The sequence below is a fragment of the Equus przewalskii genome, chromosome 3, assembly GCF_037783145.1.
Source record: "Equus przewalskii isolate Varuska chromosome 3, EquPr2, whole genome shotgun sequence".
Lineage (NCBI taxonomy): Eukaryota > Metazoa > Chordata > Mammalia > Perissodactyla > Equidae > Equus > Equus przewalskii.
The window spans coordinates 11,102,434-11,246,612 of NC_091833.1; positions in this window are offsets into that span (position 1 = coordinate 11,102,434).

Below are 144,179 nucleotides of genomic sequence, written 5' to 3' on the forward strand. Positions count from 1 at the left end.
GTGTAATCACATTCTCTCCATCCTTCAGGGCTTCACAATTTCCCTTAATACTCTCTTATTTCACTTTGTCCCCCATGAAATAAAAGGGATTAATTGTCAATCTACTTGCTATTTTAATGTGGTTTTATCAATGAATCAAATACTATTGACAACAAATCAAATACATATTATTGTGATGAAGGCACTATGTAAAATACTGCAGTTGATACAAAGATAAGATGGTCTCTATACTCTGAATATCTCCCAACCTCGGTAAAGAGAAGATAGATGTGTAATGAACTAAAATAGAAGGCAGGATACATTCTATCTATCTCCAACATGAACATTTTCTTGGTCAGTCCAGCTGAAAATTATCGCCTCTCTCTAAATTACCGTTACATGATTCTGCCCAACTTACCTGGCCCTAAGGCTTGAAGGAAGAGTCATGGTGAAGATGGTGTTAAGAGAGGGCAGTAGGGGCAGGTCTATGCAATGAAGGAAGGCACAGAAATAGAAATGGCTCATCCTGACTTTGTTTCCATTCAAACTGGAGCTCACTCTATCTTCAAGTTGTGTCGATTTGAATTCATTTTGTTCTGTAGGAGATATTGAAGCTTACATTGTTGGGTAGAGGAGTAGGGGGTATTTTAAACACATCTGGTGTATAGTGGTGTGTGGGTGAGGATGTTTGGTGATCTTATTAAAACACTATTTAATTTTGAATGCAGAAAAATTAATGTGCCTTACAGAAGACTTAGACTGCTCTCTTTTTTCTAGTGAAAGAAAGGGCAATTTAGACTCCATTTGATCAGAGGAATTTATTTCAGTGTAAAGGGAAGGTGGGACTTTAGGCTGGCTTGATTTTATGAAGGGCTAGTTTGGGTTTTTCATCTATGAAGATAATTCTGTTTTTAAAATCTCCTTTAAATTGATGTGGTGAAATACACAAATCTACCTTCTCATGTTAAACCAAACGTATTTCTAGAACAAATTCGATGTGATCTCGAGGTATGTTCACTATAAATAAATTTTACGTTGCTGTGTTCAATTTGCTAATATTCGTTAATCTTAAATCTCATTTGTTTTATATTGAGTGAGATTGGCTTGTAATTTTCACTTCTCATACTGTCTGTCAGATTTTGGTGTCTTGGTTAAAAGAGCTTCCATAAACAAGTAGATGAGCTTTCTTTTCTTTTTTTCGGTTTTCTGAGAGTATTTACGTATGATTGCAATTATCTATTTCTTAAATGTTGGTAGCACTTACAGTAAAAACGTCCGGGTCCGTTGTTTTCTTGATGGACATATTTGTGTTACTGACTCAATTCCTGAACTCTTTATAGGACAGTTTTCTGCTTTTCTGTTTGTTTGGAGCCATGTAGATGTTTATTATTTAAATATAAGTTTTCAAATTGGTTGGCACACAGTTGTTCATAATATTCTTTTAAAGTCTCTGTTGCGTTAGGAGACCTGCTCATTATTCCTTTTGATATTCTTCCTGCTCTTTGTGTGTGCTTTCTCACATTTTTCTTGATCAGTCATCAGAGGTTTGTTTCTTCACATAAACTGGTTTTGTTTTGTTATATCTTTATTGTATCTTTTAATATATATATTTCATTAATTTCTACTCATGTTATTTTTAATTGTTTTTACTTTGGGTTTAATCTGTTTTCTTTTTTCCTCAATTCTTAAGTTGGAGCCTTAATTTTAAATTTCTCATTGTCTAACAAACATTTCAGCCTATATAACTGTTCTTTTTTATTGCCGCTTTGGCTGTATCCCACGACTCCTAAATATTTAAAAGCATACATATATACACAGAAAAAAAATGTATATTTAGATATCTCTCCATATTCACACCTATTAATTATCTTCTTACTATTGGCTTCTAATTTAATACTTCTGTGGTCTAAAGAGAAAGTCTATATGATACCACTTTTTTGAAATTTGTTCAGACATTTGATAGTGAATATTCTAAAAAAAATTCTGTATCTGTTTGAATTGAATGTATATATTCTAGTTATTGTCTACAGTACTCCAAATGCATCCACCATGTCTACTCTATTAGCTTTTTATTGTTTAATCTCTGGAGGCTTACTTGATTTTCTTGTCCAGTTAAACTATCAATTATTAATAGATATAGATATTGTTTTCATCATAATGTTTACTTTTCAAATTTTCTTATTTTTTCTGATTGAAAAAATATTTAATTGAACTAGTGCATTAGGTATGCACAATGTGAAGAAATATTAATTATAATATGACAATGTTCCTTTTTTTTGTAAGGAAGATGGTCCCTGAGCTAACATCTGTTGCTGGTCTTTCTCTGTTTTAAGTATGGGATGCTGCCACAGCATAGTTGCTGACAGACGAGTGGTGTAGGTCTGCACCTGAGAACCGAACCCACGCCGTCAGAGCAGAATGTGCAAACTTAAGCACTATGCCACTGGGCTGGGCCCCAACAATGTTCCTTTTTTAATAAAAAGTGTATATATTTAAGGTGTACAACGTGATGATTTGATATACGTAGTGAAGTGATTACAGTCAAACTAATTAACATATCTCACATAGCTTCCTTTGTTTTTTGTGATGAGAGCACCTGAAATCTACTCTCTTAGCATATCCAGTATTCAACAGTATCATTAACTATAATCATAAAGCTGTATGTTAGATCTCTAGACTTATTCATCTTACATAACTGCAACTTTGTACCCGTTGACCAGTATCTCAGCATTTCCCTCACCTCCCCACCCCTGGTAATACACCTGCTTCTATTTATTCAACTTTTTTAGATTCCACATACAAGTGAGGTCATGCAGTCTTTTTCTTTTTGTGTTTGATTTATTTCACATAGAATAATGTCCTCTAGGTTCAGCAATGTTGTTGCAAGTGGAGGAATCTCCTTTTTTAGAGTCTGAATAATATTCCTTTGTGTGTATATATATATATATATATATATATATATATATACACACACACACCACACTTTCTTTATCCATGTACCCATATGACAATGTTCTTTATTTCTAGTAACAATTTTTGTCTTAATATTATTTTCTATATTTATATAGCACATCAAGCATTTTTAGTTAATATTTTCCTGTTATGTTATTTTGCTACTTATTTTGTTTCAATGTTTTTCCCTGTTCCATGCTTTTTCTTTCAATCTTTCTCGTTATACTTTATTATGATTTGGGTGTGATTGTCATTAAAAAATAGACCCTTCTGTTCTGTTTTGTTTCGTTTTTTATGTTGTCTGTCAGTCTTTGATTTAACATCAGAGATTTTAGTAAATTTACATTTATTGTGATTTCTGGTGTGTGTGTGTATACATATATGTATGTATATATTTATATATACACATTTCTTCAATCTTATTTTATGATTTCTAAATTTTTTTAAAAAAATTTTCTTTTATATGATCTTCTTTTGAATTGTCTGATTTTCTTTTTTCTTAGTCCGTTTCCATCTACCCATTCCCCTCCCCCAACACTCATTTGAACTGACATTTATGTCTCTTGCATTAGTAGAAAATTTAATTTGCAAATTTTAGGTATTGATTCTAAACTTAATGTCTTTGCTCTTTTTTAAAACAAAGACTTAGAGTATGTTAACTGATCATTTATTGGTTGACTCAGATGTTAGTTTTTTAGTTGTATTTTGCTTTTTTTAACGTGATAAATAAGCTTATTATCATTTGATACTGTCATTGCTTGTTTAAATTTACTGTTGTGTTTGCCAGTTTATTTTCTCACCATTCATTCTTGAATCCCGGGCCTCCCTTTGGCATAATGTTTCTTTTTCCTGAAATGCATTTAAAAAAATTTCTTGGTGAGGATCTGCTGGGGGTAAACTTTGTGTTTCTGTGTGTGTGTGTGTGTGTGTGCATGTATGTATGCATGTGTGTGTGCATGTATGTATGCATGCATGTGTGTGTGCATGTATGCATGCATGTATGTGTGTGCATGCATGTGTGCGCATGTATGTATGCATGTATGTATGCATGCATGTGTGTGCATGTATGTATGCATGTGTGTGTGCATTTATGCATGCATGCATGTGTGTGCATGTATGTATGCATGCATGTATGCATGCATCCGTATGTGTGCATGTATGTATGCATGCATGTGTGTGTGCATGTATGCATGCATGTGTGTGTGTGCATGTATGTATGCATGCATGTGTGTGTGTGTGTGTGGGAACATCTTGAGATCACTCTGATTCTTGGAATAATAGTTCAAGAATTTATATGATGCTGCCAAAAGCAACTTTTAATCAAGTGTCTCTCTCTCTCTCTCTCTCTCTTTTTTAACCAACTGTCTTTTTCTTCTCTAGCTAGGAGTGGATTTCGTTTTGTTTATCCTAAGATAAATGTTCTCCTAAAGTCTGAGGGTTTTTGTCTTTTGTCAGTTTGGGGAAATTCTCAACCACTATCTCTTTAAATACTGTTTCTCACATTGTCTTTAATTACAAATTTTAGAACTTGGAATAGGCATTTATGTGAGAACTTTTCATTCTGTCTTACCTGTCTCAGATTTTCTCTTATATATTCCATCTCTTTCACTCTCTGTGCTTTATTCTGCGTATTTTCCGTAATTGTGTCTTCCAGTTAATGGATTTCCCCTGTATGCGTCTTTTCTGCCATTTAGAATTTTCATTCTAAAGTGTGTGTGTGTGTCTTCTCTCTATATATTGTGCATATGTATATATGTTAAATATAATATCTGTTTATTCTTTTTTCAACTTGAATAAGCATTTTTGATTATATCTTTTCTTATTTCGTATTTCCAGTTTCCAATTTTGGTTCTTTAAATATATTCTGGATATAAGTGTTATTTCTGGCCCCTTGTATCTACCTTGTTTTGTTATTTTAGCTATGAGCTTCTACGCTTTGGAATTCATCTTTAGGTGCTTCCTGAGTTCTGGATTATTGCTATATAATTCCGGAGATTATTTGAGCTTCCTTCTTCCAGATGCCTGAGAGCTTTGTCAACCTAAATAATTTAGACTAAATTCTTGGCTTGAATTTGGATCTGAAGGCAAATGATGGCCGGTGCGTGATTATGCATCCTCACAGGAGCCTTCGTTTTTCTCCTCTACTTAAAGTTAGGTTGAAGATGATTTTCTTACCAGTTCTCCTTGTGGGGATGAGATTTCTTCACTAGTTTGCAATTTCACGGAAGATCTGGCAACACGGAGGCCCAGCGCTATGTGGGAGATTTATGATCTTCTCTCTGTGTTAAGTGGATTTGGTGCCCTGCTTTTTGTGCTCTTGATCTTGTTGTTGAAACTTTGCCTTACCCTTCCAGATTCCAGCTTTTGTTTTATTTTTGGATTCTGAAGATTTCCCTTTATTTCAGTCAAAAGAATTTTAGAGATGTATTCTTTAGCCCCTTTAGCTGTCATATAGTGGAGTAGTTTCTCAGCGTATCTAATATGCTATCTTGCTTGAAATAAAAGTCACAAATTAGTTTTTAATGTTTACTTTCTATATCTAAATTCTTTGCAAAATGGATCAGCTTAATTGTTATCTTTTGACAATTACCAAAGTGTCTGGGAAGTCAAAAAGGAAGAACTTTCTTCCTTCTGCTGAATATTCTCTTCCTTTTCTATGCGAGATGCCTTTTATTTATTACTTCGCTCCTGATCTGAATTTGTAAATGAACACTGGCAAATAAACACTGATTAACTCTGAGTCTCCAAGGGGCCAAGACAGTGGAAAGGAAGGTGAATACCTGTAGCTCAGCGCGTTTCCCAGTGCCCATGGAGAACTTAGACTGCATCTGGTGTTTCCTGTGCTATCTGTTTGTCCCAGTCATCTTTACTGACTAGTTTTTGGAAGTGATTTTAAGATGATTCATAGATAAAACATCAGCCAAGAGGATGTGCAACCAGGAGTGTGTCATAGAGAAATTCAAATTAATAATGCAATTATGGTGTTACGTTTTGTTTCCTTGATTGTCCACACTGACTCTCTATTTTCTGTTTTCTAGTTTTACAGTGCTGGTTTTGATACTTTCTTTTCTGACTCTGCTATATAGATCTTTCTCTTCTTAGAAATTTCTCTCCTGAGAAGCAAGGTGACCCTGGATTTTGGCATTAAGCTAACCTCATCACTCAATCAAGATTTGATAGTGTAGCTTTCACCGCTAAACTGGTAATTTTAATTATACTCCTACTGGTCCTCCCTCATGCAACATCCTCCTCTCTAGCTTCAACAATTGCCACAGAATAAACTTCTAACTTAAAAATATTGGGGACGCTAACATTGTAATTTTCAGTGTTGACTAAGGCCTGTTGCTTTGCTTTGCGTTAGTTTTCAGAGCAACCATAGGAAAGAAAACATCCATAACGGTTTTCAAATTGAATCAGTGTGTGTATACTGCTGATATTCTGGAAATCCTTTCACCCATCTTATTAATTTATACTTAGGGAGTAGGCAATTTTCAGATTTTATTTTGAGATGATAAACCGTAATGGATCTAAACATATCAAGATGCATATTTAATACACTTTAATGCCTTTATGGTATCACTGTTAAAATGTATAGCCTTAAATAATTCTGCATAGGAATGCTTACGCTATCACTGGTACATTCCCTCCAGAGCTATGAATATGCTCTAGTGGGGGCTCTACCACTCTAACTTGTTGAAATATTTCTCTCTCTGCAACTTTTGCTTGGTGCTGGGGCTCCATTGGTCAATGAGTTTAGCGTGCTACTGCGTAATGTGCATCCAAAGATGGAGACAAGGCTTGATTTTCCTTTCCGCAGAGGATTTAAAGCCAATATTTTACGGAACATAACCTGGGAAACTCTGACGTCATTATTATTGTGATATTGCACGTCTATTCTTCTTATTATTGATGTTGAGTTTCATCTCTCACCCCGGAATTCAATGTTTAGTTGTTCAAACTCTATGCCATAGGTACTGCTATTCACATTTTATATTTGAAAAATATACTAAATAGATAAGCCACTCTGAATAACAATTGGCTAATATTTATCGAGAAATTATCAGTAAAAAGCCATATTCTAGTACTTTTATTGCCTTATCTTTTTTAATATAACAGTGCTTTGATGTAGCTCTTTTATTAACTCTTCTTTATATGTGAGGAAATTGAGTCTTAGAGACCTCCTCACAAAGTCGTACCTTCAGTGAATGTTGGAACATATATTGCAACTTTTATCTTTCTCAACTGGAAATGAGTGTTGGCTTTGGGGTGCTGGTTTAGGAGGAAAGGAAGAACCGGTAGAATATGGGTTAGTTATCTAGAAGCTTGGGATCTAGTTGACCTTTTGATACTGACAGTGACTGTGACCTTTCGCAAATATTCAGGGAAGATTTGTGTCCCTATTATTGTGTTCGTTTTATAGTTTACTGTCCTAGAATTACAGAATTAAGAATATCAAATTTCGGAGGTCCTTTTAAACACCTGACAAGTGAAGTTGCACATTTTACCAATGGTAGAACTATAGTTTAGCGAGAGATAATTTATTTTAAATGCAGATTTGTTCTCTTTACTTTTATTTCACATTGATCAGTAATTTTATCCACAACAGAAGGTAAATTGTTTAAAGGTAGATATTGTGCATATCTGGCCAAAGGATAGAGTGGAGTCTTAACAATCCTTCTGTAATATGATAAGTGAATGGAAATTAGTTTTATAACATTTTGTCCCACCTCATACATGCTATTTAAATAACTTACCAATTTAAGTGATGCGTGACAACAATAAATAATTTATATGTAAATAGTTTAGGTATATGTAGTCTGCATTTTCTTTGCAGCATAAACCTCCAGATTATATTTTTGATGATCAAAATGGTCATTGTGACTTTTGTCTCCAATTTGAAAACAGTAATAATAAATGTTAACTAATATAATCATTATTATTAATAATGAGTTCTTACAAAGTCCTTGGCATGGCCCCAACTACTTTTATAGTTATCTCAATTAATCCACAAAGCAACCCTATGCTATGTAAGTCATATTATTCTGCCAATGCTATAGATGAGGAAATGAAATGCTTAGAAAAATTAAGGGACTTACCTAAGCAAGTGAGTAGCAGAACCGGAATTTTGAACCCTTTTTCCCCTTGAGTCACTCTTGTTTCTTTATCTTAGTGTCTTGATTCTTTACTTAATAGAATTTGTCACAATGTGCAATGATCTACTTTTTCTTTCCTTTCTCTTCCACCAAAATGTAAGCTTCCCAGTAGAAGAGTCTATTTCTGTTTTCTCTGTTGCATTCCCAGCAGGTAGCATAGTGTCTGCCACACTTCTCATGTCAACAGCATTTGCTGAAAGAATGCTTCCAAAGTCACATCTGGGGCCACTATGCATATGAGAGAAACTTTCTACTCAACATTTTAAGAGGGAAATCCAGGCTTTAATCTAGGTAATGATTTAGTTTGCTAAAATTAGAAATGAGGTAATTTCATAAGAATTTTATGTTACAATTTAGTATCTTAAATTATTGAGTCTCGAGAACGCAGTGTTGAAATGTGACTTAATTACTGCCATCATATATTTGAGGGAAATTGTAATGAGAGGGGTGACCAGCTGTTCCCCATCTGCACCGAGTACAGAACAGGAGGAAAAGGACTTGTATCAAAAGCACAAAAATTAGGCCAGGCTGAGAAAGAGCTGGAAGATATTGGGGTAAGTTTTTGTGATGTTCTCAAGAATCAATTTTTCCACATATTTTTTATCGACTTCTTCTCTTTGTGTGGTCTGATGATGTGCCCAATAATCTGACTATCTCCTTTCTGATTCCCCATAGCCCTGGTCTCACTAGAAACATGGAAAGCCAAATTACCAAGAACAGGCTTCCCAAGCCATGGCCATCACTGTAAATGGCACCACTCGTATAATTAAATCTGTATGCTCTTGTACCAGCCAGTGAGATGGAGATAATTGGTCCTATAAGCAAGGCAATTTGCAGTTTGTGACAAAGTATGGGACTTGCTTGAATATCATTTAGACTGGATAACTTTGCTGGATTTAATTTTCTTAATGCATTTGTACTTTTCGTATTTGATAACATCACTAAGAAATAGATGTAATCTTCCAAAATGATGATCAGCTCTGAAACGGACGATTAGTTGAATCAAATATCCAAATTTGTAATTGATTACATGAGGAAGAAGGTTAATCTCTGGCATTCTCATGGATATTAAAATGAAAGAACATCGGGTGGGTCTGCTTTTCACTGTTTGTATTTGGTTTTGAGCAGAGCCAGTCAACCAGGGCAGGGCATAAACTTCTTGTTGACCTAACTTTACCCAACATTGTTTCTCATGCACTGTAAGTTTTTAATTCAATAAATATTTTTGGGTGCCCACTCTATTTCAGGCTGCTTCGGGGGGTGGTAATGTTGACCAGTAATGAAAGCAAAGGACAGGTAAAGCTTAGAGGGGAAGTTAAGTCCCAGGTCTGGTTATTTACAGATACCAAGCACAAGAAAATGTCATGTGACTGTAAAATATTTCCAATACATTTCACTGGTGGAAGAAATATTGTGCCATCTGCATATTCCAGGGGGGACATATTCTAGCAGAGTGTTTAAGAACACAGCTTTGAAGCCAGTTCAAATACTGTCTCTTCCGTTTATTTGCTATATGACCGAACAAGTTACTTAACCTCTTTGTAACACGATTTCCTCGTCTTCTGAGCGAGGATAACAATAGTACTATTACTTTCTAGGGTTGTGAGGATTAAATGTCGTGTGTGTGTGTGTACACTTGCACTTACAAAACAGATTGACAAACTAGTCTGTGGGTCGTATTCGGACTGCTGTCTGTTTCTGTATGGCCCAGGAGCTAAGAATAGCTTTTGTATTTTTTAAAGCTTGAAAAAAATCAAAAAGAAATATTTTTTGATACATAAAAATTCATATGAAATTCAGTGTCCATTTGTTGTGTCCATAAGTAACACAGTCCTGCTCATTTGCTTATGTATTGTCTATACCAACTCTCTAAAGGCAGAGTTGAGTGGTTGTGACGAGACTATGTGGCTGGCAAAGCCTGAGACATTTATTTTCTGGCCATCAACAGGAACAATTTGTCAAACTCTGGCTTATAACATCGTCAGACATAAAGTAAATGCTATAAATTATTACCTATTATTGTTATTAATCCATTTTCTCAGTTAAAATAATAATTTGGCTTGAACTTTAGCATGAACACCTCTTCATTTTAGAAGCTCCATGTAATGAATTAACGAATATTCATGCGGTTGTAAAGGACAAGCATATATCTGATTCAGATGTCTGTCTCCTTGTCGTATCTTAGAATTTCATTGAGAATAAATATCTATTAAACCTCTTGTCTAGGCAGGTGAAACTTGAAAGCTTCATGGATCAAAACTAGTTTGGTAACTGGTCTACCTGGTGTCATTCTCGTATCATAGAGTACAGTTGTAAAATGTTAACTAAAGGTAAGGCTCATGGGTTTTTATCCACTACACTCCTCCTTCCCCAGCCCCACCCATGGAAAATTGGGTATCTCTGAGAATATCTAAGGAGTCAAAATTATAATCCTGGGGCAGACCAATTATTACTTCTGTAGGCATCTAACTCAAACCAGCTGGTGGACGCTGGGCCAGCATTCACTTTGTCTCTGGTGCACAAACCCCTCGCCAAGGCCTTTCTAGTTGGAGGCTCATTTTGGTTCCGTGATCATTCAACAATTTGAGGAAGTGTACTCAATATACCATTATTTCAAACCCTCCTATGAAGTATTTCTTTAGCGAGGTGACTCATTCATTCTGCTATTATTTATTCATGTGGAGACTTCTTATATAAATTGCTTCACTAACTGCTTTTGGGCTCCCAATTCTGAAGCTCTCTTTTGAAAATCAATAAAACCTATCTTCTGAGGAAAACTCTCCTTAAAGCAAGCTGTGATGGCTTTTGTTATACTTCTTGGTATTAATTATTCATGGTTATTTATTGAATAATTCAACATGTTATATGATAATTTTAAAATTCTCTACCTTGTTACCGAAAAGTGAGGACTTTTGGGGCCATCAATTGATTCGTGCCAAATGAAGCTGTTATCAGTGAGTGCATAGAATAATATGAGAAGGTGACATTCAGTTTTCCGGTCTTCATTAAATAAAATAAAGATGATCTGGGTATATTCCACGGCCCTCAAACAGAACAGGGAGCTTATTCCTACTCAAACTATACTGTAAGTGAAGTGGAATTACCAGTATAATGCTCAAGCAAGACATAGAGAAAAAAGGAACACTTTCTTGTGTGATAAAGTGCCAATGAAATAATGAAATAAAACATCTTCTTCCCTCTATAATTAATTAAACGGTGTAAAACGTTCCCCACAATATGGGTTCTTCATTCTCTTTTTATTTTCTCCTCAATTTTCTTTTTTGATTTTAATTGGCAAAAAGCGAGAGATTTCTTCAGTATTTGTTTTTGTTATTTTTAATTGTTTCTGTGTTCTTGTCACTCGGTTTCATTCCATTGTTTACTCCTTTGTTCTGACACCTAATTCTTTATTAACTGTCTTTCTGATGCTTATGGATCTTTTGTAAATGCACAACCCCGCCATCTAAACAATATCTGAACCAAAAATAATTCACAATGTCATTGAAGCTGTTTGATGTTAAAAAACACCAAAGTCAGAATTTCTGACTTTCCATCAAATATTTCTCTCAGGCTTTCCAGTATTCCTACATGAAATAATTCTCCTGCTAGCCTGGCTTTTAAGCAGTTTTTAAATTTGCACTAAAATTTCCCTACATGCTATATAATTTCAGAATCTTATAGCTGTGTTTGAACCAATGGCCTGTTTTAATATTCTATCATCAGGGGGCTTATCACTTCATACTGGGATGGTGCTGGACCAGAAGAGCTGAATATGAATTAAAATATTTTACAAGGATAGTGTCACATGGATGAAAGGTCCCAAATAGAGGACTAAAATGTCCTTATTTGTTTAAGTTTTTCATTTAAACAAGTCTAATATTCTATAACATACATGAACATTGTCAGTGAGAGCCAATTTTCTAGCTGCTCTGATCTACGTTAATGGTAGAGCAAAAAGCTATACATGGTCCAATTTTACATGAAATTAGGCAAAGGAAGTTTTAACTGGCTGTGTTCTTTGGCCCAGCAGTCTGCTTGTTAAGAGAGAGTTAAGTGATAGGATGTTTATTGTGGTATTATTAATAAAAGATAAACTATGGCGCATAAACATCTAAATACTTAACAAGAAGGAACTGGTTAAATAAATGATCGTGCGTTGATAAGCCAGTATTCAAAACTAGTAGAAACAATGCTGCCAAGTTATTAGGTTAAAAAATAATGAGTTACATATTAGTGTGGGCAACACAATTTACATGCACACAAACGTATATGTGTGCATATATCTGTACATTATAAATTTATATAAATATATATCATAAGAATACACGTGTGAATATGCATGCATGTATACAGTATATATATCACATATTTATGTATATTCTTTCAAACTACTTTTACCAGTTATGTTTGACTTGATGGTATCAAATTTTCTTTTCTAATTTTCTTTTCTTAATTTTCCAAATTCTTCTCAAAGAACATGTATTGGTTTTGTAACTAGAAAAAAAATCACTTTTAGTTAAAAACTTTCTAATCTGGGGAAAGCAGAGATTTCATGTTATCTGGAATTATAAGTATGAAATCTTTATTTCATATTAATCAGTAATTGTATTTTAAAATTAGCTCCATCCCCCTTTCCTGCCCTCCACAGTCCAGATTTCCTGGTAACCAAGGGCTGCCTCAATGAGCCATCAACTGGGAGACTTACGTGGTTCCACATCATGGGAATACAGGAGGCCCTTGTGGGACCAAGTCTGGGACCCCATGTGACTGTCAATCCCTGCTCAGAGAAAGTGTTACACAAATATATAATCAGGTACAAACTTAGATCTCTTCACGGGGGAACACACCTTTTACAAAAACTGGAATTCTAAAATAGTTACATCTCTCTACAGAGATATCTTTAGAGTCCCTGCATGGCAAATTTTGAAATCAGAAACTTTCCTTGTGTTTATGGAGTCAGTTCAAAATAAGGAGAAATGAATACAGTATTTATTTTTTAATTGATTTATGTCTCATCTTCTGAGCACTTAAAGCCACTAAAAAAATAATGAGGAAATAAATGCTAGTGAAGAATGAGGCTCCGATCCTGTGGAGTTAGATGAAAAAATCCTTTATTCTGGCTTCTACATCAGGAGGTAAACTGGCTCACTGTGAGCAAAAGTTGTTTTTAAATTAATATTTAAGATAAAGTATGAACTTTCAGACTGTGCTAATTTTTCCATAATTGCCATGCATACTGTCATAAATGTGCTCTAATATTTTCTTGCTTTCTTTCTTTTTTCTCGTGAGAAAGATTGGCCCTGAGCTAACATCTGTTGCCAGTCTTCCTCCTTTTGCTTGAGGAAGATTATCCCTGAGCTAACACCTGCACCAATCTTCCTCTGTTTTATATGTGGGACACCACCACAGCATGGCTTGGTGGGTGGTGTGTAGGTCTGTTCCCTGGATCTGAAGACAGAAACCCTGGGCTGCTGAAGTGGAACATGTGAACTTAACCACTATGCCACTGGGCTAGGCCCTGCCCTTATATTTTTAACCTGTTCAATTTATTACTTTTGTGAAAAAAAATCTTTGTGTAAATTTGGTGACCCAGAAATATGTGCAACAATGGCAAACATTATAGCAAAGGGCTCTTAGCTCCATCCATACCTGTGGACGATGTAGCATATTCTGTTACATTCTTTTAACAGATACATAAATACACCAGTGAGGCTAGACTATCACTTCTAAGGTTTGTGTTCAGAGGCATATCAGTTTCTGGCAGTAATAATGGGTAATCTGAGAACCAAATTTCCGTTAAGTTGAGGAACACTACATAAGGAATCTTCTTTTTTCTAAAACACACATATACACAAGCATATTGCATGTTTTAAATTGCTGATTAAAAGAAAGCTTAATGTTAGACATTTAGAGTAATTGTACTCTAAATTGCTAAATAATTCCCACCATTCAAAGAGAGAGAAGACGTTTTCTACTGCCAAAGTGTGGCACAAATTTTGTATTCATTTTAGTGCTTTACATTTTAGAAATTTTGATCAGTTTTATGTTTTATGTAGCTAATAATTCTAATAGTCTTAGGCATAACAATGAATAATCTGGTTATTTGCCTTATTACAAATGTCAAAACAAGTGTCACATGATAATCCATTGAAATTTGAATTGATTTTTGGTTTTAGATGCTGTAAGATAGTTAAAATAATAAGTAATTTTCCTTTCTCCTATTTTAGAGAATGAGGTCTTTGATTTCTGGAGATGTAAGGCTACTCTTGTCCCCAGTGAGAATTAACAGACCTTCAAAAATATTAAAAACCTACAATTTAATGGATAATGATGTTGGATAATCCTAGAAGGGAAGGTCCAAGGGTACGGGAGACAGAATTGTCCCATCCTGGAGGCAGAGAAGCTTCCAAAGAGTGGAGAAAGGATGAGCAGCTGTTTTGACAAGGAGTTGTAAAGGTGGTTCAGGAATGGCGTAGATCCATGCCCTGTTTATTCACACACTCTCACTGAAAGCTTGTCATAGCTTACTTGTAAACTCTAGGTGACATTTCCTAGGAGGTTTGATGAGGAATTGAGAGGTTGAGCTTACTGGTAGCAGAGAAGGCCTCTCTGAGAGCAGGCATTGGTGCTCCAGGAAGTATTAGAGAGGATGCTTAGACTCAGTCTTGTATGGCCTCTCTATTGGCTCCTGTACGCCTGCCCCTTCTACCACATAAGGTCATGGTTCCCAAATGAGGCCAATGTGCATCATAAAGATAACTTGGGAATCTGGTTTGCCCTTTCAAGAGTTAACTTGGCGTCAAGAAACACTAATGTTTCTGTTACCTAAATATTGTGGAACAAATTTCCGTTTATTAGAGAAGTAAAGACTCAAAATATTTTATTTGAAGTAAATAATATGTTATGGATCAGACAATTACAGATTTACTGGAGAAAAAGATTTTATTGTAGCTTAAATTTGTACAACTTGTCCAGGATAAAGACTTCCTTAAGGTCTGCAGTTATAATGGGAAGGATGTTTTCTTTTTACTTATTTTGACATGTATCTCTTCATCTCCATTTATTTATGTATTCTTTCACTCAGTAGCATTTATTGCTTAATAGGATAAAGAAAACTGGAGAGTCTCTCTGACCTTGATTTGACTACAGTTTGAAGAGTGGTTGAGGACTGAATGATATGGTTAATATAACATTTAATATTAAAATTTTATGTTGTTATATTAAGAACAATACTTCCAATTCCCTTTTTGAGATGGGAGAGCTGAAAGATGACCCTACCTAGAGTATTGATATTTCCATTGCAGAGAGTCAATGTCAAATATATGGTTTTCAGAAAAGTCAAAGCCTTTTGCCATGCAGATATTTTTAGATGAATACCAAAGTTAGTAGATATCTCTGGCTTTCATTAATTTTAAATTTTACTTCCCTAAGGACAGGTCTGACCAAAAACCCCACACTCTTTTTGGCTGTCTAAAAAGTCATTAAAGCATCTTTTCGAAAGTAGTGTCAATAAATAAATTAGTTGAGTTTGGTCAACTTCCATATGTTCATCCAACCAACTTTTCTTTAAGAGTTGGTTAGGTCCCATATACTGCATGATGCTAAAGTAGTTTATACTTAACCAAAGAATAAATAATTATTTGTTAAATATAAAAAGCATGATGAATATTATAAAGACATGCTGGGTGGGATTTCACTGTAGAATAGAGTTTCTCAGCTGGGGGTGATTTTGCCCCCTACTGGACATTTTGGACATTTGGTGATGTCTGGAGACATTTTTGATTGTCATGACTAGGGTAGTGCGTAGAGGCCAGGGATGCTGCTGAACATCTTACAGTGCACCTGACAGCCCTCACGACAAGGATTTCTTTGCTCCAAAAAGTTAACAGTGACATTATCGAGAAACTCTGGTTTGGAATGATCCAAGAGGATGGCAGAGGATGGAGGTTTGAGAATTGCTCTGGCAGCCATAGAGCTGAGCAGCCACTTTCTGGGTGGTGATACCTTTTAAGTATTCCACCCACTAGATGTATAATTTAATAATCCTATTGTGTTATATGTCTGGATAAAGCTTTGTAAAGTTTGATTGGATGAATCAACCATAAAATGGCAAATGTTAATATGAGACAGATGGTACCCAACCTTCAGTCTACTTTCCTGCCTCTTTATTCATTCACAGAATAATTGATGCTCCCCAGGTTTGATCTTGGCTCTGGCTACTGGCTGCATGACCTACAATTTTTACTAAAACTGTAAAGTGAAGATAATGATAGCTTTCCTTACAATTGTTGTGAGAATTAAATGAGAATGTTCAATAAATATAAAGTGTCCTGCACAGTCTCTGAATAAATGGCAGCTATTAATCAGAGAAGATCACATTATGCTCCAAATGATATAAGTCCTAGAGCTTCTGTGGCCCCATAAATTACAGAATTATTATATCTTACATGAAGACAGAAATGGAAATGATTATCTCCTTTGATGGAGAGCTATGTTGTGAATTACTTTTTTAAACCTTTGGATAGATGAGTTATATGTGAAAAGCCTTGGAATACTAAGTGTTTTTACAAGATTTGCTACTGGCAAGAAATGGGCAAGCATAAATGAGATCAGTCCAAAAAGATTACCCCACAAACTTGCTGATGTGCTGTCTGCTAAAATAGTGACAGATCATAAAACTACTGAGAAAGACAGAGGTATAGGGCACTGGAAATATAAAAGGCACTGTCCCTGGATCTTTACAAATGCAACTTTTTTCAGGATTTATACTGCTACACTGCTACACTTAGCATCATAGTCCCTTTTATATGTGGTCCAGGAAATTGACCTGAGTTTGGATGGAGGTAAGAATTATCAGCAGTGACTATGGCACTGTTACTGTGCCAGCACCATGTAATTGTTATGAGTCAGGAGTTAGAAGTAAGCTGTAATGCCCCACCCCTGCTGCATTACAGCAGTGTGACCTTGAGCAGGTTCAGTAGCTCAGATGAATTTCCTCTTCTGTACAATGGGGATATTGATACGCCTGCTTCTTCAGTTGTGTTGATTAAATTGGGTAACGCATGACGAGAACTTTACACAGTGCCTGGGACTACAATCGTCATCATCTTCACCATTTACCCTTTTTACTGTCATCTCTTAAAAGGTTTCTATTATTAAAATAATTTGTGCCACTTAACTTTTTAGCTTTATTTAAAGAAAGAACTCTTAAAGTGGCTCTTCTGTATGTTTTTAACTTAAATGTGATCAAGTTTCTGGATTAATGTAGATCTGTTTTTATACGTTTTCTGATGATGTGCGTTTTCTCATTGTGTAGAAAGAACAGAGGATCTGTCTGTGTGTTTGTGGGGTTTTCCATTTGACAACTCTCGAATCTGATAATTAATATCTATAGAATCTCTTCACATTAAATAGTCTGTTTTTCATTTTCCTATCTGCCGTTATCCACTTTTCTTTCCTCAGTTCTATGGTCAGTTAGTCAAACAATACTCATGATTGCTTTTGGCTTTGGAAGAACTTCTTAAATGCTTAAAACTTGGACATGTGTGGACTGAGGTGCTCCTGATTGTGTCTGACTTTTTAAAAAGTCAGAGATAGGATAGATGACAGCAGAAATCAGCCCACAAAAAGCACAAGCTGACCATGTATTGATGGTATCCAGAGATACCTTCATGCGTTATGTATTTGATATCTCAGCTCTGTAGGTAAAAATGGCCTACAGGCAGTCATTCCCTTCTGTCCTAACTACAGCAGGCATCCCTGGTTGATTATATTACTTATTTGCACTGGCCTCAGAATACTTTGTAATTCACAGTCAAAGCAGCCATTATTCATTGATTAATGTCAGTGAGCTTAATGAAATGTTTTCCTCATCTCTACTTGGATGGAGAACCGAAAATGCTGGTATGGACTCTAAGTAAGCAGCAAGAGTAATTTAAAATATTTAAGTTGGATCAAAACATTACCTGCAAATATTCAAGATGGAGGAGATAACACAACAGGAACTTTTATAAGAAAGGCATTAGTTTATTGTGTTATATAAATCAACAGGTACAAACACTTGTGTGACGGCTGCTAGACAACCTGTTGGCTGGGGATCACATGAAGGAATCTGAGAACATCCAGTTTTGAAGAGCATGCCACAACTATGAAGAAAATTCACTTTTATGACATCTGAATTTGGTGGATTTGATAGCCAATATTAACAATCAAGAAAGTCTAATGACCCCTATTTTATTACATAGATATCTCACCCACTCATTTTTCCCCATGCGACCGTTATATAAAGGGAGAGCTGGATCACAGAAACCAAGCCACAATTATTTTTATTTGTATGAAAAGGAAAGAAATTTCAGAGTTTTCTAAGTATGCAAAATTGTTTAAAGTAAAGAAAGACAGTGGTGAAGAGGAGTATGTAATCTTTGAAGGTTTTTTGAAGTTGCTTTTGTGTTTCTGCTGTTTTGTTTTGTTGGCTTGGTGGTTGGGTTCTTATTTTCCACAGCTAATAAACAAGAAATGGATTTAGTTTCTCCTGGTTAATCCTGACAGAACAGCAATGTCCAGGCCTGAGTCTGCTGCTTTAATCAGGAATGTATAGGGAGCACAGAAAGATCCTGTGTGTAGCTATTTCACCACTGAGTCCACCATTCTACAGCTCATTAATTTCTCCTCATTGAATAATCCTAAAGCAAACGCTTATTGGCTTTCTGTTGATGTCAGGCAATTGCATTGATTATTTTTTATTATATACTTTCTCATTGAATTCTCAAAATAATCCTGTGAAAAATTAATGCTTTTGAGGCCCGGTTTCCTAATTTATGAAATAGAGATTGAAATGAATGTATTTCTTAAGGATTCACATCTCAAAATTTGGACCAAAAAATTAGATGATATGAAACTCTTATTCTAGTCGTATTTCTAACATGTGACAAGAAATGCTAGAGAATTTATTTTTAAAAATATCTACTACCAACCGTCTTTATGACTAAGGACACAGTAAAACCCGCTCTGTTCCTTTTTCCTCAACTTTAAAATAAAAAAATGAGGAATTTAAGAGAATCACACATTGTTCCAAAGCATTTTTTCACATAGAGCTGAAAGATACTTGAGAATTCATGCTTCTATAGCCTCAGGTTTATTCTAAATTAAAAGAATAAAGACATAGTGCAAAGCACTTATTTAAAAAAAAAACAAAATACTGTCAAGTGTTTAAATATGAATCAGTATTCAAAGATATATACTAAAAAGTCAATTTGGGAGATAGTTATAGTCTTTTCATCAAATAACATGAGATATATTTTGGTAAGTTACCTATTAATGTATGTTACACATACACTCACACATGTGCATGCACACCAGGTGTTTTCATCTAACTCAGTGTCAGATTACTCCTATGAGCTTGACAATGTGGGGGTAGTTGGCTCCACTTGATGGGTGAGGAAATGGGTTCAGAGAGGTTCTATGACTTTGGGTAACCTTCTCAGTCATTCGCTTTTTTGTTTATCCATGCCTTCTTTCCTTCGATAACATTAACTAGCTAATATGGTAAGGAAGAAGTAGAGGAGAAGGAACAGGAGGAGGGGATCCTAATACATGAAAAACACGATCTCTTTAAATGGTCACATCCACCACAAAAAACACTTCTCTATATATAACACTTGGCTCTCAATCTTGGCTTGCTTTTTGCTAGCTGTGTGATTTTTTTGTGCAGGTAGTTAATCTGCTTAAAGCGCCAGTTTCTTTATCTGTAAAATGAGGTTGACAGTGACACCTCTACCACCCTACAATACTTGTTTTCATATACCCTGTGTCCTCAACAGTCATCTTTATATTCTTCAGGCCTAGCGCAAAGACGCCATACTGGGCTTCAAAAGCTCAGCATAATGACAAATAAACACTGTAAATATATAACTGCAATGCAGCAGGATCAGCTTCACAAGAGTTTAAGCCTAACCCCAAGTCAGCAGAGAAGAGACAGTTCTTTCTGCCTGAGAGAATTGTCACATCAGACTCATACCAGATTCCAACCCAGGTTTTCAAAGAGGTGAGTATTAGGAGAAGCCTGGCGTGTTTTTCTACTACAGATAGTACCTTGTTTATATACACCATTATATCTGGGTTGATTGATCAATTGATTGATCTATCATCTATATTCTCTCTCTATGTGATCCCTATATAATACTCCCTGTCTGGATCCTGATCACAATACTCTTAAGCTGTTGTGGAAGGTTCCACAAAAACCTATTAATTCTACACATGTTCACTAGTTTTAGTGCTAGCTTATTTTAATAATAGTCTTCAATCTGTATTCAAGCAATTAACCACACCGTAGATAAAACTGTGCTGTTTATGAATACTTGAATACGCAACTTTCTTGTGACATCATTTTCTACCAAATGTGATTTTGTGAAAGGAAGCTACATCCATGAAGAGGCACTTATAAAAAGTGAGGGACAGGACCAGAGACATACGGCCGATGACAACTGAGGGACTTTGTTTTTTGGTGAGGCAGTGAAAATGTGTGAAAAAAACTCCATGTATGATGCCTCATGTAGAGAAGGGACACAGCAAGTCTCAGTTCTGCATGGGACGTGGATGGTGATATTTTGTTTTCATTCTTGTCTCCTGAATATACATGCAAAATGTATACACAGAAAGGAAATAATGGCGAGTGGCACTGAACACTAATGCATCATTAAGGATTAATGCAGAATTTCAAGGGAAAATATCTAATGAAAGATGTATGTCATGGAAACACCTTCCGGGAATGATGGCAGACCCTGGCCACTCTAAGCCATTTCAAACTGAATCTGCAAAAGCTCAGCAAGATCGTTACAAGATGGAAAACAATCCTTATTAAGAAGCTGCCTTATTAGCTTACAAGTGGCCTTTGTCTCCTTTGTTTCTAGTATTTCATGGTACTTTTCAGCTGAAGAAACTTTTAAATACCGTTGACAAATTGATGGAAGAACTTGATGCAAAGCCGGGTCTCCCCTCAGCAAGCATTTGTGATACTGATTAAAAGCAAATGCTATTCCAGTGTGTGTCCCTTAGACATAGCCGACAATCATGTCGAGTCCTTTACTAAGCTGTACTGCACACAAAAAAAACAAGTACAAATAATAAAAGACAAAAAATAATGCTCTTTAGAAAAGGAGTTTGCAATTTGTTCTATGAAATTAAATCACTATTCGTCCAAAAGGCATATGGCTATATTCACATATAGCATTGTTATTTTAATATTAGAATTACGTTATTTTTTGAGTATATTTAAGATGAAAATTACAGGAAGGATAAGTGTTCTTCACGGCTTTTTGGTATACATATTTGAAATTTGTAAAAAGAAATGTTACTTTTAGTATTTAGATTTTCAGCAGAAAACAGAGTTCTTTCAAGTTGGTTCAAATGTAGAGCTATGAAGGGAATAAAGAATGTGGAAGAATCCAGAAGCTGGTAACACAAGGAAGCTCAAAGGATCTGGAAGGAGATGGGGGCGGAAATGATGACACCAGAGCCCGGTGAGAGCTGGAACTGTGGTGGCCAGAGGGCTGCTCAGCAAAGGGGTGGAGTGGAACAGCTCAGCCACTGCAGAGAAGCAATGCTGATGCAGGGAGGGAATGAGGCAAATGCATTATTCTGTGTCTTCTCTTACTTTTGACTCTCCTGGAGGGTACCTCTTGTTGGTTGACGCATTATAGAAGCCAGAGGATGAGGAATCCAAGTTGCTTAACCTCTCTTCAACTGAATTTCCTTATCTGTGATAGGATGGAGTTGGGCCAAATATAATTTGTGTAAAAATATTGTTTAAACCTATAGTTATGACTTCTTAATTATCCAAAATTTCTGCGGGTCACTTAAAATCTCCTGGAGGGAATTTTGCATCCCTCTAAATCCATGCGCTTTTCAGAATGAAGAACGGGCATAGGAAGTTGTTATTTGCAGTACAGAAGTAGGATAGGGATTGAGAAGTAGAATCCAGAGTTGCTTTTTTGCTTCAAAGTTGCCTCTTTGGAAGAGACTGTGTTCAAGTCCACCAATTCTGAGGCTTCTTGAAGGAGCCACCCAACAGACCGTAGACAATTACATCAACATATGAAGACGGATGGCTTTGCCTCCCTATGCATAGGGTGCCTGGAGGAAGGGCCTGCTCAGACCTGCTGACACTGGTGGTCCTGAAGGACTGCCCTGGAGATCCGAACTGCTGCTATTCCATGCCTCTGAAAGAGGATATTGCTCCCAAGCCAGCAGCTGAAGAATGATAAGATTGAAAAACCTGAAACTAAAAAAAAAAACCCTGTTGAAAAGTTTTTCCCAGTTGAAGAACTGTCATGTATCAGAACAACAACAACAAACTATAGTATTTTCACCTCCTTAAATTTTCCACTTCTCAAGACAACAAAACATGACTGACTCTACAGGTGTTTCCATAACCTTACACCAATGTATAGGCAAAAAGAATCTCAGTTCACTTAAGGATTCTCAGTAGCTTGAGAGGGAAATCAAGGTCCAACACCCTTATAAGTGATGAGTATTAAGGCAGAGCTAATGGAAAAGACTCAAATGCATTTGTCAATTTTGATCACTGTGTTTATTTAAACATTCCCATGGTTAATGACCATGGTTAATTGAATCTATCATAAAAATTAAAATAAGAAATTCTCTATTTAACCATCCATTTACTCACCTTCCAACAACAGGTAATCACTGTTTTAAGTTTCCTTTGAATTCTGTCAAAGCATTTCTGGGCATATATACTAAATATGAATATTTACTGTTTTCCCAATCTTTATTCAAAAAAGGTAGCATATTTCATAACTCTTCTCCACCTTAGTTTTTTTACTTAACAAAATATATATTACAGATCTTTCTAATTCAATGCATAAAGTATTCTCAGTTTTTAAAAATATCTGTATAGTATTCCATTACATAAGTGCTCTCAACAAGAGGAGCAATTTTGTCTCTCTTGGCACATTTGGCAATGTCTGGAGACATTTTTGTTTGCCATAAATAGGGGTGAGTGCTACGGGCATCTAGTGGATAGGATCCAGGGATGCTGCCAAACATCTTACAATGTTCAGGACTGTCCTTTTCTTTCCAAAGAAACAGGACAGCCCCTCTCCTTCCAAAGAATTATTTGGCCCAAAATGTCAATAGTACTGAGATCAAAAAACTATGAATTATATAAATTGTAGGGGAGGAAGAAATTTTCCCCTACCCTTCTAGGTTCTTCTGGCTGGTCTAAGAATTAAATTGACATGAGCCAGAATAACAGGAGAAAATCAAATATATTTAATAACATGTATACATGGAAAAAACCCAGGAAAACTGAGTAAGTTACTAAAATGGTTGAAGCCAGCATCTTAAATACCATTTTCAGCTAAAGACAAAGGAGGATGTTGGGGGCGGTGGTTTGGGACTTCAAAGGGAGGAAGGCAATTCACATGGAGACGGAAAAGCAAATGTTTAGTAAACACACATTGCCATGCCTTGCAGAGACAATGGGACATGGAGAGGACTTTGATCAAATGGGCCTTGCTAGGTTCCTCCTGTCTACCACACCTAGTTCACATTCTACTGTAGTAATATGTGGTGACAGCTCCTTCCTGGAATAGGCTGTCTATCCTAAGTTCTTTTAGGAAGTTAGGGGGAAGGTCAGAGTTTCTTCTTGAATATTTTGTTCTTAAAAATAATCAAACCAAAGAGACGTATTTTGGGGTGGCAAATTCTGCTCCTTACAGAATGTACCCCAATTTGTGTATCCCCTATTGATGAACATTTGAGTTATTTCCAAAATTTTATTATTGCAGCAATGAATATCTGCATGTGTTTTATTTTGCATGTGGGAGAATATTTATAAGAAGTAGACTTGACTGGTAAAACTTAAGGATTTTTCATTCTGATACTGCCAAATTTTACACTGTGGAGGTTTTGTCAAGTTACAGTCCTTTCAGGAATTTGTGAAGGTTTATTTCCAACAGCATCACCAACATAGTGTGTTATCAAACATTGAGAAATTTGCCAATCTGAAAACGTGGTATCCAAGTCTATTTTTAAATGTTTTCCCTCTTGTTACGAGTTAGGTTGATCATCCATTCATAGAGCCCATTAAATGTTCTGTTTTTTGTGCATGGTTGTTTATAACCTTTGCGTAATTTTTAAAAATCAGTTTGTTTTTCTTTTTTTTGGTTTCTAGGTAGTCTTTTTTTCTGTTTAGTGATTTGCAAGTAATACTCCTGGTGTGTCACTTGCATTCTGATAGTGTGATTTTAATTCCCCCCAGCTAGTTAAGTAACTGTCTTAAACATATTTTTTTTGAATAGTCTATATTTTCCCACTGATTTGCTATATTTCTTATAACATTTGTATCTTCATTGATGTTTGAGTTTGCTCTGTATATTCTCTTCCATTTATGTCTTTTGTTCACGAATGCTATTATAATCTCATAACTTTTTCCTTATTGGACTAAGTCCACCTTTATTGCTTTTCTTTTTTAGAATTTTTTCTCCTAGCTTTTTTTCTTATTCATTTTTATAGGAATTTTTAACAGCTTTATTGAGATATAATTCACATATCATACTATTCATCTATTTAAAATGTATGATTCAGTGGTTTTCAGAATAATCACCAATATGTATGACCATCATCACAGTTCATGTTAGAATACCTTCAGCACCTTAACAAGAAACACTGTACCTTTCAGCTCCACACCTCTCTATCCACTCCTCCCTCCCCAGCCCCAAGTAACCACCAATTTACTTTCTATTTCTATAGATATCCCTATTCTGGACATTTCATATGAATGTAATTATATCATATGAGGGCTTATGTGACTGATTACTTTTAGTTAGCAAACTTTTTTTTTAAAGGAAGCTTTATTTCTCCAGTGTATAAACATCATTACCTGGGATATCTAGCAGGCTTGTTTTGTATTTTTTTGGCAAGATTCATCATTCATTTTTGGGGGGAAGGTGAGAAAGATTGTCCCTGAGCTAACATCTGTGCCAATCTACCTCTATTTTGTGTGTGGGATACTGCCACAGCTTGGCTTGATGAGCAATGTGTAGGTCCACGCCCCAGATCCGAACATGTGACCCTGGGCTGCTGAAGGGGAGCATGCAAACTTTTGTAAGGTCCATCCATATTGTAACATTTATTAGTATTTCATTCCTTTTTATGGTTGAACAATATCTCATTCTGTGGATATACCACAGTTTATTTATCCATTTATCACTTGATGGACACTAGGGTTGTTTCCTCCTTTTGGCTACTCTGAGTAATGCTTTTATAAACATTCATGTGCACGTATTTTTTTGTGGATACATGTTTTCCTTTCTCTTGGGTGTATAGCTAGGAACAGAATTGCTGGGTCATATGGTAATTCTGCACTTAATCATTTAAGGAACTGCCAGATAGTTTTCTAAGGTGGATGCAACATTTTATTTTCCTACCAAGAGTGTATGAGGATTCTCATTTCTCCACATCCTCACCAATATTATTATCTGACTTTTTGATTCTAACAAACCTATTGGGTGTGGAGTGGTAACTCATTGTGGTTTTGGTCTATAAGAATTTTAACTCTTTCTGTTAACTTAAAAATAAAATAAATTACTACCATTTTATTGCAGGCATAATTTAGAGAGAATTGGCATAGTTATATATTTTAAATAAGCATAATTGTCATATTGCTAAATTTTCCACCATGCAGTTCTTATAGACATTTCTTGTTAAATTTATTCTCATAGGTTTTATATTTATTTTGTAGATTCAGATACTTATTCTGTTGTCTTTTAGCTGATTGTGTTTGGTTGTAGAAAAGCTATCATTTGAAATATTAAATTTGTACGTTGCTAAGTTACTGAGTTTTGCTGTTTATAGTATTGTTTGATTCTTTTGAGTTTTCCAGTATAAAACCATAAAAGAACTTTGCTTCCTCCTTACCAATTTTATACTTCATATGTCTTATTCTTTTTTATTTTGTCCTATTCTTTCATATTTCATATGTCTTTTTTATTCATTAAGTATACTGTCTTTGAGGTTAATATATATTTTATCACAATAATATTAATTTTTGAAAGATTTTTAAAACAAAAAATGAATTTTTAACTGTAGCAATTACCTTTTCATTGTTAAAGAAGATAAACAACACTTGGTCATGATGTATTATTCTTTTGATGTGCTACTGAATTCTGATTGCTAATATTTTATGTAAGATGTTAGCTTTGATGATCAGAAATGAGATTTGTTTGCAATTATCTTTTGGGGGCTAACATTGCCGAGTTAAGTATCAATGTTATTATGATTGATTAAAAGAAAGAATTAAGTTTTAGTTCTTTTTATACTCTGAAGCAGTTCAAAAAGCTTGGAATTATTTCCTCTTTAAAATTTTGGTAGAATTCTCTTGTAAAAGAGTTTGGGTTTTGTGGTAGGCAGAAGAACAGCCCCCTACAATGTCCATTTTTTAACCCCTAGAACCCGTGAATATGTTAGGTTACATAGTGGCAAGGGAAAATTAAGATTGCAGATCAAATTAAGGTTGTTAATCAATTAACATTAAAATAAGAAGTTTATCCTGATTCATCCCGGTGGGGTCAATATAAGCACAGTGTCTTTTAGAGTAGAAGATGGAGGCAGAAGAGGTAGGAGTCAGAGAGAGACGTGAAGATGTTATGCTGCTGGTTTTGAAGATGGAGAAAGAGAACACACACCAGGGAATGCAGGTAGCCTCTAAAGGTGGAAAAAGCAAGGAAACAGATTCTCCCCTAGGTCCTCCAGAAGGAAAGCATCTCTGCTCACACCATGAGTTTAGCCCCCTCAGAGCCATTTTGGACTCCTGAATTCCAGAACTTTGAGAACAAATCTGTGATGTTTTAAGTTACTAAGTTTGTGGTAATTTGCTACAGCGGCAATAGAAAACTAAATATATATATATGTATTAGAGTTGGCAAGATCAGTAAGAATTCGTATATCTATATATATGAATATATATCAGTATATCAGTATTGAACTCATGAATTTAATCTTATTATACACATAAAGTATTTCAGATTTACAATCCATACCTCTGTGAGGAACAAATTTATATAGAGTACAATGTTTATGTAAAATTGTGTTTTTTTTGTCTTTAGCCTTACAGTATCCAGTCAAAACACAATTTGGTAAAGTTACTTAGTTTAGCTCCCTTTTCCTGCCTAATTCATGTAAAAAAAAAAGCCTTTGCTAATATTGACATATAAATTTAAGGCTACAAATTTTCCTCTGAGAATGTCTTTGGCTATATCTCATGGCTTGATATTAACTACTGTGATTAACATTATAATCTGTCTTACTGTTTTTGGTTTATATTCTTACTAACTTGAGACTTTCTTAATATGCTGCTTTTTTCCAGGTGGTAAGGATGACTTATTTTCTTGTTGTGTACTTTGGTTTTATTGAATCTAATTAGAGAATATTGTTTCATTTCCACATTTCTGAAATTTATTGATGACTTCTTTGTGGCATAATATATATGATCAATTTTGTGAATATTCCATGAGCAAATGAAAAGAAAGTATGTTCTTTATTTTCAGGGGAGAAATTTAATACATTTTAGTTAAATCTTTTTATGTTTTTAAGTGTCCTTTTGTTAAATTCGTTTTTATGCACTTGATATCCTATAGTCCAAGAGCTATGAATTAAAGCTTTCTGATTGCTATGTATTTCTGTATTTCCTTCTGGTATCTCTTAGAATTTTTGCTTTATCACCAGTGCTGCAGTGCCATTTGGCTCATGCATATTCATAACTGCTATATGTTAATTCAGATTGTACCCACACCAGTATAAATTGTCTTTTTCAGTCAGTCTAGTTTATTCACTTGTTTTTGTCCTGAATTCTACCTTGTTCAAGAGCCCTACTTTCTTTCTGGTTGTTTTTTTCCCCCTAAGTTTTTCTGGTTTTGATTTTCTGTTGTGTCCAACTTGAAATCTTTTGTAGTTATTCTCATCCTTTTTATATTAATTGACATGACAGATATATCTGGTTTTAGTTATAGGTTATTTTTTGTTTTTAATTTTTTTTTTTTGCTTTGTATTGTTTTCTTTACTTTCTCTGTGTTTTATTTACTCTTTTTGTTTAATAGTTTGTCTTTATGATTATTTTTCATATATGTAGCCCTCTATTTGTTTAATAATGTAAATGGCTTCTTCTTGTGAAGTTGTGTGATAAAATACTTTCCCAAGGTCATCAGATAATGAGGTATGGAGCCGTAATTTAAGTAATTAGCATTTGTTCTGTGCAGTTTTTTAGTTTTGGTCTGGTTTGAGTCAGCATAGGCTCTAAGGACATCCGTTTGGAGATGTATTTCAATGATCTTGTAAGCTTTCTCCAGTTCCCGCCCTGCTCTGTGCAGCCCAGGTTAAATAAATGCACAAAACAAATGAAAAAGTGCATGGCTTGAATGAATGATTGACAAAGACGGAGAATTTCTAGTAATTGACTTAACATTATAAGATATGAAAACGTGATATTTTTGATGGAAAATTTCTTTTTGTTGTCATTGTTTTGTATTTTTAAAATTTCCTTCTCTTCAAAAGCATTTATGTCAGAAAAATGTTAAATACTATTGTTCCTCTGATCAATTTGCTAGCTTTTAAAAGACTTTATGCCACCCTACATAGAGAAAACTGGATTGTTGTTTTGTTTCATCCAGTTGTCTTCTCTTTTATCCTCTACCTATAGTCGTAGAAAGCTGAAAATTAGCAACAAATCATCCATTTAAAATGAAGGCTTTTCTAGAGATATAATAGTTGCAAAAGAGAGACCAGAAGGATGCTTGTATCATGTATTGTGTAGAGGAAGAAAGAAAAAATGTGTAGATTACCTGACAGCCACTTTTAAAAATGTCTTTGAATGTATTGGTGTAAAATAAAAATCTGTGCTTGATTTAATCACTTGAGGAAAGTTTTCTGAGCTTAACAATTTCTTTCATAAAATGACTGATTCATCCTATTTAGAATCTTGACACATTTGTCATTTTGTTCAAGTGCAATTTAGAGAAAAAAATGTCTGTGGATTTCTTATGCTAGAAAGAGCATTTGTGTTAGAATGAGGCCCAGTTGTTTTAGAATTGGAGCTCCATCCATTGATGGAAGTTTTCTTGACTTCTCTGGCACTCAGTTTTCTCATCTGTGAAACAGGGATAATCATACCTCTCTTTCAGAGGGAAAGGCCTTAAATAAGACAGTGTATTAAAATTGCTGGTATCGTTGGATAGGAATAACAATTCCCTTTCTACAATCCTTGTCAAACCGGGGCCTGGAGAGGACTTCACAGCCAATCCAAAGGCTTCCACAGAGAAGCCCAATTCATTTAAAATCAATCGGAAAACTTTACTCAGTAAGCTGACCTTTGTATGGCTGTTGTGAATGCTCTGTATCAAAGGAAAAATGGGTCCTATAGGATTATAACACTCTGAAGCCGTGGGCTGTGATTTATTTTTTGAGGAACTGCATTTTCTCCTCCTCCTGGCCATGCCCTAAGTGTGGAGGATTATCAGAGCTTCCTTAACCAAGTTGCCTGATACAAATGCTCATGTTGGTAAATTTGCTTGCTAATACATGTAATGCTAATAATAGATGCAGCAATGAAATTGTTTGCTTTATTAATTTTTCAATATTAAATTCACTAACATGCATTAAAAATTAATTGTCGTCTTCATTATGCCAACTCTAATGAAAAAACATACATCATTAGTGATATATGCTTACAATATAAAGTACGTAAGAACATTTATGAGGAAAAAATCAATAACCTCATTAAACATGTTTATATTTGTTCCTACAGTGTCAATTATCCTCACAGTTATTAGCATATTCACATTATGACATAAAATTAATGAATAGCGTTTTTTTCTATATAATAACCTGATCTCGACTGTCTTTTAATTCACTGTTTCATGATATTTTATGTCTTATGTGCAAAATCATAATATTTTTAATAAGTTTGTGATTGAGATGGAACCAGATTTACCTTACATTTGAATTAAATGTTTCTAAAACATCAAAATAAGCCTGAAGTCACCTTTTATATTAAAATTACATTTGTATAAATGACTTAAAATTTTAAATTCTACTTACGTGCAAAATGAATCTAAATTCTATAAAATGGCCCTATCTAGAAAGTCTCATTTAAATTTGGGTCTGGAAACTATGTAATATTTTATGTTCCTCCAAGTTTGAAAACTCTAAAAGATTATTATACCTCCTGCTGTGTACTACTTTTAAAATATGTTTAAATGAAATAGAATATTCAAACCACTGTTTGTACAACAGAAGAAACAACAGATCCTTGTATTCAGTTCTATTAAAGTTTTCGAAGCTTGTTATTTATAGGCTTATTTTCAGTTTATATATTTTATTTATATGTATGTATATGTGTACTTGTGTGTATATGTGTGTTTTATTTAATAGTTTATTACCACAATCCTGTATTCAAATGTATTGCCTTTTATAGAAAATATATCACATTATTATAATTGTTTTTAGTAGATGATAAATGACGGTCCTCAATCTAAATGCTTGAAAGACAAGTTGCTGTAACAATAATGAAGATAGAAAACCCTCATCCAGGTGAATAATACGTAAATATGCTTCCATATTTAGCAAATACCATATGAACGTGTCAACCTCTGAGATGATAGGGCACTGGATAACCAATGGTTAAAAGAGGGCAAGAAATTAAAGGAAACAGTAGAGTAGAAAGAAAATATTGTCCAAAAAAATTGATGACTCCACTAAACCGAATAGTCAAGGAATTCTAAAGACCTAATATTTATTATAATCATTGCAAAGCAATTTAAAGTTAGGCCAAGGCCCTCCAAACCTTGTGATTCAATTCTGTGGTTATAAATAATCCAACAGGAAACTCACCCACAGAAATGGCCCTTGGAAGTTGTAAGGGAATGGAATTATGACCCAGTATTCGGCCTCCTGAGCCACAATAAATGTGCTATAAGAATGTCAAATACATGCCATACCTTTTGTGAGAAATCATTTTAGTGGTACAGACTGAAACTTAAAAGGACCTATGTGGAGGTACAGATCTATAATTCTAATAGGAAGACAAGGGGTGGGAAATTGACAGGCACAATTTCACAACCTCTCTGCGTTTCCCCAAGTATGTTACCATATACCAGTAGCAAGAATTTGGACTCTGTATTTTGGATTCTATATACTTGCATTAAGTATTTTGCCTTACCTGTATTTTTCTAAGATTTTTTTGCCTCCATCCTCAAAAAATACCAGAGTCAAATGCCAGGTTTCCGAAGGAAAAAACACAAAATTTTAAGTAGTTAAAATTTCCCCTGAGATATTAAAAAAAATATTTAAGGTAGATTAAACCTATACCAAAAATTAAATCAAATTATATTCTGTGTGCTCAATTTTCTGTAGGGAACCGAACACCACTGGAGTGTAAAATTCTAATTAATTATGTGGAATGCTAATGGACTTTAAATTAAAAATACGTGCTGTTTAACACCACCTCACTCTGCACAGTTTTGAAAGGAGATATTACAATGAAACTGTTCTATAAAATCTGGAATGCATGAAAGGTATAATTGTCACTTCTCCAATTTAATCTAAGTAGAAGAGCTGTACTCTTCATCAGTAGAGGCATCCTGCAGATCTGCTCCTTTGACAGTTCAACTTGAAGCTTTGTTATTCTACTCCACATACAGTAATGGATTAATCGAGGACAGTGTTTTAACGACTAAACAGTATTGTTAGAGCTTTTCTAATTCTTAGCAGTTTTTAAGACTACCTCCTTTTATAGGTATGGAAACTGAGGTTCAGTGTATTTAAGTGTTTTGAGTGACATAACTAATAATTATCAGAACTGACACTCAAAAACAAGGTTTCCCATTCCAGGTTGGGTATTCAGTTAATCATAGCAAGACCAAATGGAAAGAACATAACAATTAATCCATGTCATTTTATAACACCAATTAGACACTTTTTACTGTATATCAGGTCATTACCAGTGTTCTCCCTAACAATGATCCTTTGATATTGTGATGCTCTAAGAAAAAGCATGAGTCTATCTAGGGTCAGCATAGTTTCCCTCATTCACTTGCTTGTTTGTTCATTCGTTCAGTGAGCATAGACTTTGTGCCAAGAATTGTTTTATGTATTGAAGACTCAACAGTGAACAAAACAGATAGTCTCTTTCCTTGTGGAGTATAGAACCTGGTGTAGGAAGACAATTAAAAAAAAAAAAGGGAAAAAAACACATGTATCAGATTGTAATAAGAATTAAAAGGAAAAAGCTAATCTAGAGTAAGGTCGATGAGGTAAATGGTGGTTGCTCTTTTATCCTGCGTGGTCAGGAAACATTCACTGACAAAATGACGTTTTAGCAGACACCTGAAGGGCATGAGAAAGCAAACTATATGACTATCAGGTGGAAGAGAGTTCCAGGCAGAGGAAGCCATAAAGCAATGGCCCTGAGGTAGGAGTACCCAGAAGAGTATGAGACAAACAAATAGCGCAGGGATTGGGGCAAAAGGAATGTTAGGGGGCTGGTAACCATATGGGCAGAAGTAAACAGGGACCAAACAAAATGGCCATTGAACAGGACAAGGCAAAATATAGTCCGTTTCTATAGTGTCATCACGGCTGAAGATAATGTGAGTGTGGGCCACTGAAAGGCAAGACTGACTAGTCTGATGTCTTAGAAATGAGGATGATTTGAGAGAAGAGAAAAGATGCAGAATCCAAGAGAACTATGAAAGATCCCTTGTCAACTCATATCCCCAGTGCATGCTTTCTTTTGAAGAAGCAGCTCCTTTTTTTGAAGAATCTATCCAAAAGTATTTCATGAGCACACTCTTGCACTAGGACTGTGGAAACAGGAGCAAAGCCCTGTCCATGGTACTTACAGTTGAGGCAACAAGTAAAACTAAGGCATGAAACAGACACTCTCCCACCTTCCAATCTTTGCAAAGGCTACCCCTTGTTCTTCCTTTATTCCTATTCCCTTTCTCTACCTAGCTCTTCTTTGTTTTCAAAACCAAGTTTATGTGTTCTGGGAGTTTCTCTTCTTGCCTCCTCCCTGCAACATCCTACCATGGTGCTTCTCATTTTCTGCCTGCTGCCACCAATCAACCTAAAATGAAAGTTCCATGAAAACAGAAACTGTGTGTTTCTTTCAATGTTGTATCCCCAGTACCCAGAAGAAATATGGAGAATAGTATGCACTCAACTGATAGTTGAATGAATGAAGGAATGAATGAGAAACGCTTAAACGACTAAATAGACTATAGGTATATAATATCTTTCTCCCCTTTGCAATGGCTGTTTTTCACCTCAGTTCTGGAACAGATCTTAAAACATAGTAGGTGCTTAATAACTGGATTGTTGAGTGAGTGTATTACCAGAAATTTAGGGTTATTCTGTGTGGTTTGCATCCATGAAGAACAACACATGTATACTTTGTCCGAGATGCTGTTTAACTTGTTCCCAGATAAATCATACTTTGATACGATTGCCTAGGGGCCTATATAGTGAGATAAAATTTAACTTTATAAAACTGTATCATTCCAACTACTATGGTTAAAAAAAGTCTGGTTATATTTACAAGTTAACTATGTTTTGTAAGTTATCAGTAATTCTGCAGACTCTTAATATGTGATTTGATTTATGAAAACTATATACACCTATCTGTCTATCTTCATCATCAACATCTATCATCTAGCCCATTGTTTTCAAAACACATATAAACACAATTTTTAGCATATTAAAGATTCTGTAGCAGCATTAATCTTTATTGTGAATCTCAAAGTAGGGGGTTAATATACAACTCTTCTCTTTCCCTTTGAGTCCCTGGAAACAATTCCTAGGACTAGTTTTGCATGAAAAACAAACTTTGGTAAAGACCTCCTTAACATTGTCTAGAGTGAGAATTCAAGGAAGTCATGTTTTGTTTGGTTAAATATAAAGCTTAGGCTAGAAAAAAAAGTTGATAGTTGTTGAAGTTTGGTGATGGGTATGTGGAGGTTCATAATATATTATTTATACTATTATATGCCTAAGAGTATTTCTTTTAATAATAAAAAGCTAAAATTAAAAAAAAATCTTGGGGGCCGGCCCCGTGGCCGAGTGGTTAAGTTTGCTCGCTCTTCTTCGGCGGCATCCCACAAGCCACAACTAGAAAGACCTACAACAAAAAATACACAACTTTGTACTGGGGGCTTTGGGAGAAAAAGGAAAAATAAAATCTTTTAAAAAAAATCTACAGTGTTTGCCATTTCACTTCTTCTTTCATTGAGAATTGGTAATTTGGTTATTTTAGATTTTTGAAGCCCCAAACCCAATTTATATATTTTCTTATAGCCAAGTGACCATATCTAATATCTAAATCAGGATCCTGCTAAGAATGAATCTGGAGGTGATCTTAATGTGTCAGGACCGCAATCATGAAACAGGGTTAAGACAAACGGAGATAAATGGTCTACCACTTGGTAGGAATTCTACTGAATATCCTTAAAAAATACATTTTCTGAAAGTCAACAAAAAAGTGAGTAAATATAATGAGCAAATAAACCTCAGGAGCAATGCCAGTTGTTTCAGTTTCAGTGTTTACTGGTGTGCCTAAATCCATGAGAGGCATTTATTCATGAAGGGAGCGCACTGCCTGCTTCTTGGGAGAATGCTTTTCCGAATGTAGGCTTCCTGGCCATGAGCCCTGCATGGCTTGGACACGGTGTGCATGGCTAACCCTCTGAGAGTTGAGGAGCACTCAGGTGCCAGTTGGCTATTGACAATTACACGGCCCCCTGCCAACTCACTGCTCCCATGGCAGTCATGAAAACCTTTTCCTTATTCATCTCTGTGTCCAGCCAGCTGGCAGAGGAGTGATCCCTAGGCTATGAGTGGGTTGCTGGCAATGAACGCCGCATGTGCCTCAGGAGGGTCGGATGAAGGCTTGATATGGAGGGCACAGTTTCTCAAACACAATTACTTAGGTCTGATACCAGTGTAAACATGGTTGGTATATTTAGATAAAATATGAAACTTGACTAATTTATTTTTGTGATAACAAACTGTTTCACATTTTCAAACTGAATTTATTTGCTAAAATTGTTGTTTCAATTTTCTTTGGCCAAACAATATTAGTCTCAACTCCAAGTCAGGCTAAGTGACAAGTTTGAGTTGAAAGGTACAACTCAAAAAGTGTGAAAAAAAAAGTACTGCTCCAAAGGTACAAAGTTTGAGTGCTTTATTGGACACACTGTGTATTAGGAAAACCTTTACTCACAATTAATTTTTGAACTTGTATATTTGCTTAAAATAAATTTTAAGCAAAAAATTTGTCTGCCGGTAAACATCCATCGCTTGAATAATTTAAATCCATATCAACTGCTATATAGATTATATTCCTACTTCATCAAGTCCTTTAAAAATGTCAATATACTTTGATACAGGAATCCAACTTCGAAGAATTCAACCCTGGGAAATAATGAGAGAAATGGTCAAATATATGTCACAGCTTTATTTACAACTGTGGTTAACAATAATTGAAATTGATAAGTGTGAAAATGATTACACATTTTGATAAATTCATATTTGAAATACTAGGCAGTCTTTAAACAATATTTAAGGCTATTTATTGACTTTTAAAGTTTTAATATAACTGATTGATTTTGAATGCCTCTTTTCATCTAGCTATAGATAATCAATACAGTAAATATATATGTATAGAACAACATGGGAAGAAAGTACTCCAAAATATTGTTATCTTTGAGTTTGGAGTCAATGGATAATAATGATTTCTATAGATTTTCTTTTTTTTATGATTTTTCTGAAATGATCATTACTCAATGTTATTAATGTAACTATTTTAAATAAAATCTACATAAATTATGTATATATAATATATACATATATGTGTATGTTGTATATATGTGTATGTGTATATATGTGAGTATGTATATTTATTTGCATGTATATATGTGTGTGTTTGTGCGTGTATACATGTGCATATATGGCCAGATTTATGCCCACTAACCCCAAAGCAGGTCAGTCAAGTTTACCTTATTTCCAAATTTTGTCACTTCTGGTTATTGTGTTGAGGGAGGCCTATCCTCTGTCAGTAATGTCATTTTTATGCCTATAGTAGTTACCACCAATTTATTTAATACTATTGGTTTTAGAAAATTTGTATCATGTGTTTGCAGTAAAGAAAATTCTTCATGTTTCTTTCTCTTACTTATAAAAATATCTTAGTTTATAAAACATATCTTAGCTAACTAGCTGAGACAGAATCAGATATTTCTATGCATCTAGAAAAAAATACATCTCTAGTTCATTAATATTGTCCACTAATGGTTCATCATATTTGTATACTTCCTGTTTTCCTGAACTCTGTGTATAATTCCCTAAATTGAGATGGACACATTTATATCTCATTTATAGAAGATACTAAATTTATTTTATTTATTTTCTTTTTATTGAGGTCACTTTGGTTTATAACTTTATGTAAATTTCAGGCGTACATCAAATATTTTGGCTTCTGTATAAACTGCATCGTGTTCACCACCAAAAGTCCAGTTTCCATCCATGCACCATCCATATGTGCCCCTTTACTCCTTTTGCCCTCTCCCTACCTCCTTCTCCTCTAGTAACCACCAGTCTGTTCTTTGTATCTATGTGTTTGTTTGTTCATCTTCCACATGAGTAAAAACGTATGATGTTTGTGTTTCTCTGACTTATTTCACTTAGCATAATATCTTCAAGGTCTATCCACGTTGTTGCAAATGGCATGATTTCCTCTTTTTATGGCTGAGTAGTATTCCGTTGTATATACATACCACATGCTCTTTATCCTCTCATCCATTGTTGGGCACTTAGGTTGCTTCCAAGTCTTGGCTATTGTGAATAATGCTGCAGTGAACTTAGGAGTGCATAAATCTTTTCAAATTAGTGTTTTCATGTTCTTTGCATAAATATGCAGACGTGGAATAGCTAGATCATATGGTAGTTGTGTTCTTAATTGTTTTAGGAATCTCCATACTGTTTTCCTTAGTGGCTGTACCAGTTTGCATTCCTACTAGCGATGTATGAAGCTTTCCTTTTCTCCACATGAGTCAAAGTACATGTCCTCAGGGATACATGTCCTTGGCTGCAGAACATAAGTTTTTGCTGTCTGTATTGAGACTAAAATGGGAAGTTCTACAGTTAGTGCAAGATGAAGCAAATAGGTGTCAAAAATGGTTTAACTTTACTCAGACATAACAGCAGTTCACTGATGGCCAGCTTATTATTATTATTATTATATATTACCATTTAATTTTTGTATTGCCCAATGTTCCATCGCAGTGTTTATATTAGGAGTTTGAAAACATTTAAGATTTTAATTGACTTACATTTTAATACATAAAATTGACTATTTTTTATGTTTGGAGCTGATCTAGCAAGATTCCTTTTTTGAAATAAATGTCAAACCATTTAGCTAATGATAAATGCATTATTTCTTAATATGTTTAGCTTTCTCAGCTTATTATTAGCTTTAACCTTTTAATTTGTATACACATTACATAAGGTAAATACCTACTTACAGCTATTCCAGTACACTTTGTGCTAACGGCTTTTTAATAACCTAATATATGCCGGCATATGACTAAGTAGCATTTGGGGACTTCAGTATTAAATATTTGATATTTTATTAACAATATATTTTTGTAGGTTAGGAATAAAGGCTAATCGCAATTGTTCTTTTCCTATAATTTGCAACTACAAATTCTCACAGAAATATTTAAGATTCTTATGATCAGATACTGATTTTTGAATTTTCTGTATTATGATCCATCCAGTGAAAACATAAATTTTGATTTTTTTTCATGGTATCCATTTCTAAAGTGATGCTCTTCATTAAATCTTATTCACTTGACTGTGATGTAACCTCAAAATTCTAGTCCCTAAGGCAGTAAGATATTTTCCTTGATTTTCATGATGTAACAGGTCTTGTTTAAAAAATAAAAATGGAGGAGGGGCACATTTTAGAAAATCTAGCTTTTAGATTTATTGCCACCAAATGTCACATTTTCATTCATTGTTTCTTTTATTTATCGACCCCACTGCTGTTTTATAGAATACCTGCTCTGTGTCAGGAACAGGATTGAATAAACTTTGGAGACATAGCAGTGAATAGATTATAATGGAACTTGTCCTATGTTCTCTTTTTAATCACTAAGATTATATTTTCAAATACAAGGATGGCATACTCCATTTAAAAAATTTATGTATGTATTTGACTTCAAAATCACACAGTTCATAATTGTTGGGCTCTTTCATTATAGTAATCAGAAGACCCTAAAACTAACTGATAAGATAACCAAGAGATTTAGAATTAAGCCTCTATCAAACTCTTTGAAATTTATAATTCAGGGAAATTCATTGTTTTAGGAAGTGGAAGACATCCAAGAAGCTTTGAATTTCCTGAAGTAGCACACTGTATATCCTTTACAATATATAGGAACCTTGAAACATAAAATATATTCTCTTTCATCCCCAGCCTTTTATCTTTTACTCAGGAATAAAGCCCATCATAAACAAACCCCACCATAAGTGCTATGTCTCCCACCGTGTTTCATTAAACTCTGCAATACACTAAGCATCAACATGTTGAAAAATAAACAAGACTGACTTTTATTGTCCTTCAATATGGATAAAATAAACATGTTTTCTGTGGAAAGAAAAATAAAGCATTCTTTGTCAAAGTTAACTGAGATCGTCCTTAACTAAAAATATCATGAATTTTTCTTTGAGCCTCAAAACAGTCTTTTAATACACTAGGCAGTCAATAAGATTAATTTCATGAACTGTTCAAGCATAATGAGAAACCAATATATTTTAAACCAGTTATTAACTGGTAGTAAAGTTAAGCCATATTTAGCCTAGTTAATTAACCAGGTAAACTATCCAATTTTTCCCACATAGCTGTCTTCTCTTAAATATTTGTAATGCATTGCATCTTAAAAAAATACATGGCTATGTACAGTGAATTATGAATTAAATACTTTTATGTTCAACTTGACTGCCTTTATTCTGATTTTAGCCTGGTAAAATATGGAATATTTTATATACTGATTATACCTTTCTCTAACCAATTGATTACTCAACCAATATATTCTAACGTCAGACACTGCAGAATCCTTATAGTGAAAACCATGTAATTTAAATGGATCTTAACCTAATGTCTATATTTGAAAAAACTAATTTTCCACCATTACTGATTACATATCAGTTCAGCCTTAAAATTCTCTTACTTTAATCATCTTCCTACTTAAAAGGCAGATTTAGTATCATTTCAGCTTTTCCCACTCCAGCGATGCATTCTTCGGTTAGGCAATTTCCTTATTGCATTTGCTACAAGGAACCAGAGATGTAAGTCTGCATGCCCCTGTTCATGAAATAAGGGAAAACCACGCTGAGATAGTCACTTCCACCATCACACACTCAGTTTAAATTTACAGTAATAGACTCATACTCCAAGAAGGCTTGCTGTGTTTGTTTGCAAACTAGTATGCAGTACTTACAAGTCTGTGGTTTTATTGACGTATTCCTTTCCGTTCCTGTGGTTTTTAATTGAAACCCCCACTGCTTTGCCCAGCTTCAGGAATGCAGAATACAGGAGTTTTACATTTACGTTCCGACTAAGACAAGAGGAACTCAGAGGTTCCAGTTTGTGGAACAAAATCTACAGGTTTTAGCTGCTTTTGGTCTGTAATAAAATGATGAGTCTTAGCATGTATGCTGGGAATTAATGGGTGAATTAAATCTGAGTTTTTGAGAAATTTCTGTTTTAACTTTTCAACATATACAGCCATCAGCACCTGTGGAGCTAGGACTGGATTTGTGTCCTGAACAGTCTTTCAGAAAGACTGTTGTACTTTCTTCTTTGTAACACTCTGTAGTAAGTGCTGAGGCTCAAACAGGAATGAAACATTTTTTTTCTCTTAACTTAGTAGAGTTGGTAACACTGTGGTAATTATTACTTAGCACCAAGGAACCCATATTATTTGGTTTTAATAGATTGCAATGGAATAGGTGCCTATATTCATTTTGTGTCTTTTCCTCTCTGTTTCTTGTGATCATATTTTAGTAACACACAGCTGAATATTCAACTGGGAATAAATCTTACAGCAAATAATCAAATGGTTCATAAGGATTAATTTTGATCAGTCTTTCCTCTCTTCTTCCTCTCCTCTCCTCTTCTCCACATCCTAGTTTGACCAGTTTTCAAACTATGTTAGAAGTGGCATCTTGCGGTGGGGGTGGGGGGTTCCCAAACACTTTTACATGAACTTTAAAAATATGAATATATAAAACTATTTCTTCACTAACTGAAGAGAAGAAAGGAAACCAGGAGTCCCATCTTCCTCTCGTACCTCCTCTGCCCAGGTCCCAAAGTCAGCTTAATATGGCCTACAGAGAGGGCAGAGTCTCAGGCTGTTATATTTGTATTGCAATTCTACCAAGGATAGAAAGTGGAACATTAGACTACGTCAAGGAACTCTAGCATTTTTCCCAATTTTCCTGGCTAGAAGTTCAGCTGGATATAAGAAAAATATTGTGTATATATATCTCCCTAAAGAAAATTATATTGTTTTCCGATTTCTTACAAATCTCAATTTAAGTTCTTAGATGATATATATTATATGTGGATTTTGTTGGGAGATGTTGAAAAGTCACTTGTTTTCACAGATGAAAGAAACAAAATAGAGTTTGTTATTATAAGTACTAAAATTTTTCTAATTTTATGAGAGAAACAGAAGTGAAGAATTTTACCCCTTAATTATGGTGGTTGATTACTAACTATAGATTGAAATTCATGGTGTAACATATATAAATCCCACCAATCCAATTAGCAAAATGAAGTATTTCCTTTTGACAGAGTATTAATGATTTTTAGGAAGTTTCTTTCAAATGCTTTGATGATATCATTCATTTAGCATAACATTGTATTCTTTATTAGTAAGACATAAATGCTTAATAGAACTATCCGTTCATTAGATATGAGTGATAATACATTGTAAGACAGTCTCTTGCTAAATCCTGTATTAATGCAAGACTCGAACACTGAGAATTATGAGATTTAAGGTGAATAAAGTAAATCTTTGGTTCTATTTCTACCCCCTCCCTTCTTTTTGAAGATTTTTGAGCAATACATGTTTTTCTACTGAGATATTGGCAAAATAAAACATGTCTAAAGCCAGCAAAGCAAGAGTAATAATGTAAAATGTGATGTGAATAATGAAAAACAAATGCCTGAAGCAAAACATTACTGGGTTTCTAACAGATATTTAAGATTTCCCCCATTTCAATAACTTTTAGTTAGATTGTTTAAAAAGCTATAGAGGTGGAAGGATTTCAGCTGGATCAGTCACGTATCTGTTCTTCTGAAGAACATCATATGTGAGAAAACAGGCTTGAAATTCACGTGGACCAGTGTTCATAATCTGACCCCATGACTTGGGCAATTGATTTAATTATTCTGAGATCAGTTACCACAAAAGAATATAAACTTTACAGACTTTTTTTAAGGATTACAAATATTTGAGGTCTTAAGCCAGCCTTTTGAAAGATGTTTTTCCAAAGTATATATCCTATTGTTTGTATGCTACTTTTCTTAGTGTATGCAGTTTCATTGACCACTGATCCTTGAGAATACAAGTCTGATGTTAAATTGATTTGGAATAAATCCTTAAATTTTAAATTAAACTATTATATACTAACAAGGCTATATTTACAAACCTTAATTTATTAAAATTATGCTTATATTTTCTCATCAAATCAAACAAAAATACTACTTAAAGCAATTTAATATATTGAACTATGATATCATATTCCATAAACATTACTTTCATTTTACTATTGGTATTGACTATGATGGTCTGTGTTATGGTCTCTGTATTGCTTTGTAGGGGAGATTGTGATAAAGACCAATATCACTATCACCTCTCGAAAGAGTACTCAAGAAAAGAAAAAAAAAGGAGAAAAGACTCCAATTACCAAGAATGCAAAGAGGACATACCAACATAATAAGGTGATATTACAAATAATTCGATACAAGTAAAGTTTTAAATTTAGATGAAATTAATTCTTTGAAAATTATCACTTAATGCCTGAATTGACACAAAATTAAATTTAAAAAGTCTCAAAAATTGAATCTGAAATTAAAAACTTTCCCATGAGGTCCAAATGGCAGTATGTCCACACAGAAACAGAAAAACGTTATAATACAAAAACAAAGAGGACCTAAATTAAATGGAAGGTATACCACATTTATAGATCTGAAGACTCAGTATTTTTAATATGTCAGTTTTCCTCAAACTGCTCTATAAATGAGTGCAATCTCAGTCAAAATTCCCGTAGGACTTTTTTTGAAACTATATTTTCATATAAATTTTAGAATCAGATTGTCAAAAGACTAAAATAGCCAAAACGTGTTGTAGAAGAAGCTTGCAGATTTATACTACCACGTATCAAGACTTACTGTGAAGCTACAGTTATTAAGACTGTCTGAGGAACAGACTCACATATGATCATCTGGTTTGTAATAAAGTTGCCTCTGCAGTGTAGAATGGTAAGATTATCTATAAATGGTTCTTGGTTAATTAGATAGCCATGTAATATAATACATTTTAACCCTCTGTATTAGTTTTCAAATTACTACAAACTTAGTGGCTTAAATAAACAACCTAAATTAGTTAAATAAACAACATAAATGTATTATTTTATAGTTCTGGATGACAGAAATCGGAAGTGAGTCACAGTTGGCTAAAATCAAGTTGTTGTTGGGGCTACATTTATTCTGGAGATTATAAGGGGAGAATCTTTTCCAGCTTCTAGAGGTCACTTGCACTCCTTGGCTCACGAACCCCTTCCTCCAATTTAAAAGCCAGCAACACTGGGTCGAGTCTTTGTGCTGCCATCTTTCTAGTTCTCTTCTGCCTCCTGCCTTCACTTTTAAGAACTCATTTTAAGGTCAACTGCTTGACAATCTTAATTCTGTATACAATTTTAATTGCCCTTTGACATGTAATATAACACATTCAGGGTTCTGGAGATTAGGATGTGGACATTTTTTGTGGAGGAGGCTGCTATTCTGCTTACCATATCAACAGAACTGCATACATATATACATCAATGTAAATGTAAAATCATATTTTTGGAAGCAGTAAACATAGCACGAAATTGGAAACAGTGTGAATGTCCTGACAGGGGATCAGGTAAATATATTGTGTCATGTTTTCAAAATGGAACAGCCTGAGATTACGTAGAGAAAACAACATGGATGAATGTCAGAGACATCATGTTGAAAAAAAAAAAGAAGCTGGACACAGAAGAGTATATGTACTTGATTCCATTCATATAAAGTAGAAGCATGGACAAAACTAATTTATAGTGACAGAAATGAAAATGGCAGTTACTTTTTTGGAGGTTATTGATTGGGAGAGTCCGAGAAGGAGGCTTCCACGGTTCTGATAATGTTCTATCACTCAATTTACACGCTTATTACACAGGTGTGTTCACTTTTCCAAAAGTCTTTCAGTTGTACACAGAAGAATTGTATGCTTTATTGTATCTTTCTCTCTCTGTCCATATATATATATAAATATATATATTATATATATATTATATTATATAATAACACATATAATAAATCTTCAAAAATAAAATCTATAAAAATATGAAATCTTCAAAAGTATTTACCTGTAACACTAAAGTTCAATTTCCCCAGAACTCTTCCCAATGTTTAAGAAAAATTCTGCTTTATATATAATGTACAATTGTAGTTACGTAACATGGAAAGTCAATACATATTTCCATTATTCTTCAGTAGACCTACTAAGATCTAATATGTTTTCATTATATGTACCTTATTTTGTTTTTTTTCCAATCTCTTCATTTCTTTGAGAAATCTAGCAATCCTTACTTTACGTTTGTCTCAAAGGAACAATTTTATTTAATCACCAATCATTAAGTATATATGATCTTTTTCTAATAATCAACACCTCCTCTCGTATCACGTGCACGTGAATGTGTTTGCTGCTCTCTGAACCAGAATGCATTGTTTGTCTTACTCATTTGAACCCAAATTGTGAAGTCAATTACAAGTATTTTAGATGCCTTTTATTGGCCAACTTATTTGCAAATATAAATGGAATGAGAAAGTATCCTTTTATTGTTGCAATGCAATGCAGACATCAAATTCTTATGCTAATGAGAGCCATAAGCTTATTGATGAAATAGGACTTGCTTTTGTTTGTCTTAAAATTAGCTTCTCTGGGTAATAAACTTTTCAAAGTTAAATAGAGATAAAATGAATATGAAATATCTGGTACTATAAAACATTTATTGAGTTGTTTGTGAAATACCTGCACACGTGCGCATGCACACACGCACACGTGTGCAAGCACACTTTTAACAGAACAAACTGAAGACTGGGCAGCACCTATTCCAAAGAGAAAATTAAAGTGTTCGTTACCCTCACTCCTTTGAAATATCTTTTTATCGTTTCAATAAGAAGTCTGGATTTCACCTCATTTATTTATAGTCTGTGAGGGATCAATTTTATAGATTTTTAAAAAATTCTTTGAGTGGTTGCTTAGCAAACCCATCCAGCATATTCAGGATGGGCATTCAAATAGATGGCTCTTTCTTGCCTAATGTCTTCTACAATATTCCAAAGACGGCCTGCTGGTTGGAAATGAAACATTTTAACATGGTTCTGTGTTGTTTGGTGCCCGTTTTCACCCCAGCCCCATCATTTCTACTGCTACTGTCCTCCTTCAAGGCTCTGTGCCTCCCTAGCCTCCTTATCCTGTTTCCTTTTCTCAAACTCACCATTCCACCCTCCTCCAAAGGCAACCCTGCACATTTCCCAGAGGCTTCATATTTAGAAACTTCTCCAAAAACATTTTTTGGCTCCTACCCACCTTATGTAGAGACTAAGTGTTGAGTGTAATTTAGCATTTTCTTTAAGGGTGTCTTTCCTAAGTTACCACCACACCTAAGCTAAGTCCCTTTGCTATAAGGTTTCATGCACGCGTGTTCCTTGTTTTTGTAACACATATCATATTTTTCGTTTGCTTATCTTTCTAGACTGTGAGCTTCATGAAAGTGGCCCATGACAATTTTTATTCACAGTGTTATCCCCAGTGCCTAAGATGGTGTCTGGCACATAGTAGGGACAAATCAAATATAAGTTGAAAGGAAGAGAGGGATCTTTTATCCAGCTGGAAGGAGGTGTTTATTTTCCGCTAGTATAGCTTCTAGACTGCCTTTCACATTGAAGTTGAAGCATAGAGCTCTAAATTAAATTATTTTTTCTAAGAGAACAGGGAAATAAATGTAGAAAATAAGTAATGGGTAAACTCAAAATCTCATTAAATTTCTTTTTCACTTTCCTCTGTTATATATCTAACCTTAAGTGCATTGGGCCTTGTTCATTACCCCGTTCAGACACACCCGCAATCCCTGGAACATGCCCTAGTGAAGGATGTTGCTGTTTACCTCTCTTAGGTTCAGTGTTCCCGTGTAGACATGCATAGTCCCGTAAGAAATAAATGAGTACAGATATGAAGCCCACTCTCTGTCAGAGTCACAGCAGGAAATGGATTGCTGTTGGCAAATAAACAATTAAAGAAAGCTAGCGGGGAAACCATTTGTAAAGGCAAGGATGGAGTAAAAAGAAAATTGCAAGACATAGTGAAGCACCCCAGGGCTAGCAACGGTGGGGAGCCATTATTGCTTATGCCTGAGGGGTCAAGGGAAGGGAACCGTTACCAGATCCCTGAGAGGATTGTACCAGAGGGTCACTTGACAGCAGCTATAGTACTCAGTAGTGTAACACAGCCACTGCCAATCTCTGGCCGGGTCAAAGTCCAGACTCCACTCTCTTTTTACCCTCCCAGTGTCTTGCCAGTTTTCCCATTGGCTGAACCCAACTGGAAGTCAGAGGATTAGGGAAATAGTTGATATAGTCCATAAAATTCAAACTTTTGTAGCAGAGAACAAGATGTAAAAGAGTAAGGAGAGGATATCAAGGGGCAAATGGAAATATCAAGCAATCAGCACTTGAAGAGTGCATATTTTTCTTCATTTACATTGGATGTCAAAGTTTATTTTTAAAATCAGAAACTGTAACTTCAACTTTTATATATTTAGGGGATTTTTTCTAATGTGGTACATTATAGAAAAATATACCAATAATAACTCTAACACCTGCCAAGTATACTTCTAGTACAGTTATATAAATAAATACATAAACATTTTTATAAAGTGGAGAATATAACATATTGATGATTTTACCTACATTTTTCTTAGCAGAGAGTTTCAGCATTACCTGTGTTGTTAAAAACATACTCAATGTCTATGTCATTTTAATAGTTACATGATATTCCAGCACATGACTGTACCACAGTTGTTTGTGTGTGTATATATTTGTGTATCTGTGTTGCTTTTGTTTTTTCTTTTCCTTCGTCTTCTTCTCTTTCCTCCTGAACTTAACTTAGGCAGTTTTCAAACTTGGACATTACTTATTCTTAGTCATGGAATTCAATTCTCCTTTTGGAAATAATAGTGACACTTTCCACTATCAATAGGCAGTCACAGGAGGAAATGCAAGAGACTTCAAATCCAGTGAGAGATTATCGCCAAGAAAATCCGATCTTTGAAATTACAACTTGGCATTCTTAAAAATGATAAAAATCTATTTTTATTTTGCCTGATTTTTCTTTGGTTCCTGCATCTGGAGTGAGGGCAGACGTTTACCTTCTCAGTATTTCCAGCTTTGCTTAGAAGAGGAATATGTAGGAATTTCTTATGCATAAGTTTAGTTTCATCCAGATGAAAGTTAAATGGAAGATTTTTACATGGAGTTGAAAGTTTCAGATTCCTTCAGCACAGAGATTCAAGTATGAAATGATATTTCTATGATAGAGAAAATATCGTGACCCGAAGGAGTTGTACATTTCTTCTTTTTTGTAAACTAGAATAGTTAATCGTTTAGAATGATTACCAAGTTGCAAGACATAAATTCTTGTTGTATGCATCAGGATACAATAAATGACTCTAAAGGCTTTAGGATATTTTGTGAATGATCCATGAAATACAAATTAGCAAACGGTGCCTTTTTGTGCTTTGAATTAGTCTTTATATAGACTATATCTCACATAAATTATAGGAAAATGAGAATGTTTAATATATTAACTACAGAACATATATACTATTTATGTTATGAAAGCTCATTAAATAGCAACAATAGTTAATAAAATATTACATACATTATTATAAATAATAAAATAATAGGAAATCAAAGCCATCATATTTAAAATAGCAATAAGTTATTTTTTTCCCCCAATAGTGAAAACTGTTTACGGTTAATACTGTGTGTTTAACAGTGCAAACCTAGCACTCTGAAAGCCTGCACTCCTGGGACTTTCTGAGTTATGAGTGACAATAAAGAACCCAAAGAAATGCATGAAAAGACTTATTCATCTTGCCATCTGGCATGCATCTCTTTTCTACAAACAAGAGAAATGATCCCCCAAGTAGAAATGGAAACTAAGGAGTGTGGCCATCATACAGCTGAGGCCCTGAGACAGATGGAAATGAGATGTCTCTGTACTTCTAGCTACAGAAGACTTCTGATGACAAAGGCAGGCACGCTCTAGGGCAAGATGGCTTCTTTGATTGGTTACCTTGGCTGGTGATAAAATTGTTTCTGGCTGTGAATATACAACAACAAATGGGGATCATAAGATCCATAAGTAGACTTATCATTAATAAAAGCCTACCGAATACACTTATATATTATAGTGATTCAACCCTTGTATAAAAGACCTGAAAAAGGCAACTGCATGTTCATCAGAGTATCTGAAATCTATGGTTGCATGATGAAGGCAGGCATTTCCTGTGTCTGAAACAAAGTCTTGGTGTGAGTGCAAGGAAGGATACCTGAAAATTAGAGTTATATTTTGTGTTTTCCACTTACTCTGCTTTATATTTGGAGTGAATACTAAAAAAAAGTGATACTGCAATTTATCATTTAAAGTGCTAGACATTTCTCTCTGTGCTAGTTATTAATCTTACCTAGTACAGGTTAGCTGTGGTTCAAGTTATAAGAATTCTCTGAGTTGGAATGTACATAAAAAGCCCCAGATATTAGTAAAAATAATAATTTGCTTCTTCATTTCTTATTCTTTATTATGTAGAAGGAAACAAAACATGGTGTTTAAGAGTGTAGACTTTGGAATCAGCCTTTCTGGGTTGAAATCCTGGCTCTACTAATCCTCAGGAAAGCTCTGAACTTATTGTGGAAGATTAAAGATGGTTGCAAATTTACTACCCCTCTCCTTGAATCAGAAGAGAGTAACTCTTTTGACCAATAGAGCACAGCAGAAGTGATGCAGTGATAATTTCTAGGTCCAGACCTTGAGAGACTGGCCTCTTATGCTTCCTTCTCTTGTAACCCTCTGTCTGGGACCCTAAAGCTACCATTATGACACCACCATGCTGGAGAGGCCATATGTAGGCGCTCTTGTTGGCAATCCCAAATGAGCCCAGCCTTCCAGTTATTCTACTAATACGCCAGATGAATGAGTGAGATCACTTTGGACCCTCTAGACCAGCCCATCTTTCAGTTGAATGCAACCAAGTGACTCCCAGCAATGTCGTGAGGAACTGAAGAATCATTCAATCCAAGCTTGTCTGAATTCTTGCCTCACAAAGTCATGAGATTTAACAAAAATAACTGTTGTTATAAGTCATTAAGTTTGAAGGAATAATAATAAAATCTCTGTTGTGTAGTTTTTTGAGAATCGAATAAGATAATACATGTGAAGCACTTAAAAGTGTTTGCTAGATAATTAACCCTCAAATATTAGCCGTCTTCATAGTTATTATTGTTTTTCTATATCTCATTCAGAGACTTAGCAAGGGAAGAATGGTTGTGATCTAATAAACCTAGAAATTCCTGGATCTTGCACTCATTCTAATGCCCCTTTATGATGTCCTGAGCTCAAGTCCATGTCTGACTGCATTGATGCCCACACTAGCAAACAGACTTAATGTCTTCGTTTGGATTCCCTCAGAAAAAGAGGCTGGGTAAAGATGTAAGTGCAAGGCATTTATTTGAGAAGTGAAATAAACACTGGTATGGGAGCTGGGAAGTGAGACAGAGAAAGAGAGGTAACAAAGGGGGCATTATCAACCCCCTTTCCACGAATTACTAGAACTTAATTCCAATAGGAAACTGTGGGAGTTAGTGCAAAATATGTGCTTAAAAATGATCTCACTCAAGGGGTAAGCAAGGTACTAGATCATTAATCTACCAACTCTAACCATTGATTGAGGGCTGCTGGGATGGGCACTACTCAATCCCAGACTTTTGTAACTTGATCTGCCAGGTAGGCAGCAAAGTGGTCTCTGGGGGCAAAAAAGCATCCTCAGGAAATGAAATACTGGTGCTGTCAGGTGGCAGTTATGCTGGTATGCTCTGGAGTGATAAGAACAAGGGAGAACATGGGAGGCACCTACATCTACTAGTTGAAATGAGAAATGCCTAATTATTCATCTGCCTAGCATCCTCCTGGTGAGATCTTCCATTCAGTGTAGGACCCATCATTTCCATTCATTTGTATACTGGAATGTCTATTCATTGAAACTGTTCAAGACAAGGATCTTACTTTGGAAAATTAGATCTCTGTCTTCCATATTTTAAGTGATATCTAATGAGACATAATTAATCCTGGGCTTCGATTCCTTGAGAGGGCTACAAGTCCCAAGGCTCTGTTAACATATTGAAAAGTGCTGACACTGCAGAAAATCCCCAATGCTTGGAGAAATCACTTTGAGTGCTGATGTCCCTGTCACCCTCTGACATCCAAAGTGATTTACTTTTTAAAAGTGGCATTGTGTGAAATCATTGATTTAACTGTCCACTGCAAAAAGACTTGCCTTTTTTCTTTTGAAGTGTTTCCTTTAAAAGGATCTGGCTTTCTCTATGATGAGCAAAGAAACCTTTCACACTTCAGAACCTGAGTTAGTGAATGACATTTGAACACATTTAGTCTCCTCTTTGTAAAAAATGTGGGGGGAGGGGCGAAAGTATTATATACATTTACATTTTAAACTGTGTAATCATGTTATTATCTGAAACTAATACCATGTTGTTAAAATTTAGATAAAGTGTCCTGTACTGCATACAAAATGTTCATTTGTTGAAGGCCATTAAGTTAATTTCCTGGCAACAAGATTAAATGTAAGGCATTTACATAGTCATTAGTCTTGAGGTGTAGAAAAGATAATTAAATATTCCACCACATTAATTTATATTTAATTAACTGTGCTTTAGTAATCTTTCTGTCTGAATATTAATATTGTGTAAATAAACAATTAGAATGCATACAGGTTTTATTAAAGGTTTATTCTTTAAGTAAAAGAAGCAATTATTAATTTAATTATATCTAATTTGAATGCTAATCATATTAATAAAATTGATGACAGTGATGACAGCTTCACATTTTGTATTTCCAATTGCAATGTACCTTACAGATTTAAAAATATATTTATGATTTAAAAATACATTTGCTTAGTTTATGCCAATATTTGTTAGTTTTCATGATACTCCACTCTGTGATTCTTTTAAATCAGAATTGACACTGTATTTTAAAAATGAAAGTTAGTTATTGCTGTATAGTAAACCTCATTTCACCGTGGCCGTATTCACTTGGGACATGTGATATTTTGGGGGGAAATGACTGTATTATATAGAAAGGAGTAACATCTATGCCTTTCCCAATAATATCAAATTGGTGGAAGCTATAGCTAAGCTTTATAGCCAATAAAGGGTGTACTAGGAGATAAAATTTCTGAGGTTTTAAGAGGCTTTTTTTCATGTAATATTAGGGAAATTCTTTCAAAGATAATCAGACATTAGTAGGAGCAAGAACCTAAGTGTCTTCTAGTCTTAGCTGCCAGATATTTGAGGAATGCATAGATTGTGGTAAAATGAAATCTTGACAATACATGCACTGTACCCTTAAGTATTCTTGCCTTTATTTGTCTGAACAATTTGGAAGCCAGTAAATGAAAATGTCTAGGTCTTCTTTAAGCATCCTCAGTAAGAGAAGAAACACAATAAGATGTGGAAAAAACAAAAAAGAGATTGGTCTTTCTGAATCTTGACAATGTATTATTAACTAAAATATAACGTTTCCTAAAATATCATTAAGCAACAGTCATATTTTACTATCAGAAATTATTCCAGAGCCAGCCCTGATGGCCTAGTGGGTAAAGTTTGGCACAGTCTGCTTCAGCAGCCCGGGTTTGGTTCCAGGGTGCAGAACCACACCACTTGTCTGTCAGTAGCCATGCTGTGGCAGTGGCTCACATAGAAGAACCAGAAGAATTTACAACTGTACAGAACTATGTACTGGGGCTTTGGAAGGGAAAAAGGGAGAAAAAAAGGAGGAAGATTGGCAACAGAGTTCTCTTAAGGTGAATCTTCCCCTGCAAAAAAAAAAAAAAAAAAAAGCTATTTCATATTAAATTGTAACATTCCCAGCAAAAACGTTTGTGTTTTCAATATGAAATATTTATTTGGGCAAACAATTCAATACGAATTTTAACTGTCTAAATGGAATTTTCAGAGAAAAGAATGTTTTTCACTAGTGCTAGTATTTCCTAATGGAAACATTTGTTTCTAGAATTATAGAAGGGGGAATAATAAGGTTGCTTTTGTTTCTTTTCGAAGCTTTTGGTACTTTTATATTTACAGAGTGATATGGTTAGTGTTCCCCTGGGCTGGCCAAGATACATTCCCTCCTGGTTTGTGAAAATGACTCTTCTAAGGGCTGGAAATCATTCTGTTTGTGTGGGAAATTCATGCTTCCATCCTTCTCAACCTAAAGTATGCAAACATCACATGTAAGGGACACTGCAGTGCTCACTTCACAGGCTAAGTTCTGAAACACTTGATACAACCCACACGTCATAAATCCTAATAATGATTTTCTAGCCACCACTTTTTAATTTTGTTTTTGCCCCCTTCTCCAACCCTGTTCATGTTAGAATCACACTGTTATCCTCCCTTATGTAGCTTTAGCATCACTAGAGATGTTTGGATGGATAGCTCAACCAGGTAACCATGACATCTGCTCATTCATTCAACGAATATTTTTGAACACCTACTTTTCTAGTTTTTGATGCTGCCAATATGAATAAGACAAGCTTCATAACCTTAGAAACCATATATAAATTCTGGTGGTGGAGACATATAAGAAATGGGTATACAAGTAAATAAATATTTATGGACTTTCCTTCTCAGTTACTAAGAAGACTCCCCAACCTTGAGGGTTGGATAAATATATTTAGGCTGATATGTTGAGCCATAATTTCAGAGAATACATTCCATTTACAAGAAGTTTGATTTTTCTAAGCCTCCACTTCATTGAAGGATGAAACCTGTATTGCCAAAGCAAAACGGTGAACCAAAAATTACAGGAAACATGTTGTTTGATCCTGAGTTGTGGAACGTTTCATTGTTGTAATCGATGAATCACTGCCCACAGCTCACGGGACAGGTGTTCCCACACTCTCTCAGCAATGCTCTGAATCCCCCCATGGAGTGCACAGATCATGAAATATAAATAATTCAGAAACAAGACTCGGTAAACACTTCCCCTTTCTTCTGTTTGAAATGTTAATTTCCTTTTTGAAGTTTTTCCTGTTTGATAGCAGTACGCAGTTTTGCTTGTTTCATTGCCAAAGACAGACCGGTAGAACTGGGTGAATGCCCTACATGCTACAGAGAATGAAATTTCCAAATTAAAACAAAAACACGCAAAAAACTATATGCAGAGTAACCAAGTTCTTCAGCCTTCTTTTTTGTCTTTTTAAAATTATATCTTTCTGATAAAATCTAAATTCAGCTTCTCTGCAAATAAAATTATATTTTTTATAGGAAAATCATGTCTCAAAACTCAGGTATTTACCATAAGTGTATTATATCTTTTATTTTATTTATATCATCTTTTACATTTATATTATATATCTGCATATACTTACATATGTTTGTTGTATCTTTTTTTTATTATTATATTCATGAAATGCTTTAGGTTAAAAAGAGGAGAATTCTCTAAATATTTAAAGCCAAAGATAAAACAAAAAATCTCAAACCCTGCAAATTTCTATAAAGCTGGTGATAGAAAACTTTCTATCGAAATGTAGATCTTAGAATAATTCTGCAGTTCTGATAAGCATAAGAAAAATAAATTTTTATTTAATCAATGACTTTGGTAATTTACCTAAGAGCCACCAATGGTTGCATTATGCTCTAAACCTTCTAGAAAATTAATAATCTGATCTTTTCCTTGGAGATCTTTATCCTGTTACATTTGCACAAGATTGGTGTTGAGATCAAATGAGATAACAGTGCCAAAATATCTTGTATAACTTTGTAACTTACTAAACCTTATTTGTGGCAGTATTTTGATTACTTTTATTATCCTGACTCTGACAATGAACTGAAACACCTTGAGTAAGTAATTTCACCTTTGTGCCTCAGTTCCCATAGTGATAAAATGAGTAAGATGAGCTAGTTGAACAATGTTACATCTGGTAAGCCGTCATTTGATTCTCCCCTTTTAGCTTGATTATCACATTAAGATATTGATGCCTTGTTCCTGTAGAAGTGCATATTTATGTGTATGCAGATGTTACTATCATAATGGTGGAACAATTTTTGATACTTTTCAGAGTTATAGAGAACCGAGTTCATTTTTTTGTCAAAAAAAGTGCTACCGAAATTTCTCTAACACATAATGCTGCTGAGGTTATGATTTTCCTACACATAATCAGAGAAGAAATGAAGGCAGAGGCCAATTTTCCAAATGACTTCAATTTGACTAGAGAATAGAAGTCTGAATACATGGCAGCCCCTTTAACATGAAGCTTCCTAATTTAAATGAAAATCTGGCATTAATATCAGTATGCTGTCTATTCGAATTATTTGTTTCTCAAATGGTCAAATAAGTAACAAATCAAGAAAATAGAAAACATAATTTATTTAGAATGGGAAGGGAGATGTGTGGAAGATTTCACAAACAATTTATCATCCAAGAGTAGTCTTGAAGAATGAGTAGGCATTCCGGTCTGTGGCAATTCCAGGATCCTTGAGGAAAACACAAACTTCTTAGCTTGGTGTTCTTCTTCGATCCCTTAGAAAGCTCTCTGTTTCAAAGGAGATGAGGGAAAAGTGTGGAGGAAGCACTCTGGTAATGATTTTCTTTTTGTCAGGAAGATTGTCCCTGAGCTAACATCTGTGGTGGTCTTCCTCTACTTTGTATGTGGGATGCTGCCACAGCGTGGCTTGATGAGCCATGCGTAAGTCCATGCCTGGGATCTGAACCAGCAAACCCCAGGCTGCCAAAGTGGAGCAGGTGAACTTAACTGCTACGCCACTGGGTCGGCCCCTGGTAATGATTTTTTTCCACAGTCTTTCTATAGTTTAGCATGACTATTTCTAGAGAAGAAACCTCAGATAAGACCATATCTTAATATTCCTATACAACTACTTTATGATACTACAGCGAGATTATCCTCTAAAAATATTATTTTCTGCTCCAGTTTTTCTGTGCCAAGTTACTTATGGAGATGATGGCTATAATTAGCCAGGGATGTGGAAAGACAAACAAATAAATATCAACAACAATAAAATCCTACCTGCTCTGATGCCTATGGAGCCATAAAAGAGAAGAAAAGGGACTTTCTGATAAGTGGTTACTTCTTGTTTAAGGAGTCTGGAAATTTTCTCTTTTTAAAAATTCACATAGATTTCATATCCCAGCTTGGCTATTAATGAGGATAAGATAAATTTTATAAAATTTCCTTTGCCTCCCCTGGGTGTCAGTGCAGCAGCACATACTCTGAGGCCATTTCTTGTATTAGTAAGGCGTAAATTTGAATCAAGTTAAAATACTTAAATGTCCACAGAGATTGGATGAAAGTAATTGAGCTCAAAACGTATTGAAAATATTGAGTGATTATATTTTCAAAGTAGCATCTTCACGCAAGTAGAAGTACAATAAAAATAAAATGAAATAAGTGGCAGAATGGAGGATAGTGCCTAGGTCTCCTGGCTTCTGCTATCATGTTCTTTAAAAATTTCATGAACTTTTCTTTTTTGGTGAATAGTCAGAAAACTTAGCATTAACATCTCCCAACACTACATAAATCTCTACTTTGTGACCTGACTTAATGGAAGATGTTTCTGATATATTTTATTTCTGATTTTAATCTCGGATTAAGTTTCGTGTTCATTCACTATGGTAAGGAGATGACAGGAGAGTGGAATGTGGTGGCATGACGTTATAATTGGTCTTCTTTGTCCCTTGAAAGCAGAGCTTACTTGAAAATTGATGTATGCATAATTTTTAATTGATGGAGGTGGTAATGGAAATAGATCTAAAATAATTGCTTTAAAGCAACTCATGGTCGCAACTGTGTCAATTTATTATTCCGCTACACGACTCTCTCCCAAATTGTCTCCCTTTCAACATATTTTAACTACATATATTCTATAGCTAGTAAATTTGGAAATATGTTCTCTTTTAGCTCAGAATAATTTAGAAAAGGAAGTTGTTTAGCTTGGATAATGGAGAGGCATGTAGGGGGGTGAAAAGGCCTTGACTTAGATCCAAGTAGAATCAATCTTCCCCTGTAGCCTACACAAATGTTAAAGGTTTGAGTTAGTTGGTTCACATCCTTTCCTCCCCCTTTGCTCCTTTCTCTTTCTTTTTCCCACTTTCCCGCTCTTTTTCCTTCCTCCCTCCCACTTCCCTCCTTCCTTCCTTTAATCCTCACTTCCTCCCTTACTCCTTCCTCCCTTACTTTATATTTTTCTTTCTCTATGACTCTTTCTTTCTTTCCTCCATTTTAAAGCTTACTTTTGTCTGTGACACTCCATTCTGTCCTATACCCAACTGGGTGTTTATGTCTGGGTTTGTTTATATGTCGATCTATGTATGGTAGGGGGGGGCAGTGGTGATTAGACTCTCTCTTGTCCTTTTTAGATCTCACTCTCTGTGAGCTATTTTTTTCAGGGATGCTTCAGAGGTCCTACTTGTATTGAATGATGCAGTCACTTCTCATATATTTCTTAATTTAAGCCATTATTCATCCAAAGATTGATGCTACTAAGAAATATGAGTATATGTTTACTTATTCATTCATTCATGAATTCATATTTGGCAGGGTGCTCAGCACTGGGGGATTATAATAATTGAGAAACATTCTCTAAGTTTACAGGGCACTTAGACTCTATTGAAGAGAGCACTAGAAAAGCAAGTGTTGGGGAGGAAAAGTAATTTTTCTTCCACCCTTCTAGGTTCTTGGCTGAGACCTGCCTCATGTAATAAAAAGACAAATTAACAGGAGAAAAAAACCAGAAGTTTAATAACATGTATACCTCCTGTATATATAGGAGAGACCCAGGAAAACTGAGTAACTCCCCCAAATGGCCTAAGCCACCACCTTAAATATCATCTTCAGCTAAAGACAAAAAATAAATGTTGCAGGGCGGAGGCCAATTTTGGGAGGTTACCAGGAAAAGCACCGTAAACAAGGATAAGGTTGTTATGCAGATTTAAGTCGTTGCTTTCTCTATTGATAAGTTTCTAGAGATTTGGGCATCCTTCTCATCCTGGTACACAGAGGGAGACACTTACAAATGGAGATTGCTCTTATAAATGTAAATGGTAATTTCTACTCAGTTTTCAAAGCTTCTCCTGTATCTGCTATTTCTTGAAAAAAAATCAGTCTAAAATAATCCTTATGCCAAAGAGGCATATTTTGGGATGGTGAATTCTGCTCCCCTTTATAGGCAATCATAATACAGCATGATTCATGCTATAAGTGTCATGGGCACATAGAAGGATCATAGGGACACATAGAAGATACACTTATACATTTGGGGGAGAGGCCCACATGGTGGGGATCAGGAAACACTATTTTTAATGCACATTTCAGAATTCAGCCTGACTTCTTTCTGAAGGTGTTCTTGGGCTAAGACTTGGGAAATGGGTTGGTTCTTTTCTCTAGAAAAAAAGAGCTTGAGGATAACCAAAACTTTATCCCAGGGAAACATGAATGAGGGGAAAAGGGACATGAGAAAAGAGAAGTTGGGCAGAGAATGCAAAATAGTGCCTAGCTGTACAAGAAAACGTAGTATTTTCTTAGTCAGGCTGGACATGGGTAGAAGCCACATGGAACTTCTATGTCTCTCCTTCCCATCCTGCTCTCCTATTGATCAAAGCCTGTTTCATGGATTGTTTTGATACTGTGATTTGTAATAAGAAATATATGTTTGGTCCTTGTCTAGTTTCTAGCATAGAGCTCTTAAAATCCTTGGAATTTCTTCAGTGATGAGAACTATAAAGGTGTCTTTTGTCATGTTAATGATGTGACTTTTGGACCCCACCTAAGGATGGAGGCTCTAACCAGGCACCCAATCTTGTGATTAGAATGTTGGAAGTTTTAGTCCCATCCCCCTGACCACTGAGGAGGGGACAGAGACTGGAGGTTGAATCAATCACCAAAGGCTAATTTTTAATCAATCCTGACTATGTAATGTAGCCTCCATTAAAACCCAAAAGGACTGGTTTGGAGAGCGTCTGGATTGGCAAACGTGGAGATGCGGGGAGAGCAAGGAAGCTCTTCGCCCCTTCCTACATACCTTGCCCTATGCATCTCTTGTGTCTGCTGATTCCTAAGTTATATTCTTTTATAATAAACTGGTGATCTAGTAAGTAAAATGTTTCTCTAGGTTCTATGAGCTGCTCTATCAAGTTAATTGAACCAAAGGAGGGAGTTGTGGGAACCTCTGATTTACAGCCAGTCACTCAGAAGCACAGGTAACAACCTGGCCTTTGGATTGGCATCCTGAGTTGCAGGGTCTTGGAACTTCTGATCTATAGCCAGTTGATTAGAAACACAGGTGATGACCTGGGCTTTCGACTGGCATCTAAAGTGGGAGGAGGGGAGGACAGTCTTGTAGGATTAAACCCTTAACCTGTGGAATCTGATGCTATCACTGGGTAGATAGTGTCAAAACTGAGTTGAATCTACTGATGTCTGAGAATTGTTTGTTGGTGTGGGGCCTCCCAATATGTTGCAAATGGTTTCAGGAACCCAAAATAGTCGTTAACTCCAACACTCTTCTGGCTTATGTTACATGGTCTCTGTGGTCAGCCATTTGGAGAATCCAAGTGACTGACCTGGGCACTAGATTGAGCACTACAGGGCATTGAAAGCTTTGCCAAATCCAGCTTCACTCCTTCAAGGAATGCTGAAGAAACTGCAAGTGTCAAGAGACAAAGCAACAACAATAGTAACCAATGCTTTTGACCTTGAGACCAGTGGAAGAGTGTAAGCTATCTCTGGTACAAAAGTGCCTCACCTGGTCAAGGCCAGCTTGCAGGCAGGGCTTTATGGCTCTTGGAAGGAGACACAGTAATTCCAGTGCAGAAAATCCAGATAGATACAGGGGAGAGAGATGTTATACTCCATTTTCACTGTTTCTTTGTAATTCCACAAAGGTCTACACATACGAAGTATGGTGATAGACATGATAGGAGAGTAGGCAGAGCCAGAGCCTGAAGGGAACTGCATGCCAGTTTATACTTTTTCCTGAAGAAGTTGCAAAACCATGGTAGGCATTTGCACTTTAAAATATTTATTAAAAAATATGTATAACTCCAAAAATTTAGTTCCAGTTCAACCCTGATATCATGTCATTGTGTGTGCTGGACTCCAGATGCCAATTAAAAGCTGGTCCACGAATGACCACCACCACCACCACCACCACAGTAATAACGATAAATGGTACTAATATTAATTTTTACCATACTACCTTTTATAGATGTATCCTCATGTGCATAACGAGGATATTAACAGTATCTTCCATAAAGTGATGGCGTGAAGGATTTGCCCAGCATCTCACAGATAGCAACTGTCAGAGGTAGGATCTAGATCTAAGGCTGCCTTTATCCAGATATTCAGCCTTTAACTGTGTAGCTATAGCCCCTTTCTGTAGCAGATAGTAAAATATAACTGTCCTGTACCATTAGTCAGTCACATAATTTATTTTTTTCCTAAGGTATCATCTCACTTTCCTACTTTACTTTTTAACACATGTAAATTCTGGAGCCAATTAGCTGATAGTAAACCACAAGCATACTAACACTGGTCTGAGTTGATCAGAATCATTGGGGTGCAGTTTGTTTGATTTAAAAAAATACATAAACACAGAGTTTTCCCTTGATTTTCTTTTGAAAAATCAATGATTTTGTACTAGGCAGTTAAGTTATTCAAATAAATCCCAGATTATCTGATGCCTCAGAACAGTTTTCCTCCCTTCGAGATACATTCTGAATATATTGACTCTTTGGCTTCAGGGTTAAAAAAAATGAACTGCTTCCTTGTTTCTTCAATAGTTATCACCTTCTTTCATCTCTCTGTTTGCATTTCTCTGCGTTTCCTGAGGCAAGGAAGCAAGCAAACAAAAAAAATTTACTCGTGTATAGTAATTACAGATTGTGATTGATAAAAATAAATGCTGCCCTTAGGTTGAGCCTATTCTCTTCTTGCAGGTAAAATTAGGTAGAAGGTTTAAGATTAAAGTGCAAAAAGCTTAGCCCATTAATTTAAAAGAAAGCATTTACTATATCTGAGCATTTCAGTCAGGCTTCTCGCTAGCAGCTTCTAACAGTAAGAAAGGCGTTCTTATTTCCATTTCAATCCTCAAACTTTTTCTTACATTTAGCAACAAGAATTTTACAAATGTAGCTTCAACTCTATAAGAATTTTCAGTTATAATGTAATCAAGCCTAGCCTTCTCTCTGTACTTTCCTTCCAATCTACTTAAGAGGAGTCTACGCTCACTGTCTACCTTTCTTTACCCAGTTGTGCCTCAACCTCCTGTAATCTGGCTTCCTAAGAAGTATTCTTTCTGCCCTGAAATCGCCGTCAGCAATGTCTTTGATTACTTCCTCTTGGTATAGTTTAGTGAATAATTTTCAGTCTTCATCGTAGCTGACCCCCCTGTGGTCTTTGATTTTGGTTTCTCTCAATTGCTTAAGACTTTCTTACCTATGCTTCTTGACCACACCATGCTGTTCTCTTGTGATTCTCTTCCTATCTTCTCTCTATGCATTTTGGGGCTTATCCATAGATTTCTTTCACCTACTCTTGTAGTAGGAAATCCTTATCATTTTCCCTGTGTCCAGTTTCTCTTCTGCCTCTACATACACTTTCCAGGAGACAGTTCCATCCAGTCAAATTGCGTGTCAATAGTGAAACCCAACAATGCTCAAATACCTATTTCCAAAGCAAACTTCTCTCCTGCAATCCAGCTTCGTGTCATTTGTGTCTGCCTTCTTGAAATCTTAACCAGAACATCCATGGGTACCTCTGCCTCAAACTTACATATGTGTGTGTGCATGTACATGTGCATGTACACGTGTATTAATGTCTTCTTCAAAACTGGATCTTCCCAGATGAGTTTATGGCAAATTTCAAGTAATTAAAACAAGAATGATAATATAAATTCTTCTCTTATCATGTGTACTAAGTATTGTCAGTATATTCCTTTTTTTTAATAGATAGCCAACAATATATCTTTAGACTTGAGTTTTTAAAAAGTTGTAATGATTTCTTTTCTAGACCGTGAACTGTTGAGTCTAACTCATTTCTCATCTTTGGCCTCGTCACCTTCACATTTATCTCCATCTATCTACACAAATTTAAAAAAAAATTACAACATTTTATATTGTCACCCAAATTTAAATCATTCGATAGTAATCCCACGCTGATGAGATAGACTCCTAGTTTCATTGTATGTTACGCAAGGCCCTTCATGATCTGGCACGTGAATGAGTCTCTCATCACACTGCTACTCATACTCTAGACTCAAGAAAAGTGAATGATTTGCAGGTCTTTGAATGTACTATTTTCCCCCCTCACTTGTCTGTACAGGTCTGTTCTCATAATTGTGTGCCCAGTGGATGGAAAAAAGAAGCATTTATCCATTGGCTCCTTGCCTCCGTTGGTCAAGTATGACTCCGTGGGGGCTACTCACTGGCCTTCTGAGTTGCTCATGTGTGAGTGCCACGCAAATTTATGCCAGCATCGCACCTGAAGGTTTCAGAGAATGTGCTGGGGTTGCTGATAAAAAAGGGGCAGGAATGAAAGTTTTGTCGCTTGGGCCGGGAAAGTGCTATCTGAGTTCACCTGTGTCAAACTGCGCCTGGAGTAAGAGGTAGGGCTGAGAGCATTTGAAGTGCTACAGGAGAGGTTGTCAATATGCCCACACTCACGTTTCTAGAATCAAGTCACTCACTATGGCTCTATAAGATATTTCTTGTAGCTTTCCCTTGTGCTACCATAGTACATCCATGGCAAAGTTGTGTGACCAATGCCAGCCTGTATCGTAGCCAAACACTTCATTTTCTATCTCCTACACTGTGAACCGCTTGAGTGGAGTGAAGTCTCTTCACCTCGATTGATGCCTGCTGTGCGTGTTGATGTTTAGTGATAGGTGTGGAATCTATTTGATTTAACTGCTTCCTAGTATTCTATCATACGGATATGTTACATTATATTTATCCAGTCCCAGTTAATATAAATTTCATTTATTTCCACATTTCATTGTTTCAAACAATGCTGCATTGAATGCACTACAGTGATTTTCTTAGTTCTAGTTTTCTGTTTCCATGTATAAACATGGAAATTAAGAATACTTGTTTAGGGGCTGGCCCGGAGGCAGAGCCGTTAAGTGCCCACGTTCCGCTTTGGCGGCCCAAGATTCTCCAGTTCGGATCCCGGGTGCAGATATAGCCCCACTTGGCACGCCACGCTGTGGCAGGCATCCCACATATAAAGGAGAGGAAGATGGGCACGGATGTTAGCTCAGGTTCAGTCTTCCTCTGCAAAAAGAGGAGGATTGGCAAATGTTAGCTCAGGGCTAGTCTTCCTCCAAAAAAAAAAAAAAAAGAATACTTGTTTAATTACTGAAAGCTTGTATTTCTTTTAAAAGATTGTGAAACAAATGTATTTTCTAGCTATTAACAGACTGTAAATACTCCTATTTAAAGAAGCCTTCTCAGTACTTAAGGTTAGCCAGACATTTTCCAGACCTTATACAGGGTCTTTTTATATACATGTTAACTTCCCACCCTTCCTTCTTAGCATATGTAACATTTCAGTTACTGATCACATTTCTCTATTTTATAATTTTAATCTGCTTAAATATTTCTTGATCCTTTTGCCTGTTTTGAAAAGGGCTGTAGCTGAAACCATCATAATAAAACAATGTCCTGCTTTGTTCAGAGACCAGCTTATGTCTCTGCATTAATTTTCTTTCTTCTCTTTCACAGATAATTAATAGAAGACACTGGGAAGTGCTTAACTTTACTTCAACCTATTTGAAGTTTATTACCCTTGTGACTCATACATCACAACCACCAAAAACGGATAAATAGTAAAATCTACCAGAGTAAATCTTCCCTTCAAGGACCACGACTCCCAAATCTCCTAACAGTACATTTTCAGACTGCCCTCTCTAATAACTCTGTTTCCCACAGAGCAAAAAGCTTTTAGTACATTACAAATGCTACACTGTTGTTGGTAGCGGCTTGATTCTCGAACTTTCATTTCTGATATGCTTCAGGTTGCTGCACTCTGATAGCCTCATTCAGTGCTCCCACTTCATGCCATTAATATGAAGCGTTCTGTTTTGACATTTAGTCATTTCAGAAAATGGGCATTTGATTCATGGAACAGAAATCGGTATCTCTAGAGAGTTGCATTAAAAAAGATCAAGTCAGGATGTACTAGAACACTGCTTATTTAGCAAACTTCCTAATTTCAGTGGATTGTGAAATTGATTTTTCTGCTGGTGAGACTAGGCATCATTCCCATCATTCTCATTTTTCTTATGCTCCAACCCAGGTTCAGTCTCTTCCCATCTCCCACATGTTTGCTGGATAATATCTTGCTTCTAATCAATCTCTTTACATTATTTTTTTCTTTCCTGCACCCAAGGCTAAGGGTAACTCTTGGCATCTTCATCCCTTGCTGCAACAGGGACAGTGATCTTGATATTGAACCTCTTAATCTGAAGTTCATGTGTCCCATGCTCAGTAAGCCAAATGCTGAGACACGGTGTTTGGAGATGGAGAAAGGTTTATTTGAATTGACGGAGACAAGAAGGCAGGAGCATGAGTTCTCTCAACTCTGCCTTAATAAGAGAAGAAAGTAGGGGGTTTTATAGAGCTAAGGGGTGTAGCAGGAGGAGTTTCAGAGTAACAGAAGAGTAATCTGTATTTCTTTCGCTTGTGATAAGCCCCTGGGCATTCTGACTTCTGGGCATCTGTGACAGCTGGGAGCTGGTTATCTGGTGATCCTTGAAGGCACTCTCTTTCTTCTGTAAAACAAGCTCATAAATCCGTGTGACCCTTGAGTTACCCCTCAGGTTAAACAGGAAAACAGAAAATTCACAAGATGAACTTCCTTTCCCAACAAGGGCAAAAGGTAATCTTATTGAATGTTTACAATAACCTTCATGTACCCGCTTCAGTCTCAACAAACATTCCATTTGCTCCCCCACTATTACTAGCCCCTTGCATTTAAGCAGGTCCACAGACTAGTTCTAGCCAATGGGTTACCAGTGAAAGTGACTTAGGGTACTTCAGTGGAAGCATGGAAGAGCCAGTCCACTCCCTTCCATTTCTCCCTTTTCTAGAGAATACATCTTCAAAATGGGAAGCTTGGGTCCCAGAATACCTTACCCAGGACATGACAACATGTGATACAGTTGAAATAAATAAACATCTGTTTTGTTAAGCACCTCAGAAATGGGAGGATAATTTGTTCCTGATGCATTCACTAGCCTATCTTGGCTAATAAACAAGTCATAGCTCTCTAGAGTCTTTTGATAACAGATTGAAACGTTGTTTAATTTGTCTCCCAAGGTCTTTCAAAATAGAATTCCACTTTACTCATTTCATAGAACTCCAAATAATGTAATCTTTACTCTGGATAATTTAATCAATTCAAATTTTTCTGTACTTGACTATGTCTATTATCATTATTTTATTTTTGTGTGTTATTCTTTTGCTCTCAGTCTTTCAATTGTTCACTGTTGTCCTTAGGCTAAACTCCTTATAGAGGCTTATAAAGTCCTTTATGTTCTGAGTCTTTCCTAATTTTCAGCCTCATCTTTTTCCAGTCTTCTCTTTTTGCTTTTTCCAGTCTGGAACAATCCCTTCCTCCCCAAACCACCCCCCCACCACCACCCCTACCCTCAACACACACAATTTACCACCTTTATTTGCTTACTCTTTCTTATTTACAGGTCTCCACTAAACAGTTAGTTACTCTCGGAAGCCTGTTCTTATCTCCTGGTTGAGAGCCTTCCCATATTCTTCCAGGGGATGCTGTCTTTCCTCCGCAGTAGAGCTCATCACACTGTTCTTCCCTCACCTAGTTCCTTGTTTATATACCCCACACCCCTGTAAGCTGTGACACAGTCTGTCTCATTCATGTGTGTTCTTAATGGTGAGTGCAAGCCTGACACGTAAAGGGAACAGAACAGGGCATTGAATAAAAATGTATTCTCCAAGCTAGGGAGTCCATTCCCCTTTCTCTAAATATTTTCTCATCCCCGGACACATCTCATGTCTTCCATGAAGACTTCTGTTGATTTTTTCCCCACCCAATTCTTTCATTTTAAGGTTTTATAGACTTACCACTGCCTAATTTAGCATGGTTTTGTTTCTCAGTTGGTTTATTGCCTGAGTATTTTTTTCTGTGTATAATCTTTGAAACATGGAATATTTTGAGTAAATTATTTATAGTACTCAGCAGAGGCTTAGCTTGAGCCAGGTAATGTTTGGATAACTATGAATAAGGAAAAGGTCAGACCTCAGGGCATTCAGAACCTAATACAGAGGACAAAATACAAACAGATAAATAGATGGCAATAGTTTTATTTTTATAATAGATGCTTGAGCAACGTCCTGTGTGCCAGGAGATTGCAACCACCAAAAATGCTTTAATATATGAAAAGCATAGAAAATGTCTTCCCAGCAACGAAGTGAAATTATGGGGAATATAATTATCCACATTGATTGTCAATCCTGATCAAATGAAGTAAAGCTCAAAAGAATAATTATATTCAGAATTCCTAAATTCTGTTCCCATAATTTATAAGGAAGAAAGAAAGGAAGGAAAGATGGAAGAAAAGAAGGAAGAAAGGACAGAAGGAAGGAAGAAGTCCCATTGCTACTTTTTTTTTTTAAAGAAAAACTAGCCCTGAGCTAACATCTACCACCAATCCTCCACTTTTTCTGAGGAAGACTGGCCCTGAGCTAACATCTTTGCCCATCTTCCTCTATTTTACATGTGGGACGCCTGCCACAGCATGGCTTGACAAGTGGTATGTAGGTCCTCACCCGGGATCCGAACCAGCGAGCCCTGGGCTGGCAAAGTGAAACAAGTGAACTTAGCTGCTACACCACTATGCTGACCGCTCCCATTGCTTCTTACTCATCTCCTTTTCTTTGATTATTTTTCCTGTACTGTACTATTCTTACTATTCTTCCTTCCTAATTTCCATTCCAAGCCCCAGTTACTCTACCCTCTGAAGATATTGTAGGGGAGCATTATTTGTCACTCCAAATGTGTCTCTTTGGCTTGATTATTTGGGCTGATTATTTTTAAGGCTAAGAGACTCAGAAAGAAACTTTGACCTTTCTTCTAACTGCCTAAAAAATTTAAGATAGAAGGTCTGTTCCAGCAAGGAGCTATCACCATAGAGAAATATAGTATAATATGAACTAGGTGTGGCAGACAGGGAGGAACCCAGCAAGGCTGTGTGATCACAAGCCTTTCCTCTCCATGTCCTATTGTCTCTGCATGGCATGGCAAACATTTATTTACTAACCACTTGCTTTTCCATCTCCAAGTGAATTGTCTCCCTTCTCTTTGAAGTCCCAAACCACCACCCACAGCATCTTTTGTCTTTAGCTGAAGATAGGATTTAAGGTGGTGGTTTTGGCCATTTTGGCGAGTTACTCACTCTTCCTGGGTTTCTCCCATGTATACACGTTACTAAACTTTGTTTGATTTTCTCCTGTTATTCTGTCGCATGTCAATTTAATGCTTAGACTATCCAGAAGAATCTACAAAGGTGGAGGAAAATTTCTGTCTCCCCTACTATATTCTTTTTCATTTTAAGTCTATGTTGGTACTACTCCCCTGCACCCTCTCTCACACACACACACACACACACACACACACACACACACGGTTAGATTAGCTAGCTAAATGATTTATTCAGCTTAAGTTCTTCTCTAATTTTTTCCTACATCCTTGTTCCTCTTTGCCTAATCAAAAATATATGGACATCAAAAATAGTGACATTCTTAGTTTTCACTTGTTATCCAAGATTGTGCTGAATCTCTCAGTAGATGAATTTGTGGTGTTTTAGATCATTTAATTTTCAAGACTCTGTTGATGCTAAGTAGACAGAGATAAAATATCTACTATTTAGTCAGCACTGGGATAGTTATACAAGAGGAAGATGTAAAATAAGGTCCTTACTGAGCTAATGAGGGGAGAAGAGGTGGCATGGAAGCCAACAGAGAGGAAAAAAGCCAGATTTACTTGACATAGACTCTACTTAAAGAAAACCTAATTTCATATTCTGACTGTTCACCCCCCCAGCTTATCCTGCATGTGTGAAATTACTCATAGTTTTATTTATTTATTCCTCACTTTGTTCTTAAAAGGATTTAAGATAGCTTATGTGAGGATATTTAAAATACATCAAAGCAGCTTAATTAGAAATAGGTGAGAAAGTAGAAAAATAAGACTAGGAACCTAAAGTCAAACCAAAAATAGGACAAAATACAAGTACACTTTGATGAAATTTTTTACACTTACTATTGTTTCTAAGATTTTCAGCCACCCGTGTTGAAGGAATTTGATAGGTTATGGCATTGACAATATTCAGGATATCAAAACAAATGAACTGTTCAGGAAGAGATGGTCAAAAGAGGTAGGATATTCTCTTGAGAAGTCTCAGAAAAGACAATATAATATAATGAACAGCATTCTCAACAATGTTCTCAACAACCTTGAAGTAACCATGGTGAGTTCCATAAAGCAATTCCCTGTAGCATTCTTCTGTATGGGCTCACAGCATCATACTAAATAAGTTTCAGTGTAAGACACGATTATGCCACTCTGTAGGAGGGGTGGGGGTGGAGGACCAATAAGATATAGTCCAACATGTAACTATATACTGGCTGAATATTGTTTGGCTGAATTATTTGTACAGATTATAGCGTACAAATTAGAGAACATTGAGTGCAATAACTTGGCACCACGTTCTTCATCTAATCCTCAGTAAAATTATTTCAAAGTTACTGTTACCCATTGTCTATGTAAAATTTGACTGAGATTTCTTTGCCAAAGAAATCAAGACCCACCTAATCTAACAGATATTCCAATTAATAATTTCAGAAAGAAGAAGTAACTCCCTAAAAGGCCCTCACACGCACCCTGGGTGTGGAAATAGATACAAAGGCTGCAAACACTTAGTAATGACTTTTAACAGTCTAACAAATAGAAGCAGGTGAACAAACACTCCTGAAAATGATAGCGGAGATCTGCATGGAACTACAAAAAAGGTGATTTATACTCAAGAGCACAAATCTAAAATAACACACATTTTATTTCAGTCATTGCACAGGTAAGACAAATACCCTTTCAGGTTTGTTTTTGAGTACTGCTATATTTTTATTTATATTAATATCTAAATGTTGTCTTGTGAAAGCTGGAGGTTTGGGCAGGGAATTGCCAAATTTAGAAATGTGGGAACTGAGTTTACTTCCAGCCTTGAAATTAGCTCACTTAATTATGTTGTATCTCCATTTCACCATGTAATGATCATTCCAGTGTTTCCCCACTCTGAAAATTTTCTGTCTGTATTGTCAAGTTGATCAAGATATTGGCGTTACAAAACATCTCTACCTGGTTACTGTGTTCCATTGTGAACAATCAAACTAAAGAATTAAAGTTTGCCATAAAGCATATTTTAAAAAACTATCAGTCTTTTTATTGAGTTGCCTATCAATATTCCACAGTTAATAAGCATGAAGGGGCAGAGATTTTCCCTTTGATGTGACAAGCAGCCTTCCCTGTCGAAAACAAGGCCTGCCATTCTTTGTGTATTCTGCCTGAAAAGTCGCCCCTTCTCTTGTGGCTGTCAATCCTGAAGGAGGATTTGAAAGGCATAGCTTATCCAGTCCCTGGGAGCCCTAAAACGGTGATTGTGGGGTCTAGTTTCTAGTGCTCATTTGGCCACTCAATAGTGTCATGACATTAAACAGTTTCCCCTCCCCTCTGTGAAATTCCAGTATCCTCCATGGAGAATCACAGCCTGAATTGAATATTTGTTTTATGATGTGATAAATTGCCTGATATTAACTATAAAAGTCACTATAGGAACGGCTTGGAGAGGACACTCACTTAATTAGATATTTATTTTGTATCAGGCATGTTAATAAGTTTCTCATCTAAATTGAACAATAACCATTGAATAAAGTAGAAATACAGCCATTTTGTAAATTAGAGAATAAGAAACTTATTTAGTATCTCTCAGCTTCAATGTTCTGCGTCTAGTGAGTGGTGAGGCAGCATTTTAACTCTGGTATCCTGTTTGAAACTCCCTACACTTACCTTAGGACGTGCTGCCATTCACTTATTTTTTTCTATCACAAACCAAAGCTATTTACATCTCAAGTACCAAAGTATCCTCAAATTTCATCTCGTTTCTAATTGTAAGTATTTGTTTGCTTAGAAAAGGACGTTGATTATTAAAATTCTAACGATAAAGAAATGATAGTTATTAGACTAGGAAATATTATAATGTCACTCTAAATCACGTTTGGTACGTTCTGATAATAGATAATGAATTATAACGTGCTTGGAAAGAATTCAATGCAACTCCTCATTTAATGAACTGGCTATTTCTCTATGTGCTATTTCATTACAACACCAGAATCAAGGACTTGAGAATTTACTTTTTCTCCTATTATTCAAGAAATATTATGAAATGCAGTTTCCTTGTCATTAGGATGTACTTAAACTACTGGATGTTATAAGATCTAATCTCTGGGATAATGTTTGCATTAAAGAAACTGCGTCAGCTCAACCTTCTTCGAGAATAAAAACAGAAAGCATAACTAAATGATCTTTAAGGTGGCAATAAAAGCTTTTCTTGCTTCATAGTTTCTCATTGCTGGTTTCTTTTTTGATGAGCTCTCAAAATTCTAAAGGTAAAACATTACTTCAGAGAAATGAGAGAAACATTTCCCTCACTTGTTCAAACTTATTCCAGCTGTGTCCATTTTCTTCCCAATAATTGTGCAGAAGATATGAGACTTAAAAGAGGTATGCATTTGAATCTCTATATTTCTAGTCCAAATAGGGGGGAAGTATCTATTCCAAATATCCTTTATTAAAGGAGTATGAGATGTAAAAGCCTTGGCAGAAAATATTTCACTAAAAGGTCTGCTTGTGATGCTCTCGACTGTCTTTCTTGGGCAGAAATTCAGTGGTGGAGGAGCTTGTTTGAAGATTAAAGGCTTTGTTGGACTTTGTTTATATCCTCAAAATAGATCAGTTCACTGGGGTGCAAGAGGAGAAGAAGGGTCCACAAATGCAGTCTTGATAATTATTGGCATATCTAAACATCTGTGTTTAGATGCAAAAACACTCCTGAAAGATTCATGTAAGTGTGGCACTGTTCACTTCCAATGACTATTCTGCTTGAGAGCCAAGATAGGCAAGTCAGCTGTAATGCTCCAATTTGCACTAAGCCCCTTTTCTATCATATTTCACCTGCTGTTGAGCTTGTCAAGTATTTATTACAACACGGGAGTATTACAACAGGTCCACATTTCACTCTCCATAATGAGAAATCTCTAAGGGAAATCTTTATTGTCTTTTATGGCTAGAGAGCAACTCATCTTTCATTTTTTATAAGGTATCATGAGTCCTAAATGCAGTAAAATAAAAAAAAAAGGGGGGGGAAAGAAATATAGTCCAAGATGCTAAATATAAAACATATATATAAAAAAGAAACCTCAAAAGGCCTGAATGTTTTATTCAGGGATGGCTGTATCAATTTACCATATCCTGTCTACACACGCATCCTCACTAGAACCTGGTTAATATGGTTTATTGCTGGAGGGACTCAGACAGATCAGAGGAAGATCACATCTGTAGAAAAATAGCAAGCTGCATTTCGTCAGCAGATGTTTATTGAGATTCTACTGTGCGCCAAGCACTCTGAATGGTTGGTGAGGATTACAAAGATATTTTTGGACTGGATTCTGCTTTTATATAACTTACAGCTAAGAAAGACCAATATACCATTTTAAGGCAGAAAGTGATGCACGATCCAAGCAAGTGAGGCACTAGAGAGAAAAGTGATGTGGGTGTTTAGGAGAGGGCTTGGGAAAAAGTTAACGGAGACAATACAAGGCTTATGTCTTTAAAGATCCAGTAGAACAGGAAACTTACATAATTCGCTTATTAAGTAATATAATTTAAAAATGAACTGGCAGGAGGATAGATGTGCATTTAAGCAAGATGTACACTTGACCTCTAGGTCGTTCTAAGAGCAACGTGATTCCAAGTCATTGTGTGCAATTCGGTTGTGGGATTTTGATCTTAATTTTGTTGATTATGATGATAATAATAATAATAGGCTGCCATAAGGAGTGCAGTTAGCTGATAGCCTTGGGGATCCCCCATAGCACTCCAGTCCAGGCCATGCCCTTTCTGAACAGCTCCCAGCCAGCCATGGAACATGGCGGGGTACTAGCGCCTGGCCATTTCTGCCCAGTGCAGGACTCTTCTCCGGCCATCCATGTGCCAGGGCTCCCTGTGGGGCTGACCAAACGTTCTCAGAGTTGTGCCACCCTCCGAGGCTCTCTTTTTCTCTTGTGCTTTGTCTTTTCATGTTGTAGGCTGGACGCTCTCCTAGCTCATGCCGGCTCCCACTCTCTTTTGTCTTTTAGGGGTGTCAGCCCCAATAAATTTCTTGGTGTCTGCTTTTTGGAAGACCCAACCTGAGACTACAGCTGTCACATATTCGTTCCTCAAAAACATGGATTAAATAGTGGGGATTATTCTTAATCACATTTTACTGATAAAGAAACAAAGAAGGAAAGGTTAGTTGGTCTGCTCATTTTCACAAAGCTGGCAAATGGTGAAAATGGGTTTCAGTCTCCTTTCTGAATAGATTGTCCATGTTCTTAAATTAATTTAGTGTTTAAAAGGAGCCTATTGTGGGGGCTGGCCCCATGGCCAAGTGGTTAAAGTTTCCCATGCTATACTTCGGTGGCCTGGGTTCACGGGTTCGGATCCCAGGGTGGACCTACCCTATTCATCAGCCATGCTGTGGAGGCATCCCATGTACAAAATAGAGTAAGACTGGTGATGGATGTTAGCTCAGGGTGAATCTTACTCAGCAAAAAAAAAAAAAAAAAAAAAAGGAGGCCATTGTGATACTTTTTGTAGAGTGAAATATGTTGAACTGCAATAATACTTTGGACATTCTCCTTTTATTTACTTATTGTTTGCAAACTTAGATTTGCACATGTTGGGTTAAAAAGGAGTCCTCATAGAAATGTATTTTTCTGCTTGATTTGGATTTTTTTTTGTAGCAGAAGGGTCAGCATGGATCTTTCTGGTAGCACTGCCATTATCTTCACTAAGCACTCTAGTTTCAGCTGCATCCTGATCCCAGATTAAAAGCAAAGCACAAGGGCAAGATATTGCGGAGGCTCTTGTTTTCTGATGATTGCCGTTGAACAACACAAGTGTTGCTTTTCCTTCAAAGGCTCTTCAATCAGAGTGATGTGCTGACTCCTTAGCCTGACATTCAAGGCCTTGTTTCCCACTTAGGCCCAACTCCACTGCATAGCCTATGTGACTACAACAAGAGACTTTTGGTTATTCCTCAAAAAATTTTCTACCCCTGAGCCGTTTCACACAGTCTTTTGGCCTAAATGTTTTATTTCTTCTCTCTTGAAACTTTTTCATTAACAGCCTTCTCTCTTCCTAGATGTTATAAGCTATGTGAATGGGGATGGAGGGTAGCGGAAGCAAGTTTTACACATGCCTCAAGTCCCTGTTAGATATAATTTCTACCAGAAGCTTTCACTGACTCATTAAAATTGGTGTGGTGTCCCTACTATTAGTTCCAAAGCCCAAAGGGCATGAACTTACAGTAGGAGAGACCCTTAAGGGCAAAGGTGAGTCTAATACAGCATCTGCCACACAGTCTGAAGGTGCTCCGTGAATGAATATTAAAATGATTTGCATTGTAAAAGTATCTATTTGTGTCACTGCCTTTGAGTCACTGGAAAATTGGAACACTATCATTTCATCTTTGAATCTCCCTCCCCCAACAGAGTCTTGCACGTGGTGGCTGTTCAATGAATTCAATCCAATTAGGAAAAGTAATATGTATTGCTAAATGTTATTACCGCTAATTGTAGACAGAGAAGTATAACGGGAAGAAAATATATGGTGAATTTTCAGTGTTGTCTGTATCCTTGAATTTAAATAGCCACAAAACTAGCAAGCATTATTGCCATTTTCTGTTCAAGAATTTCACTTTTTTAAAGATTCCTGTCATTCAATGTCAAAAAGTATTGTAAACTAAAAGTTGTCATGAATTTCCATTCTTCTTCAGTCATTAGATGTTAATAGCTACCCAAAGGTTTTTGTAGCCATGACACTAATTGGAATTGAGCAGGGGAAATTTCCCAGAATAGCGTTAACCTCTTGGACCTCTTTTAATATCTCTACCCTTAGGAGCAAACGAATTCCCTGGAGTAGTCGTTTGGAACTAGTCAAGTTTTCCAAGAATTGTAAATTCTCTGAGTAGCATCTCTAGTGTAAACTTTTCTCAAAATAATAAATTCGTAGCCAAGCAACAAGCTAGACGTATTTGTGTGACATTTCCACCTTTGTGTATACGTAGAATGCCCAACCTTTGGAAAAGTGTTTGGTAAAAGACAAATTTGTTAGAAAAAAATTAAAAGATCATCCATCACTCATTTTAAAAGAGAAATATTTATAATGGCTGGAGGTCATACTTAGGATTGTAAGATTTTGGGGTGTAGAGTGTTTGTAGTTAGATGTGAACTCAATGTACAATGGGTCAAGACAAAGAACATTTCTCCTCTAGGCATTTCTAAAAAAGAAAAAAAAAACCCAACCACTATATAGCCTCAATGTCTCCAATGACCTAAATTCTCCTGGCAGTTAATATAAGACGAAAATTTTAAAAGAATGTGAGAGAGAACAGTGTTTCACGATTCAATGATATTTCTTGCGGGAGTCAGGCTGCAGAAACAGAATATGAACTTCATTTGAAGCCTGCTATGTCCAACCATTACTTCTCTTTTGCCTCTGCACATTAACTTGTAGCAAGTTGCGCCGTAAACACGGTGACTTACAAGAAGCGAAGTGACACATTCTTTTTATAAAATAAAGAAACTCTGTAAAGCTAGAACTGGGAATACAAAACCAAAGCACTCAGCAGATAAATTATGAGTCATTTATCACTACTCTAGGACTTTGTACAAGGAGAGGCTCCAGAGCTCATAAAGTTGGCTAGACAATTCCGGTGATCTATGGGAACTGACCAACACCTTTCTGAACTCTGAGGATCATAAGTCAGAGGAACAACCAGGGTGGAAGCTCTGGGTCTGACATTAGAAAAAAGCAGACGTAAAATAAAATTAAAACGGCAATGGTCATGGTGGTAAAATATTGTTCATCAGAGGTTTGCAGAATTAAATGAGACTGCCGTTGGAGTGGAAGGATTCAACTTTATATGCTTTTCATATCTGGAGAGGCATGAAGTTGACAGCATGTCCTTGAGTCCCTTAGAATTCTCTTTGATTTTATTTAATGACATGCTGGCTACCATAATCTTCCCTCTGTGTAGTCATTAGGATTGGCGAGGACCAGGAAAACTTCATATCTAGCAAATGTAGAAATTAAATATTGATAGTAGATAGAAATAAGGAATTCCAAACTGACCAGTTCTGTAAATGGAAGATAGACTTTGATTCGTTTTTTAAGGCCATAGGTCATGACAAAGAATATTTATCCTCTAGGCGTTTCTAAGAATACATGAGTTGTAGTTTAACTTCCTTGCCCTACAACTCCATACGTCTAGAAAGAAAGGGCCAGCAGGCTTTATGAACAATCTGCTCAAAAAACCCCTTTACTTTACTGATGGGGATATTGAGGCTCAGTGAGCATAAGTAAGTTATATGCTGAAAGTTAGAATAGGCATAAGTCAGGAATAGATTCCAGGTGTCCCTCTGTCACTATCAGAAATAACAATAGAAGGTTATTTGTTAGTTTTACTCTTCTTATTTCTCCAAAGAGAAGTTGATAGGAATTCTAGGATTCCTGGCTATTCCCCAGAATATGATCTTTTTTTTCACTGAATGAAGTGAGTGAATGAAGAAATCCCTTAGATTTTTAAACAACTATTTACTGAGGCTGTATAGGAAACGTGCTAGTGCTAGGCACTGGGTATATAGAGATGTATATGTCAAAGATATTAACCAAAGAACGGACTTTATTTCAATGCCACCTATTAATGGGTTTAATTTTTTCCACTTCTAATGGCTCATTAGCTACTGCATGGATTCATGGATGCTAAATGCGATGCCTTGAGATTGCCAGCTTCCTGCTGATTGCCAAGATGATCTCAGGACTTTTCAGGGAGCTTGTTTATATGCTATGTGGATGATTATATGAAGGTTGATATGTGTTTATATACAAAAGCTGACAGATGGATTTTTATACTTATCTACCTTTCAGAAGCTATATGATTTGGGGCAAGTCACATTATCTTCCTGAACCTTGGTTTTGTCAAGCAATGTTCTCCAGGTACTTTGACATCTAAAGAACAGCTGGTGAGTCCCTGAATTTATCAGTAAGAGTTGACTGAAAGATAAGGATTATAACTAAAGATGTTGAGCAGATGACATTTATAAGTTTAATTATTTTCATTATGAATGTAATTATAGTTGCAGGTCCTTGAAATACAAGAACATTTCACTGAGTAATTGCTCATTATATCATGGTGTTAATGGGCATCAAGGCCAGGGGCTTTTCCCTTTATTGGTCACGCAGGTGATGTGTCTTTTATTCCCTAACATCACTCTATTGAAGGACATGGTCACAATGCTATTTCTTCAAGAAGGGCAAATTATGTAAACTATTAAGAGATCCCCAGACTGAAAACACAGACAGCTGAATTCCAGTGTCAGTTCCACTGTTTATGAGAGCTTGGTAAATTACTTAGAATCACCAGGCCCCTGTTCCCACAATTGTAAAATGAGGTGCTAGTGCTAGATTTATTTCAACACTGCTTGTTTCATAGCTAGAGGACTTTAATCTACTCCCTTCACTAGGGTATTCCTTACCTTGCCCAATGGAGTGGGAATAAAACTTGGATTTCACTTTCATATGCCTAATAGTTTGTTAACACCCTCTGTAATACTGGGTTGGGGAGTATTGTGAGATTTCACCCCAGTACAGGACACTAACATCTATTTGTGATAGCTGTTAGGGATGGGAGAATTGTATGCCGTATTTTACAGTTCTTGAAGATCATGCTAACTCCAAGAACTTTTCTAGGTGTCAGGTGTCCTGGCATATTAAAGAGGTTGCTCCTCTTTAGTATGTTTGGGGGAGGGTTGGGATGTGTGAGGAGTCTGGGGTGAATACTGGGTTTTGTCTGGAGACTCATCACACATATTATTTCTCAGGCATCTACTGTCTTCCGAACACTACTATACAGTTGTCTCTGAAAATAAGACGCCTGTTAAACAGTAATGAGATATTAGTTCAATTATTTCAATGAGAAGATGGAAGTTAAGAGAAAATAAGTAACTGATATTCAAAGAAGTTTTATAATTTGCATAAGGTACTTTATTACTTACCAAGAGTTCCAGAATCTGAACTTGCAGCTGACTGTTTTAAAGCCTATCTTTCAATATATAGAAGATAATATGCCATAATAATATTAAAATCAGGTAAATATGTTTCTGATAGAATCTTGGCAAACACCTTAATTTTACCAAAAAAGTCACCGAGATCCAAAGGGATTGAAAGGTTTGTCTTCCCAAAAATGGCAAGTGTGAGCCCTAGAAATAGATAGTCAAGATTCCTAGCCACCAACCCAATTCTCTTCTCACTAGAATTTCTTTCTCAGAAATATATTTCAGTTTTCCTTTTTTTCCCACAATATAGAAACTGCTTATTACATATGAGTTTGTAGATGATGACATTAAGAGCAAAAGGGGGAGGGTTTGTATTGACTGAGAACTTATTTTGTGCAAGTCTCTGGATGAGTCGGTTCTGCCCTCTAATCCTCAGACAGTCGTGATATGGCGGAGGCAGACAAGGATGCTGCGGTCAGAGTTTACTTGACTTTCCAAGAGTGAGAGCAGAGCCAGAAGTCAAATTTCTTATTGTTTTGACTCAAAGTCTCTTTAGATAAAACACTGGAAAATTTAAGTTTACATTTTTAGTTACATTTTAAATGTTAAACAGTTTGAATTAAAGGATACGTTATTTCACCTCATTATTTGTTAAATTTTACAATGCCCCTTAAGTTCTTATGCTCTCATTTTCCTTCCAAAAGGCAAGAATAGTTTCTTCAAACTATTGCTGCTACAGTTTTGTCCTGAGTCATTTTTTGTGTGTAAATTGTGCATACCTGAATAGTTTGTAAGCTTCTGTGATCTGTATTGATGATTCTGTCTTGTCATAGCTCTAAAACCATGAGAATTGCAAGAAAATGCAATTCCTTTGAATTTCTCTAATACCTAAATAAGGGCTGATCATTCACAGAATTGTGAAAATTTATCAACTGTTTACCTATTAATATTAATGATGTTTGGACATTAATGATATGAGCTTTTTGATCTCACCATAAGGGTATATTTACAGTATCTTCATTGTTTTGGTTTTAAGATAAGGCAACACATATGCGGAAATGATTTTAACGGATTTATGGCAGAGAAGCTTAAATTATTCTCTTATTCAAGCTAGAGATAAACAAGGGAGCACAAGAGATTCCATTAAAAAGATGATTAACTGTTAAGAGGAGTCTCCTCCCTCTTAGCAAAGTTTCAGGCGGTCAGACCTTACACACCAGGCAGAGAGAGAAGTTGCTTCTCTGATTTAGAGAAGGGAATAGATGGATGTGGTTCAGTATCTTGGAGAGGTCTTCGAAAGGCAAAAAGACAAAAAACATGGCTGGAAAGAGAAGTCTGACGCAAGGTTTTTACATTCTGAATGCTCAACCTATTGATTCTCTTAGGACCATTTTTTCCTGAAAGCAGGCTACAGGAATTTGCTCTTTGGGGAGTGGACCTCACTTTTCCTGCGTGAATAGATATTCTTGATTAAGAAAAACATCCTCTAAACTCAGTTCTTCTTTTTACTCTGGTTATAGAAATGCATATCATAAAGACTTTGTGTGTAAATATTTTAGAATAAAACATTATAGAATACAATTGTGTTTTGCTTAATGTTTTAAAAACTCAGAATAATATGGTTTAATAAAAAAAAAAAATGCAGGGGCTGGCCCCGTGGTGCAGCGGTTAAGTGCCCGTGTTCCGCTTCTCGGCAGCCCAAGGTTTGCCGGTTTCCATCCCGGGTTCGGACATGGCACCGCTTGGCACGCCATGCTGTGGTAGGCGTCCCCCATATAAAGTGGAGGAAGATGGGCATGGATGTTAGCTCAGGGCCAGGATTCCTCAGCAAAAAAAAAAGAGGAGGACTGGCAGTAGTTAGCTCAGGGCTAATCTTCCTCAAAAAAAAAAAAAAAAAAATGTAGAAAGGAGGTAATCTAAAGTAGGGGTCAGCAAACTTAATTCCCCAGGCCACATTGCACTGCCTGAAAGTTAATAATCATTTTATATTTTTATAGGGTTGAAAAAAAAAGAATATATGTGTATGACCCACAAAACCTAAAATATTTACTCTATGGGCTTTTACAGAAAAAGACTTGCTAGCTCTTGATTTAGAATAATGTTTTAAAAAATATTGAAACTTTACAACTTATTTCTATTCTTATTAAAATCTTGCATCTATGAATTGTTGTACTTAAGATCACTTTGTGGTGTAGGTAAATTATTAATAGCCCATTTTACAGATGAAGAAATTGAAGTTAAGAGACGAGTCCTTGATTACTTAGTCTTTAAAATTTGTAAATAATATGAACCTCTAAATTACTTCTAATATTTTAAAGTATCAGGGCTCTTATAATCAATGATAATATATGGTAATATTTAGCCTCTACATGAATAATATGACATCAAGATGAATAGGGCTTCCATTTATATCCATATAATACCATTTACACAAATAAAACACAGATAAAACTTGATGCAACAGAATCTGTGTAAAAACCTACACAGACTTTTTGTTTTAGACATAAGTCAATTATAAACTAAGTGTGTACTATTATTTAAAAACAGTTTCTACAACAAAGATATTCATATCCCTTGGGAACCTGTATTGGGGGTGATTTAGTCCTGCCATCACTCCAAAATGGAAATTGCAAATTTCCAAAATGCGAATTGCAGGAAATACAAGGGCCATTCAATAACACACACCTGTATAGTGAATGTGTCTGACTTCATTCATATAAGGGAAAGTTAATATTAAATATGCAAGATGAATATGGAAACAAGAACATATTCAGGAGATAACGAGACTTGGTAAAAGAAAGACTACATTCATTGTGTTTTCTGGACCAGTAATTGCAATCATTCAAAAATATGTGATGAATTCTGAAAACTGATGAATACTGAAAAACTTCCTAAATGACACCCCCAGTGGGTAACAGACACTTTGTCTTCATTATAATATAATCAATAACGTGGATGATGATTTAGGAAGCCTCGTTAGCAAATATGTAAATTACACAGAGCTGGGAGAGGAGTATTTCGTTCAGTGGTAGTAAGCTGTATCAGGCTAAAATAATATATTTTAAGCTTTTGAACGTTTTGCCTGAAAATATTGTAATATATGTTTCAGTCAGCTAGGCACCATGAAGTTTCAAGATAACAGTTGCAACAAAAGCTGTTTTATACATTTCACTTGACATATGGCAGAGTTGTTATCTCACGTGACACTTTTAAATGTCCAGATTAATCAAAAGCACAGTCCCAGTTTACTTAATACCAGTCGTTAAATTTATAATTCAATAAATTAAAAAAACTAAAATGATAATTTATGTAAAGCATGTAAACGAATACTCTCCATGCCAGTGAGTGCTGAGGCAAGCAGGGTCACTAAGAACCGAACACAACATTACAGATGATAAACTGTAGTCAGTTCTGGGAGTTGAGTAGCACTAAGCCTATGGGGGCAGATCCAAAAGGCAGAGATTAATATGGTTATAAATCTGAACGTTGATCCTTTGATCCTCGTATTTTAAGCTCTAGATGAAAACTACCTAAAATGCTACTCTTTAGCTACTTCCTGTAGATCCAAACCCTTGACTTTGTCATTTAGCTCTTAGCATCCTGATGGTGAAAACAGGAAGAGAACAACCCATGCGGTAACAGAATTTATTTTCGTCAACTACAGTAAAGCTTGGTTAAATCACATAGTACTAACATTCTGTTTATTCGGATGCTCTTGCATCCTTTTTATAAGGGTCATTGCGGATCTAAGAACTTTTTGAAAAGGAGATGTCTCTGACCTCGACTTGCTATATACAAGCCCTATGGGAGATGTGGCAATTGCCCATTGTGTTTCTCGGAATCCAGGAACAGTAAAAAACAAACAAACAAACAAACAAAAAGAGGGCTTCAGTAAAAATGGTTCTGAGGATAAAAATATGCAGCCTCAAACATTCAGCTCGCTAATTGCAAACTTTCTTCTTTTCTAACATATGCAACTCAAGAAAGTATAAAAGGAGCTACAAAGTAAACTAAAGAATGTAGAAGAAAGGAAATGTTAAAGTTAAAAGCATAACTATAGAGTGAAAAAGCGTGAAAACAATGGAGACCATCATCAGAAAAAGTTGCTTCTTTGAGAAGAGTATTCATTGGCGAGACTGTTGAAGAAACATTAAGAATATTTTAAAATATTAGGTATAAGAAGAGCATCACTACATCTGTTATTTATATATAGATAATCTATGTACATAGATAATCTATGTGCATAAAATCTGTAACATTAGATTTAAATTTTTTAAATATAAATATTATAAATAACTTCATGCCAAACTGGCAAGAATAGGATAAGAAAGGGATGATTCTAAATTATGAACATAGATAAAAAATAAAGACCGCAGCAATATATAAATATACAACGCATCAAATTCATGTAATCACAACACTATAGAGGACACAATCTAATCACATTTATTATGAAAAAAAGTTTGATTCTATTCCTAGTTTTTGCATATGTGGATACTCTTAAAAGTTGTTGAAAGAGACAGCAAATACCACACGGAATTGTGAAATGTTGGAAGCATTCCCTAAAGCTTACTAAAGCCAAAACCAAGAGAAGTTAACTATAAAACTTCTATTCATCTGTGTATCGGAGTCTCACAACGAGAACATCACACAGCATGGATATGAAGCATAAAGATTTGTAAGGAAGTTAGAAAGTCATCATTATTCACATACAATACGTTTGTCTACATAATTTATCTTTAAATATCCTAAATTTTTCTGTTAGAACTAATAAGAAAGAAAGCAAGATTGCTAGTTTTAAGCTTGGTTACAAATATCAAGTGCATCCTTACACACCTGCAGTAAACAACTAGAAAAAATAATGATTTTTAAAGATTTCATTCTAATCACAAATATCATAAAGATACCTAGGAAAAAATTGCAAGAGGTGTATGACAACTTTATGAAAAATACAAAATTCTTTGGAGAAAATATATGTTTTTAATAAGTAGAAAAATATTGCTTATTTATAAAAGGGAATACATTATTGGAAGATATACATTTTTAAAAATTAATCTATAAATTCATTGCAATGCCAATAAAAATTTCAACAATGTTTTCTATGAAACTTGACAATGTGATGCCAAAAATAAAATAGAACTAAATTAATATTATGGAAAACAAGGAGAGGAAATACATTTTAATAGATATTGTCATGTTTAATTTAATTAATTTTAAAATAATTAGCCTTGGTAATGGAAGCAGAGGAAGACTTTTTTTCCCCCCTGTGGGAAAGATTTGACCTGAGCCAACATCTGTTGCCCATCTACCGTTTTTTTTTTCCTCTCCCCAAGCCCCAGTATGCATATGCCCCAGTATTGTATATTCTAGTTGTGAGTCCTTCTGGTTCTTCTACATGAGATGCCACCACAGCATGGCTACTGACAGATGGGCATGTGGTTCTGCCCTCAGGAACCCAACCCAGGCTGCTGAAGCAGTGTGCCAACCTTTAACTGCTAGGCCGTCAGGGCTGGCTCGAGTCTTATTTTAAAGATAAAGTAATTAAACAGTGTTTATTTGTGGATGGAGGAGCAAATAGGCTGATAGAATGAAGACGCAGACCCGCACATATTAATATAAAGTATTGACTGTCCAAAAAACGGTGCTGGGAGAATTTCTATTCATATGGAAGGTGGGTGGAAACTTTGATCTCAGCTTTACGCCATAAACAAAAAATAAATTTTAGACATATTAAAGATCGTAGAGTGAAAAAAAACACTTAAATTAAAAATAGAATAGACATTATTTCAGCGTACTACAATGATTTTTTTAAAAGAAAAGTAAAAAACATGAGGCAATATTGTTTGAAGTCATATTTTCATGAAGGCAGTATTAGTTTTAGTGTGGTCAAATTTGTCAATTAAATGAAGCTTAGATTTGCATATTTAAATTTGTTACATAGAAGGCAAGGGTACTTCTTAGGACTTGACTCTACATGTAGCTCTTCCTTTATATCCTAATTAAAAGTTAAAAGCTTCCACGTGTCTGGATAGAAGATTGAACTATATGGTCTCTAAGTGCTTTCCAAAAGTGGTACACCATAGTGGAGAACATTCCACATTCAACATCCTGTAGTCTGTAACTATAGTTATCACATGGGGAACTGAAAAGAAATATGCTCTAACACTGACTCAGACCACTCCCTGACATGTGCACACATATGTATGTATGTATGAATGTATGTATGTACATACTGGAAGGGAGAGATGAGTCATCTGTTACAGCTCTTTTATCTTATAAGATTTCCAATCACTACCCATGGTAGTAGCCGCCTGCTTCAAGTGAGTGGAGCTTTAGATATGACCAACTGTTCATCAGATCAATGGCTAGAGCTGAGGTTTCCTAATGTTAGGACCGACAGAAGAGCTGTTTGAGACCAAATCACTGGGAAAGAACCCTACAAAATATGAAACCAAATTGTTGGGGACAGAGAGTTATTAGAAAAGTGAAGGGCAAGTTGATATCATTTAAAGTGAATGCTTTGAAAATGTTGAACTTTCCTGAAAGCTTCGTTCTTTTCATACAATAACCCTTTCTATTTTCAAACCCCTATTGTTTTCTCCCTGATGACTGTCCCCCCAAACATGAATTCAGTCACTTGTCTTTGTGACAAGCAGTAGTCATAAATTTAAAGGAAATTCATAATGTGGAAAACCACTGTTCTTGCTTCAGAAGTGGCGCAGGCAGACTTGAAAGGAGGAAAACTAAGGCGCTCTGTGGTGGAGGGCGTACTGTGCAGAACAACAGATTTATCTGAACATATTACCATAATGCGGTGTGGGCGCTGTCGGCTACATTCTCCATTGCGTATCAATGACCTAGCACAGAGCTGGATATGAACTAGGTCCTCAAGACATTTATGAAATAAGTATATGAATAAGCTAGCAGTTTCACGAGGTGTTTCCTGTTTTGTTTTTTTTTTCCTTGCTTTTTTCGGTAGGATCATAGTTCTGTAGGCTGATAAATATTAATGATAAATCAAGGTAAACTACTAGGCAGACACGAGACCCATTATGCAATTGGATTTCTATTTCATCATGGAGAGCTTTTCTAAAAACTTTTTACAGATACTTGACTTTGTGACCAAATTTTATTGATTTAGGCAGTCTTATTAATACAACTCTGTTTTTAAAACATTTTATTCTGGCAAAAACACATAATATGAGATCTACCCTCATAACAAAACTTTAAGTGCACCATATAACTTTGTTGGTAACTATCGGTACAACACTGAACGGCAGATCTCTGGAGCTTATTCATCTTGCTTTACTGAAACCTTATGCCCTTTGATCAGTACTCCCTATTTCCCATTCACCCCAGCCCCTGGCAGCCACCGTTCAATTATTTGATTCTATGAATTTGACTTTAGATACCTCATGTAAGTGGAATCATGCAGTGTTTATCTTTGTGTGACTTGCTTAATTCACTTAGAAGTGAACTGTTTTAAAAACTGGGAATTAGAGGAAGATGGTCAAAAGGTACAACTTCCAGCTATAAGATAAACAAGTACTAGGGAAGTAATGTACAACATGATGACTATAGTTAACACTGCTGTATGCCGTACAGGAAAGCTGTTAAAACAATTAATCCTATGAGCTCTCATCACAAGCAGTTTTTACTTTTCTTTTTATTGTATCTATATGAGATGATGGATGCTAACTAAACCTATTGTGGTAATCATTTCACAATATATGTAAATCAAACCATTGTGCTGGACACCTTAAACCTAGTCAGTGATATGTCAATCCTTTCTCAATAAGACTGGGGGAAGAAGTGAGTGTTCAATAAATGAAAACAAATTGAAATATTAGAAGCTATTCCATTAGGCACTCTTGATTAAACAATTGTTTGTAGGCTTATAATTTGACAAAGCATTGATTTGCAAAAATATTTTCCTAAAGAAATCAACATATCTTTTTCCCTAATAAATGGAGTACATCTTTTGGTAATGAGTTATTTCTCTCTAGGATTTATGTGAAGAAAATTTTTCTTAGCAAGCTTATGCTCCTCCATTTTCCCTTTATCCTAATATCACAAATGGTAGACTTTTTATGACTTTTGTCTACAATAGCTTATTTTGATGTTACTATTTAATATATTTTATTTATGAGCTGTATGAAATGGTCCAGGCTTTTTCAATATTCATTGAAAAATAATAATAATATAAAAAATAATCAATAATAATATACAAAATAGTATTAATTTACTTAGCAATGAATATAATATAGGCATACCAATTCTGTGTATGTTTTATCTCATTTAACATATACAGCAATGTCTTGATAGACACGATTCACCATTTCACGGATGTTCTGCATGTGGTATATCTGAGTAAGACTCAGATTTTTTTGTTATCCAGTTGACTAAGGATGAATGAATTTGAGGTAAAGGTAGAAGAAAATTGAGCCAGCAACAAACTGAGAGAGATCATGCATTATCCTCTATCAAAAAAGGAGAAGGAAATTTCCATGCCTTAGGAGAAGCCCTTTGATTCATGTATGTACTCATAATGAAATCTCAGTGCAATTAGTAAGGGTCAGCTTGTCACCTACCACTCCAAGAGAGCTTAGGGGAACCTGTGCCTTGGGGAATCAGACAGCAGCATTCAGATCCAGTGGTTTCACCCTACCAGCTATTATCCTCCTATTTTCAATCAGCTTATGGACAAAGTTGGGGAAACTGAGTCAAATGAGGAGCCATGTAAGTAGCTCGGAAGAAGCAAGATGTTCACTCTGTGGGTTTGGAGTCTTTGTGGGATCCTGCGTTCCTCCATATTGACTCTGCTCTCCATATCTGGCATGCACTCTGGCTAGAAGAAGAAAATACAATAAACAGTAACTTAAAACAGCTGATACCCCTGCCAGCAAAATTCTTGTACTACCTCATCTTTCCACGCATGCCTACAAAAGGGTCACAGGACTAGTGAACTGAAACAGCTAAGCTAATAGCAACACAAAAATTTGGGTTATCAGGCCAAAGTCTATAGCCAAGAATAGTTACAGCATAAATTTGCAAATTTATACTAAGATTAGGGAAGATTAAGTCATTCCAAATACCAACATTGTGTATCCCTCATAGCCAAAATCTCTATTTTTCTTACTTCCAGTCATTAACAAAAGGCATTAATTAGTTTTTACCATCATACATAGAGTTTTATGTCAAAGTGAAATTTTAAGAAAAGAAAGCTATGGTGCAATGGTCTTCGGAAATTACCACTATAATTTTTATGCTTGACTGAGGTGTCCATGGAGGCAATTACACTGAATTCATCTTCCAATGTAATAAAAATAGATGATGTTCACTGAGCACTTATTATGGGTTAGGCACTGTGCCAAACACTTATAGTGCCGTAACTCATTCGATGCTCTCACTACCCTATATGCAAGGCAGTCTTATTATTTTTGCTTTAAAGAAGAGCTAATAGAAGCTTAGAGAAATTAAATGATTTGCCCAACTTCACTTATTTAATGGATGGAAAAAAAAGTCAGAATTCTAATTCAGGCAGTTGATTGTATATCCCATGTTCTTAACAACTATGCTATAATGCCCATAAAATTTTATGATAGTAAAATCTTAAAACAAAACTTAAAGGTACACTCTCAGTTCTCCACCCTCTTTGTTGATTTTCAGTTATTTATATTCTTTTTTGCATTTTCCCTTATATGGGAAAAATTTATGCATATTTAATAATACTATTAGAGATGTCATTTTAATGCAAATAACACAGTGTTTATGTTATAATGTTATTTTGGAAATAATAATTTTAATGTTTTCTTAAGATTTTATCATATGGAAGAGTAATTTAGTTAACATTCTCCTATCCTTGAACTTTCAGGTTATCGGCAACTTGATGTTGTTATATCTGAAGCTTTACTTCATATTATTTCCTTAGAGTAAGCTATCAGCAAAGTGACTCTTGGGTCACGTTCTATTTTGTTTGTGTGTGGGTGTTCAAATTGTGCATTTACCTGTGAGTTATAGAGAGCCTTTCTGAAATTTTTTGCATTGTTGTGGAACATTGATGACTTACTGTAAGAGCCTCTGTTTGTGGCATCTGATTGACATTGATTCAAGGATTTATCTGGTAATTGGTCAGTGGAAAGGTTCTATTTTCTCCCTCACTAGTATATTTAGATTGTCCTTGACCATGGTGACCTATTGAACCTGTCTAATAAAAGCTGACGTTTGCCAAGATGTAGAAGTAACTGTGTTTAATACAAGAAGGTCTTTTTTTTTTTTTTTGAGGAAGATTAGCCCTAAGCTAACTACTGCCAATCCTCCTCTTTTTGCTGAGGAAGACTGGCCCTGAGCTAACATCCATGCCCATCTTCCTCTACTTTATATGTGGGACGCCTACCACAGCATGGCTTTTGCCAACCGGTGCCATGTCTGCACCCGGGATCCGAACAGGTGAACCCTGGGCCGCCGAGAAGCGGAACGTGCGAACTCAACCACTGTGCCACCTGGCCGGCCCCAAGAAGATCTTTAATAATTATCATCTGTCATCATGAAGAATACGTGAGTTAACAACATAAGGAAACACTTGTAAAGAAATAAAAATTAATAAAAATTTATCTTCACAACAACCCACACATAAAAGGTAAACAAAATAACCTCCTGATAATTACTTTTTAAATCTCAAAAACAGATATAATTAAATAGGCATAAATTCACAGAGCTAGTAACAGCAATAAACCAGAATGATCCTTGGAAAGGACGTCATCCTCCACCTTGCGTCATGTCGGCCCAGCTTTTTTACTCTAGGTGTTGCTGTTAGCAAGCACCTACACATAATGATTCTGTTGCATGTGCCAACCTGGAAATATGAGGGAGTTAACACTACATAGGACAACTGACTAGGTGATTGTATATAAATACTACTCTCTTCCTTTCACTGGGGGGCAATTCTGAGGTCCATTCTACATACCTCCTCAGAGGCTCCCAAAAGAAGCCTGTGTTTTCCTTCATGTATCCCAGTTCCTCACATTGGTGACCAGATCTATAGCACACCTTTGATTTGTTTCTCTCTTTCCTATTTCCCTCTTTCAATTCCCTGAATCCTGTTCTTTGGGATAATTTCCAGAATTCAACTAGTTGCATGAAAACCTTTGTCTCTGGCCTTGGTTTTTGGAGGAATCTAGGTAAAAACATGGAGATTTTGGACATTTAATTCAAATGGATAGAAAGTTTCAAAAGAGTATCTTAGTATAAAAATTCTGAAGCTCAGGACAAAAGACAGAAATTTCCAATCTAGGGATGTTTATGGTTCTTTGTTTCCAGTGTATGCTCACTGCAAAACATTAAGATTAAAAACTATGAAATTTTTAAAAAGAAAAAGAAGCATTAAGATTTTCAATTCCCAGAAACATCTCTTAATATGTTGATATGTATCACCTGGTTTTTTCATGCATATAAATGTATTTTCTTTGCAAAACTGCATTAACTATATGATCCTAATTTTGTACATAAAGATGGTTTGTACGTTTCCTTATACAGACTTTAAAATGGGCTTTATGTTTGAAGCATTGTATTGCATCATATGACTTTAATTGACTTTTTTTACTGTTCCCTTATTTTTGGACATTATCCATAGATCTGTAAAGATTATCATTGAATATAATATATACAGAAATACTATCAAAATAAAATAATGACAAATGAGCCACCATCCTTATAGAAATTATGTATAACATTATATTTCAACCAGCGGTGTATGAGAGTTCTCCCTTTGCTACACTGTCGTAGTTATTCTGTGTGTATGTGTATAATTTGAAGGGAAAATGGTGTCTGTATTTATTTATTGGTATTTATAAGATTTTAAGTAAAGTCGAGAATTGCTTCAAGCTTTTCATATTATTGGCTATTTGTACTTTTTACTTCTGTGAGTTCACCTGTTAAGTCTTAAAACAGGAATTTACAAAAGAAAAAGTAAAGTTCCATCAAGAGTTCATAAAACAAAAGAGAAGTAATTATGAAAAAGACAAGATTAATGTTCAACAAAGGTGATCTAAGCACCCCCCCCCAAAAGGGGTGGGTAGTCAAACCAAACTAGATCCATTAGATATAAATTTTCCCAGTATTTTAATCTTAAGTGGGCATAAGAACAGAGCATATTAAGAACTATCACCAAAAAAAGGGGAATGAACCAAAAAAAAAAAGACTGTCACCATGTTTTATTTCTTAACTAACACATATATACACTAAATATATACACACAAACGTTTTTTCATGCAAAAATCTGAGGAACGTGAGTGGGAATGGATGTTAAGGATGTAAGATACTGGTGTAAATAACATAAAGTTGGATCAGGCCAAACGGGCCACTAAGTGGAAATTCTAGATTCAGTGTTGTAGCTCATGGTAAGAAAGAGCTCTAACATTTGTTTGGTTGTTAGGCTAAAACATGGACCAAAAGGTGGCCTACACTAAATGAAGTTGAAATGCCAGAATTGCTCTGGTATGCTGCAGAGGAAGGGATCCACAGATTGGAATGAATTTATGATGCAAGGCCTGCTGACCCACCCTGGGAGGGGCCAGGGGACACGCCGTTCACTACTACTATGAGAAATCAATCTGTGAGGCGAGCTCTTGCATCACTGCAGAGCTCTGCGGTCGCTCTTCTCTGTAGGTCAGAAATTATAGTGGGAACTACTGTCACTGAACTAGGATCCTTAAATGCAGTGGTGATAATTAGATTGCAGGGTGGCAGGGGCCAAATACAGCACTCCGTGGCCAAAGGCAAAGTGGGTGTGGTTACCATAATGGACACAGAGTCAAAACAGTAATAGAATAGTCTGCCTCACAGAGGCTTACGGCTTTGACTAGTTTGTCATTGTGTCTCTAGAAGAGAAATACTTGGGCAGTCTGCTAATTTCTTGATCTGTATGAGAGGAAGAATTCTAGGTCAGGTGAACTAAAGCCTAACCTGAATCATGAAAACAGTGTCATGGCCGGGCCCTCAATCACTTCCCAGATGTGAGCCAGTTTACAGACCCAGAATCCCTCCAATGAAGGAGAGCCTGGATCCCCTTGAGGAAGGACTCTGCTACGCTGTCAAAATTTATACTGTTCATATTACTCCTAACCTTCCTCAAAGGGGCGTATGGCTTTTCATCAGTCCTTGGGGAAAAGGAAATAATCAGATTCTTCAGGGAAATAATGGACACTGGCTTTAAACTGTCACTAATTCCAGGAGACCTAAAATGTCATTGTGGTCCACCAGTTAGAGTTGGTGCTTATGGAGGTCAAGTGATCAATGGAGTTTCAGCTTAGGTTTATCTCCTTGTGGGTTCAGTGGTTATTTCCCCAGTTCTGGAATGTGTAATTGAAATAGACATATGCAGCAACTGGCAGAATTTCCACATCATAATGCTTCTTCTTAACATCTTATGACCATCTCCTGTAAAACTGAAAATGCGTGTCTCTTCCCCAAACCAACTTGACTCAAAGCCATGCCCAATTATTGAATCCATCATGAACCCTCAATCTCTGGACAATGCCCCTTGCTCCTCTTTCTTGTATGCCTCAGTGTACTATCAACAGCTCTCTGATTTTGTGAAGCTATTATTGAATAAAATAGTGTACACACAGCTTTTTGTATAATGCCTGTGATAGCGACTACTTGCTGGCACCTCCTGCCATCATTGTCACCATTATTCAAGAGTCACAGGGAGTTATACATAGGAAGAGATAAGATGAACTCTATTCATGGATAACATTGTTTTGGTTTGTGCCTATTTTTTACATTCTTGAAGACTAATGTTTATTATTTGTCGTAATAACAGCAGTTGCTGTACAGTCTAACTCATATTGAGAGAAGAGTAAAATGTAATCTCCCTACAGCTTGGCATTGAAGTTACTCCTCAACAAAAAAAAGATTCAAGTGGTTCAGTTACATTTCCACACACCCCATTTGGTACTGATTTTACTGAAAACCATACTTCTAAGATGTTTAAATTGTATTTTCGCCCACTGAAGTGAAAAGCTACCCTTTCACAAATGGGCTGTTCTATAGTTTAGTCCATCAACCAGTGTATTTCAACCTTGTGCAGTTAGCATTGCTAGAAGCATCTCAAGCACATGAAGGAAGAAATCTCTAGAAAATGAATATGAAAACAATGATCTTCTTACGAGGTGCCCGCAAAGCATTGCTTAAAGGCATTTTTCAGGCAAGAAATGGCCCAAGAATTCCACTGCATTATGAAAGCTAATGAAGATGAGGAAGATGGTATCACTAATGATCAGGAAATGAAATATGCAAAGCAAGGTCAACCTCTTTCACGGAGCAGTGCCTCAGATAGGTGTTGTGATAGATTGACAATTGAGAGCGTGCTTTCTATATGATTCAGCAGAGAAGAGAGGAAGCGAAGTTAGGAAACTACAGAATAACTTCCCCAGGACTGCATTTTGACTGCTCTGAAGTACCCGCAGTGGCAGTCTTTCTTGTTTTATGTAAAAGTGTACGTGGGTGGAAAAGCAAGAATTATGGCCTAGTGAAGACTTTAGCTATCAGGGGAGATTCCGATTGCAAAGGCAGAGGAACTGAGTTGGGAAAATGCACAATTTATTGGCCCCTAACTCATACTTTTCTCTTTGCAAAGCAACTTCAATAGACAGAAGCTGCTTCATGAGAGAGAAAGGAAACAACAATGTGCTACGTCTTTGTTTTAGGACTTTGGTTTTTTCTTTCCTCGTATTTCTTTTCATTTTTCATTTTCAGAAAAGGAAACCAGAATGATACATCTTAATTTTACAAAGTCTGTGGTTTATGAATTTTTCTATTATTTGGAAAGAAAGATATTCAGTAATCAATTTGTTGGGATTAATCCACAGGAGGTAAGGATACTGGTGATGTTGGTAATAAATACCCCGAAAACCACATATCCTTGCAACACTGATGGATTTTGAGCCAAACTGGCTTTGGTCTCAGTGCTGCACAACACAACTGAGCATTTATTTTTGTTTCAGAATTGGCAGCGTCTTTGCTAAAAGGTTCTGGACTCTACATGCTCACAGACATGGCTTCCACGGTATTGAAATTAGGTAACAGTGTCATTGCCATATCTTCCAATGTACATTTGATGGCATATTTTTGTTTTGTAGATTTAGTTTTATGAAAAGTCTCACAAATAAAAGAAATGTCAATCACCTTAAAGTTGTTAATTTAACGGATAATATGATATTAAAAAACTACGAAACTTAAGCTGTGGCAAAAATTCAGAACTTCTTGTTGCTGTGATTAACTTGTATTGCCTTAAGACAGAAGTGACAGGGAAGAGATTTAAATAGAAAGATCCTTTGCTGGAATAATTAAGAGAAATATCTCAAGTATCACCCACCCACCCGTCCCCCAGTGAGAATCTTCGTGACTTACAAGGAGAGTAATCGGTATTGACTCAGCGTAGACTTCGGTACTGAAAGTGAGTTAAGTGTGGTATTCTGTATCTTGGTTACTCTCTGTGCACAGTATATTGGGTTTTAGAAATAAAGTTAGAAATATTATTGTCTTGTACAAGACCATGGTGAAGGCATGTGAAACATGCTGAAAGCGAATATAGCTACTGAACATCGATACTTAGGAATTATGGATTTAGTAATGGCTTAGGCCAGCCTGCTTAAAGAAATAGACTACTGTGGTTTCCATATGAAAACATCCTAATAATAGATAACACTTAACCACAGAATACGAAGAAAATGGAATAATTGCCGTTTACCGCAGTACCCGTATAGCCGCTCAAATATCTGTGCGTGTCCATCTTTTCACGTAGAGGACGTACTAGAACTTTGGCTCTCACTGTCCATTGGGGTCCACCCTGATCGGTTGTTTCCCTAAACGGAGAGAAAAATTTTCTTCGACTTGGGGTTTTAGATAATCAACAGAAAGTCTGTTGAAGAATGAATGAACTTACACTTTGACCTGAGGGATATGCCCGTTTCTTTATGCAATTACTTACACTTGAGCTCTGCATCGAGAAATAGGGGCACAGCATCCTCTCTCTTCTACTTTGGAGCAGGCTCTCCAGTCCTCTGAGTAGCTTTTTCTATTTCTCTATGATTCCTTTTGGGGTACCCAGAATTGAGATTGGAAAATCCTCTCTTTGCAAAATTACGAAATGTGATCTTTCTGATTTTTTTCATACAATTTGTGAGCTAGACTTTTCTTTTGCATCTACAAATAAATTTGTTTTGGGGCTTGGGAGCAGTATCTCTTTATCATCATCACCTCTTCACCTGCCCCTCCCCAACCATATAGCAATTAATTCCCTTCTCTTAGCAGATTAATGGTTGGTAGTTGTCCAGCGACACGTTAGAGCAATACAGAATGAGTCGCCTACTCATATAAACATAAAGGTATAAACCTTAGTAAGTATTCTTTAAAAGTGAAACAGTATAATTTTGTAAAGGTGACTTTCTTTTTGTTTTATCAAGGTATAGACAGTTGATTGATCCATCTTATTACTGAGGATATTATTTAAACATCTATTTTATGCTAAAATATGTTCTAGCCATTGGGGAGAGGAAAGGATGCCTGTACTCAAACATCTCATAGTCTTGTGCAAAAAAAGTCTGAATATGTTTACTGTGATGTTCAAATCAGAGATAGCTTGATTCCAAAGCTGTATTTCAGAAGGTTCTTTCAGACAGGCTGCGAGCATCTTTCCAAAGGAGGGAGCGAAATCCAGCGGAGGAGGAGGGGGCTTCGCAGGTGGAAGGAGAGTGAAAGACGGAGCAGTGACCACACAAACTGACCAGAGGAGTGAGGCACAAGTAGAAAAAAGTGGAAGATGGGCCTGGAAAGAAGGGTTGGCATCTTTTCACTGAGGCTCTTTAATATCAACTTAATTAAAATGACGTTTTGGGGAATCATCAAAGGTTTTTGAGCAAATAAAGTGAGGAATGGAGCTGGGAGATAATCGAGGCAGGGCAGTTCCTCCAGTCGGCCAGGCAAGAGGTGAAGTCTGAATCAATATGTGTCAGTGTGAAAAACCCTGCAATAATAATGCGAGCGTTTAAAAACCATTTCCTGTGATTAGATTACACTCAGAATATTCAGAATTAAAATGACCTATCAAATTTTATGTAATCAACCTTATGTAATGCTATCCATATTAACCTATATCTGCTGGGTCAGTTACTTATTTTTTATTAACTCTAGGCACTGGAGTCTGATAAATTCAACACTATTTTTAACAAACTTCCATAGCACTGATAGAGAGCAGGATTCACTATCTATAACTTCAACAAATAGGAAATAATTTATATTCTTGTCAGAAATCCAATGTCAACAGATATCAACTCCCAGAAGTATACTTGTTATTAAAGTAGTAACAGTATATAAAACTCATAAATGACTAAAGGAGACAACAGACTTTGATAGAAAACCAAAACGCAAAAAAAGGACACAGCTATTATTGATGTCATTTGCTTAAATTTCCTACTCTAAAAAAGCACTTTAATTACCATATGCTTATCATGTTGGCTGAATTCATTTATAGAGAGAATACAATCATTAATTATCATAATTAAGACACCTGAATTCAAAATGAATGGCATTCATTCTAACCTCAGTTGTAGCTGTGTTTTATCTCTGATAGTTGGGTTTCCAATCAAATGTTATCTGATTTTTTCCCCTTAATCATTAAGAAATGCTTTACTAATTAGCACATGATATTCATGCCACATCAGACTGAATTGAATCAAGGCCTATTATCTTATGCAGTGAGACACTTTGAAATTCTCAGTAATAGGGCATGAATATGTTATACGGTTCATACACATTTCATGAACCTCCGCATTAGCGCTATTTTTTTTTCCCCAAGACAGTGCTATTAGTTATGCCATTTTCAGGACCTTTAATTCGATCATGCTGTTTAACAGCCTGTTAGATTGTGGTGCTATAAAGTCATACATTAATTTATCTTTGGTTACACTTTGGCAAAGTGATTGTATTTGGTTATAAATATCCTGGATGGAATCAAAAAGAGCAGGCGACTTGAAACGTACAAAGTGCTTTTGAGATCAACTCTGGCTTTTATTTTATGTAGTTTAGGATTTGTGCCAGGTGGCCTCTCCTGGCCCTCCAGACCCTCTCCCTGCCCTTATTCACCCTGCTCTCTCTGCCCAGGGGCAGATCTGATCTATGTGACCACATCAGTGGGCCACCTTGGCCTTGGCTAATGGGGAGCTCTGCTGGCGGTGGGAGGAAGGGAGGAGAAGATGTCACGGTATTATTCCATTCCCCTCTTCCCTGTCATGTCACTTGAGAATGACTGTGTCCCTCAATTGAAGGCCCCTATTTCTAGTCATAACAAAGTACTCTTCAGGATTCTCTGTTTCCAGATCTGGTAAATGTCCTCTTTCTCTTCCCTTTCCGTGCTTCTGGAATTACTAGTCCTACATTATTGCACACAAAATATTCTACATAAATTATGGCCATCAGGGTATTAAAAATAACGGCAAAGACAAAAGTTAGCAAGAAAGTTGGTGGTCAAACACAGAGAAACTACCAAAAATTCTGGACTTTTTAATGGATGATCTAGCAATACAGAACCCACCTTCCTATATGGCAACAGTCAGCGGGGGCTGCATGAGTCTTACCCTTTCAACACCCGGAAGATACACTTTCTAATCTGCCACGTTCCTCATCAGTCCTGTTCTGCTTTATGGCCAACTTCAGCCTTCAGCATTCCTTTCAATACTTTGCGTTCTTTCTAGACATTTGAGTCTGTACCTTCTGCACTAATGGGCCTTCTAAAAAATGATGACATACCTGTGTAGTTCAAGCATTCTCCTGGAATTAATATGATATTTCAATCTACGTTTCCACAAGGATTAAATAATGGTTGGAGAAGCCCGCTCCGTTGGCGAGGTTACTTCTTTGATTAGGTTAATGGTCTGAGTAATTTTCAGTTGAGCCTCTCCCTTCAATTTTCAGAGAAGAAACAAAAGGAAATTTGAGTTGCCCAAGCCCCACAAATGCTAATTAACAGCAATAAAATTGAAATGGAAGTGTGTAAAAAAAAGAATCAGGAAAAAAAATCCCTTTTTAATTTTTATGCAGAGAAAATTTGTCAAATCTATCCATAGTTCTAGAACCTAAGATAGCGAATGTTAACAGTAAGAAATTGTCACTTTTATATAGTATGTCATTCCTTTTATTATCTATTATTTATGGTATATAACATATTAAATAAATTTTGTTAAACAAAATATAATTAATTATATGATAAAATAAGCAAATATTTTACTATACTTGAATTTTTAATTTATTATATTAGCAAATTATATTACATTTCAAGAAATACATTTAAATCAGTGTCGGACAATAACTACACAATTTTTATTCTACTTTTCTTAACAATAACAGTTGTATTATTACCCATGATTATTGTCCCACGATTACCTTAGCCAACCCAATTTTTAACAAATTGTATCAAATATTTTGCTACTATAAATCCTTGGGTTGGTCATTCTTATACATTTATCTTTTGCATTTTTAAAATTATTTCATTAGAAAGTTCACCATATAATCCTAGAAAGAAATAAAAAGCTGGGCCTTTTAAACAAATATTTTGACAAATTTCTTTGTTCAAATAAATAGATTAATTAATTAAAAGTTGAGTTTTGCCATGTATCAGGCATTGAGCAGACTGCACAGTTTTGACATGTATTAACTTACATTTTCCACTCAAGTAATTATAAATGGAATCACAGAATTCTAAAAATCAGTAAATATTTTTTAGCATCTACTATGTGCAAAGCCAAGCTGTGAGCTTTAATAAGAAGTTAACATGAATTATCCCAACTTCCTTCACTTTATAAACCCTTAATGTAATTGAATTTTGATTGTTGTTGAGTTAATGAATTCCTATACCCCATCTTGCCAGCTAACATAAACATACACAATGACATAATAAGATAATGACACACACACGTGGGTATGTTTTGTATGATAAACTAAAATTACTTTTGTTCACATTTTCGACTACATTATTCTTTCAATAACAGAAGCAAGTCTGGATGCTGTAAAATCAAGCCTGGAATTAACTATTAGGCAAAGATTTCATTTTGTGATTACGGCAAAGCCTTGATTTAATTGTGTGTGTGTCTGTATGTCTGTGTGTGTGCAGACAGAGTAAGAACTCCTAGAGAGGAGCAGGTGACATTCCACAACATTGGAGTCCATGATTCTCAGATAGCTTAGCTCTGGGAAGTCCTTTAGTTTTTGTCTAGACCGTCCCTTCTTTACACAAGTGAGAAAACTGAAAATCAGCAAGATACATTAACTTACCCAATGTCATGCTGCTAATTAGTGGCAGGACTGTTTCCTACAATTTATTAGTCCCAAGGCTGTGGGTGGTCCAGATGAAGTTTGAGAACATATTGGGTTTTTGTAGTTGACTGTTTTCCTTCTTTCATAGAAATCAATGAGATTTGCAGTCACACTGTGTGGGGTCTTTCACGTTGTCCCTGTTGCCTGAACAAGACAGTGGATTTCAGGCAATGTTATTTCAAGATCATAAGATATTTTAAAAACAGATGGCAGTATACATGAAAGATCACAGGAGATAGCAGTTCACAGCAGTAATTAAAAAGATCCTGTGCAATAGAAAGGCTTTGAAATTAAGCAGTAAACTTTACATAACTAGGCATTCTTTTTTGTCGTCGCTCCTGTTTGGCACAGGTTTTAGACAGGAAGTATTTTTTCTGTCAACAGTATCTTTTTCCCTATATTTTATGCAAAGAAGGAATTTGAACATTATGGTAACCAGCCACAAATCAGAATGGGAGAGTGAAATAAGTTCCACTTGAATTACAGAAACAGAGAAAAGTTTAGGAATTTCCTAAGGCCCTGAAGTGAGCCCATTGCATCTTCAGAACATGGCGATAACATCTACCACAAGGCTAAGATTGCTTTGAGGAGGGAATGTCACAACATGGAGATTCTTTGAAAAATTAAACATGGCTGTATGATAGCTTTAGAATAGTCTTTCCCTAATTTGTAGTTCTGAAAATGTGCTTTGTTTCTAAATCAAAACATAAAACAATAAAAAGAAGTAGATACAAATTTCATGGATTGATTTTACTCAATCGCACAAGTAGACATATAGATGTTAAGAAATGGTCAGGACTTTAGAAATCATCTAGCCCAAGATCTGCAGTCTTTTGATTTAACATTTTCTGAGCAAATACTGTGAACCAGTCACTGGGTGAAGCAGTGGTGTTAGCTCAGACAAGATTGGTTACCTGGGCACTTATTGCCTGCACTTATCTGTGTGTGTGTGTTGTAATAGAGTGTGAGATATGCACTGAAATCACCTTTTATGGATTAAAAGAATCAAGTGTTTAGTATGAATCACCTTTTATGGATTAAAAGAATCAAGTGTTTAGTATGGAGAAAAATATGTGTATTATTGTAGAATATTTGAATCCTTCAGTGGAGACAAGCTTTAAACCCAAAATGAGTTTAGGTTACCTATGTAATGCCCTAATGCCGTATGTGGGATTTTTTCTTTCCTTCTTTTTTTACCTCCTCTGATGTAACTGTCTGGGCCGGGAAAATCCCCTTTCTTCCCTTCTTTTGTTCTTATGGCACACTAATAATGAAATTGACAAAAGACCAGATTAACAGGAGAAAAACCCAGTTTAATACGTACGTATTGGAGATCATAGGGAAATGTTGCTCGGAGAGTGAATAAGGCAGGCAGTATATATCTTTTACACAAAGAAATAAATTTGTAAGGAACAATGAGACAAAGAAACTTAGATTTGAGGTACATAAATAGTGAGGAATTTAAGCAGAGTTTAGACTCGAGGTAGTAAATTAGCAAGGTTTGTTTACGCTCGGTTTTTGGCCCTGAATCCTCTGGCCCTGGTGCTCAGGATGCAGGGAGAGGACCTTTCATGTGAGAGATTTATCTGCTTTCATGGGGAACAGAGACAGGAGGGTCAGAATGCCCTCTTTGCTTCTCAAGTAACTTTAATTCAAAATAATCAATATGCTATTGTGGAATATTTTGGGGCAGCCTGCCCTGGGCCGCACTGTAACCCTGTCCTAATGTCCAGGTTCTTGCCTGCACACTTGCCTGGTCTTGATTTTTGGCATGCCGGTCTTGCTAAATTGTGTTCTTCCAGCTCCTTCACTATTAGAGTCTCATCTCTTTATCCACTCCTTGACTTAATCGAATGGAAAGTCTCTCAGGTGCAGGAAATGAGATTGGTATTAGGTCAGATAGGAGACTAAAGTACCACGTGACCTCCGCAAAGGTTGAGCTGCCCTTCATTGTCAAGCATTCCAAAAAGAAAACGGAAGTTTCACTTTTCCCACTAGTTAACCAAAGCCAGATTTGAGGACTACGTAGGATACAGGTGACATTCTTTCCTTGTTTCTCCATTTATTCGAAAATTTTGCACACCTTTATAGTAGACTTAGGTGGATTGCCAAGATTTTGTTCCTTTTGAGAACTTTCCGTCTCCATCCCATGCAGTTGTGTTGGGTCTGTCCAGCAGTGCCACGTCCTTTGTCTGGGCTAATCAGGGTCCTTCCAGGCAACGTAGTATCTGGACAATAGGAGTGGGAGAGCATTTGCTGGAGTCACAAGCTGTGAGCATGGATTTCCTAAGGATCGTCTTCCCTGACTGCGTGGAAGAAGCACGTGACACAATCAAACTCACACACCACAGCCAGAGGAGCTGAGAAATGGAGGGGACAGAACCTTGATGGCTTCACTAGGGCGCTTGATACAGCCCACCGTGATGAGGGGTCTTTTTGTTGGTTTTCTTATTTTTCTTAAGCTCACTTAAGAACTTGCCAAAGGGAAAATTCTGACAAAGGAGATAATGAACATCACCTGAGTTCTTAGTATTGGGCCTTTCATATAGGAGTGTTTCTCTGAGTTCGAGTAGATAAGCAGATTATCAAAGTACAGATGGCCTCGTCACTAAATTGTAACTTACAATTTTGTCAGTGCAAAACTGTGCTCCTATTCATTGGTTAGATATCTCTGAGGAGGATCTACATATGCTGCCAAGGACTGGGGTGCAATTCAAGAAAGGTTATGCTTAATGACAGGAAGTAAGTAAGATTTATTCAGGTATGGATGGGTAGGATTTATTTTGTGTAGAACTAAAACAGAAAACGTGAGTCAAAAAGTAAGACACATTCTCAGCTGATCAAAGAATTATAATCCAATAATTTCGTCTTTGGAAATATCTTAACTGATTGCCTCCTGAGAGAAAAAGAACCTTGCCCCATTACTGAAGGTGGTCAAACAGATGGTGGCATGACCTTTGCTTGGAGAATTAGCAGAAGAAATTCAGATCTTAGGTGGGAAATGATGCCTTCAAATTCTAACAACCCATGATTTCTTTAAAATGCGAGCAAGTAATAATGGGAGACAGTGATAAAAAGCTTTATATTTTTTCTTATTTAAACAAAAGGTATCATTCCTTGAGCACATGGGTCCTTTGTAGGAGCCATGCCACTTCAAAATAAATCCTTTTGGGAAGAAAGAAGCAAGTCTGTTTCAATTTGTAGGAACAGTACCAGAGTACATGATCCCGCACAGTGCACACGTAGGCCACTTGTCAAGCAAACAATGCAGGACACCCAGAAATCCAGATAAATCAGACCAAATCATGTCACTGGATCTAAAACTACTATCAGATCTATAGTCATAGCTATTAATGATATCATGCAATTTGTACCTGAAACAGAGATAATTAGTGCAGACATTCTAAAGTCTCTGAAAGCTGGGACGGCAGAAGAGTAGTCATCATGAAAAACATTGCCAACAGGAAGCAAGCAGGGAGCAAGTTAGAGACCACTGATCATCAGGGAGATGGAGCTGTGGGAAATAATTTAAGTAATACTAGTGAGTAATGTGTAGATAAGAGTTTGGCTGCTCATTCTTTGATCATTTCAATGCTTAGCAAAATGCAAGAAAAGAAAGAAAAAAATAACATTTTCTTTAGCAAATAGACATTTGTCTCTTCTTTATATTTATTTATGTGATGGAATATTTAACATCACGAGGCAAACACGCACACAAACATACATGTGTATAAATATACATGTATATCTATATATAGATGTATATGTTTACGTTGGTGTGTACATATGTATGAATACATAGATACACACACAAATGCACATTTCCCTGCCTTCTAAGGGAAAATATACCTTACACAAAGTCTTTTCTTTGTGACTTTAGGTCAATAAATATTTGCTTAAATCAATTAACGAATGCTTACTATTGTAGAGGCTGGGATTACAATAGAGCGTCAAACGGACACAATGCCTAACTAAATTGTTTCAGTCATTCACAGACTGGAGTCAACCTTGTTATCAATTCTATTTCCGTAATTTAGAACACCTGTAGGGGTATAGCCCGGTAGGGTGGCTTTGCCCCTGTCTGAAGGGACCACAGTGTGCTGGATGGTTTTAGTTTCCCGGTCCATTATTCACAGCCATCAGCACGCTGCTGGTCCAAAGAATGTTGGAGATGCATGATAAGCTTCCCCATGGAAGCCTCAGTCTCTAGGGACTTTGAGACCGATACTTTCATTGTCCATGGCTTTATTTCTTTACTTCTTTGTGAGTCCATAGCTGTGAAACTGTTAGACAAGTGGTCTCCGGATGAGCAAGGAATTAAAGTCAATAAAATATAGTATAAATACTTTAGTTGAAAGAAGGAAGTTGATGTTTGGTAAGAAAAGTGAGAAAAGAGCTTCATTTTAACCTGGAGTGATTTTCACAGGCATGACTGCCCTTCTGTGAACTTTAGATTGGGAAATTTTCATGAGGAAACCAGAGAGCAAAATAGTTAAGTAGGGGAGCAAACTAAGATTATCTATTTCATTGCTTAAACTTTTTTTTTTTTAAGACCCAGTGTTCATTTTAGCTTCCTACTTACAGATATATTATCCTCCTCACAGGTGGCTAATTAATATACAGCCCAACTGAAATATTTTATATACAGTCAGATGAAAATAATCCTTTTTTTTTTAAAGATTGGCACCTGAGCTAACAACCGTTGCCAATCTTCTTTTATTTTTTCTGCTTTTTCTCCCAAAATACCCCCCAGTACATAGTTGTATATCTTAGTTGTGGGTCCTTCTACTTGTGGCATGTGGGACGCAACAGGAGCATGGCCTGATGAGTGGTACCATGTCTGTGCCCAGGATCTGAACTGGTGAAACCCTGGGCCGCCAAAGCGGAACACACGAACTTAACCACTCTGCCATGGGGCCGGCCCAATCTTTAAAAGAATTATTCTGCTTGTTATAATATATTGAATTTATTTTTATCCATTAATCATATAAATTAATATAAAACATATTATACATATATATTTAATATGCACATACATACCCGTGCACACTTGGGCCAGAGTCTTCATTCTTCTATTAACCTGATATCTAGTACTATTGAACTGAGAATAATATATGACAGAAAACATATTTTCCAAATATAAAACCTCTTGGTATGGCTTACAACAATGGAAAATGTAGGGCAGCCTTTGGCACATTATGAGTTCAAGAACTGACAAAAATTACATTTTAGGTCATAGCTTAACTCATATACGAAAAAAAACTTTTAGAAGATTGTAGTATACATGGTGTCAAATTAAATTTCTTTCTTATACTTGACCTTGAAGATCTTGCTGTGGCCTAATGTAGCTTAGATTTCATATGGAAGACTGCATCCTCTTGCTCACTACGATCTGTTCTCTGTACCTTCTCATTTAGTCCCTTTGTTTTGCTTCATGAAGGATATATAAAGCTGTTTGAATATGCATAGGAAGCCTTGCATTCAATCTAACGTCCTCTGTTCACATCTGCAATTCTCTGACTATTTTAAATGAATAATATATCAAAACAGATGGCAAAATCCTTTCCTCTGAAACTCACCTGAAGTAGTCCTTGACCTCGGTGTAAGTTTGGTTGACTTGGAAATGCAGAATGTGTTCCCATAGGAATCCTTAGTACAGGAATAGGAATGGAATTTGTGGCTGTTTTTTTTTTCTTCTCCCAAATGGCACCAAATTAATTCCTGAGATCGATACATCCAGGTTTTCTTCTATCAGATAATTTTAATAAAACCTCACACATAAACACAAAACAAAATGAGTGGTTGGTTACACCCAAGTTTCCAAATTTCTTCAGTGGTAAAGTGGTACTCAGACTATTTATGGTTTTCTTGGACTCCTAAGAAACTTTCCCTATTAGTGTAACTCTTACATGTATCAAGACAAATCAGATCTTTGAATATCAAGGAGACTTTAAAGAATTGACATATCACCACTTTCAGTATGGAAAGCAGGAAATGGAAACGTTAATATTTTGTATCCTAGAATTTTACTAATATGGCAGTTGTCTTGCTCTGGCTGAGGTTAATAGTGTTCTTAGTGGAAGTAGATGATAGAACTCTTCACACCAGAAATATATACACAAACTGGAAACATGTTCTACCGTGGAAGTGCCCTACAGTGTACGTGATGTGCGGCAATTCCCTATACAGACTAGAACTTTCTCTAAGGTCAAGCACCTGTTGATATCCTGTATGTAGGAGCACGTGTGTGGGTGTGTATGTATGTGTGAATAAGGAGGGCAGAAAAAAGGGTTCTCTATCTGTGAGACGATAGAATGTAGTTTTATTTTTATTTATTTATTTTTTTGTGAAGAAGATTGGCCCTGAGCTAACATCTGTGCCAATCTTCCTCTATTTTATGTGGGACGCCACCACAGCATAGCTTGATGAGCAGTGCTAGGTCTGCGCCCAGGATCTGAACTCCGAACCTCAGGCTGCCCAAGCAGAGTATGCAAACTTAATCACTACGCCACTGGGCTGGCCCCTGTAGTTTTACTTTTTGAAGCAGAAAAGATCATACTTTATCCAGAAATTTACTCTCCACTTATCTTGATTTGGCATATCAATTTTGGATTTCTTGATTTCAGTGGTTGTTGGTTCATTTCATGAATTTATTTTTCAATCATTCATGAATAAATATTTGTTGCATTAACTGACTTTTTTGAAAGAGAAGTCCAAAGAAGCTGAGCAGGTAGCAGTATAGCCGTTCTACAGAGGAAATGGATCTCACAAGGCATAGAGCTGTCTAAAAACAGATTCCGAATTTGAATTTGACAAACCTTGATATGATAGAGATGCCATTGTCAGAATCCTTTCCTCCAGACTAACACATTCAGCTCTACACAGATGACGAGAGAGTTGTGAGGCACTCACAATTGTTACTGTTTTACTTTTCTTCCCCCTTGAGATATTCAGGTATAATGTGGGGCTAAAGACAGAAGTTTTTGAATTAAAATACTTGAATTTGACTTGTGCCTCTAATACTTAGAAGATGTGTGATTTGGGGCCGTTTAGTTGTTGAAACTAAAGGTTTATATATCAATCATAATTCTTAGATGCGTTGGTGCTATAAACCTTAAATCCACGTTATTTAAAGTTTTGCTCATGTGGGCTTCAAAAATATCTACTTTGTATAGGTATGTGTGTTTGTGAACTACTTATGCTTAAGGCTAACGTACTTCCAGGGACCTTCTGCCTCATGAAAAATGGCTGTTTTATTTTGTGGAATTCAAAGAAACACATCATAACCTGATTCTCTTAAGACTAATTGCAATTGTTGGAGAATTATTAAGCACACACACAGAAAAGTATAATTTCTGACATTTCATACCCTAGTCAAAAGTGGAAGTTGAATTAAATCTAGGAAAAATGTCATTTATTTTTAAAGGAGAGCATAAGGTGATTAAAATAGTCTTTCAATTAATGCTCATGCCCTCAGAGTCATAGTTTGGAATTAATATAAATTAGTCCCAAGAAATCTATTTCAACAAGTCATTTGAGGAGAGAGAAAAATGATCTAATCATATCCCCTGAGAAATAAATAACTTTTCTTCAAGATGAACTTAAGCTTCTGGACCAAAAGAGACTGGATCAAAAAAGTTGGGTTGAAACAGAAGGAGAAAAAAGATGAATGTTATTATTAAGCAGGATGGTCCACTTTTATGATATTTGCATAAATCCCAAAGTCCAACAGAGAAAAGTGGACAAGAAAAAAAGACAAGTGAGATTAAAATTACTTAATAGAATTCAGAAGTCTTAGGGGATTAACAAGGAAACAGCAGAAGACTGCAAAGCCATTTCTGTATCCTTCAGAAGAGATCATCCAAAGCTATTCTGAAATCAAAGAAAACAAAAGCCACTTCTAAAATCCATCCCTAGGACAAAAAGAAATTAAATTTGAGCCCAATTTGTACAGAACGTTCCTTCTAAGAGTAAATTGACTTAAAAGAATAAGTAAATTCACTTTGGTAGGAAGGCACCTGATTATGAGAAGATTTACCATATTCATGAGTCCTTTGCCGATTCTTTTAAAAAATATTATGATTCCATCCGCTTGGTAACTTCACCTTTCTATAAGTTGTCTCTAAATTGAACAGCATCAAGTTACATGTTGATTGTCTATATTTAAAAAAAATAACATATCAAGGAGTCATCCAAAATTACAAGTTTGTTTCTAAATTAAAGATCGAATAAGACAGAATTCCTGTCTCTATACTTGTATGTTTGTTTTTGCCTCAAGCTTAGAGAAACCAAAACTGTTCCCTTCTAAGGATTTTATTTTATTTTGTACAATTTGTGTTTGTTTAGATGTTTTCTTTATTTTTTCCTGATTTTCTTTTTTCAGCCAGTGAGACATTTCCAGAATCCAAATTGAATGACCTTGAAGAGATGCACATAGGAAAGCAGTGTTATTAAGAATCTTTCCATAATTAAGTTTTTCCCTTAATGCTCAGCCCACAGGTAACAGGAAGAAATATTGGCAGCCCACGAGATTTTGATCCTCACCAGGTCTGGAAATCAGGATCACATGTGTCAGCTAGTGGGGGCAGTCCTTCACCATAATGAGTAGAGTCAAAGGTCAATGCCTAGGTGATGAGAGTAGGTTTAGGAAGTTAAATTCAGACCAAGGCAGATTTGAAGGGGCTGGACAACACATTCTCCTTTTCGCTGAGGCTTCACACAGTGATAAAAAGAGGAGTTAATAATTAGGGAGCTAAAGAATGCAGAGTAAGTTCTTAAGGCTATATCTCAATTCTTCTTAACCTAGAGTGTATATGAGAAGCACCTTGGAATCTTGTTAAACATGGTAATTTCTAAGTTTCCACCTTGGAGACCCTAATTCAGGAGGCCTGGGCTAAAGCCTGAGGATATGTATGTCCAAGGAGACTCCCAGAGGAATCTAATGATGGCGATGTTTGGCAAACTCTGTTTTAAGGCATGAAAATAGAGCTGATGAGATATTTTTCTCCTTTGTTTGTATTACCTGGTACTTTTCTTAATTTTTCCTTTTTTTCTAGAGTATCAGTTGTTTTGAAGTTGTAAACTCTTCATTGTATTTTCTCTTTGTGCCTTCAACATTCTTCTCCTTTCCATTTTAATTTTGCTTTCCTGAGATCTCATTAAGGGTTTCAATCCATAAATCTGATATCTTAGTGCAGGAAGCAGAAACTGTGGTTCCCAGATCAAATCTGGCCATACCCACTCATTTATATATTGTCTACGGCTGCTGCTATGCTACAATGGGAGAGTTGAGCAGTGTAAAAGAGGCCAACTGTTTATTATCCGGAAAGCCTAGATGTTTATTATCTGGCTCTTTACAGAAAAAGTCTGCCAAACCCTTCTGAATTCATGACACATGGCATCATTGGACTGACTTAGGAGAATATTTTAAGTCTGAAGAGGGATGTAAAGATGATGGCCTGATAGCAATCAAGAGGCTAAGATGATGTCTTCTAAGGCCATGCACTGGCCAGGGGCAAAGTATTGTCTAGCAGTGTTAGCACAACTAATCCAATTTCAGGCGTGGAGCATTGCGTACCAGAATCTCAGGATAGAAGACTAGTCAGCAAGAGCAGTTATTACCCTAACCCCTGCCAAGTGGGTAGCTAGCAATCAATTGTTCATTTAAGTCTAAAACTCTTTTGTATCATCGGAGTCTCATAACAGATACCCTGGTCTGCAGCAGCCAGCGCTTACACAGATAAGAATCAGTAGATAAGGCATTAGAAAAGGATTATGAAAGCCAGCTTAATTAAGGAAACTTCAGTGGGATCATAAATAATCAGTGCAAGTTATTAACTTTTGACAACTGCTCATCCGTACTGAGTTCAAATGACTTCTGGCCTATAAAGTCCTTAATCTAATTCTGAGTGAATACAGTTCGTAAGGGAAAATACCCTTTATTAAACATTGACTGTGATCAACAAATCTTTGAAGTAGAAATTTCCCCAAATATATCTAAATATGCTCTGCATTTTCTTATATTTATAACATTGATCCCATTATTTTTTTCAACTTAGAAACTTCATTGGTGGGACTTTAGTCTGTCCTATAAAAACTAGATCAAATGTCACTTTCTCTATAACTCTACTATAGAACTCATTGGAATTACTTATGTTTTCTTCTTTATCCACTCAGTATAATGTTATATTTACCATAATAACATTAACCTGATTTGGCAATTTTAGTTGTGTACAGTCACTTATTACCCAGTAGATCATGAGCTCCAAGTAGTCCATAAGACCCTAGCTTATTCTGCTCTGAATCCCTAACATGCCTGTAGTAGTGCCCTGCATGAAATAGATAATCGATATACTAGTCGAACTAATCACAGTTTGCTCTCCTGTATTTCAGTTTCTTTTTGATATGTCATCCATAGGTAGGTATCTAAGAAGTGTTCTCAGTAGGAGGAATGTAGCATTTCTTTTTGCTCGTATGCCTCTGAGAATTCAGTACTTTTCCCAATTTTGTCAGTTTTTGTTTGCTTATTTTTTAAACACATTATAAGAAACAGACCACTAAATTAAGAGTGGTTGTTTTGGAAAGAATTACTAAACTGGTCCATTTAATTTAGTAATTTTTCAGAGAGATAGATCTTCTGTGTTCTGCATGTTTTTCCATATTAGTGTAATTTTTACCCAATGTATCTAAATAAAATGGATCTATCTATCTATCTATCTATCTATCTATCGTATAAATGTGGAATCTAGAAGGATAGTTTAGGTCTTACTAATGAAATGACATTAGGAGCATTCAGTGACCCAGTGGAGATTTCTAACACTCTATCTTAGAGGTTCTAGTAAATGTAGTCTAGAATAGATTTTCCAAACAGTGCTTCAAAGGATTTTGGTAGATGTGGCAGATAATGGCTTGGGTAATTATGTGTAACGCATTAGATGTACTGTTTTTTTTTAATCACAAAATTTATAATGACTACTTCTAGATTTGATATGTTATGGAAAGACTGTTCAAGTAAGAATATTGCCATGAAAATGATAAAATAGGAAGTGACATGTATTTATCAGAATGCAAAATATACACACATTAAAAATACCTTACTTCTGTTACATCTGCCTAAGGTGTCAGCAAATAACAATGTCAGCATTTGTGCACACACCCACTTTATGCTCGAGTTTCTAGCTGATGGTTCCCCGAAAAAGAGAGAGAAAATTAAGAGCAGGAGCGCCTGAACCTGGAGAGCTATCACAGGGTGCAGAGACGAGGGTCAGGGAAATCCCACCCTGGTGCTGATGGAGGAACCGCACTGATTTTCCTTTAGATTTCTCTTTCGTGCGCGGGACGATAGCGACGGGGAAAGGAACACACACTAAACAGTATCTAGAGAAGTAAAGCTACTCACTCCTGGGGAAAAACCAAGTCTACAAGAGGAAAGCCATTTAGGAAGCAACAACAAAAGCAAATAAACCTTAAAACCCAACATAGCATGTTCTCAGTTCAATAACCTTGGTTATACCAACAAACTTAATTGTAATGATTGGTTATAGGATGTTAAACAGGTTCTGTTAGTTTTTTAAATTTACCTTTAATGCAAGACTTCTCAGAGGTATTAGAATATACCTCTTGTTTTCCCCAGAGCAGAGGTTCTCAAAGAGTGGTCTGAGGAAACTTGGGGTTCCCTGAGACCTTTTCAGGAAGTCAATGAGATCCCTCCCTTTCTGACTACATATCTCTGTGAGGCTGAATATTCTTCATTTACAGGCAGATGTCACTTAATGATGAGGATAGGTCCTGAGAAATGTGCCGTTAGGTGATTTCGTCATTGTGTGAACATCATAGAGTGTACTTAAACAAACCCAGATGGTACAGCCTCCTACACACCTAGGCTATGTGGTACTAGTCTCATGGGATCACCATTGTATATGCAGTCTGTCATTGACCAAAAGGTCATTATGCGGCACATGACTGTATTTTAACAAAATGAATATACCACAAACTGAATGAAGAAGCAGATATGAGAATCCAGCTGTCTTCTATCGAGATGTTAAAGAGATTTGAAAACATGTAAAACTGCTCCATTTCTTACTTTTTAAAAGTTGCTATTTAAGTTAATATGTAATAGATTTATTTCTATTTTTAAATAAATTAGTAAATAAAATTTTAAAAAAATTATTTATTTTAAGTTTTAATGCATTAAATATCCACAGATATAACCCATGTAAACAAAACCTCTTTGGAGTCCTCATTCATTTTTAAGAGAGTAAAATTTTCATGAGACCAAAAAATTTGAAAATTACTATCCCAGAGAGAAGTCTGTTGTGATATGTTTTCCAAAATGATATGAACAATTACAAGCAACCACACTTGCATGTTAAACAGTAGTTCCAAAATAATGTTATCACCATGACAGGGCAAGAATCATGGAATAATCAGAGTAAACAATTGCTGCTTTGAAAAGAAGAAGCTATATCTTATTCATCCTTTTTTTTTCTCCTCTGACTGAAAAATTTCAAATGACCTATCTTTGAACTCACAGATTCCTTCCTCTACTTGAGCAAGGTTGATGTTGATGCTTTCTATTGCATTTTTCCATTTATTTCATTGTATTCTTCAGCTCCAGAATCTCTGTTTGGTTCTTTTTAAAACATTTCTATTGAAGAAGCAGTCACCTCTTCCAGTCTTTGCTGACGGGCTTTGAGAGAGAAGGAGTTTCAGTCAGTCTGGCTAAGCATTCTGAGGCTCTCTCAGGCCTTTTCTATGGATGCACCCACTCCACATCTCTTGTTCCCTCTTGGGGGTGAATTTTTAAGATTGTATGTCTTCTCTCAATCCTGCCAAGTGAGGCCAGGTGCTGAGAGCCTCCCATTTGTTTCCCCTGGAGTGGTGCCCTGAACTACTTAAGTTTGTGTGCCTTCTCCTAATCCTGCAGTTGGGTTGGCTTTCTGCATGTGCTCTCAACCCATCTCAAAGGCTCACAGTTACAGTCTGCTGGGGCACTCACGAGTAGCCAGTCATGGGGGTGGGGGTAAGATGCACAGCGCTTTGAGGGCACCCGTGGGCCAGTTGGCGGGCCTGCAAGTCAAATGTCCCAAGTGGCATATAGGATGTCTTCCTGATGGTTTTTATGTAGCACTTAGTAGGATCCACAGCCCTTTGATGAGTTCTGGGTTTTGACTGCTGTGTTCCCAGCTTCTCTGTGCTGATCACTTCAGTGTTCTGGTTTGGATGAGGAAAAAGTGGGCTTTTTAGGCAGTGTCTCACATGGCTAGGGAAGCCAGGCACTCACTATGTAGGAGAAATCATGGGCCAAGGGGATCTCTTTTGGTGCCGAGATGTGCTGCTTTGGAGGAGGGGTGACACGGGCAAATTGAAACTGTTCTCATCCTCTTCAATGCATATATCTCAGATGTTTTGCTCCAGTGCTGTGCTGGAACTTCTGCACTGGACTCCTGGACTCCCACAAAGATATCTCACCCAGTGGTGGTTGTTAAAATCAATGTTCTGTTGGGGCATGATGGCAGAAAACTCCTATTCAGATATCTTGTTGATGTCACTTCTAGGAATTTATACTTTGAATAACCATTCTCAGTTGATGTTTAGGATAAAGCAAATTTGGGAAACTTGCAGCTGGAGAGAATGTTCTGGATAATTTCTCGAATCAGAGTGCTAGCACCTACAGAAACTTTTCATCCAGTGAACAAATGGGCTTGAGTGGAAGAGTCAGGCTTATAATAGGACTTAGTGGATCAGACAGAGCTGAGAAACAAGAGACTTTATGGATATTTGTTTGAAAATGGTGGAAAAAGGAAGGAAGAAAGACCAAAGCAGCTTCAGTAAAAGAAGGTGATTCAGATGGATTTTAAATGATTCATGCTTGTTTATAAATAGATGTTGGAGACAAAGTATCACTGGCCTGAAGATGCCACTGAAACTGAAGGGGGATTGTAAATGGAGGTTGGGTGGAACTGCAAGTCCTGGCATGTCAAAGGTCCACCTGTTCTCTAGATGGGCAGCATCACCATAAGTCACTACTCCTTTTCCCTTTGATAGGACAATGAAAGTGTTAGTTGCTTGCTTTTTTGTTTTATGATGTGCATTGTTATGATAATGTGGGTGTGGCTACAGAGAGGAGAAACCAGAAGGGCACTGGTTGCGATGGCTTTGGTGATGGTGGGGTGGAGGGAAGAGGGAGGATGGTTATGGCAATGTGGACAAGAGCAAGACGAGTTAAAGTTTTGCAAAACCTTACTCCTGTGAGGTAGTTTTGAGGTGGTGCTTTTAGCCCTTCTCCCTCCAAATTGCTGGCACACATTGTGCCATCAAATGTCACTTAAGTTGCTGTAAGTGGACATTATCTGTCTTTAGGATATTAGAGTGATGGCCCCAGGGAAGATGTGCCGCTAGGGGGTGCAGGGGAGCATATGTCGTCACAGCACCAGTTCTGCACATCACATTAGCATAAGGGCAGACTTAGAAGGACTCCAACTTGTGCAATAGCAGCAGAAGTATTGAAACATTTTGGTTTTGAAAATACGATGTGACTTTTGCTGGCAAGGAGCAAGGCTAAATGATATACAGCTCACAGGCGGCTTCTTTTTTTTTGTGATGAAAAGGACTGCAAAATAAGACTTTAAGTATTTACAATCATCTAATAAAATGCTTCATGAGTATTTATGAGGTACTTCTTTAACTGGATAAATGTAATATTAATCAAAATCAAGACGACCACTTGGAGTTCTTCCAAGAACCCAGATCATAGACCAAGCTTTCCAGGTATTTCTCAATTCATTAATTCTCAGTTAAGTTGTTTATCTCATCCTTTCTGCATGTGCAAGAAGGCAGCTATTTGACAGGAAGTCAAACAATCCCAATATGAATTGCTGTTTGTTGGTTTATTAGCTAAATCATGATGACTTAGGGTATTGTTAATATTAAATAAAATCCTTTCTAAGTGAATATGCATGAATGCAACTTCATTACGTTATGATTTCCTCTCTGTTCTGTGATTGAGACCCCGTGGGAGGCAAATTCATACATCAAAGTTAATTCTTTGCACATCCTCTTTCCTCATCCTCCTTCTCTTTACCAACTGGTCCCCTCTCAGTGGGGTAAGGGTTGAGGCATAGTGTTTTATGGAAGTGAGATAGACCATGGTGGAATTAAATGAATTGGGGACTTCAAAACACAAAGACATCTTTATCTTAGAATCTTTATCTTTATCTCTATCTTTATCTTAGAATCATCTGTATTAGACCCTGAAAGAATCTCAGGAATGGTTTAAGGTGCTTTAATGTTTTAAAGCCCAGTCTGATAACATATAAAAGAGGTAATATTCCACAAATGTTTCGAGACAGAGTACAATAATTCCTATAAGAAGGAATTTTTATTTTGTCTTATTTTAACCTTAAGTTGTTTGTTTCAGCAAAGTTGGTTTTGAGTCTAATGGAATCTCACAAATAATATTTACAAATTTCACTCAAATTTTATTTTATCCCACTCCAGAAGCACACTTAAAGCTCCCAAGGGTAGAGAACAAAGTAAAAAGGCAGAGTTAAATAACATGACCGGCCACGATAAGAATTCTCCTGTTCAAAAAGGGCTAGTGACAGCCTCAAACTTTACCTGAGCCCTGTTCACCTGGAAAACAGGAATGACAGTCATTATGTCACTGTGTTCCTGGAAATTGCTTACTGAAAAGATCCACTCTTCCCCATATGACTTGCATAAAATTTGAAGATGACTTCTTGTTTACCTATGACAAGGCTGAATACAGACCCTTCAAATTCCAATATTTTGTCTCATAAATGATTAACTGAACTGTTTGTCTCCACATAAAATATTCCATGATCAATTGTCCGATCGCGCCACCTGCTCATACCACTCCCCCTCATCCAATTCTTTCTAGCCTTGTTGTCTTAAAAAAAGTACCTTGGAACCTTGGATTTGTTTTAATCAAGGATGGTAAGACACACAGAGATGGAAATTACTATTGTTGAAAGAAGTCTTTTGTACTCACAGATCCTCAGAAACAGGAAGCATGGCATGCTGTGCAGGACCATACAGGGAAACACCAGGGTCATTAAGGAGGCAGAAGGAGTGAGGGCAAAACATGAACAAGAGCCTTTATTGTGGTTTCTGCAGGAAGGAATGGTTGAGGCATGTAAGCAGGCTTAGGGTTGGCTAGTTTGAATAATTTCAGCAGGCTTTAGGGCATAGGAGTTGTTTCTAATTGTCTGGTACCTGGCCTGGGGTGATTAGGGTTGGGGAATAGCAGCCCAGAGTCTAAGAGTCCTGTGAGAGCCCAGTGAAGGAGGTGGTTGGGGCATGGACTCTAGATTGGCTGGTTTGCATAAGAAAGGCATTCACTCTCTACTAGGCAAGTGGTTTACTGTGTCTAGGACTTTGCTAGCTCTGGTAGGGCCAGTCCCTGCAAAGATCAATAAGTTCTCAAGATACAAAAGCATAAAAAATACAGAATGAAAAGATTAATACAATCGTTTGCTCCTCCTTCTAAATGAAAAACCCTCTTCTGTCTGACCTTTGAGATCCTTATAGCTTGGTCAGAGCATTCTTCCTATTGCTGGAAGCCCACTCCCCTTATTACAATCTTTGCGAACAGTCTTTCCATACCTATGTCTAGATGTATTTTTCTTTTTAAAGATTTTATTTTTTTCCTTTTTCTCCCCAAAGCCCTCTGGTACATAGTTGTATATTCTTCGTTGTGGGTCCTTCTAGTTGTGCATGTGGGACGCTACCTCAGTGTGGTTTGATGAGCAGTGCCATGTCCGCACCAAGGATTCGAACCCATGAAACACTGGGCCGCCTGAAGCGGAGCACGCGAACTTAACCACTCGGCCACGGGGCCAGCCCCTGTCTAGGCGTATTTTTAATTGATACCAGGAAGACTGAACATTAAGTTCAGCCTAGTCACTTCAGCAGGGTTGGGGGGTGGGAGGAGGATTGTGGCAGATGGCACAAAGGCAGGCCTATCTGGAACTGAATTTTTTGCCCCATCCTTTGTCATGGGAAAGAGATCTTTTATTTTAAGCAGTTTTATCAGTCAGTGTATGAGTTTTCTATTGCTGCAGTAACAAATTATGACAAACTTAGTGGCTTAAAACAACACACATTTATTATCATACGATTCTGGAGGTCAGAAGTCCAAAATTAGTCTCACTGAGCTAAAGTCCAGCTATCAACAGTGCTGGTTCCTTCTGGATGCTCTAGGGAGACTCTGTTTCCTCAGTTCCCCAGTTTCTAGAGGCTATCTGCATTCCTTGGGTTGTAACCACCTTCCATCTTCAGAGCCAACAATGGCGGGTTGTGTCTTTCTCATGTTGTATCACTCTGACCCTGACTCTTCTGCCTTTCTCTTCCACTTTTAAAGGAACCTTGTGATTAGATTGGGCCCACCCAGATAATCCAGAATAATCTTTCTATTTTAAAGTCAGCTAATTAGTGACCTTAATTCCATCTGCTACCATGATTCCCCTTTGCTATGTAATGTAACATATTCACAGTTTCCAGGCATTATGGTTTCGATATCTTTGAGAAGCCAGTCCCTTGAATAGTATTCTGTTCAGCACCATCAAGGCCAACCTTACTTCTCAAGGGAATGGGAAATAATCTGCAATATTTCCTCAAAATGAATTTAGCATGAAGAAAGTTTGAAAGTGTTAAAAATTGTTTTAACAGAGAGAAATGGCATAGGGTGGCTCATCCATTTTGAGAGTTAATGTTGGAAATGTAACTTTGATTTCATTATTTGCATAGGTTTATATATTTGTATAGTCTAAATAAATTAAAAAGAGGATCATTACACAGGCAGGAACCTGGCACTTGCCCAGGTCTCCTGCCTCAGGTTCAGTATTCATTTCTATGTAATTACTGCATGCCTCCTAATATAGTTGACAGAACAAGGGTTTCAGCATGAGACAGAAAGTAGGAGAGCTGGAATTTGATCACACATCCAGCTGTGAGGCCCTGAGACAGTTACTTAAAACCTTTTAGCCTCATTTGTCTCTTCTGCAAAATGGGAATATAATTATCTACCATGAAATACTCAGCAGTATTCAAGAACATAGATTTAAATAGATCACACCATAAAATATAACCTAAGATGTCTTCTTAAAAATAATAGTGAATTTCAGGGGCTGGCCCCGTGGCCGAGTGGTTGAGTTCGCGCGCTCCGCTGCAGGCGGCCCAGTGTTTCGTTGGTTCGAATCCTGGGCGCGGACATGGCACTGCTCATCAAACCATGCTGAGGCAGCGTCCCACATGCCACAACTAGAAGAATCCACAACGAAGAATATACAACTATGTACCGGGGGGTGTTGGGGAGAAAAAGGAAATAATAAAATCTTTAAAAAAAAAAAAAATAATAGTGAATTTCATATATAACAAGGATTTTACCCTCAAGCTTCTTGTTTCTCCCACCTGGACTATTATAACATTCCTCTAACTGTGCCCCCGCTTTCGCTCCTGCCAGTCTTCAATCCACTTCGTCAAAATATCACATAGTTTAAAATATAAATTAAATCATGTTGTCCCTAATTAAGTTGCTTAGTGACTTGACATTGCACATTATATTATCTAAAAGGATACATTCCTTCATTAATTCAATGAATATTTATTGAGTATTTTAGGCTTTTAAAAAATGTTAGTGACCAAACCACAATTCCAGACTTCAGGGATTTCGGATAATTTATCTTCCCCAATAGAGTCGATTATAATCTAAGATAATATGATTGGAAGAAAAAGGAGGAAAAAAATTAGTGTAAAGAGTGTCTGCATGAACACCTTGACATTGGTATGTGAAAGAGAGAGACTGGGCTCACAAATCATGTAACATGATGTAAAACTGTGGGAAGGGCCACAGGAAAAGAGAGGACGACCAATTTCATCCACATGGTAACAGCGCACTTGAAAGAGACATAACTATTCAACGAGGCTGTAGACCCTGCTTTTAGCTCCAGTGTCTAAGGATTCCGTGATTGTAAGTTTTGCTTTTAGAAAAGGATCATCTGAACAGCTTTCCCAAAACAGGCAAACTTCCTTGTAACCTGATTTGTTTTAGGAGCTGCTGTAGTATTTGGTCAGAAGCTTCAGACAATATCACCCCGGCTATAACTGAAAGAAGATGACATGTAAGATGAAGCCAGGTGTCTAGCCACTTTTTACTGAAATGTTTGTTTGTTTTTTTTCTTTAAAGATTGGCACGTGGGCTAACAACTGTTGCCAATCTTCTTTTTTTTTTCCTGCTTTATCTCCCCAAACCCCCCCTGTACACTGTTGTATATCTTAGTTGCACGTCCTTCTAGTTGTGGCATGTGGGACGCCACCTCAACGTGGCCTGACGAGCGGTGCCATGTCCGCGCCCAGAATCCGAACCCTGGGCTGCTGCAGCAGAGCGCGCGAACTTAACCACTCGGCCACGGAGCCGGCTCCTGAAATGTTTGTCGATTCCACATTATCTTCGTCAAAGGAACCCTAAACAAATAATTTCACCGCAACAGAAGACCTCATGGTTTAGGAGAGGGAAAGGGACTTGGAAAGGAAATGGTGTGGTTCGCATTCTAGCTCTTGCATTGCTGAGCTGCGTGGCCTTTGGCAATTAACTTAGCAATTCTGAATCTCTGTTTCCTCACCTTAGAGACTGATAATGTCTGCACTGAAGGCTTTCTAAAGAAGATTTAAATATGCTCTACTGATTACTTAAGAAATACCCAATTCATTCTCTTCCATTTCTATTCCTTGTTTTAATTATTTGTATAATTTTTTATAATAGGTTGGCCCTTATTTGGGAGAGAAAGGAATCTGTAACTCTTACAGAAATTCTTAGAAGACAAGAAATTTCTGGGTGATATAGTTTAAGAAGAGAAAAGTGTCCCTAAAACATATTTCAAAATATTAGTTGTTATTCTACCTATTTCCAGAAAGATTTCCAGCAGCTGGAACTCCAGTTTTAAATTTAAAAATGTTTACAGCCAGGAACTATGTCTTATTTCTTTTTTTTTCTTTTTTAAAAATTCTCAGTACCTGAGTCAGTGCCTGCCACATGGAGGGCATGCAGTAAATATGTTGATAAATTAGTAAAATTATCTTATGAACAGGCTCAATAGATACTTGTGAATATACAAGTAAATACAAATAAAATTAAGATTAAAGCTTACTTATCACATGGTTAATAATCAGCATTACCACACTAAGAACTACCATTGTCATTATTGATGTGGTATTTTTATATTATTGTTATATTATTTTACAAAGCACCTAGTACAAGTTAACAACCATAATGGTCTTTTGGCTTTTCTCTAAACTTCTTTTAGGGGAAGTGAAACACTTTGGGCTAAGTAGTTCCCATTATTCTCTGGAATAACAGACATGCATTTATTTGAAGAAGAAATTGGAAAATAACTTAACTCAAGATATCCCTTCAAAGGGGACCATGTTGTCACTGATCTTGGTTTTGTGAACAACAACAATACATTATTCAAAGCCTTTTTATAGAGACAGTATCCAGGAATATATATTTGTCCATAGTGGCCAAGGTCCAGGTTATTATTAAAACACGTACAAGCACGCCTGCGGGGAGCTTGTGTAACATAACCCAGACCAAGCAACTCTTTAAAGCTCTAACGTGGTATCAATTTTGGAGCTGTGAGAAGCTAGAGGACTGAATAATTCTCCTTCCTTCAAACTGAGGAATGCTCCAGCCCATTTTGTATCAACAGAGAATTTCAAGTCACTTTGTACTGAGTCATCTAATTTCCGTGTTAAACTCGTTCAGGTGGTGGGTACACTGTCTGCCCTTCTTGGTTGTGTAGCCGGCCCTTTAGGACATTGCTGATACCACACGTCTTCCCCACTGCTGAGCTCTCTGTCTGCCTCACTCTTTACATAATGATGGATAAGTTCAAATTCGAGTCCTATTGGCCAAGCTTTCACACACGTGAAGAATTTCCTACATATGGATTCATAGGTGAAATGTTGGGGTTGACAGACATCCTTAACCCGCCTACGCTTGATTCCGCCTTTTCCTTACGTCCAGTTCTCTCCTTAGCAAATTTGAAGAGGCTGACCTTTATATACAGTGGGCTACATCCATGCCCACTTGGAAATCTCAAAGCATCTTTTACTCATCCTATAAGAAATCAAACTCATTATTCCCACTAAACAAAACCTAACTTTCCACATCTGTGCTACTCTCCGATTCCATGCTCCCTGTATTGCTAGAAAGATATATATATATATTTTTTTGAGGAAGATTAGCCCTGAGCTAACTGCTGCCAGTCCTCCTCTTTTTGCTGAGGAAGACTGGCCCTGAGCTAACATCGTGCCCATCTTCCTCTACTTTATACGTGGGATGCCCACCACAGCATGGCCCGCCAAGCGGTGCCATGTCCGCACCTGGGATCTGAACCAGTGAACCCCGGGCCGCTGAGAAGTGGAACGTGCAAACTTAACCGCTGCACCACCGGCCGACCCTGACATTTTTTTTAAAATCATAGGAGCAATGGGAACCTACTGTATAGTCTTAAGCATATAGATACAATTTGTATTTTTGTGACCAAAATATTTAGCATGGACTGCAAGACCCTGCTTGGTCTTTCCTCTTCTGGCCACCACATCATTCTTGGCTGTCTGCTCAAAAGTGACTTGCCTTTCCCATCTTGCTTTCTTTTTTGGCCCTGTTGCCAATCTTCCTCTTTTTGCTTGAGGGAGATTGTCCCTGAGCTAACATCTGTGGCAATATTCCTGTTTTTTGTATGTGGGATACTGCCACAGTGTGGCTTGATGAGTGGTGCTAGGTCTGTGCCCAGGATCCGAACCTGTGAACCCCAGGTGGCTGAAGCGGAGTGCGTGAACTTAAGCACCACATCACCAGGCCGGCCCCTCTCATCTCTAGGTCATTACATGTGTTGATTCCTCTGTGTGGAAAAACATCCCCATACTCATGTTTCCCTCACAGTAGCTTAGAAACTTTTTTCCAGATGTCAGCTCAAACTGTAGGCACATCTTGCTGAACTGCCTTACCAGGTCCAGTCCTTCTATTACTTGCTCTTAAAAGACAATACTTATTTCCTTCATGATGTATACTAGAATTTTATTGACATCTTTTAAAAAAAATTTATTCCAATACCTGTCGTCTGCACTAGATGATGGCACCTGTTAAGACTGATTTCAGCCTTTCTGTCTTCCTTACCCTCTGTCTCACATACTATCTGGGACAATGTAGGTACTCAATAAATACCTGTTGAATAAAAATTAATGTTACTCAAAAATCACTAAACAACTTTCAAAAGACTATATGAAATTCTAAAGTATAATTTATAAGGTCAAGTCATGACTCTTATACAAATATAAAATGAAAACCTGTCAAAGATATATGTAGCGTTAATTAATGGGTAACTAGGAAGATGCTAAAACTGGATTCAAAGGTGAATTTCCAAGACAGAGATACAATCAGGCAATCAGGAATGCTGAAAGGGATGTAATAATAGACGCAAAACCAGCTAAAATCCTTCTGGGTAATAAAATCTTATTGGGTTTGAAGTATCGTTTCTATAGATTGGAAAATTAATTTCATCTTTATCAGACAGCATTCATTTTTATTCTTATGGACAATAATCATTTGCATGATATTCAGTTTTCTACAGTTTAACTTCTGTCCCTATAGCAGAGTACAGACAATCAAAGGTGTTTATCCTATAGAATCAGATAATCCCCAGAGGGTCCCCACTCCTCTGAAAGGTCACCCAGTAATCTCTCTTGCCCTTTTCCAAGTATTTTATACTTCCTAAAAAAAAAAACTGTTTACTTCTGTAGAAATTTTTAATTTTATTCTCATCTCCATCCCAGAAGCTTAGACTACTATGTGGACAAAGCTACTGTTAATCCTGGTAAGGTTTCATCTTTAGATCATAAATCCAAGAACCTATCTCTTAATGCAACTGCCAAAAAGTATTTTGAATCCTTTACATCAATTAAGAATTCAGAGCCTTCAGATAAATAATGTTGTTAGGAAGAAAATGTCGTGTAATTTACCCACGCTTATCACTGTGTCTCTTTCTAGGGGACAAGGCTGACAGTACTGAAAGACAGTCAGATCCGCATTTCTTACTTACATAAATGGGTCACTACGTCTTTTCAATGGATAAAACAGGATATGGTTATATAAATTACTGTAAAAATATTTTTATGAAAATGAAAATAAAGTGCACAGGGATTATATCCCCAAAGCACATGGGCACAATGGAATGAATCATTAAAAACAGAAGTAACACAGCTCACTTTCTCCATTTGATGGTTGTGTGACCTCGAGCAAATGACTTACCTTCTCTGCACTGTAATATAAGAAATGATATTCTCATTGTTGAAGTCCCTGCATGCCCCCTTGAAGTCCCTGATGCTCTGGACTCCTAGGCCACACTCTTGGCTGAGTCTGGAGACCAGTGCCTGAGATCCCACTAGCTAGTCTTGCAGGTGGGCTTCTACTCTGATGTCTTGCTGTTTCCTTGAGGCACTTGTCAGGGAGCAGGGGCCACTTCCCCTGCTGTCAGAGAGCTTGAGGAATCCATAGCACTGTCTTCTTTCTCCATGTGCTGGTATCTCCCTGTTCTTCTTTCTTTCTTCTTGTGATGGATTATCTTCTGTATGCCCTCCTGATCCACTTTCCACCTCTGTCTGCCATGCTCTGTGTCCCAGGAGCCTGGTGTGTATGGCCAGCATCAAAGACCTTTTTGCTTTCTGGCTGACAGTTGTCACCATCACTGGATGTTTTGGCAGAAGATCAGAGGATGGGGTGGAGGGAGAGTGAGGCTAGGGGATTTATTCCCCCGGCTTCACCCTTGCTTGATTACTATGGGTTGGCTACAGCACTCTCCTGAAGGCCACAGCTCCTCTCAGGAAGACCATTCCAGACAGCTGCCTGCTATAGATTCTGTTCACCTACCTTAAGGCCTAAGAGAAGCACTAGTTCCGCACTTCTGCTAGCTTCAGTGCATTGCACTATTCATGGTTGTTTTCCCTCAACTTTGCCCATATATTTGCAAACATTCTTAAGCTCTTCTCAGTGGACCAGTTTGAGCATACCATCTTATTGCCGCTGGGACCTGACTCCTAGATTGCAGTAGAAAGTCCAGTCTCAAGAATCGTTGACTTCAGATTGCTTCTTCTTTACTCTGCCAACATCCTGGACATGAAAAAGGACTGGCTAACTAGAAAAGATAAAAACAGGGAGGAAAAAGAGAAGGTACCAATGTAAACAAATTGTTCTGCTACACCATGTTAATAAACTAGGTTCCTTACTCTTAGCCAGCACTCTATACTGTATTGCATCTTTTTATAAAAGATCTTTTCCTGTCTCCCATTTACACTCCTTTTCCTGAAAGAGAGACAAGATACCAACACATTTAGAATAGCAAAATGTTTAAAGTATATAGTTGCCGTGTGTTAGCAAGTTTATTTGGCAGACACTCTTACCTTCTCCTTAATCACACTTGGCTTTCCAGTTATTTGACCCTGTCTTAGTCAGCTTGGGTTGTCATAACAAAGTACCGTAGACTGGGGGCCTTCAACATCAGAAATTTGTTTTCTCACAGTTCAGGTGGCTAGAAATTTGAGATCAGAGAGTGCTGGCATGGTTGGGTTCTGGTGAGGCCTCTCCTCCTGGCTTGCAGACAGACTGTCACCTTCCACCCTGCCAGCTGAGACACAGAGAGAGAGAGAGAGACAGAGAGAGAGAGGGAGAGAGAGGGAAAGAGAGAGCATGAGCTGTGGTCTCTCTTCCTCTTCTTATAAGGACACTAATCTCATCACAGGGCTCCCACCCTCATGACCTCATCCAAACCTAGTTACCTCCCAAAGGCCACACCTCCAAATACCATCATGTTGAGGGTTAGGGCTTCAACATACAAATTTTATGGTGACACATTCAGTCCATAACAAACCCTAATTTATCAACTGTATTACCTTCACTTTTTTTCTTAGGCTTTTCTTCCAGTTCTTACAGGACAGAAGCAGTCTCTGTATTCTCTTCCTTCTTAGAGCAGGTGAGCCATCCTTTCCTATTTCACTTAATCTTCCTCTACATCCGTTGACAGCCATTTTTTCCTCTCTGCTCTTGTTGCTATATTCAAGTATAATATGTAATAATAGCAATAAGAAGAGCTTTACCATTTATTGAACTTTTACTCTGGTCCTACACCAGTGGCTTCATACACATGATTTCATTTAATTCTCACAATCATCCAATGAGGGAGGAGTACATAGGATCACTGTTGTCAGATAGGTAAACTGAGTGGAAGTTACCCACTGAGGGTTATGCTTTTAAGAAGCAGTCGAGTTTGAATCTGTATGCTTGACTCAGTGTGCAAGCTCTTAACAACTTTACTAACAGAAAGAAAATAGAAAGGCAACATGGTGTCATGGCGAAGAAAGGAGACTTTGGAGAGAGAACCCTTGTGTTCAAATCCTGGTTGTTCCTGATATAGCAGGGTGACTTTAGGATTTATTTAAGCATTCTGTCTTAGGTTCTTCATCTTTAAAATGGCAGTGGTCATACTTATATCTACCTCTTAGGGTTGTGGCGAGGAGTAAATATGTTAACACATGTGGGGCCCTCAGAGTCACCATTTAATAAATATTACTGCTATGCTTCTTATTAATAGTATGTCTAGAATAAGCCATATTCTTCCACGATAGGAAAGACCAGGAGCTTAAAAATCCTAACAAATACCGTAAAACAACATTGTTTGCATGACATTAAGTTAGCGACAATTACGGGAGAGTTTCTGACTCCCAAACCTGAATAAACAAACAGGCAAAAAAAATCACCTTTTCCTATGAATCTGCATCAACTCATTCCTCTTACTGCCTCTTCATCTCTGAAGTGGAAATGTTCTCAGAAGATCTTATCAAGAAGCCCACAGACGGGGATCTCCTTGAGTAGAGCGCTTGTTTTCTGCTCTCGTTCATCTTAGATCTGAGGAACGCAGTTTCAGCGATGGCTGATGATTGCAGAGATAAATGAATGAAGCCACAAAGTGAATGTTCAGAACCTGTGTGTTGGCTAACAGATGAGCAGTTGGATATAATCACCACCTCACCCCTTAGGCCAGTACAAATTTGCATTTAATCTTGGATTTCCATAGCTGAATTTTATGATTTTATTTTTTTCAGGAAGAAATTATTCACCCAGCACTTTGGTTATTTGTTTGTTTGTTTTCTAAAAACAGAAGTGAATTTATGAATCTGTTCTGCTACACTAAGATAATCAGTATATTGTAAGTCTTTATGGAGAGCAAATGCCTTAGCATATGAGAAGAAAAAACCTAATCAGAAGGTAAGAGAGCAATTGGATAAAGAGAAATAAATGAATTAGACTAATCAAGTACTTTAATTATTTTTTGACAAATATAGGCCTTTTGATAGGTCATGTAGCTCCCCAGACCTCAGTATCCTCATCTTAAAGAGGATTAAATTACACGTTGCCTTGAGTTCTTTGAAGTTTAAATAATTTATAATTTTATGAAATATATAGCCTTTCCAACGATTTTTCCCACAGAAATACACCCACTTCCTCTCTCCTTGTCTTAATGCCTTCGATGGGGGATCCACCCTATCTTTGGCATCTGAGAAGTGGTCCTGGTTCTCATCTGAGGAGATTCTATGAAAATATCTTAGCAAGTGAGAAGACAAGCATCTATTGTTGCCCTCAAGAGCCCTCTATTTTTTTTTGTAATGTTAACTGGTTTGCTCACTAGTAAATGCAAACAAGACTGTAAATAGTGGATACTAATCCCAGCCAATAGCTAACTTCTCCTTCCCCTTCTTTCCAGCTATCAATAGACAAAGAATCGAATCACGAGTGAACTAAATACACAATAATTTGAACATCAAAATAAGAGGCATAGGCATGTTGCTAATAATTTACTGAAGTCACCAGAGACGGGGGTCCATCTCTCCTCACATGTGTGAGATTCCTGCACCTAAAGTACCTTTTTGAGTTGAAAAAATCCATATCCCCTCATTTGGTGGATGGTTGTTATTGTTCCTTTGGGTTTGGACAAACATATAAAAGCAAAAATAATGCACATGGTCTTCTAGAGAGGTAATTCGTCAAATATTAAGACTCCTGTCAAGGCATTTAGCTGCCTAAATAATCCACAAATCTAAAAGCTAGGTTTTAGATCATTATTGCACTTGATGCTGAAATTGTTCACAGCATTTTCACGTGGTGCACATAGCTACCTCTTTCCAGACAGCCTTCTTTGATTAAGTTGGTGGCGTCTTGCGTTTCTGCTATTACAAAGTCAAATGATTTGCCATTGATTTTGCTTTGAACTTGAAGTAAGGATGTGGTGTTGGCAGAGACTATAATGAATGTGGATCCTACTGTTGCCCCAGGGTTTCTTCTCAGACTAAGCCTTTTTCCCATGTAGCCAATGTGGTTTATTTTTAAAAATTAAATAAATTTGAAAGGATTCATGTTATCTTCTTGTTCCCAGTAAGCCCAGAATTTTCAAGGTGCTATCTTAAGATGAGAAAAAACCCTCAGACGTAAGTAATCCTACCAGAAAGATTATATGGGATTTGGCCTAATCCTTATTTTTTTCTACATTTTTATCTTTGACTTTCATCAAACTAAATCAATGAATATGACTAGTATTGGGGATCTTCTTATCTTAATGGACTTTTTAAAACATCAGCTAAAGCTTGTTATATTTCTAATTTAGAATCCTAACTCCCCTTAATGAAATGTGTTCTTAAATTCTCATCAGATATTTACTTTGAAAGGATTTCTGTAGCTTCAGAAATTTCTTGAGCTAAAGATGAGAAATATGTTTGTCTAATTTCTTTGATTGAAATCTCTTTTAAAATATTTATTTACCCTATAATTATGTTTTCTCTTCTTTTTAAATATGCTATAATTGTTTTTTGACTTTTTGTAAATAAATTCTCCTTTTGACTCTGAGTTTCGAGTCTGAGTATTTTTTTTTTTTTTTGAGAAGATTAGCCTTGAGCTAACATCTGCTGCCAACCCTCCTCTTTTTGCTGAGGAAGACTGGCCCTGAGCTAATAGGCATGACCATCTTCCTCTACGTTATATGTGGGACGCCTACCACAGCATGGCTTGACAGTGGTATGTAGGTCCACACCCGGGATCTGAACTGGTGAACCTTGGGCTGCTGAAGGAGAATGTGTGAACTTGACTGCTGTGGCACCAGGCTGGCCCCTGAGTAGTTTTTTTTATTTAGACTGGAAAAGAATGGTAACAGTTATAGTCGTTTCATCAAATATTTACTCTGTGCTAGGCTCTTAGTTAAGCAGTTCACATACGTATGCATTCAATTCTTGTAACTCCTCCAGGAGACAGGTATTCTCATTATTCCATTTCAAAGTGAGGAAACTGAAGATTTGGGATAAGTTCCCCATGGCTATACTAGTAAACAAATGGAGAAGAGAGGATTCGAACCAGCTTTGTATCAACCAGGAAACTTGCAGGAAAAGAATAGCACAATCCAACTGGGTACTTTGAGGAGAGTTTAAGAAAGATCCCATTTACAAAGAAGGGGCAGGGTGTAGGGAAATCATTAGGTAGAGTGCAGCTCCCCGGGAAGAGTAAGAAGAGCAGAGTCTTTCTCGTCGGAGGTCTGAAGGTATAGCAGGAGGAAGTGATTACTGTAAATGTGAGAGAGCAAGCCCCTCCCCCTGTCTAATTGAAACCTCAATATTCAAGTCGATTTGTGAACTATCTTACTGTTGCCTTCCAATTTGTACCCCAAGTCTTGTCTAAAGGTGCTAATGGTGAGGGATGCAATCGCAGAAGGCAGGCAGTTGTCACAATTTAAAAGCCCTTCATCCCTGATGTAGTCTAGCACGAGGCAAAAACAAATTTTCTATGTATGGGAGCCTATAAAAATATGAGACTCCCTGGCAGTCAGGTAATTGAGGCTTATATACCATCTTGAGCTAAGAGAAGGGGGTAAGATCTGGGGCTTTAAAGGGGAGGAAGATAATTCACAGAAAGATGAGAAAAGCAAATGTTTGGTAAACAAGTGTTTGCCAGGCCATGCAGATAAGTCCTTCTGATATAAAACGTTGTCTCTTGTGATAGCTCTCTTCCTGGTACAGACCCCCTATCTAAATTCTTTTAGGCAGTTAAAGGAGAGGTAAAAAGCTCTTCTTGAGCCTACTGGGTCCCAGTTATCTTCAGCTTGAAATAATCCACATGCCAAAGCAGCGCCTTCTTGGGTGGCGTATTCTGGCTCCCCCTCCCTGTCCTTTGGTTGAGCCTGGAATGATCCACAAGAGGGAGTCTATGATCTCCTACTGGTGCTTCCAGTCATATGAACCCCAAAGGAAGCCAAAGAGTCATTGATATGGTTCATATTCAGCCTCCAAGAACACAGCGCAGGGTGGAGAAGATGGGGGCAGTAAATCTGAGGGTAGATGTAGATATCCAACAAATTAATCCTTCCATAGTGGGATCTTTGGACCACCTGTGTCAGGATTCTGGGAGTGTGTGCAAAAAATTTAGATTGCTGAGTCTAAGGGACAGTGCCTACGAGTCTGCATGTTTAGACAAAGGCCATAGGAGACTTTCTATAATATATAATGATGTGGATTAAGGCTGCCCCAGCTAGAGAAGCCCAAGGTGACCTGGCCTACATGCCAAACTATATGACCCGGTGGATTTTTTTATGGTATGAATTAGGGCTGCCCCAGGGAGAGAAGCCCAGGGCATCCTCACCTACATGCCGATCTATATGGCCAGATTCGTATCTAAAAGTTATATGACCACACAATAACCAGACCCCATCTACAATGAAATCATTTAATGACTTTTTACATCATCTTTTCTTTTTCCAATAAAAATAAGTCACATACCCATGCCTTATAAAATAAGCCCTAGCCCTCAACTCAGGGCAGCAGCAGGAGCTCTGACTGCCCATAGGTCCTGCCCCCATGCAGCAGCAGCAGGAGCTCTGACTGCCCATGGGTCCTGTCCCCATGCAGCAGCAGCAGGAGCTCTGACTGCCCATGGGTCCTGTCCCCATGCTATTCCACACTATTCTCTAAATAAAAAGAGCACTACTGCCAGATCTTGAGAGTCCAAGAAATCTTTCTTTCGACTCCTCGGCTCACTGACCCCGCATCATATAACTTCTTAGAAAAGACTTGAAGGGTGTAGCAACAATAACTACCTTTAGATTTTGAAAGAACTGTTATATAGAAGAGATCTCAGACTTTAATGCCTGAGTAAGAGAGACCAAGGACTAATGAGGGAAACTTACAGGATGACAGGTATCTGGGAAGACCTATCTTGTAACCTAAGCTGTTGATTTATGAATGAGACTGTCTTAGCTGTTCTTGTTGTTGGAGGTGTTCAAGCTGTAAATATTTGATGAGATAATACATGTAAAATGCTTCAAAAATGTAAATTTAGGTGATGATAATGATGGCAACAATGATGAGGAGGAGAGCCACAATAGTTTATTTGCATTGAAAGACTGAACTGTAAAATTTTAAAGATGTTAATAATGAAGAAAGAGAACAATTATAATTACACTGTTTGACACTTATAATGCATCAAGGTGGCATGCTAAGTGCTTTATTTTACCTTGTCTAATGTAATCTGCAACAACCCTGGTACATAAATATGAGTATCCTCATTTACAAGTGAGGAAAGAGAGGCTTAGAGAAATTATAGAAATTATCTAGAAAGTTGTGAGAACCTAGGCGTTTGGTTCCAGAACTTAAATTCCTATCTCATATGCTATACTGCCTTTATACCAGGCAGATGGAGTTGCTGAATCTCTCACACAGGATGACCTTTACTACCTGATCCAGTTCCAAGGCAGACATGGCTAATTGAATACAGAAGAGGTAGCCATTAGTTGATACCGCTGGTTCATACCTGGGATGAAACCTAACCATCATCCTTGTTCAGAGTCAATAAATAAGCAAATACAAGCAATCAAGTTATTGTTAAGCTAAATAAGTCTTTTCCACAGGTTGGAATCAGATGAAGATGTCTCAGGAATGCTCTAGATCATTATGTTTGAAAATGTAAAATTCTAAAGTGTTGAGTGGAGTGTTTAAAAATCTCCCCTGAGAATTTAGAAGCTTTGAGAACCATTCCTGTTCTTAAAATTAGTTGCCAAACAATTCTCTTAGCCCTGACATTCGGACTTTCTTATCTCTCTAGTAGGAGTCAAGTCAGCAGTGCCTATGATGAGTTCAGATCTCTGTAGAAATTGGGAGCTGGAGATTTTTTGCTTTGCTCCTTTCAGCACAGTCCCTGGAGAGTGATTCATTTATATAATAAAAGAGCAACTTGAGAGGAAAACGGTCAGAGCATTTAAAGGGCAAGCTCATTTTTGCCTCATGCTAGACTCTGTCAGGAATGAAGGGCTCTTAAATTGTGACAACTGCCTGCCTTCTGCAATTGCATTCCTCACCATTAGCACCTTTAGACAAGACTTGGGCTACAAATTGGAAGGCAATTGTAAGATAGTTCACAAATCAACTTGAGTATTGAGGATTCAATTAGACACATTGCTTTGACTTTGTTTGCACAGCTGTTGAAATGTGTGCTCTGTGAAGGGATTGCAGCTCTTCATGTAAGAATGAGAGGAGAAAAATCCCTGTGACACTTGATGACTCTTCGCACTCATAGCTTTATCATCCACCCTGTTTCTTTGAAGGGAGAAATCCTTTTACACATAAATAATCAGTCTGATTTGTGGCTTCTGTGAACAGATTCGGCTTCTTGTACTTTTTCCTTGATTGTCTATTGGACTCAGTGGGACTGATTCTCTAGAACTTTGGAGCATCTATCTGTCTGTATCACCTTGGTATGTGAGTTATGTTTGCTTCTATTTTTGTAAATATATCCTCTATTTAGAAGTAAACCCTAGAAGGGTAGGAACTGTCACTGTCATTTATGTATTTTGACATTTCCTAGCGCAATGCTAGCATAGAGTAAGGACTCAAAACTTGTTGGTGTCAGATAAAGGAGGTAAGAATGTTGTCTACACTCAGAATAGAAATACAGAGCTGAGGTTGGGGAGTGGGATCCTGGAGCTTCTTTGTACTCTTCTTATTTGTCTTCTTCCATGAAGGTCATGACCGGAGCAGAGCTTGCTGAGAGAACTATGGCAAAGTTAGGGGAGAACATGGGTCATCTGGAATAGGCATTATCTTTTCCAAGAAGGAGAATGAAGAGTTTGTTTATACACTGAGTCTGACCTACTTGGAATTCAAATTGTGAAACCTGGACCCAACCTCAGCTAAATCATAACATCTAATACCCCCTGGTGCCATTAAAACCAAAGCTACCTCTCTCCTGTGGTTCCATGTCTTCCAATTTCCCAAATTTTTACCCACTCTTAAAATATGGCTTGAATATAACCTCTAAAGAATAACTTCTATAGCCTTCAGAGAAGACAAAATCACCATCAGCTATATTCTTTATTCTCTTACTATAATCATCACCACTCCCCAAATTATTTACATATCTCCTTGGAAGGAAAACCTTTTGAATGAATGCACCTCTCTTGGATTCCCTTTAAGATCCAGCGTGCTGGTAGACATGTGGTAGTGCTAAAACAGTACTCTCTTACTTGACCTAGTTCTTGCACATTGGAGGGGATAGTCTATGAGGTTTTTCCAAGAAGTGAGCAAGCAGTCTTTCTCTTCACATTCTCAGTTCTCTCAATGGTATTTCTCACTGAGGGAAGAACATTCTAGGAAGACTAGCTCTAGGCCTAAAACTGTTCCACTTCTCTGAAGCTTAGCCTTCATGTAGTTGGGTAATCATTTAGAATTGGGAAAGAGTGCCAGGCTGAGGGAAATCTAAACTGAAAAAAAGAAGTTTACTGGATCAAGCTGAAAAAGGTTGAATGACAGAATCACAGATCATTTTCCTCAGGTTTTGGACATAGGATATTTGGCTTTTGTCATCTCTGGAACGTGCAGCTGCTCAGAAAATATTTGTTAAGTGAACGAACGGATGAATATACTACATGCTGAGAATATAAAGTACTTAGGAAGATTGACATAATTATTGCCTTCAAGTTATTTAGAATGAGACAGTCCTTTAACCTGTGTGTTATATGTAAATTATTTTTTCAGACGACAGAGGTTCTAGGGGCTCAAAGTTCTTATCAATCTCTTCTACACAGTTTCGAGATATCTCTGGAAGCCTAGTACTGGTGTAAGTTTCTACTTTCTCATAAACTGTATATACAAAAACACTAAAGTCTAGTAAAATTATAGCCTCTTCCAAAGAGTTCCATAATGACCTGAGATATATACAAAATGATTTATACAACCGAGTCTCTATGGAAACACATCACATCTCATAAGATATTTTTAAAATTTGTAAGGAACAAGTATAACTTGTGAATCCCAAAGCAGCAACATATAGTAATTGGAAGGCAATGCTATGGGTTTGCAGCAACTGTAAATTGTGTTTTAGAGATCCCAGTGGAGCAAGTAGGAACTGAAGAGGAAAAGTTAGTGTTAAAAATAAGGAGAAAATAAAATTAAAAGGCAGATGCGATGTGCCCACTTTTAGGCTTGGCACATTGAAAATGGACAGAATTAGTGTGGATATAAAAATGGTAAAAAATGTCTTGTCAAAGACTAACTGTAAATTTGCAATAAAATAAATTCAGAAATAGACATTTGAAATATGACAATGAAAGGAATTTAAATTATTCTGATCAAACTTTAGATGGCCTTTCGGATAGGAAGAAATAATTGGCCTTATTTAGGGGATCAAAGTAATTCCAAATAGATAATTATTTCACTGAGATAAAAGTCCTTGAAGATTATATTCTGAGATGAGTAGAGAAAATTCATGTATATGATTTTATAGATTTTAGAATATTAATTGCATGTAAATGCTCCGGATGTGCATTGATTGTGTTAGTGAGGCTGCATGACTGATTGAAGCAAGATGCAAATATGAATGAATGCTGTCACTTTACCTCCATAATTTAAAGTTTTCTTTTTTACCTTATACCAACTTCAAGGATGTTTTCCTTCGAGGAATAAAATATGACCAGGAGGAGCCAACATGTTCATAGATAGAGTTAGAGACCAGATCATTTGTTAAGTAAGTTTAATAATATAGACTTCATTTTATCACTGGCTCATGAAGGAATCCAGTGTCCCATTTGGTGAGCTTATGTATCCCCTCTGGTGTTTTTCCGTATTCTATGCTAAATATTAAGCCATGATGTTATGTGATTCAGTGGAACCACTAGGCCATAAAAAAAAATACTGTAAGTATTTTAGAACTGCAATTTCCCAAAGAAAAAGACTTTAATAATAAAAGCATCTAACTGAAGTATTAGGCTGGGGGCAAGAAATGGAAGGGTGGCTCCACGAACCTTAAATTTCCCAGCACGATTTATGTCACATCATTGTGCCTAAGTAAACTCTTCTTTTATGAGCCATTTATTGGTTAAGGAAAGATTATTATCTGGAAAGAGCATGTTGAGACATTAGTTTCTGTCTCTAGCTTTGTAATTTCAGTTTGGAGTAACTAACTGAAAAAAAGTGTAAATTTATATAACTATTGCATCAGTAACCAGATCTGCAAATAATTGTGTATTCAGCTATGTAATGAAATATATAATTAAGGTATATGGATTATGGAGTGCCACTGAATCAGATACTTTAAAAATATCAAGGAGAATGCAGTTGGGTAATTTACTTCAACAACAGAAAAGTTCATTGCTGCAAATCTATTCCTCTGATTTCTAATAAGAATAAGGGAGAAATGAAAGATTTCCGTTTTGACCTCTCCAGAGCTGGAGTAGGCAGTGGGTATGAATTAATCACCATCACAGTCACCGAAAAGAGGAGCAAGGCAGAGGAAAGAGACAGGAGATGGAGAGTATCTGGGAGAGCTGAAGTGTCACAGAGTGTCTTAGGTTTTGACAAATGATGCTGAAACAGTTTCCATGGCATTTCATTTGTCCATATACTCTCAACTGAAACCAGGGAAGGTGTGGGCTAGCTTGAAGACTCAAACCAGAGATAGCGCTCCTTTGACAGTATTTGTCTATGTGGACTATTCAACATGGAAACCCTGAAAGGAGAGGATCTATAACCATCATTAAAAGTTTGATCCTGGGGGCCGGCCCAGTGACATAGAGGTTAAATTCGAAAGCTCTGCTTCAGCAGCCTGGGGTTTGTCAGTTCGCACAGCATTTCCTCAAAGGTCTCGTAGCCCAGGAAGTGAGAAAGTGGGCAGTGGGTAGAGAGATCAGAAGATGGAATTGAAAATGGTTTGGAGGTGAATCCTACAGAAATTAATAATTGGTTGGATGTTGGAGTTGTAGGAGGAAAAAGTGTCAATGAGAGCTCCCGGTTTCTGGCATGAGCAACCAGATGAATGGTGGGGACACTTTATGAAATGGAGAACACTGTGAAAGGTAGTGTTTTGGGAGTACACTGACTCTCGTTTGAGATATTTCCCACTGTGAAGAAATTAGAATTGGGCATTATTTGGGATACAGGAGCCAATTACTAGCCTTTGCCTGCTCATCTCCATCTTCTCTATATGAACGCTCTCCTCAAGTCACCCAATTAATTATCCTCCAATTAAACCTATGGTATCCCTTTTGCTGTCTCTACTTTCACTGGTCCATCCATCAGGAGTACCTTCCTGATTTTTTCCACTTACTTGTGTATTAACTATCCTTCATGTCTCTACCAGCTTATAATAGGACATCTCTTGTATTATTGGGTGCTACTGTGCTTCTCTATAGGACATGGCAAAAATAGCATGGGGTCGAATTTAGAATTTGCTATTTACAAGGTTTTATCAGCTTAGAAAAGTTACCTAAACTTTCAGAGATTTTTTTCTCATTCTTAAAGTTAGCAAGGTTACCACAAAGGATAGCTGTATAAATCAGATTAAAAATTTTGCATAAAATGACTCATCGTGATGCTGACACACGGTTAACGCCCAATATATGTTTAATGACCTGTTTCTCCAAGTAGAATCTAAGTTGGTAATAATACTTACCTTGTAGAGTTGTTGGGTGGATTAAAGACAGTAATACATGTATGAATCACCCACCACCTGCCTGCCACATTAGGCTCTTACAAGCTGCTAGTTCCTGGTATTCTTTCCCACTGGGCAAAGTTTTTAGTTCTTCTACGCCGCCTAACAATAAATGAATATTTACAAACCACCTCTTGATTTAATTTCTTCCACCTTCAGTTTTTCCTAAGCTGCAATCAAATGGAAGAGCCCCTGGCAAAATCTGACTACTGGAGCCATTCCAATGGAGTAAGTACTCTCCATTTGTTCCAAAATTTCTGTTATTCTTATTGGAGCTCTGAATTTCACAAGGACTGATATACTTTTTCTAGGATAGGTACACAGAATAGCTGGCAGGACTGATGTTTCTTAATGTCTGTTCTAGAAGCTTTGAGATGCACAAGTTTCTTCTCAGCCAAGTCAGTATAAATAGTGCTTGTTTTTATTGCTCTTCCAGCCCTGGAAGTAAAATTTTGCAAAATACTGTAGGGGAAATATATACTCTTTATTTTTGGTTTAGTGTAAGAGATCCTCTTCTAAGTAAGAATCACAATTGTGATAATTTCAAGGGCAGTCTTAGAACTCTTCCCCTCAAGTGCGCTGAGTCTGGGGTGGAGCTCTGAAATGATACAGCAAATGTCCCATCTGTGGAACATGTGGAAGCTGAGAGAAGGGTGGAATCTTAGCCTGTGCTTGGCTTTCTCTGTATGCCTCTAGACTAGGATACACACGAAGAGATTCTATTAGCCTTCTCCCATCTTTAGTTATAAGAAATAGCTTGGAAATTGTATGGATAAATCAAATGGAGAATGGGGAATGATTTTATGTTTTAATTAGATAAGATGTTGAGGTTTTAAGCAAATTTTAATATGCTGCTTTTTCTTATATCATATGTGCTAATAGATTTAAAGTATGATTATATATTTTATTAGATAAAGTAATTTTCCTGTAGATATGTGTAGCTTATTGAAATTCTATTATGTTCCAAAGACACTGCCAAAGAAAGTAGTTTCTCTTGATTCTTCAAATAACTCTGAATTGAATGCTCATAAAATGATTGTCTTATGAACCTTAGTGTTGTATGGAAAATGAGAGGCCTTTTAGGACAATCTTCATCCATTGCACTAACCTCTACTGTAATAACCATGATTGCTGTTGACCTGGACTTGCCTTAAATATTTTTAATTCAACTTTTTATTTTGAAATGATTGTGGAATTACATGCAATTGTAGGAAATGAAGCAGAGCGATCTCCTGTATCCTTTACTCAGTTTCCCTCAATGGTAAAATCTTGCAAAACTATAATACAGTGTCACAGCCAGGATATTACTGCTTAGAGAGTCCAAGATACAGAACATGTCCATCAACACAAGGATTCCCTCAGTTGCTCTTTTATAACATACTTGCTTTCCTCCCATCCCCACTGTCTCCTTAACCTCTTAAACCACTAATCTGTTCTCCATTTCTATAATTTTGTCATTTCAAGAATGTTATACCAGTATAGGCAGGTGACCTTTTGAGGCTGGCTTTTTTCCACTCAACACAATTCTGTGGGAGTTCACCCAGGTTTTTATGTGCATAAATAGTTCATTCCTTTTTTATTGCTGGATTATTCTGTGGTCTGGATGTACTACAGTTTGTTTAACCATTCACACGTTGAAGGGTATCTGAGTTGTTTCCAGTTGTTTCCAGCTTTATTACAAATAAAGCTGCTATAAACATTTGTGTATAGGTATTTGTGTAAACATAAGTTCTCATTTCTGTGGGATAAATGCCCAGGAGTGCAATTGGTTGGTGTTATGGTGTTTGCACATTTAGTTATTTTTTTTAATTTCATTTAGTTTTTTAAAGAAATTGCCAAACTATTTTCCCTAGTAGCTGTACCATTTTCCATTCCCACCAGCAATGTGTATCCACTTTCTCCACATCTTTGCCAACATTTGGTGTTGTCATTATTTCTGTTTTACCCATTCTGATGAGTAACAGTGACTTCATTTTGGTTTTAATTTGCATTTCATAATGTTGAACATCTTTTCATGTGCTTATTTGCCATCTGTATATCTCTTTTTGGTGAAATGCCCCTTCATGTCTTTTGTCTATGTTCTAATGGGCTTCTTTGCTTTTTACGTTTGAGTTGTGAGCATTCTTTATATATATACATGTATTCTATATACTAGTCCTTCATCAGATATGTGATTTGCAAATATTTTCTTTCACTTGTGTAGCCTGTCATTTTATCCGCTCAACAGGGTATTTCACAGGTTTTTAATTTTTATGAAGTCTAATTTATTGAATTTCTATTTCATGGATTGTGCTTTTGGTGTCAAGTCTCAGAAACCTTTGCTTAGCCCTAGATCCTGAAGATTTTCTCCTGTTTTATTTTTTCCCCAAAAGTTTTATAGGTTTACTTTTTTACATTTAACTCCGTGATCTATTTTTAGTTAATTTTGTATAAGGTATAAGACAGAGGTTGAAATTCCCTCTTTTTGCCTGCGGATGTCCGATTACTCTGGCATCATTAGTTGAAAGGGCTAATTTTCCTCATTGAAATGATTTGCACTTTATCAAATATCAGTTGGGGGCATATTAGTGTGGGTCTGTTTCTAGGTTCTGTATTCTGTTTCATTGATCAATGTGTCTATCCCTCTCCTGATAGCACGTAGTCTTACTATAGCTATGTAATAAGTGATGGTACTGTAGCTATATAATAAGTGTTGAAATCCGGTAGAAGGATTCCTCCCAATGTATTCTTTTCCAAAATTGTTGTAGCTATTCTAATTCCTTTGCCATTATATGTAAATTTTAGAATAACCTTATCTATATCTATAAGAATCATGCTGGAATTTGGTGGGAACTTCATCAAACTTGTATATAAACTTTGGGGAAATTGGTATCTTTACTATGTTGAATCTTCCAATTTATGAACATCAGATGTCTCTCCATTTATATAGATCTTTGATCTATTTTACCAGATCGTAAAATTTTCTGCATAAATGTTTTGCACATATTTTGTTCAAATTTCACCTAAGAATTTCATTCTGGGGGCAGTTGTAAATGATCTTGCATTTTTTAATGTTGTGTCCTTGAATTTATTGCTAAAATATAGAAAATACACCCTTTACTTTGGAGAGGATGTCCCAGTGTGCTTCAGAACTTTGGACACCTGAGAACTTCACCAATATAATAGGCTCCCATTTTGTAGGTTCTTTCAACTTCTAGAGATCATGTATCTTACCAAGGCAGCCAGCATACTTACGTGATGTCACTAAAATAATGAGCCTCAGAAGCCAAGGAACAACAATCAAGTCTTTTTCTGACATGATGGTTCACACGAAAATTGTGGGCCAATGTCCTATTCTGTGAATTGTCTAGATCAGCATTGTTCAATAGAAATATCATGCAAGCCACATATATAATTTAAAAATGTCTAGTAACCATATTACAAAAAAAGGAAACAAGTGAAATTAATTTTAATAATATATTTTATTTAATCCAATCTACCCCAAATATAATGTTTTCATATGCTATCAATATAAAAAGTTATAACAAGGGCAAACTGATTTTTCCGTTGTCCTGGGTCTGAATAGTGACTTTTGGATGAGGTCAGACAGCCTGCCTCTGTCACTCAGTCCTGTACAGGGAAGTCAAAACAGAACGTGTAAGTATACGGTCAGTTATTCTCTCTCAAGGAGAGAAGCTGATAAAGGGATGGAGAGAAGACCTACAAACAGTAATAGGTTTCCTTGAGTCTGTTCTAGGGCTAAACCATGAAGCAAGTGGCATAGACATCCCAGCTTCTCCAAGAGTGCTCATGGTTATAGGTTACCCAGATTACTAGCTATAATTTCTTTCCATCTTCAGAAGGCATAGTCAAAAGCAGGAGAGCAAGCATGGCATCTTTACAGCAATAATCTAGAACCCTTTTAACTTATAAAGATGTAAACTGTTTGTCAACTTTAATACTTTATTGCATTCCGTGATACGTTAGTCCCTCCTAAGACCTAAATTTATGGCTACAATTATTTACATCCAAGATTTGGCCATCAAATTAATTCTCCTGTAATGAAATGTGAAATTTGACTGAAAAGAAGATGAATTGGATTTAGGCTGCCTGCGCTGGTGGCTCTGTTGTAGATGACATTAGAAATGATCTGTTCTGATACCCTCATTTTTCTGATGACCTCCCAGGTAAGCCTTGTAAATCTCTAGATTGGCAACTCTTTGTATGTTTCTTGTTCAGTAGTTGCGTCTCTTTGCTCAGCATTTATTTTTATGTTTAACAAAATGATGAGGATTATGTTACGTTATAATTGAAAGCCACCAGCATAGGCAGCCTAAATCCAATTCCTCTTCATTTCAGTCAAATTTCACATTTCATTACGATAGAATTAATTTGACGGCCAAATCTGGGATGTGACTGCTTTCCAGTTAGATTTGCTTCCAATTTAACATCCTAACTATGCTTGTAAAATAGACAATAAAACAATCTTCTCTGATTTGGGAAATACTCTTTATTCTTCATTCCTTTCTGCTCCACTGTAGCATTTTAGCTGAGTTTTATGGAACAATCACTTTCCTCATCTAATTACTGCAATTCCCTGGTAGATGGCCTCTCTTGCCCTGCAATGGCAAAATTATCATAAATACACAATTCCACTGCCAGCATCTCATCTTGCACATGCGTCAGTGAGCAGAGCCAGGTTTTCCCTAAATTGTGCTCTTGCTAAATTGACAATTTTCGTGTGAACCAATCAAGTCTTTTTCTGACATTCCAACAAATTTCTGAGAAAGTCAGTCTTACCTCCTAGGTCCTCTTCAGATGCAGCTCCTAGTGCTTACACATGACTGTGCAAGCAGAGAAAAACTGAGGCTGGCTCCATTGCACAGCTGCTATTTGTACTACCTTTCCAAAAGTTCTTCAAAATACAGGTGAGAAACCATTGTCTCTTACCAGATAAACTGGCTGTTCTTTTCACAGCAAGCTATTCCCAAATTTATAAGAGGAGAGTACAAACTGATCTCCACTTAGGCTTCCAGTCTGAGTCCCCACCATTTCCAAGTATGAATTTTATGTTTCCATGACATTGCAGTCTTGTCATTCCCTGAATATATATGCCACTTTCATGCACCTGTGTCACTGGGACACATCCTCCCTCTGCTGTCCTTTTACTTGTCTCCTGTTTAACTTACATTTGCCTTGAAATCTCAGCTCAATAAAATTGTTTTGCACAACCTGCCCTACTTTACCCTCTCACACGTTGATTGTCGATTACGGCACTTTACATATTGCATCATAATTACTGCGTTACGTATCTTACCTCCCTCACTAAACTGATCCTTTAGATTTTGGAATAAGAAACGTGGGTGCGAACCCCAACTTTACTTCTTAGTCATTCTATTGTGGACAAATCATATAATCATAGACCTTCAGAGGTTAGGATGTGGCGTCAAACAAAATTCAGGATTGACTCTTGGCTAGCATTACTAAAATGCTGTGTAACTTGTGGCCAGTTTCTTAAATTCAGCAAGACCTAGTTTGCTCCTGAGTACAGTAAGGGTAATAAAAGCCCAGCCTCATACAATTGTTGTGAGGATTAAGTGAGATGACACAGAGTCTCAGAGTCACATAGTGAGTGCACAGAAAGTTAGCTGTGTTATTAAAATGCTGAGTCTCACTTCCCTCAGCTATAAAATAGGGATATCAGTATTCTGTTCAAGTCTGTTGTGAGGAAAGAGCCAAAATGATGCCTGATGCTTAGTTGGCACTCAGTAAATTTTATCAAATCAATATAGAAGCTAACGGTGTATTTAGAGGGTCTGCTGGAATGTTGTGAAAGTGCCTTGCTTTGTCCTGACAAGAGGTTATTGTGGGAAGAGCTAAAGTTATGGGGTTGGAATATTACAGTCCTTGGCTATGCAAGCAATTTCCTTTACTCATATCACTAACATTCCAATTATAGAATACTAATAAATGTTATGTGTTTTCAAATACGAAGCATCTAGTATATTCCATACTTTTAAAAGCATAGATATATCATAAGGCAACATATTTATTGATTAATTTTGTTATTTGTTCCCAGAATTACAGCAACATTTCTTTTTATTTCCTTGGATAAAATCTACTTTTTTAGTGTATTATGGGTTAAATATACTTTCACTTTGCCAGCTAAAAAATCAGGCTGTGGAGAACAATATTCTGAAAGTCTCAAATGACTGCTTGGAAATAAACTTTTACAACTAACCTATTGGTACTGGGTATATATGTCTCCTATAGAAAACACACACAAACACACAATGAGAGGGAATTTAGAAACTTGATGGGTTTTTCTAAGAATATACTTTGCGGTGAATTCTTTGAAATGTTCTTTATGATTGTCTGTATTAAACACGAGAAAAAAACCCTTTTATTAAAAGGATAAAAATGTTTCCTATAGAAGCCTTGCCCATCTGCATCGAAAGCATTTTATTTCCCAGCTGCTATTAGTTTATATTGAATGCATATTCAGACGGGCTTCCTCATACGCAGTCATCTCTTTTTTCTGCCCTGCACATTGAGCCATATTTGAAGCAGGATTATTTTTCAGCTTAAGTGAATACTGCATTTTGATAAATTCAAGTAAAAAACGAATTCACGTGTATTCAAATGGCATTATTTACCAAACTGGAATGATTTTTCTGAATCCTTTTATATTTGTTTTCTTTCTTTTTGTTCTTTAATATACATCTTGTGTGGTAAATAGAAAAGATTTTGATAAGGATTGAAAAGATTGATTTCAAGGTATTGCTCCTGAACTGAAATGAAGTGTTTTCCTTTAGCTTTTACATTTGAACATTTTCTATATTATTAAGAGTAATTTATAGGTTAGTTCTAACTTACATGATCCTGGTGAAGTAGGCATGATGATCCCATATTTTAAACTAGGTTCTTCAGAAAGTTTATTGTGATAAAAGAAATAAATACATAAGTAAAAAAAATTAATATTTACAAATTCTTGCCCTCCTCCTAAGGACTGTTTTATCTTTGTTGTTTGTGGGCTTATACTTATTAAGAGAATGGGTGAGAGGGGAAATTGAGAGAAATCAAGGCAGATTTTGTTGATTTCTGATGGAATATAAATAGTAATAATGTAGAACAGAAATAAGGAGATGGGGAAGAAGGCAAATAAAACAAGGCAAGGTAACATGGAGGGAGTTTTCAAAGATGTCTAAAAGAGGGAGAGAGAGAGAAAATAGTTTATGCTTGGGGCATCTGCCATTACAACTTTGTAAAGATCACTGGACGTTGTATGAGTTTCCTACTGCTATTGAAACAAATTGCCACAAACTTGGTGGCTTAAGACACTGTACATTTACTATGGATGGTTCTGGAAGTCACAAGTCTAAAATTAGTCTCACTGGTTTAAAGTCATGGTGTGAGCAAGGCTACATCCCTTCTGGAGGCTTTAGGAGAGAATCTATTTCCTCATCTTTTCTAGCTTCTTCTAGATGTTGCCTACATCCCTTGGCTCATGGTCCCCTTCCATCTTCAAAACACTGGATGGCTGGTAGAGTCTCATGTTACATCACTTTGACACTGACTCTTCTCCCTCCCTTGTCTGCATTTAAGACCCTTGCAATTACACTGGACCCACCCAGATGATCCAGGATAATCTCATTATTTTAAAGTCAGTTGATAGCAATCTTCATTTCACTTGAAACCTTAAGTCCCCCTTGCCATGTAACACACATATTCACAGGTCCCGAGAATTAGGTTGTGGGCATATTTGGGGGTCATTATTTTGCTTACCGCAGACACCAAGATGATAACTTTTACTTTCCACAGGAACAACCTGTGCCTGTAAAACAAAATGCACCCCACCCAAGGTCAAAGTACATAAATATTGTTCAAAAAATATCCAGCCATATGACTCATAAAAGATATCTAGAATATTTTGAACTTCAGTTATTTTTGATGGCTTTGTTTTGACCCATAATGGATAGTAAATACCTTTATAATCAATGGTGAACATTTAAGTTTCTCATGATTTCTGATTATAAATGTCTTTGATCTCTGTACATTCTTTTTGTGGAATTTTTTTATGTTAGACTCATGGTGAAAAACAAATGATTTGCTATGGCTCCCATGCACCATGAGGTACTACAACCATTAGTTTCACATCCTTAATTGAAGACTGAATGGATGGTCCTTCCCTTATTGATATTTATACACAGATGCTATTTTATAGTGCTTATACAATGTACACAGTGTAAGCACTTAAATACTCTTTGAATGCATGGATAAATGTAGGACAGAAAGATTAAGGTAGCGGTAGGATCTTTGGGTGAGAAAATAAATAGATCTTGCTTGTTCTTAGTCCTATTCTTGCCACCAATTTTTGACGTTGTCTTTCAATAACTCATCTGAAATGATGTGGCACAATGGGAACATTTTTCAAGACTTTTTTTCAACTCTAAATTTCTATGATTAAAACAGTGTTAAGTACATCTTTTTTACCTTCCAAAGTGGTGTCTAAATGCCATCTATGGGAATGTGATTTTAATTGTACCGGGAAACAAGAGCATCCAGATGACATCATCCATGAGAACCAAAGCTCAGTTGGCTGATGGGGGAGGAAGATCACTTGTCCAGCAAAGGAAAGCAGAGGACCAGAATGAAAACAGGGAAAGAAGAAAAGGCGGAGTTCAGTGTCTGCACATTTTGCCTGCAATGATGAGTATAATGGCTAATAGCATCCTCATTTCTCATATTTTTATTTGCTGGAGAAGTTGTGTGAAGATAAGGACAATATTGTACATCCTTCCTACTCCAGGGGCTTGGCCTATTCCCATCTAGTTCTGAGTGCTGGCATGAATGGTAATTGGGTTAACAAAAGTTGTACCTGATAATGTGGCTTGAGACAAGGGGAGAAAAAGCAGATCTCAGCACAAGAGTCTATTTTATTATTGTCAAGACGTAGACTGTCTTAATGGGTCAAGGGCTTGATTATCTTGGATGTTCCATTTCCCGAATTGGATTCCTCTTCCCTCTTCCCACTTAATATTTACATCTCAACACACATATTCAAATCCATACACTTGTGGCTTTCAAACACACACACACACACACACATACACACATACACACCCCATAGAATAAAACAAGTGGGAAATGAATGGTCAACCTCTTTTCTAGGGTTGAGGGAGAAATGAGGTCAAATTCTGAATGAGAGGTGTGAACACATGCAGTTGGCCCCAAAGACTAGATCTATGGATCTATTCCTGACCAGTTGCTCCGCACTTCCAAACCCATTATCTCTTATAACACTCTTTATATATTGGCAATTACAGCTTGAATCTGAAACACTGTTTTCCGACATTTTTTTCCTAGAATTTCTGTGAGCTAGTCTGAGTAGTAGTATTTAATAATAGCTCCTCTTGTCTGTCTTTTTCATTTTCTGGGGCAAAATGCTAAGTTCACACTTGATTTTTGCAATCAGCTTTGTCCACTTGTTCATACATTAGCTACCAAAAAAAGCCATTTGAACCAAGATCTTCTTTTTGCAGATGACTATTTTCTCCATATTTGTGTGTATTCCTTATTTTACTTTTGTTATTATTTTCATTTTTCCCCAACAGTGTTAACAAGAGGCGCCCACTGGCTTTAATTGCAAGTAAAGTGAGATGTGTCCTTTTCTTGGCACGAACAGCAATTAGACTTGTCACCTGTCATAACCCTGTTCTGTATGCTCAGGACAGAGACAGCCTGGTTTATCAGACCAGGCCTCCAGGCACCTTTCCAAGTGTACAAGAAATCAAGGGCTCCCAGGGGCCCTGATCATTATGAAGATATTCCCCTGCAGGTTTTGAGCTGGAAGGGCTGGTTATGCCTATGCTGATGTCCTCAGACTTTTTGGCCACAGGGTCAGAATTAATAATGCCAAGAATTGCCACTCTCTGAGTCTGTCCCAAGTAGCTTGTTTCCCTCACTGTAAATCATTCTCTTTTGTGTGCAGAGAATTTGGAAATACTGAGATTCAGTGTGTGCACTGGGGCTTGAGCTGGAAAAAGAGGAATAATGACAAACTGAAAAATGTCCTCGTGATTATCTTAAGTAAATGTCCTCTGATTTCTTCCAATGGAGTCTGAACATTAGCCTTTCAATTCTCAACTTGAAACTTGGCTCTAATTATTACAATTTAGATTTACAAACTGGGACTGGCTTCAAAGAGCCATACTCCTTACTGCCTGTGTGCTTTCAGTGATGCTGTTTGCTTGGTCTTTTCTAGTCTTACCCATCTTTGACGGCCCAGCCCCGTATGAAGCCTTCTCCTGGCCACCCAGTCAAGGCAAGATAGCCAGTTCCTTGTGCTACCAAGTTACCCTGTGTTTCTTATGCCTATTCTCAGCCTTGTCCCATTCTAACATGTATCATTCGAGCTGGTTGTGCATGCCTCTGACCTTGCTAGAAGTTGAGCTCCTCAAGTCTGGAACTGACACTTATTTATCTAAATTTAGACTAGTATGGTTTTCTGTTTTTTCCCCACCTTGGATCCTGCTCATCCTTGTTCCTGATGGAGAAGGGGATTTTAGAACAGTTTATTTAAGATTTCTACATAGAATGATTTTTATTAGCAAGGTGGAGGTTTGGCCATGCTCCTCAATAAAGATCTACTTTTGCCATCCTAGAATAGAGCCAGAATAAATCCTAACAAACTCAACGATAAATAATAGCCTCAAAGCTAAGTTAGGGTCTTTGAGGGAGTGAAGTGGAGGAGAAACTGAAAAGAGAAAGGGGACAAGTGTCATTTAAACCCTATCTATGGCTAAAGCTGGAAGGACTGAATGTAAATCCTGTGAAATCAATAAGTAATCAGCACCCTCCTTTGGAATCTTGTTCCATGTCTCTGAGTGACATTACAGCCTAACTAGTTGTGGGTTATATCTGTAAACCTTTCGAAAATAGTGTGAGTGAAAAGAGCAGAGTTTTATAGATAGATATGGATAGAGAGACAGACAGATAGCTGCTAGTTGCTCAATATAAATATTTGACAAATTCAGTGGCTTGAAATTCCTAAAAGAACATTACAAACATCATTTCATCCCGAGTTCATCCTCAGTCAAGTGAGCATTACAAAGAGTGGCTTAGTGTAATCCTCTGCTCCACATCAGCAGAGTCATTAGCTCAGACATGTGGAAAAGGGTAAATACATGAGCTGCCAGCGTGGAGAAGCTTGCCTCTGCTGTTCCCGCGCCGTGGACCCTGGCACACTGACTCTGCTCAGAGCCCGGCCCTGTGTTTCAGGGGACGGCTTATCACAGACCAGCGATGACATGATCACACTTGCCTGGGACAAAGGAAGACAGAGGCACTGAATTTGGATGGGCAGAACATGACGAATATAAATTTATTAATTTGTTTGGAATAAATATCACAGAGGGCAAGTAAATACAGGATATTTATAGTCATACATTGCCACAAGAGTGCATTCAAATTACCCCAAACACTTTAGATAATAGTTTCTTAATA